This window comes from Hetaerina americana, unplaced genomic scaffold, assembly GCF_022747635.1.
Source record: "Hetaerina americana unplaced genomic scaffold, ioHetAmer1.1.p SCAF_2, whole genome shotgun sequence".
In the NCBI taxonomy this organism is placed as follows: domain Eukaryota; kingdom Metazoa; phylum Arthropoda; class Insecta; order Odonata; family Calopterygidae; genus Hetaerina; species Hetaerina americana.
This window is the reverse complement of record NW_027286763.1, coordinates 74,041,082-74,185,260: the sequence shown is the minus strand read 5'-3', so window position 1 is coordinate 74,185,260 and position 144,179 is coordinate 74,041,082. Positions and strand designations below refer to the sequence as shown.

The following is a 144,179-nucleotide window of genomic DNA, read 5'->3' as shown; positions in this document are numbered from 1 at the left end:
AGTTCTTTCCCTAGTCGAATTTATTCTAAGCATCTATCGATCTATTTATGTAAGATGATCTGAAAGAAATATCATATTCATCAGTGTAATTTATCCTCCAGGGAACTGTTTGAGGCAAATAAACGTCTTTTCTTGGTATTTTCCGATTTTTTACGCAGATGCATTGGCATAGTTCTGCATGAACGATCCCAATAAATGGAATTATAAAAGAAATAATAGAAAACCATTCCTAAGCGTTATGAACGTTGATTTACAATCGTTTATTTAGACATTGCTCTCGGGAATTCTAATTTCAGTTAATGATCTTAATAATAGCACTGGCTCCGTCTACGCTTCCCTTTTCAATTGCCTCTTCAGTCGATAATGATTCACATCTTTGGTCGGAACTTATTGAAATCTTTCTCCTAAGAAAAGACGAAGTCAAGCAATGCTAAATATTCTTGAAAAGTGTTAGCAGATAATGGTGACATCCTCTTGATTGAATTATGGTTGGTTTTTTAAATTTTTATTGGTGTCTATTTCTTTCTGGCTTATTACTCTTTTTGGGGGTATCTCAAACCTATTCGAATATATTCTCTATTCACCTAAATAAACTGCCAAAAGTATCGAAATATACGAAGAAGTGATGATTAATAATATTAGGAGCGTGAAATTTGAGCGTTCTCAGATTTTTGGCAAATGGGGCACCCATTCAAACGATTGAATTTACGGAAGAACAGTTCAAAAGATTACCAAAGAAGTACAACTCTCGTTAATTAGGAGGCTAATGTAATTAGCGATTGCTGTTCCTACAGAATATCTGTGGCAAGATGTTGTTGTAACTTTTTCAAAACTTTGGAATTTCCCGAACGTTAATGGGACCGCGCGCGATTTAATGGGTATCTACGTAATTAGAGACGAGAAACGTGCGATCATCATGGCGCTGTCGGATAGTGTCTCCAAGTACTTCAAATACAAGGGAACTTTCTCCATTCTGCTGTTAAAGCTGGTAGATTCCAGATGTAAATTTATGGCGCTGGATAAGGGTCAACGGGGAATGACAGAGACGGAGGCATATTTTCAATTTCAAGAATGCGAGTCCCTTAGGAAAGTGACGAATCATGAGTTCCCGAAGATAACACACTTCCTGGGACTCACGGAAGGTTTCTTGGCGAGGTCTTGATGGCGCAGTATTCTCGTTCAAGAGGATATGAATACTAAGACATCGAGATAAAAGTACGTTTACTCATTGTTATTATTAAAATATACATGTGTTGTTAGACAGTGTGAGGTGTAGCACTAATCCTTAACATCACCGTCAAACTTGCCTTTCTGAAGCAAGAACATGAAACCTCTCACCGATATCTTTAATGCCACACAAACACCAATTTCTAGCACCAAAAGACACAATTTTACATTCATAACGACAAATTCTCACTCAAAATGTCTACACAAAACTGCCGTACTCAATAGATAATCAAAGTGAGTAAAAGAAAGTAATAGAATCACAGAAAATATCTCAGCACAAATCTCTATCACAAAAAATATCACCTCATTAGCAACAGAGCATCGATAAAAAAAAATAAGCTACTATGTTTAAAGGAAAAAAACCAATATCACGTCATACAAAATCAGGCAACGTCCAGGATCAATCTCCGTTTAAAATCACGCTCTGCCCAATATCATGCCCCGTCAAAATCATACACCGTCATACGTCACACGCTTATAGAGTCCAACTTCTCATGCCGTCCACATCGCTTGCGGCCCAAGCTCGCGTACACTTATTGTGAAGTTTAAATCCAGTCCTGTGTGCATTAGACGCAATAAGTCTATTATTACAACCTCAAAAATTTGATGGGAAGGGCTGAAACAGCTATCAAGGTAGCTGGTTCCATTCAACAACGCTGTTATTTGAAAATTCAAACATTTTCTAATTGTTTTTGTATTCTCTTTTGGATAGTAAAACTGAGATCTTGTTTGGACTTAAATTTTGGGTTTTCTATTTCATTTCGTAAACCTTTCCACGTAAATTTTCAACTGTTCTATATGTACAACGCGCCTAACCGATTAATTTTCTTTCGATTTTCCAAAATCTGCCATTTCAGAAAACCAAAATTATCCCTACTAAAAGGAAAGACTTGTACTTTTCCACACATTTTATTATACGGTGAAACGCGTTGTACCGTATAATAAAATTTGTGGAAAAGTACAAGTCTTTCCTTTTAGTATGGATATTAAATACTACCACGAAGTGAAGCCTGAAACAATAGAATATATTCCAAAATTATCCGTTGAGCTATCTGTTCTCTTATGCCCACCTACATACTTGGCTGCTTTTTGTTGCACTTTTAACTCTCAAATACGTCCCACTATACGGGTAAAGACGATTGTTTTAGGATAGGGCGACTCAGGACCTTGTAAGGTCTTTCTTTTGTCGCTACATTACTTCCTTTTAAATTTCTTATTGCATAATGTCGTGATTTAAATTCCGTCTTTGTTCAGCCGTCCACTTGAACTCCCCACCCAAATTCTGTGATTGGGTAAATGTCTAAATTTTGAAATGACTACTACTTGGGATTCTATCTCCCAAGGAAGAGTAAATATTCTCATGCACGTACTCTTTATTTATAAACGTTTTCTGCTTGTTTTTACTTGCGTTGATTCTCATATTAGTTTTTATAACACAGTCGAGATCTCAGGATCCTCACACACAAGATCTCAGTGCCACTATCCAAAAGAGAATACAAAAACAATTAGAAAATGTTTGAATTTTCAAATAACAGCGTTGTTGAATGGAACCAGCTACCTTGATAGTTGTTTCAGCCCTTCCCATCAAATTTTTGAGGGAATTTATAAGGCAATCGATGTCATTTTGGAGTATCAGATGGTCATTCAGATATTCTATCCGGAATATCAACGATCACCGTATCAACTTCCTTTTCCTTATCTATTGCGTCACCGAATTGACATAATCCTAAAAGTTACGTTTTTCACGACTATCCTGATCTAAACCCATTTTGGTTTTTGAATAGCCAACTATGTGTAGTACACCATTCCCAAATGTGGTAAACGATCCCGTTTTCCATTAATGTTCAGGCAAATGATGGATTACTTACCGGCCTGTGCGTATTAGCTATCGTACCATCGCCTCTTGAAATTGGGCGCAGTATTTGCTCTTTTAGAATCACTATATATCGTTTTTTACAGTTGTATTGAATATGTGACGTAGATACGGAGCTATTGCTGTAGCACCCAATTTTAGAATATCAATTGATCAAAATGTCTGTTCACTCGGAATTATTCTTTCTAATCTTCCTTATTTTTTTCATAAAATACATATTCACCGCGGCAATAGAGATTATCGAGGGCAGTGATGGATTTCGTGCTGATGTCCAAACAAAGTTCTCTGTAATTTCGGAGCTGTTCGCGCTAAATTTATATTTCGTTTTATTTCCTTGACCCCGAAATACATCCATGAAACAAGAGTTAAAAAATTTTATCATTTCTACAGTGTCGATTATAATCCGTCCATCGTTACTATTAAATATGCCCACGCTTTACCGGTTGTCTTTCTTTGTGCTCGTGTTTATGAAATTTAGAACTGTTCACAGAAAGCACATGGACGAGAACGTTGTCCTTGCACTTTTTATAATAAACAAATAAGAAATATTTAGTTTCTAGTCCAATGGAGAAAAATTAATGCCCAATTTTCATGTCCGTGAAGGAATTCTCATGAAAACGATTTAAATCGAAGACAGCAATGCTGCAAATGCAATCAAGATCAACCCCCATCACGCACCAATGCCATTGGTTTGGTTGACGAACGAATTGATTGGCGTTTCCTCAGGATTCCACATTCTCACTGCCTTCCGTCTCTGTACCTGATTGTACAAGGTGCTAACTTTTACGCGTGAACGAAGGACTCCGATAATAAGAAATTTAAATTCCTCCGCAGCGGCAATGTTTCCCTGTCAGAATCCGATCTCCCCCATTCGGGTCACGTCGCGCGACTGTATTCCTTTTTTTCTTTGCCGTTCCGCAACCTTTGTGCAAAAGAAGCGTGATCGAGTAAACGAGGGTTTTCCACGAGATCCTGTTACATTTCCCGGGAAAGTGATATGCACGAGTGCGGGAGGTGCCGAAGTTAATCGTTGGAAGTGGCTAGTCGCTGGGACGTGTCCCATTCGAAGGCCAAATTTTATCGAATCCGTCATCCTCTGAATTTGCTGGTAAAGTTACTTAGCAAACCCGTAACCTCGTCGACGCCCAAAAAAAAGAGAAAATTTTGAAGTCCTAACTCGATAGGATTCTATAATACCTGCGTGTACAGCTAGGCAAATAAACAGTTTGAATATTGCCTAGTCACTCTATAGGTAATCCATATATAAATCGTAGGTCACGTAGGATTAAATCACTTGCCATTAATTTGCACTTGCTATGCTCAGGCGTTCTACAATGCATTATTATTATACGAGGTAGGTACGTAGGTAGCCTGTTGTGTGGAGGGAGGTTTATGGCTGTCCTTGGGAACTTTATGTATTCTTGTGGATTTATAAGAACACTTCTGCACAAAATAATTATCTTTTGGCGTAGACTATTACTTTTTTTTCAAGTCCTCATACTTACGTGCCTTCCTCAAGCCATCTGAAAATCTTATTCTCTCCTATCTAATCCTCCATTCGTGGCCTCTCGTGACTTATCAAGGGCTTATTATTTATGTTCAAATCACTGACAAGATTTATAAATACATTTTCGTTGCTCTGTCAGTAGTTGATGTAGAATATTTCGAGATTCCAAATGATTATATGTTTTTTACGATGCATTATATGGCTAATGAATTCAGCTCATCCTGCGAGAACGCAGAAACGATTCTTGCGGGGGAGAAAGCTCTGTAGGATGCAAGGACAGGCACTCAACTAAATTAGAACGAAAAAACCATCCGTAATTTTAACTGATCCCCACGAATGTTGTGGTGATTTAATGGTTTACACAAATCGACTGCATGTTAAACACCAATGTAAAATTGTAAGCGCACATTTTAATTAATATCGCGATAAATAATGAAATAACATGATAGTAATTATCGTGGAAATCCATTACTTTTTATGAGAGTAGTGGTAACCATGAATGCCCACGAAAGGAGACACAAATAAATGTTGACGTGATAATATTGCCCATTTAATCCGCCTCACAAAAAATTTCTTTTTGAGGTGTGGTGCGAGATGGCCATCTATATGCTACACCCGTAGCGCTTGTGAGTGCTTGCCAACAATATCGTGGAAAACGTCATGTTCGCGAAGCCATTAACCTCATTAAGGAGTTAGTAATGTGGATGAATGTGATGGTAATTTAGAAGTCCCTCAAACTAGAACGAATGTTATTGGTCGGGTACACGTCTGGATGTCTAAGCATGCCATAACTGACATGTTTGTTTTAAGATTGATTTCAACTTCAACATGTAGTATTAACATTAGTGGGAACAGAACAAAAGCACTACGTTTAATTATTCAAATATATTTTTTACGACCATGGTTTCTTACAGAGAAACAAAATCAGGTATGTTGGGTTCGGAAGCGAATAATGTTACTCTGAAACGAATTTATGGTCGTGAGAAATATATTTAAGTGTGGAAACATAGCGCTTATGTTTCTCTCTTACCAATAATGTAGGATTTTCTCAGACCAGTAAAAGTTTTAAATAATGTGAAACTGCGTCTTCTCTCCAGAAGATAATAGAATTCCACAGATGCAACATAAATGGCAAATACGCAAGAGGATAAAAATAAGGAGCATCCGTTTCGAGCCCCTAAGATAAAAAGCTATAACTATTTCCTTAAGTGAAACACTTTCCTCATTATTAAACAGACTCATGCTGTATCTCCGAATGCTGTTATTTGTAATACACTTGCCTTTCCAGTGACTCACACAGCGCGATGACCCGTCTAAAGAGAAAACAAGACGGCTATTTCATTAGCAGGAGTTTTGTTTTGTCTGTTTCTTTCTTTCGACACACGAGAGTGCAATTTCCGTTAATTTGCTGCTCCTGCTAATCACGGAAACAATTAACTATTTCGACCATCCCGCATTCCGAATTAAGGATTGACGGAGATCTCGTAGGACTGAAATGTCCTTGAGAATGAACTCTTTGTGGCAAAACTAAGCGCAACAATTTTCTCACATAAATGCTGCATGGATTTCCCCACAGTTGCATATTGCATGCATGTGGTCAAAGTTTTATCCTTGAGGGGCCATCAAGTCTCCCTTCCTTCCTTCAGTCGCGCTTGAGCTGCGTGTATTACTTTATCTAAGCTGCTCCCCCAAGGCTGGTGTAATTGATCCAAATGGCTGTGTAGCCATTTCATCTGTTTGCGTAAGCAACTGGTAAGCGTGAAATTGAAGTAAATATTTATTGGATTTTATATGGAATTACGAAAATTATCCCTGAAGTTCCTTTTTTACTCCAAAATGTAAAAGTTAAATTATATTGACAATTGTAGTTTATGCATACTTTACTTGGGGGATGTGATAATCCAGTGGCTAGAGCTTTGATCACCATCGTGGTTTGATTTCCGGAGACGCCTCTGGGCACCCTCAGCTTTACCTAAGCTGTGTGGTTTTTCGGGAACCAGATTTTATTTGGAAACCATAGGAGGTACAGGAACTGGCAAGCGTGAAATCGAAGTAAATATTTATTGGATTTTATATGGAATTACGAACATTATCCCTGAAGTTCCTTTTTTACTCCAAAATGTAAAATTTAAATTATATTGACAATTATAGTTTATGCCCGATACCATGGTGTGTGAATTTCACACGCCATTGAACATAGTTCTAGGTGAGCTCTACCCTCACCTATAAAACCAACCTTCGGGTTGATAGCCGTGTTTTTTTCTGGTTAAAAAACACGGCTAAAAAGAACTTTACATAACGGAAATAATATTCTCTTATTTCACAATGCACCTGTGTATGCTTCTCGCATTTTTATTTTCCCCAGTATATTTCTTTTGAAGATTAGTGGAATACACTAAAATTATTTATAGCAGAACAACCGGTTTCATCACATTGATGACGTCTTTAGGTACCACCTGTGATAGATATCACTAGTGTTATGAAACCGGTTTTACCGCATTATGTATTTTCCGTGATACATTTTTTATTCAAAATTCTAGACTAGAGATTTCATAAACGAGTCTGGAACCTTCAAATGAACTTTGATTTACCACTTCACGTTGCCGAAGACTCACTTGTGTGTCAATTCCAGCGGATGAGTACAAGATGTATTGAAGTTCTAAGATTATCATAATTTTTTAAGGACTCCTTATATCAGGAAGATGCAACTACTGCTGCTGTTCATTTAATCCTTGAAGATTCTTTTATTATATAATTCATGAAGAAAGATACCTTTTTCACAACGTCGACATCAACGTTCAATGGCTGCCGAGAATGTTTCTTGGGTCCTTTCCCCCGCTAGAAAAACCGGCTGATTTGTGACCAAGGCTTCTCGGGTTTGTTGTCACTCGAGGATCGGCCTTCTTTGAACTGTCGCATCAAGGAACACACATTTTTCACGTCCACAGAGCCATCATCTTGTGTCTCACCCAAATGACAAAGAATTTTGACGGACGTCAAACCACGCACTAAGGAGAAAACGATGATTACAGGCTATTCTCGGAAAATAAACGCCATTTTATATATTGAAGACGTTGCTTGCTCTAGTGGTGGCTGTGCGAACTGTATGGATTGCACGGTGCAGCCATCTGTTTCGTGTCTAATAAGAATTATTAGTTATTTAAGTTCAACCATATCTTTCTGTTTACTCTCAGCCCCGAGAAAAATGTGGGTAAATGTTAAACTGGAATACATCTCGTGCAAGGCATTTTTTAACATTTTTATTTCATGCAACTGAAAGTATTGCGTTGCACTTTAGGAAAATATAGGGCATTGTTGGTGATATCGGCCGTCGCTTAGTGGATGCGATTCATAGGAGAAGATAAAAACACCGAGTTTTCATCTTCTACGATATCTAAGAATTTATTATGTGAGATTTAGAACCCCAAGGTTAGAAAACCAAGAAAATTAAATGAAATCATTCAATGATTTTTGCCATAGTTTAAGTATTTGTTTACTGAAAATCCTGTTCTCCAGGCATTTGGAAGATGATAACCTAATATTTTAACAGGCTATTTCAGAGGGAGGTTTTTGTTTAGAGCTTAACAAGGGCAAGGCATCATGTGCATGTTTACCGCCCGCTTTGCTTGTTCACCACAAGTGTAATTAGAAACATCTAAAGAATTTTCTAAGAGCATTTTTTTTTAAGTTTGCCTCACAGACTCGCCGAGCCTAATACAGAGTGACTTGCGTTTACTCGACGCCCATGACGAACGAGGGGAGGAATGAGTTCGCGACGCTTTGGATTGGATGACGAATAGGATTTAATAATGTAGTAATAACTTTGAGTTCACTTCGCGTGCGCGATGAGTGTCTCGTGACGTGAGAACGCGGATATTGCGCCTAAATTCAGTTTCCTTTGCCCAAAATTCACACGGAGGAAATGGGAGTTTTCACGTTTTTTTTCGCCTCTCTCATCGCGAGAATTCCGCGGTCACACGCGCACGAGAGTGTCAACACTTGCGAGTGTCCGAGTCGTGGTATTTCCATCGCGATCGATCCTCTACCCCCACCCGCTCCGTTCCACGTCATCTCGACACTGAAACGTTCGCGCGACGTCAAATGGGAGGATGCCTTAGTAGTGACCTGCTTGTGTGATCCGTGCCCGCGGGCTGGGGCCGCGAGGCGAGTTTACGATTGGAGTGGAGAGATTTGCATTCGATAGAAAAACAATGGTCACTGTAAGAGTGAGATGGGTGGGATATTTGAGACGGCAGCACACACCCCCTCCTTAAACCCTCCGACGACGTGACCTCGTGCATTGCTTATGAGGGAGGCATATACTTTCCCTGCGACGTCTATTGTTTCCCGTTTACCTATCGCGCCCGAAGGAGGACAGTGTGAGCTCGGTGTATGACGTCTTGAGTTTTCTTACTCGTCTTATCAGCCTGGGATTTACCTCAGTAATCAATTTGTTTGGGACTTTGCGGTTTTAAGATCCTCAGTGGATGCAAAACTGAGCTGCAGTCATTAGCATATTTAAAAAAATGAATACGTCAACGGTTATAGTAAGTAATAGAATTTTCAGTTTTGATTCCAGCGTGGAATATTACGAAGACAGAAAATGGGATCTCGTTTAGCATCGCTTTAATACTTATTCTCAAGGAGTTCTTTCCCTGTTATTTCTTTTCCTCATTTCCCTACCCTTCCTTACAAAAACAATTTACAAAAAAACCTTCCGGTTTTTGATAGTTGGAAGGATTTTTACGTGATTGTGACCATATCGCTGAAGCACGACTGTCATAAGCATCCTATCGTTCATGCTGCCTACTACTATTATACTAAAAATAAGTTGAAGTTCCCTTTAAGTGTACTTTTGTTTAATGACTAATTTTACCTTTGTGATTATTTGGAACTTGTGTGCCACCTGACACTGTCTATTAGCACATGTGGATTTTTAATAAATAAATTAATAATAAATAAAAACTTAGCAACATGCATAAAAGATTACGCTGGTAAAAAAATATTTTCTATACTCCTAGCCTCGTCAATAAAGTGTGAGAGTGCGTTTTCATATTTTTTTAATACTCATTTGGGGAAAGAGGATATGAAGCGCCATTTTCGTTCTTCTCTGCTGAATACCTAAATTATTAGTGCTCTTTTTTTCGGAATTCGCTCCGAATTTGAATCATAGGGAACCTGAAAAGATAGGAAGGAATAAACATTCACGTAATTCATGCCATACTGATGATATCATCACAGTTACAATTCGAGCTGTGCTAACTAATCTATTTGAATCTAAGGTGAATCGAATGTGTTAAAGGAATTATTGTGTTCTTTTTATATTTTAGATTGTTTTCGTTGAAGTTGAGGGATCCTCTCTCTTTGTGTAAACAGAATATAATGCTTGAGACAACACCTGATTATCACTGCTTTTCTTTCCCGCTCTCACCAGATTTCTTTATTATTTTCCGTTTCGTGGCCGGATACAGTCGCAAAATACGTCCTTGGTATTAGCTTTGTATCTATCAACAGCAATGCAAAATTTTTGAGCATTTTCAATTTTAAAGAAACCCTAGTAGCCCACCGGTTTCGATTATATATAAAGCTCAAGATAATGTTATCAAAATCAATTTTGGGAAAACATATTTTTGTTTTTTATGTGATGAATTTTCTGGGCTGTGTCCGACATAAATGCTTGTTCATGAATCACCTGCCAGAATATGGAAACTAGAAATAGTTCCAAAATATTTTCAACACTGGAAGACATGAAATTTTTTATATACTTTAGATATGCTTTGGGTAGTATCGTCTAGTATATAGTTGTAAAATGGGCTATAATCGGCCCACCGTGAAACTACTAAACATAAAATTGAATACTAGCACGTATTACTTTCTCTTCCCTCATACTGTTTTCTCCATTTTCTCCACCGGATACATTGACCACTGACTCACTCCATAAAATGTATACAGTATTTTTATCATTTTGAACCTAAGTCATTCTTTCAAACAATCAGAAAACAGGAGAGCATCAGGGAGGGTGAAGTGGCTGGATTATTGGCTACCCACGTCTAGAGCCTGGGTTTGGCTCCCGGCAGTGGCAAATTTTCTCAGTGGAATCAAGATTGCTTCATGGGGTGCATTGTGGAAAGCACTTCAAGTGGAGTACGCCCTCTGCCGAAAGGGACCTTAGGTGCTTTGTCTAGAGTTTGTCGAAAGGCGCTTTTTTCTAGAGTTCGTTAATGCTTCGGGTTTCTTACCCATTCTTCCTCCATTCGCCGAGCATCCTATCCCCAATGGCGCAAATGACCTCAAATGTCGTTCTACTCTCCTCACAATTACTACTCTGATGTCAGGTGTTTTATGTGAGATGTGGTGTAGCAACATAATGAAAAATTAACGAAGAAATTAATTACATAAAAATAAAATTATTAAACGGCTCCACTAAATTAAAAAATGTGTTTTAACACTTCTACATCTATGAGATAGCCCGGAGAGCCAACTGCAGGGTCGTGTAGTGGAGGTTGTTAAAACATCATCCATTTATGTATCAATACGCATATATATACTATGCCATAAATATGAATATATACGTATATATATATATACACGTTTGTACGTATACTAAAACTCCTATACAATTACGCACCTATATGCCCATCTATGAACGTACATTTATATCTTACAATAAAAGCCTGTTAAAGTAAAGTTTAAATTTTGATTTTTGGATTAAAAAATGTAAAGGTGCTTAGTATTGCTTGTGTTATTATTTCGTCTCCTGTGAAGGAAGAGCGAACACGTGAAATTGTAAGTGATTACGTATGTCTCTTTTAGGGGACATGGTAATCCAGTGGGTAGATCGCTGGGCTCTTTCCCAGAGGGCCTGTGTTTGATTCTGGGTGCCGTCTCTTAGTATCCTCAGCTCCATCCAAGCGGTATTTTTTTCGGATACCAGATCTTGCTAGGAAACCATAGGAGCCACTGGGAAAGGATTTGACCTCCCTACCCTGATTCACTAATGCATGCGCCGTTGGGCTCAGTACTAGGCGAGCTCCACCAGTCAGTTCTCAAATTGTTCTTCGGGTTGATGATTGTGGTTGGTTTATATCTCTCTTATTTTTTCCTGATGATCCGATCTTTTACTGTTATGTGGGCTATAGAAATTCCCTGAGAGTTAAGTAAATTCGGGTGATTTGTAACTTTATACAAGTATTAGTCTAACTTACTCTCTTCGTACGTTAAGTGGTTCCCTTCCCAATTTTCTCGCTAACTCTATTTTCATAGTACTTTGTCACAAATCTAGCGAATATTCTCTCCCCTCTCTCCGCTTAGTCCTCATCATCATTTGGGCTACAATCCTCTTGAGAAAAGCATTCAACCCTCTCTTTCACAATACACTGCTGGATAAAATTATACCAAGTAGTTTTAACTGGAGACGCCTCCTTATGCATAATTCGAAAAACGAACGCTACGCCCTTAATTTAAATTCATCATGACAGTAGGAAAAATGTTACGACGGAGTGACTCGCATATAATCTAATCGAATTTAAATTGAATTCGTTTGTCCTTGTGAGAAAACAAGCACCGCGTTTCGTATAATGTTCAGTAGCTCATAGAACCTGTGAGTCATATCAAAAGCACATTGTGATCAATTCATTCGAACGCGGTGTAGTATAAGGTGAGCTGGGTTAAGGGAAATTTGGTAGGACTCGCACATCCCATGGATGACTACATATCCTGAGTTCCTTTGGAATTGCGAAACAACGGATGATGGGAAAAAGCAGCAAACTGAGCGAATAATAATCGCTAAACCATGGCGGCCAAACTGATTTACGAAACGATCTCTAGGGAGCTCCAGTCGTTTGCTCGTTATTGATCCTCATCGCAGAGCTGATAGATTGTTTTCAAAATTAGTCCATATGATTGTTTCATACCTTAGGAACGAAAGTAACTCTATAATATATATGTCGGTGGTAGCTATAACAATCGAACGGTTTTTCATTCTTTTGGTAATCTAAGTCAGAAACAATTGATGAATAGACTTACGGTGATTGGAGGACTCGCGAGACTATGGGCTGCTTCCAAGATAATCCAACTCATTGATCGACAATTTCACTGAAATCCCGTTTAGCAACTTCGGGGCGAATTTAGCCACATACCAATCAATACTTTGGACCTGGAGAAACATGCAGGATTACCAGGTAATCAGTCCTTTAAGGAAAAACATTTAATACTTGAACTGACAAGCTTGCACAGTCATAAATGAGTCAATTTTTTTATTCCTTTAATCATTTTTTGCCTGCTTCTCATAGCGGCTTGCGTTTAATTCTCTTATTTTTTCTATAGATGATCATTTATATATTTACTTACATTATATACCGTGACTTTTGGAATCTTTCTTCTAATCAATCATAAGTAAGTACGCCCCATCTGAATTTTTTTCTCACACATGAAACATATTCTACTTTTTGTGAGCTAATGAAGTCCTACGGCCGTTAAAAATTTCACTGAAGGTACTTGCTATTTCTTTATTTTAAATGTGGAATAACTAAATTGTTTAATGCCGTTAGTTGCAAGTTCATATCGTAAAAAGGTTTTTGAGATTTATATTTTTTTAGCTTGTTCCTATTATTGATTAGTTTATTTATATTCAATAATTCCTAAAGGAAAAAGGTATTTTTATAGGTATTTTTAAATTAGTTTGGAGGCTAAGTATGGTTTGACTCGGCACTTTCCTTATCATTAGTTGCGATGGTCTTTTACATGGATTTGGTGAAGGTACATATTGTTAAATTATTTTGTAGGTAAATATTGACTCTTTTTTTATAGTTGACGTTAAACGTCAGTTGTGAGGATGCATTTAGTAAAGGATGTAGTACATATAAATAAGCAGCTTATGATTTATTTCCCATACGACCGATTGCAAATAAAAAATATAACGCACAAACGGCTATGATTAGTTAAAATAAATTTTTATATTCTTAACGCAATACAAATTAAATTTCGACACTTAATATTTTGAGGCGTACGAAAAAAAGAAAGGTTAACTTAAACGTGAAAATTGTAGAGCAGCAATGAGAGTAGGTAGAACAGTTAACCTATCTTGGAAGTGTCTTAGACCATGATGGTCAAAGCAGTAGGGACATAGTAGTTATTCCGGGGGGAAGAGAAGGTTTCAAAAAGAGCAAGGAGTTGATTACATGAACGGTAAGTAAGGATTTTAATGAAATATAAGTGAAAGATTCATTGTGGAGTATGGTTTCACACGGCACGGAAACTTTGCCATTGAAAAAGATGCCAGACGTAGATTGGAAGTTTTAGAGTTGCGAATGTCAAGAAGGATGGAAAGGAGAAATCGAAGAAAAGGAAAACAAAGGAAGAAGTACTAGGCATTGTGGGTGACGAGGGCAGATTGCTTGGAGAAATCCGGAGGAGGCAGGAAAGGTAGATTAGTATCATTATATTAAGGACGGGATGTTGAAGACTGATAGAGGGAAAACCCTAGGCAGACGTGTTAGGGATAGGAAAAGAATAGGCATGGTCGGCGGTCGTGGCGCAGTTGGTCGAAATGAAGGGAAGTAGAAAGTAGTTGAAAAAGGTATCTTTTAGCGTGGAGTGTCAGGTTGTTTTGCTTAGAGGGGCTAATAGATGTAGGGGGTTTAAATTTTGGTCCACCGAAAACCTGCGTGACACGGTAAAATACCACTTAATAATAATATGGCATCCTATTTCTAAAATTAATTTATTAACCCGCGGTTCGATTAATTTGTATCGCTATTAAAATGCACAACTTTACATTTTTTATCCACACCGAATTGAGGGTACAACATCTCATCCGCAACCCAGCCAAGAGGACGGATGGAAAGTTGAAAGTGTATCCCAAGGCCTCCCTCCTCCGGTCATGATCACTTTTGAGGTGTGGCAACCAGTGACGCCTCTTATAAATTTACATTGACCACGATAAAATGTATCCTTCCTGAATGACTCGGCTGGAGTGTTGTAGCCTTGCATCCCACCGCCCGGCTTAGATTCTTCCCCAAAGCCATAAACCGACGACATGCCACGAGCAGCGAGGTCCAGGCCAGTCTGGATCCAGCCTTGCGGAAGCCCACACGATGAGCGAACTGCAAATGCCGGCAGCCTTGGTGGCATGTCTTGGTCCCCCGCAGACTTCCTCCTCGCCACCTTCGCCTCTTCCCGCCACGTTCGCTCGCGACCAAAGCAGAAGGGTGTCGGAAATGGTGCAGATGACTCGCACAGCTTGCCTCCTCTAGCCACATAGCTGCTGTCATGTTCAACGTGGCTGTGTTCAGGGTCCCTCAGTGTCAAAAAGTATTCGAGGGGAATGCATGAGTATTGCAATACAATAATTATATATATGGACACATATATATATATATATATAGACACACACGTATATATATATATGTCTATTTCTTCGAAATGGAACGCTCTCAAATATATAAAAACACAGGTGTAGATTTTTAAAACCTAGAAACACAAAGAATATATATATATTTTCTAGGTATATATATATATATACCTATAATATACACAATATATATACCTACACGTATATATATATACATATATATACATATATATATATATATATATATATATATATATGTATATATGTATGTATATATATAATATATATATATATACAGTAACAAACAATATAGAAACACAAAAATAGGAACACTCACACGTCATTTCTTGACGTGTGAGTGCTCCTTTTTTTGTGTTTCTATATTGTTTGTTACTGTGTAATGTACTATTCGGCACTTCCGTGTTACGTATACGAAAGCATATATATAGTATATATATATATATATATATATATATATATATATATATATATATATATATATATATATATATTTTTTTTTAAAGTAAACTACCGGTTAAGGTAGGTTTTTGGACTGACACAACTACCAAACAAATATTTTATTACTCCTAACAAAACACAAAATCAATCATCCTACTCTATATCAGGTCCCTCTTCATCTCTGAGTACTTCCTTCCTCCCTTCATCCCGTCCAACAACCCTATCCTGTTCCTTCCCTTTCCTCTTTTGCCCAACATTCTACCCTCTATCACAGTCTTCAACATCCCACTGCCGGTCAACACCCCCTTCATCCACTTTTCCTGCCTCCATAGGATTGCTCCCAACAAACCCCTCTCTTCGCCCACCATACCAAGTACTTCCTCATTTGTTTTCTTCTCTGTCCATTTCACCTTCTCCATTCTTCTCCACACCCACATTTCAAAAGCCTCCAATCTACGTCTATCCTCCTGCTTCAATGACCACGTTTCCGCTCCGTACATAGCTACGCTCCATATCAAAGTTTTTACGAGTCTTTTCTTAACATCCTTACTCAAAGTCCCTGTCATCAACTCCCTCCTCCTTGTGAAAGCCTCTTTGCCTTGCGCAATTCTTCTCCTTACGTCCCTACTACTTTGACCGTGTTGGGCCAAAACACTACCGAGATACGTAAACTGTTCTACCTGCTCTAGCTTTTGCCCTCCTATTTTAATGTTAAGCTTGGCCTTTTTCTTTCTAGAAAATCGCATAACCTTTGTTTTATTAATATTGATTCTCATCCCATACCTGTCGCACTGAATTTCCAATTCACTAAGCAATGCTTGCAGCCCCTTGGCTGACTGACAAACTAAAGCTTGGTCATCAGCAAACCTAACTGATTTTACGAATTCCCCGCCCACTTTCATTCCTACCTCGAGTTCTTCCCATGCCTCTTTGATCATTTCTTCTGCGTACAGGTTGAACAGCAACGGTGATAATGGGCAACCCTGCCTTACACCCCTTCCTAACACTGCCCATCCTGACTCCCCGTTTCCCACCCTCACCTGAGCAGTCTGAGACATGTACAGGTTGCGGATTAGCCTCCTTTCCCTCCAATCTATTCCTATTTTCTGCAATATACTCGTTAGTTTTTCCCAATTTACTCTATCAAACGCTTTTTCGAAATCTACGAAACAGGCAAATACCTCCTGGTTGTGTTCTATATTCCTCTCGATTAATAATCTCATTACTGCAATGGCATCACGCGTACCTCTCCCCTTCCTAAACCCAAACTGATCATCCCCTAAGTAATCATTTGCCCTACTCTCTATCCTTTTGTTTATGATCCTGAGAACAACCTTAGCTGCGTGGGATATCAAACTAATTGTCCTATAGTCCTCACATGACGTGGCCTTTACCTTTTTCGGAATAGGAACTAAAACTGATCTCACAAAGTCTTCCGGCCAGATTCCCTCCTCATAAATACTACGGATCAGCCCATATAGCCTCTTCCTCCCACATTTTCCCAAGCATTTCAAAAGTTCCACGGGAATGTTATCTACCCCCACGGCCTTATTTAGTTTCATCTCCCTTAATGCCCTTTCTATCTCATTGTCTAGTATGCCTGGACCTAAGCTATCTTCCTCTACGTCATGTTCCTTTTCAATGTCTAACTTTGTTGGTCTAAGCTCTTTACTATACAGGTCTTCTACATATTCCTTCCATCTCTCTTGGATCTTTCCTGCGTCAACTATTACCTTACCGGCCTTATCTCTAACTGCTATCGTTGATCTCCCTTTCTTACTTCCCGATAAAGATTTAACTATGCTGTAAAGCGCACCGATTTCCCCCTTCCTCTGCAGACTTTCCATATTCTCGCACTGCGTCTTCCACCATGCTTCCTTTGCTTTATTTGTTGCCCTCCTCAATTTATTGTTCAATTCTTTGTACTTCATTTTGCCTAATTCTGTATTTATATTCTTCCATTTTCGCCGCTCATCCATTTTTGTAATCATCTCATCCGTGATCCATGGTTTACGAGTCCTTTTAGCGTTAACGGTTCCAATAGTGTCTTTTGCCGCTTTAGACAACCCTTTTTTGATACATTCCCATTTTTCTTCAATAGTACTTAGCTCTTTACCGTCCTCCATGATTTTCTCTACCGCCTGTTTGTATTCCTTTCTTTTCAACCCATTTAATGCTTCTACATTCCATTTTCTAACTCGCCGCCCCTGCCTTATCTTTTTAAAACGTACGCTACATTTCATAACAACTAAATTGTGGTCTGAGTCCGCATCCGCTCCCGGGAAGCTGTGGGAATTTATCACACTGTTCCTAAACCTGTGTCTAACCAGGATATAATCTAGCTGATATCTTCCCGAGTCGCCTGGCATTTTCCATGTATACCTGCGTCTTTTGTGGTGTCTGAACCAAGTGTTGGTGATAACTAACCCCTGTCTCCTGCAGAACTCAACTGCTTTCTCCCCGCGGTCATTCCTCGTGCCTAAACCGTAGTCCCCCACCTCATCACCATCTCTTCCTTCGCCTACTGTCGCATTCCAATCCCCCATCACTATCAAATGTTTCCCTGCAGGAACACATGCAATCATGTCCTCTAACTGATCGTATATCCTATCGACCTCTTCTTCCTTATGGTTGCTCGGTGGCATGTATACCTGGATAATAACTAAGTTCGTCGGTTCTGCTTTTATCTCCACTAGTAGTATTCTATCCGTTACCTGCTCTATGTTGACTACGCTTCTTCCTACCTCTTCATTTAATACTATGGCGACCCCTCGTTGGCTCTCGTCCCCACCGCTGTATATTATTCTATACTTATCACTCCAGTAATCCCCGCTATCTTTCCATCTCACCTCGCATATACCTAAAATATCTATATTTCCCCTTTCCATCTCTCGCTTAACATTCTCCAATTTCCCCGTCCTCATCATTGTCCTAACATTCCACGTTCCTATTCTAACTAATTTGGTCTTCTTCTCCTGCGTCTTCTGTCCTGCTGCTGCTGGTTTTCCGTTGCAAGGGTTTCGTGGGATGACGACCGCGGAAGCCTTGCCTCCCCCGCTGCCGGGCACGACACACGGCCGATTGGGCCGAGCCCCGTGGTTGCCAGGACTCAAAATATCTCTATTGTCCATCACATTGTTCTTGGGAATGATAATTGAGGTGGTTTCCCGTTGCCTTCCTCAATATATATATATATATATATATATATATGTATATATATACACACATATATAACACTTTTGCGAAAGTCTCACGGACGTGAATAATAATGTATAAAAGTTAGCGCTAGTGTATGCAGACAAACACACAGAAATACACAAAAAAGAAAAGAAACTCCCTCGGTATCGAATTTTTGGTGGTCCAAGCCACCTTCCTCAAGGAAGAGAAGGACAGAACTGAGGGGAATTACGGGACTGGAACGATGGATGGAAGGGGAAGGTTTGCGAGGGGAAGAATTGGGAGGGGAAGAGTTAGAAGGGGTATTTTTAGAATGGTGGGGAAATATGGAAGGTGATGGGGTGAAGGGAGTATGAAAATATGCGCAGATCATGGTAATTAATGCCTAAAATTAATACCTGGGCAATTCCAGGTATCCAAGAGCCAGATGAAGGCTTGTTTTTTGTTTTAACTTTCAGTGGGGGATCAGGGGGTGGGAGGGATGCTAAGATGGATACACTATAGCATTTATCAAAGGGAGGGTTGTTTTCGGAGGCGTGTTTGAGGATTGGGAGCATACTAATCACGGAAGAATTCTTGCATGAGGTCCGATGGTTATGATTTTAATATTTAGGAGTGTAGTACACTATCCAATATAAAAGGCAGGGTAAAGTTGGCACCTCTGAAGGTAAACTACATTGCCGGATGTGCATGTGAAGTAAGGAATTGGTGGGAAAGAGTTAAAAAGCGGGTGGGGGGAGGATGGGGTTCTTATATATATATATATACTACCTTGATCAAAAATTTCCCGGAATTTATTCAGAAAATTAAAAATACAAGTTTATTCATCTAAATCTATATTGTCCCCTTCAAAGTAATCCCCATCGACTGTAACACACTTATGCCAGCGCTTGATCCAATCCTCGAAACATTTTTTATATTCGGTATGTCCATCAGTGCTTCCTGCGATTTTTCCATTACTTCCTCTCGGCTGCTAAAACGCGTTCCCCGTAATGGTTTTTTAACTCGATTGAACAGAAAGAAGTCACAGGGAGCCAAATCAGGTGAATTCGGTGGCTGTTGGATGGTATTTGTTGCATTTTTCGTCAAAAAATTACGAATAATGATAGCACTGTGCGACGCTGCGTTATCATGGTGCAAAATCCACGAGTTTTTGCCCACATTTCTGGTCTCTTTCGGCGAATTGCTTCACGCAAACGTCTCATAACGCCCAAATAATACTCTTTGTTTACTGTCTGGCCTTCTGGCAAAAATTCATGATGCACTACACCGTTGTAATCCATGAAAACCGTCAGCATTGCCTTCTTTTTTGACTGAAAACGACGTGGTTTTTTTGGTCTCGGCTCATTTGGTGAACGCCATTCACTTGCCTGATGTCTGGATTGCGTGTCGTACTCATAAACCCACGTCTCGTCTCCAGTAATGATCCTTTTGATGAATGTGGGATCGGATTCAGCCTCGCAAATCATGTCTTTTGCGACGTCAACACGGTCTCTTTTTTGCATGAAATTGAGGTCTTTTGCTGCTACACGACGGAAACCCAAATCATTAACCACAATGCCTTGGGCGGATCCATAGGCAATTTTCAAGTCCTCCGCTATTTCTCTGATGGTTAATTTGCGGTTATTGACCAACATTTCTTTTACTTTATCAATTTTTTCACCGACTTTCGATGTCGATGGTCTGCCACTGCGTTCATCATCTTCGATTGACTCACGACCACTTCTGAACCGCTCGTGCCACTGGTAAACGACCGTTTTTTTAGAGAATCGTTGCCGAAACACTTTTCCAACATTTCCAACGTCCGTGCGCCACTAAATCCGTTTTTTACGCAAAATTTAATACAAGTTCGTTGTTGCAAATTTAAATCCATTTCTGCAATTGTAAAAAATCGCCAACACACACAGAGATAGATGTACTCTTGGCTACGTAACTTTTGCAAATGTCAAGTTATGACACTAAGATTTAAAGGGAATATCAACAACAGATGTACCGATTTAACAAAAAAAACAGAACTCAAATCGGAACGATGGGAGCGGCACACGGTGGTTATTCCGGGAACTTTTTGATCAAGGTAGTATATATGTGTGTATATATATATATAGATATATATATATTTATATATATATATATATATATATATATATATATATATACACGTATATATATACAGGGTTCGTCTGGAAAATAAGTGTACTGAGCTCAGGAAAAAAAATTTATTACACTTTTACATATCTTAAGCTAATATTCCTCAAAATAGGACCCTTGTGAGTCGATACACTTGTTCCAGCGGTGTTCCCATTCCTGGAACGCTCCCGCGAAGGCATCATCGGGAACCTCTCGAAGACTCGTCGTCGACCTCTTCTCTGCCCTCCACGAACATCTTGTGCCACCGAAAGATCATGTTTCTGGACATGGCTGACTCCCCGTAAGCCTGGTTAATCATACCGACAGTTTCGGTAGACGATTTTCCAAGCTTAACCGCGAATATGATGGAATAACGCTGCCTCGGCATCGCGTTCCGTGACGTGGGTCGAGCGTGGAGGTTCGCGTTAACAGAGCTCCTCACTACACCACAGCTCAGAGCCGACTACCTTTTTCAGCGTCGCTTGCCAACATACCCCCCTCCAATCGCAGCCCGTCAGAGCGGTGCTGGGCGCGCCTGGAGCGGCGGGAAAAAATCAGTAGTCAGTACACTTATTTTCCGGACGAACCCTGTATATACATATATATACATATATTAATAAAATGGTGGATGGGAAAGGAGGAAGGGTGGAGAGAAACCCGGCGTCGGCATTAGCCTACTCATTACGAAAGGTGCCAAGGGATCCGCAGTTCAACATCCCATCCGACGGACGGCGTACTCACTCAAAGTGCCCTCCACAAAGCTCCTCATTTAGGGATCGGGATACAATTGAAAAATATCTGCTGTCTTCAGGACTCGAACCCGGGTCCTCTGGGTGGTGAGTACGTTTGCAACCGCACCATCCCGATCCCCATATATCTTGTACGAAAGTCTCACGGATGTGAATAATTATTCAAACGAAGGGGTGAAATGGCGCTAGACAACAAAAATATAGAAAAGGCATAAAAAAGCATCCTCACACGTGTGTCAAATTTCCGGTGGCAATCTGACAGTTCCTTCGTTCCCCAGGGGGAACGAAGGAACTGTCAGATTTGGCAAATTTGTAACACGTGCGGAAGTCCTTTTTTATGTGTTTCTCTACATTTCCTGAAAATTTAGATGGTCTCCGTTAGTTGATTCTTGATATTCAATCGGAAGAGGGGCTTTGCTGTGGAGTAGGATGTTTGATTGTTTTTGTCAGGAGAGACAAGAGAACAATTTGATTTTTGGGTCCATCCAAAACCTACCTAAATCGGTAGATTACCTGTTATAATATCCTCAACACATGTAATGGTTGGTTGCAACGGTAAAATAAATTGAATCTAAAGAAATCGGAATAAGTAGGTAAGATGATCCTTGCCAACCGGTTGGTCATTGTTTTTTTTCACAACTATGTAAATGTATGATTTCCTGGATGGGGGAAATAAAGCCCCATTGTCTATCGATTTCTTGACTACCAAGCCAATCTGACTCATAATTGCTAGCATCAGCGCATACATACACATTACCCTGCAACCTTCCACTGGTGTACATTTTGAAATGAGAAATTTCCCATTTACTTTGTTTATATTGCGAGCTGTAATTAGGCAAAATAATTCCCTCTGACGGCGTGTTTCTCCACAGTTTTCACAATTATTTCACTCAATTTATCATCCCCCACTGCATCATAATCTTGTTTACAATTAATAATAATAACATGCACAATATTTTACAAACATTTTATCCCTGGCAGCTTAAATTATAGATTTTCTGATAATCGTGTGATTCGACATTTTCTGGTCTTTCGTGTCAATTTTAACGATTCCAAAGGCTTTCCTTAGAGTTTTGTTTAATTTGTTGATTGCATAATTTTATGCAACGTGCCAAAGTATTGGAAGAATGCAGAACGAGGTCTCAATAATGCAAAATAACACTCTTGCATGACTTTAATTTGAATGTTAACCGCTATTCTATTGGTGAATATCAATTTTGTTAAATGGAAGTCCTTAGTTTTTTCATACCTTTATGTTTTTTTCTGTGTTAGATCCGATGTTTCAGCGAATGTCAATTATTTCAGCTGATGCGCCGTGCTTTACGTATATCTGCCCCTCCGAGTCTGCTGGTGTAAGGATAATGGAAAATATTTTCCCTGAAGTACATTACTACGTATCTTATGACACACTTCTCGGTAGCTGAACGAGGTCATATAGCGTTGTTTGTAGCGTTAGTGCAGCTTACAAACTTCATCAATATAGTTGTGAAAATTCTTGAAATGTCCAAAACGTTGGCAAAAATCGTAGTTGGGAGTATGAAAACTTCATAAATAGTTACGTAAAATGCGTACGGCTTTTTCCTGGTTTAAATAGACCTATCGGAATTCCGCATAAATGCCAGCCATCTTAGAAATTTCACCGCGATGGCAGACGACAGGACGACAATACGGCAAGGCATCTCGAAACTTCGTTGGTTGGTTTTTATAGGCGCAAGTTCTCTGGGTGAAAAAGGAAAAAAAGTACGTATTACTCTAAGAATTGACCCCTAGAAAATTCAATTGTGGCTTGGAGAATACAATTTCTCGCTAAAATCCTCAAGTTGACGAAATTGTCATATCAATATTTTTAAGAGACGGCAAGCAGCAAGATTCAAAACTTCCGATGTTAGGGGGCTCGAAGTAAAATGATGAGAGAAAAATTATGATCCCTCCTTCCAAAATAAAACATACTTTCACCAATTTACTCTCAAAGTAATTGATTACACTATTATATCGTTGTTAATCATACTGGTTTCTTTATTGTTACACATGTATGAGTTGATTGCAGCGAAAATAAAAATAATAAAGTCAGAGCAGTTCAGTAGGAAAATGGGCAGACGTCGAAGAGTGCGATGTGATACAAAAGAGTCGGGACTGGAAGATTTATCTGGATTAATTAAGGAGGGATTTACCCAATACGCTTCATGCATTTGCGCGCGGACATTGCGATGGGAAATACGCGCGATCTTTCCACTGGCGGGTTGCCACCTCGGGACGAGAGGGAGAAGAGAAGTTGAAGGGGAGGGGGAAACTCGTATATAAAACCTGGCTAAGAGCAGATAATTACTCCATATAAAAAAGGTGAAGGACGACGGCATAGGTGTCACGTGGAAGTCATGAAGGGAGAGGGGCAGCCAATCTGCCTATTTATTCGAAAATAATGGGTTTTTTGTCGATTTGACGTTCTATACGCTGACGAGGCTCTAATATTCCGCGCAAAAGATCGTTTGGGATTAAGAAGGGAAAATTATATCTCGCGGAGCACTTGCGAACGTGTTTTTACTATCGAGCGCAATCTCTTTCCCTTGGAGCCATTGTTCGTGTGGGCACGGATTATATATATTTGCAAAGATGCATTAAGAAATCTATTCTGCAGTTATGTGGCCTCAAATTGGCGTCATGGATTCGCATTAGCGGTGGAAATGGCATCTCTGCGTCATCCACTTGCCATATTTCTGTAATTACTCAGGTAAAATTCCGCTATAGGTTTCCCCGCGCCAATACTTGCACGTTAATCACGATTGTTGCATGGAATAAATGTGCGATTACCGATTCAAGTATTCAGATGCGTCATCTGGAAACATTTTACTCTGCTCTCGGATCGTAGGAGCTCCTCCGGTGACGTTGGAAAATCGAATCCATTTCAAGAGACGTCCTCGATTTGTAATTTAATTTTTGCATGGGTAATTATTCTCTCAAAGCGAATATCGATTTCCTGTTACCCCGGAGTATTAGCTCCTTCTTGTCGATTCGTTTTTTGGTGTCAGTTGTGGAAACAGTAAATAGATATAGCACGCCGTTCCCCGATAGAAACGTTTTAAACACTCAGACTTCCTGTTGGCTTTCTTTAAGAGTGGGCTAAGGTCAACGACAATCCATCCCCTTTGCTCCTCATCTCCTTCAGTCTTCTTCTATTCCAATTACCCCTATCTTTCTACACTGTGGAATCATTTTGTTGAAGCGGAAATAGGTTGCGCCACGTTTCCACAATAATATTTCTTATTGAATACGCGTATTTATTATCAAACATACAGTTTTTATTTTTTTCCGTTTAATTATTGCCTAAATAATCGAGTGAAAATGGCCTCAGTTGTCGTTATTATTATTTTTATAAAGTAATTAATAGTCATCACTTGACGTTACTCGAGAGAGGTCTTCTGGGGATATAAGAGGCTCGGGACTTTCCGCAACCTTGCTCTACCTCTCGCCTGATTAAAAATCCAGAGCAAGGAGACAATAAAGTCAGGTCTACCCATCAATCTCACACGGAAGATTATCTCGTTTGGATCAACCTCCGAAATGTCTGGGTGTCACTTACTGCTTTGTCTTCATTCTGACAACACAAGTTGAAAATGGTTTCGGTCACTCCGACTGGGTCATTGGGGTCCCGTGGATGTATGGTGGGTTCTGCGGAGGCACCCGCGAACGGACGGCAAACAACAAGCGAACCTCACTTACTCCAATCCGACCTTTGCGGCCCAATGCCGTCGGTTCAGTAAACATGTCCAGGCGGTTTCTACGAGCTGAGTGAGTGACACAATTCTCCCACGCACAAAGCGGAAATACCGCGTGGACGCCCTTCAAGGTTCGGCTGCATTCGAAATTGGTCGTTTCGAAATAAGAAAATCTCGAGGCATTGGCACCTGGATTCCGCGGCGGCCCATACAGTTAAGTAGTCGTGAGGGGGAGGAGGTGGTGACTCAACATCTTGCGGACGTAACACAGTCCGCCGCGGATGCGAATCCACTCTCCTTGGAAGGCCATCTGGTGGGATGCGAGGGAAATCCCCTGCATAGACGTCTGCCTCCCAGGCGGCACGTGAGAGTTACCCATCGTTGCGTTGGCTTGAATTGCATTTCCATGGCGCCTTATCGATTCCCCAATGAGCCAGACTTGGAAAGAAATCCATTCTATTCAATCTTTCATCATTTCAAAGCAATCGAAGTCTAATGTGTGTCTCAATCGAATTGCATGCCACTGGATAGAGAAAGAGCACAATACTCTAGTAATACACTTTTCGACTGGAAAAATGCGAAATAACATTGATACTTTCGTCGCAAAAAACTAATAATATGGTTAACTTACAACTTTATTTGAATTAATGCGTCGCATCACAATTCCAAGCGGAACTAAGAGTCACTTATGGAGTTTGCCTCGAATTGTCCGGCTAATGCCCTTTTAATAAAAGTGTCCGTATTTGTCGCCTCCATAAAAGTGCACTCCATAACCCAGCTTTCATGAAATAGGGTCTTCCTTTATTAGTTATCATAGAAATTGGCTTGGAAAATCCAAAAATGTTATGCATGCTCTTATGGCAAGAGAGGAACATTTTACGACGAATCATTTCGTGTATTCCCAACTCAGGTTTTCTGGTGCACTCATAGTTTTCAATAATTGCTTTTTTCTTGAAGCGCGCCCCGATTTCATCCGCGGGAAATTGATGCTAAGCCTCAAAAGTCTAAAATTTGATTTTATTATGTTTTAGTCCCAAAAATAATCCCGCCTTAAATACATTTCCAAACGTCATATTTCCAAAAAAAAACGCTGTATTCCCTGGTTTTGAATTTTTATGCCCTCGAGATATAATGTAGGAGAAAGTTACGAGTATGAGTTGTTTCAAGGAAAGAATACTATAGTATTTAGAATTAATTAAAAATTAGTTGGATGCATTTTTCGATTAAATCAAAAAATTAGGACACTTTGAGGTTATTTTTCTGCTCAACTAATTCAAATGAGGAGTGATACAAGAGTTACTACTCGTTTACCATTTCATTTGTCATGTTTAGCATTGAAATTTTATTTGAAGTTAGTTTACTTTGCGTTGGAGTCTGAACTATTATCCTTTGAAACTTTTTATTATTATAGCAATGACTTAAAATTTCCATTGATTACGCTTTTCTGCAAATGGGGCTCTCTCTTTATCTTGGGAACCATTAGACCAACCTTTCTCTCGGGACATTCGACCTACAATCATTAAGGGACTCCGAATTCGCATTCTGATATTTAAATTCATTGCTCTCATCGCCAAGGTTTTTACTATTGATAAATCTTATGCCGAATGACGCAGAATAGTCATGTCTCCATGTACGTCATTTGTAGACATCCTTAAAAGAGATTAGTACCGAAGTTCTACCATCTAAAAGAATGAGTAATTTTGTTTATGAATTATCAATCCCAAAAATTCCTAAGGCCAAACGTTTCCCTCCGAATAATAGGGTGGCCAATATGCATGATCGAGTGTCGTCACATGATATAGTAACGCATCGAATGCATTCGAATGGCCAGGAAACTTTAAATAAAAATATTTGGATTAAAATTTACGTCTTTAATACATCAACAATTTGCCTTATCTCACATGAACAAAAAATCACAATAGCTGGAATAGTCGGAAATGTACTGGCAAAGCAATGCGTAAGAATTGAAGGCCGATCAATGGCAATCGACACCAATCTAGTGCAGTGATCTTTCTTCGAGTTGAGCTCGGAGAGACTGCGTCATGAAAATTTCCGCTGCATGATTCCGAGATCAACGATCGGTGAGCGGGAATGGAATACTACAGCGGAGAAAGAAAATTGTTGCTTATGAAGGGCAATTTCGTTGAAATGTGCATTTTCTCGATTAGACAGTCGGTACGAATCAATTCGAGAGGGAATATGCTAGTCGGAGGATTATACCTGAGGAAATCAAGATGATTGGGTCACCCTTCACTCGGCAGTTACACACATCGAGCGAGGCTGACCCGAGAGGTCCACCTTTCTCAGGGATCACCTTTCGACTGTGATTGGAAAACCCATCACACCGTTTCGATGAATTGTAAAGTCGTGACAATCGCTGATCATCGTAACTTGGAAGCGGAGCGTAATAAATATTAATCACTACTTGATCATTGTTACGAGCCTCGGAGTTGCGTGCGTCACTTATGTGATTGGAACGTCAATGACAGATGAGCGATTCGAAGTAAAAATATAATACAGACATTTTTCAGGTTAACTATTTTTTAAAGATTACATTCATCGTAAAATTTCGTCGTAGGGAAAATAATTCATCATTTTTGGACAAATTCCATTTTCACAGCATTTACAAACTATGCTGCAATTAATGGCCCAGGAAATTCTGGAAATTAAAAATTAAAGTGAAAGATTTCAGTGATGTATTGAGCATGAAATTTTATTATCAGAAGATTCATCAGTAAGAAAGTCTGGACTATATGCGAAGTGGAAATTGGTCATAGCATAAGTTCATATTTGGAATGTCTTTAGTGTATCGCACCGTCCTGATCCCGATCATGGGAAACCAGCATTCCAAATAATATTCGACTGAGGCGAAGAACGGGACAGTTCCCGCGGAGTGAGAATTCGGGGCAGAGCTTGATGAGTGACTTTAACAGTAAACGACCGTTAAGGCACGTGCAGTGAGGAGAAGACTCATTTACGCCGCCTTTCTTCTATCTAAATGATCTGAACCTCTGCACTCGTCAAGTTCTAATTATTGATCCCATAATCGTTTGAAACCCTATCCCACCAATTCTAATGCATAACTTTGAAGTAGGCAGTTAATTGTGTTAAGTCAAAATCATGTTGAGATCTTCGGGAACCTTCCCCAAGAGTAAGGTTATTTCCTCTCTTCCCTTAAGACGGTTCCTAAATGAAATGTATTTTTGTTCTTATAATAGTGCAGATTGAAAATTTCAAACTTTCGACCTTCTCTGCAGAGCACGAGGGCCACTTTCTCTCCCCAAACCTGGTTTAATTCTTTGGTTTCAATGGGACTGGCCAGAAATGGGAGTGAAACAAAGTCGTTTGTCAAAACTGGTAATTCAATTGTAATTTTAGATTCAGGCCACGTTTAATGTGCGTTCGTATGTTTTAATTTGCAAACCGCTCACTTATTTGTTCTCTCCTTTGACTCTTCTCCGTAATACATCTCCAAAATGCTCTGAAACGTGTCGTGCAGCATTACGGAATATTGTGCAGTGCTAACAACTTTGCAAAACGCTTTTCAAGGCATACTAAACTGGTGCATAACGCAGACACCGGTGTTTATTAAAGGTAGCAACCGACTGCTTCGATTATTCCACGCTGTGCGACGGTCAACGATCGGGGCTAAAGAAATAATTTTGGTAAAAATTCATACACTTAAAAATTTTAATTTTATTGGCGTGCAGTATGAGAGCCAGGTGGAGAAGTAATCTTGAAGTTAAAATGATACAAGTGAATAACAAAAGTTTCTGCTCGATCAATATATCGGTGGGGATCGAGATGGTGCGGGGGCTAACGTACTGGCTTCCCACCCTGAGGGCGCGGGTTCAAATCCCGGCGGTGTTGAATATTTTTCAGAGGTATCTCGATCCCTACTTGAGGTGCCTTGTGGAGGGCACTTTGAGTGAGTACGCCGTCCGTCGGATGGGACGTTAAGCCGCGCACCCCTTGGCGCCTTTCGTAAAGAGTAGGCTAATGCCGACGCCGGGTTTCTCTCCACCCTTCATCCTTTCCTGTCCTTCCCCTATGGCGCAAATTACCTTAGCTGTCGGTCGCCTCCCCTCAAAACTACTACTCAATATATCGGTTGTCTCTTTATTAGGCATTTCCGAATTCCGTCCTATCAGGATTTATACAAAAGCCATACCATTCTGGGAAATAGAACCAATTTATGGACGAATGGTCGAGCTCGTTTACAGCCGAAACAACTGGACAGGTAAATGTAATTTGGGCATAGAAATAAACTTAAGAAAGGCAACGCCATGGTAAATAATAAAGATAAAGGCATGGTTAATTATTGTAAATGTACGTATATGCATAGAGTAGGTCGGTCAAATGATCTCTAATAAATGTTTTGACGTTACCTTTTTATCTTTTACAGTATGAAATTTAAGACTTCACAGCAATGGCTCTGCTAACTCTCTCTATTAAATTTGTTTGGTTAGCAATACCCTTTTGCTGTTCTCGTTAAACTTTTGAGATTGTTATTCTTATTTTACTATTAAAATAAGTCTTTGGAGTGCCTACCCGCTTGTAAGACTAATATTATTGAAGTACTAAACCTTGCAAGTACTTGGTAATATAATATCCGGTACTTATTGTCAGGTAGTCAGTTTTTCAAAAAGCTGATTGTCGAAACTGACCAGTCCACATTGCAGTATTTGAAAACGATCCGGCGGTGTACGGAAATTTCATATACATATGCAGTTTGATTTCCATATTCATTGCAGCATGTAGAATTACGTATTTTATTTTCACGTTGGCACTAGTTTTCGGAAATTTTTCATCCTGAATTCCGTTTTACTAACACGGAGGGAAGCATAAGTTTAATCTACGTCTTTAGATGAATATAATTTGAGCTTTGTATGGAAAATAATTAAATCACAAGGAAATGAGTCGGAGGTTGATTTAAAATGTTTGCAACTCTGCCTTTTTGCCTTTTGCCTGTTTTTTTGTTTTTATATGTTGATGCAGTGATGAAGACTGCTTTGCTCTGGAAGGTATAGCGGGGTTCATCAAAAGTTTGGCAGACTATTTGTGGGGCAACATGTTTATTCCGACTGTAATCATCGAATAAATTGAATCTCGTCATTTTTACGGTTAGACCACTGCTAAAAGTGATTTTTAGTATGATAATACGCCGAGATGAGAAGCAAAAGTTGTTCCCTACGTATTAACGGGCATAAACGTACATAGATGGACAACCTTCGGGAAGTCCGTCTGGCTAATATCCACCTGATAGCTTAAGAAAAATTCTGCCACGAGATCTTGCGTAGGAGCGAACTGACACCTCGGTCTGGGATTTCCTTGCATCCATGGAGAGCGGAAAAAAATAAACCGTGGATTCCCGTTGAAGTCAATAAAAAAAGCCAACAATAAACTCGCGTCTCGAGAAGAATTTACGATTGAAAACTGAGGATATTGCATGTTACAAGGCAGTCGGGAAATTCTCCTGGCAGAGGAAACTCCAAGTAGAGATATGATAGGTTAGCCCCATGGCATAAGATAGTTGGCTCTTCACTGATCGATATTGACTCCGTTAAAAGTTACTGTTGCGGCATCTCCCGCAGTTTCTTTGGAATTTGATCGATATTTATTGAATGAAAACCTAAATCGACTCACCGAGGAAGTTAAATCGTGTGCAAGTGTTCAAAACTACCAACAAACGAAGGTAGACTACGGTTTTCTACGAACATTCATATAATTACTGATGATTGAATGTATTGATGATGTACATGCTTGAAGTGATGAATAGATAAACATGTCAATGTATGCTGATCTGATATGAACGATTTTGCGTAAAATATCGAACTCTGATGATGACTAGGACAAGAGATACTCCTTTCGAGTATCGAATCAGTCTACGGTCGATGGTGAATTCGTGCATGAGTGTTTACGATTCTGAATTAACCTTCCAAGTGACTCCAGTAAGAGTAACCCACGTTGGTAATCGCCTGAACTTTTCAATCTCTACGTGCCGAGTGAATAGAAAGTCTATTGCGGCGCACTTAAAAATTTCGCACCACAAGGCCTTTGCCTCGAGGGGTAAAACTGTGTTTACCGCAGTAGTGTGACGACAACGGACGTCAGTTCAATCGATGGCTATTCATTCAAAATTATTCAATATACGCCCTAGTGTTGCGGATCGGAGACGGAGGGCGATGGAAGGGGGAACAGGGGGTCAGAACTGCAAATAAGTGTTGGCTGTTGGATTGAAACTCTTATGCTCCTAGATATTTACTCGGCTCGTGATTACTCGCTCGCGAAGAAGGGAAAAATATTCCCAGTTTGTTTCTTTCGATGAAACGAATTTTTTTAATAAAATGAAATTAAAGAGAAAAGAGGGTGGGTTTGCGTCAGTAAGCTGTGAAAATATGAATTAATTACCAGGAAAATATTCTGAAAATCAAAAATAAACCATTCAGGTCTTCTTCGAATATGCACTCACAATTACGAACATCACCCCATCGTCTCCCGTGAGTTCTCTGGGGAATATTGCACCTTTGGGAATGGGTAAAGAAAGCACCCATTTCATGAAAGGGTTCATTTCGCAAGAATTTAGTGATAACCTACGATATTCAACGAATAAATAGTCCTCCATAAAAAGGTATAAGGTACTTTGATTGAATTTAAGTAAATTTTCAAAATATAGAGACACAAATTTTATGTATGTGTATATGTATATATATAATTATATATATATATATATATATATATATATATATGTATGTATATATAAATAAATAAAAAAAATATATATATAAATAAATAATATATATATAAATAATATATATATATATAAATAAATATATATATATATATATATATATATATATATATATATATATATATATATATACCACGATTGTACGGAAAAACTCACACGAGCGGCACAATAATGGGCTGACACAATATAACACAAATAGAAAAGAATAGACACATTTAAAAGAACACTCACACGGTAAATTGTTCGAGCTTTCGGCCCTCTCAGAGGCCTTCTTCAAGAGAGACAAGAGAGTCTCTCTTGAAGAAGGCCTCTGAGAGGGCCGAAAGCTCGAACAATTTACCGTGTGAGTGTTCTTTTAAATGTGTCTATTCTTTTCTATTTGTGTTATATTGTGTCAGCCCATTATATATATATATATATATATATATATATATATATATATATATATATATATATATACACACACACATATATCCGGTCTAGGAAATATTTTTACACTCGTGATTTGCCTGATTCCGCCTTCCCCACCTCTACTGTGTTCGTCCTTTACGTGTGTTCCTATTCCCTTACCTTATATCTATTTCTATGTGAATGAGTATTTGTTCGCCGTTTGGCGGGATTTCGTGTTTGAATGTGTGTGTGTGTGTATATGTATATATATATATATTTCTACACACACATACATAAAATTTGAAGATGTACTCTCAAAGTAGCCGCTAATATGGCAATTAATGCGATTAGTTAAATTCAAGGAATTGAAATTTGCGACATTTAGCCAATAAAAATGGGAAGTAACCGAGGAATAATTCTCAAAGCTTAAGAAGTCAGTATTTCTTGGATTTAGTAAAAGAGGATAAACTCACAATGCTCTAAAAGCGATAATTATCGATGTCAAGGACGTAATCAATCATTGACAGCGGCCTAGTTCAATTCGTGAAGTTACACCTTACGTCCAGTGTGGTGATCTAATTAATATGAAATTGGTTGTCTCAGTTGCTGCTCGGAAACTCCAGGTTTGCCTCAGGTTGTCTCCGCCTGACACCTTACCTCCTTACCTCAAAACTTGATGGAAGGAAAATTTCATCGTCGGCGAATGAGGCGACCGCACCATTTATCGCTTACCAACTTAGGCAACCCCGCATCAGCAAATAATTGTTGCCGTTCCATCATTGCCCTCAGTTTGGGAGCCAAATTACAATATATGCTGCGGGGTGACAATGAAAAACCACCCGATCACTGGCTACGCCTCTCCCGTGTGATTTCCCGGTCGACAGAATTACTATGGTAAACACGCGTGAGGCGTGCGAAAGGAGTTGACCCATATCCACCCCGAAAGTGTGCTTTGACGCGCCGGCGGCGGGCTGAGTGCTTCGCCTAAGCCACCGAACCGCTCGACTACAGCGACTCCCCGTCATCGATTGGCGAATTAACATCCATTCATTTTTTTCCCTCGGAAAGAAGGAGAGAGAGAGCGGGATCGGAAACTGGATACTCGATGGGTTGTCATAAACTCAATCCTGAGAGCGCGGTGGGGAGCGATTGGTTTACGGGAATCCGCGGCGAAGGATCGCGCTCATGAAGAACAACTCGGATCGCGGCGCCTGCATGAGTGATCGCGGGGGTGGGGGTGAGAAGGGCTATTAAAAGGATGCGCTCGCAAGAAGAGAGGGTGGAGGGGGTTCGACGTTTAAGCCGTCCCGTGGTTTTGGGAGGGAGCGTAAATGAGGTGGCCGGGATGGGGTGGGGTAACCGGCGGGATTGCCGTAGCATCTCGGAGAGAGGCGTAGATATAAACGTCCAGCTTTGAGAAACACTATGGGGGTTGCACTGAGGAGGAGGGGGAACGGGGTGAGAGGTGGAGGAGAGGGGGAATGCGGCGCTGTTTGGACATTCGGGGGAGGAGGCGGAGGGAGGGGAGAGCGGGCGAGGTTGCGGTCGAGGTGGCGGCGGCGTGCGTGCGTGCGACCGCACCGAGTGTGCGACGGGAGAGGGATGGGAAGGGCGGAGCGCGCGGACGAGGAGTCCAGTGTGTCTTGAGCGCTCAAGGAGACCAGAAGCGCGGAAAGAGGAAGAAAAGGGAGTGCAAGAAGTCGGGAGGAGAGATTTTTTTTTTCATTTCGGTCCGGGCGAGAGAGCGAGAAAGGAGCCGAGGGGGTGGGGGAGTGTTGTCCGATCTGAAAGAGAGAGTGTTTTTCGGGGGTGCTGGATATCAGGGGAGCGCCGCTCGCCAGTCATTCGTGTTTTCGGCGTGCGCCAAGCTCCGGCGACGATCTCGACCCGCGTCCCTCCCGGAGCGAAGAACGCGGGTTCGTCCTCCGAACCAGACAGCATATCCAACCGGCATCACTTGCCGAGTCTCCGGCATGACTTGCAGTCGCGCAGTATCTCATCGGAGCTGATCTGGGGAGTGCAATCCCATCGGTAATAAGGAGCGAGCTGACGGAAGGCGATCGACGTTGTTGTCACCGGTAGAGACACAAAAGTGCTGACATTATCAAGAGCACGGTGACAAGTTCACGAGCGCTTCCTAGTCGACTGTTTTCCCAAGTAAAGTGACTCACTTCCGTTCTGTATTCGCGAAAAAGGTTCCGATTCCCGTGGAATAAAACGCGAAGAACGCTTGTATTGGATATCATTTTGAATATAATTTTTTGAGGCCGAGGAGAACCAACCCACGACGAGAGGAAACGGACGCGGTGTCCCTGAACAATTCTTCATTTATTCAGAGAGAGGAGGCCGCCCTGGTGATCAGAACTCGCGTGATCTTGACGCACTGCCCGAGGAAAACATTCAGAGCCAATCTCAGCGACACGACGCAGGTCGAGACCAAACGAATATTATTGGTGAAACTGTTTTTCGTTTGAGCGTTACCGTGTTGGATGAATAAGCGACATTAAGTGACAAGAGGTGTCAAGTGTTTTTATCCCGTAGCACTCAAAAATAAAGGAGTGGGCACTACACTTAAACGGATAAGTTCGCGGAAGAGTAGAGATACAGAGACGGAGGAAGCGGCTAGGTGGTGGAAGAAGAGAAAGTGAAGAGAGGCAGGGGAAGTTGGTGTGCGGTGTGCTCGGTAATATTGCTTGTGCCGTGAGTGGTAGACAAGACATCGCCGACGGGAGAGAGAGGGAGCCAGAGGATCGTCGCAGTTTTTGAGCGTTGGATAGGCGTAGGATTTTAAAGGAGGTGCCCGCAAACACGACGTCGGCCACCAGGTGATCGAGAGAAGCTAATTCGACAGCAAGCCATCTGGAACCTGACGATCGACGGCAATCAACCGCCGACATGCTCATAACGTAAGTCCGAACCTGTTTTCGCTCGTTCGAGAGAAAATAGCGAAAGAGAGAGAGAGACGGTTAGGGAAAAAAATACACGTGGAATTAAAACTCTCGATTTCGTCCGCGGACCGAAACTTTCTATTTTAGATGCCCGCGCGCGATCGAGGATAGCGTTTCAACCCCGAGGTATTTATTCCCGTGTATATTTTTTTCTCGAAGCTGGCGGGGAGTGAAAAAATAAGCGTTTGCGAGCAGACTTTAATGTTCTAGTTTCCACGCGAGAGGCAAATGCAATGCGACCTAAAACGAGCGCGCGTTGCTCACGTGTCGTACCTTCTCGCAAACTCGGAAAAAGACAGTGGTTTATACATGTAGCGATAAAGTCGATTTCCAAGAGTTCGCGCAGTCGAAATATCAGCGGCGGGTGAATAGATGACGTGACCTTCCTGTGGATTTACACAATCAGGGAATCGCGACTACTTCGTGGAAAATTTTGTTTGCTCAGCATCGGTAACTTAAAATCCTAGTGTTTTGTACAACAAAGTAATGGACTTAAAACGGATGTTATAGTTTCTCCGTAGTCGGTGTATAAGTTCGACTTGCATCATAAATGCTGTACCTAGATATTCGCGAAATTTTAAATAAGTTTTCATTTGTTCTAGTTCATCTGTTTTATTCTATTCGCTCTCTTCTTGCGCCATGGAATTCGGCCTTATTTCCTTCTGATGGACTACCAGAATAAGTCTCGTGCAAGAGGCTTGCCGTAAAAAGAAAGTTGTAATCCGTTGAACCCGTTGGAATATATCTGTTTTATGACGGCTAAAGTTGAGTATGCTGGAGTGGGAAAATTATCTGTTCTTTTAGTTAAACAAATGTTAAGCCGAAAATGAATTGTCAATCCCTTCTTAACAATAATTAGTTTTGCATCTCGTGCGTTAAACTGAGGCTTAGCTATGTTTGGCAGAGGATGAGCTGACTCTGTTCGATGTCTGACTTGTACTTGTGAAAGGTAATATTTTCACAATGAGCTGAAAATAGAATGGTAAAATATATTTTTTTACGGAGTTTAAACTAAAACAACCAACTCTGTGAGGATCGTATTCATATTCAAATAAGTATCGATCCGTCTCAAAACACGAAATTACTTGAAAATAAAATGGTAAAATTTGAAAAAAAATAAGGCATGTTATTAAGTGTAACCCCATAAATGAGTTCCAATGACTCGTATAAAATGAGAATAACGGACAAAAAGTGTGATTTGAGTATCGTGGATTGTTAGTCATTACACTGCCAACTCTTGACATATGTACCCATTGATTTAGCGAGGACGTCTGCTGTCTCACCCTACGATTATTATGACATTTATACTCTTTCTTTCATTGACAACGAAGATAGCTAAAAATGTACTAGTCGGCATATGCTTGCCAAATAGTGAGTCCCTTAGTGTATATTACAGCGCTATGCAAATAAGTACTCCCTGACTCAATATTTTTCTCATTGGGATTTGACCCTCAAATTTAAGTTCACGAGGTCACACTGCCTTCCTTTGAGTTCGAACCATTCATGTAGGCGTTTATACCATACATCGTAGAGAAGGTCCTAAGCCTTCAATTATCGAAGGTTACTCGGGAGTTATTTCCCCTCCACTTCACAGATTAAGGTCACAAAACAGTCTTCCTTACTGTTGACCTCTGATATGATAATTCTAAGGTCTGGATTCTCCCCTTTTTTGAGTAATTCTTGCTTAAACAATTCACTCAGCCTCTGAGAGGTGCTGTCGTGAGTAATTTCCCACTAAAATCCTTCCGATCCGTTTCAAAAACATTGTCTATAATAGACTTGTTGCATGATTTTGCGGTGAATAATAAGAGGTATAATTTATCATTGTTTAGACCAACTTTGGAGTACACATACAGTATTTGGAACCCGCAAGGAAATATTTTAAGCAAACTATAATAGTATCCAGTCTAAAAACAATCTTCTGCGTGTTGTGATACATAACAAGTATTACGAGTAGAAAGTTGAGTGTAACGGTGGTCTTAAGATAAATTAGGCGGTAGAAAACCTTGTCACTAAGTGTGCAAACGAGACCATAGATGTGAAAAAGTTTCATGTAACTCGCGTTTAATTCTGACATTATAAAAACAAAACTGAATAAAAAACGATGAATGTAGTATTTATGCGGGAAATTCGAAAAAAAATGTTTGCCTCCGGTTTGAATCCGAATGTTTCCTTGACATCGATGGGATTGTTGGAATTTGATTATTCAGATGACAGACCCGAACCCCCGTCGATCAATCGTTCAGTCGGAGAGTTAACTTAATAGGAATTGCGAATATTGGAGAAGGTATATGAAAACACTCGAAATTTTACTAAATTTTCTCCTTGATCTGAAGGAGACTCAAGGAGTAGTAGTCTCTCCTCGAACTCGAGGGAAGAACTCGCGTCGTGTTAATAAAATGTCAGTAATAAGTGTTTTTCTATGCGTTGTCCCAAATAAGAGGAACAGACTCCCGTCGTGATATATTTTAAACCTCGTACTTCCCCCGCACGATTCGCAACCACATCCAAACCAAGCTTATTCATTCCAAAAATTTTCATCCGGATAACATAATTTCTTCGTTCACTCATTTTGCGCCTCGAATACATACACCTATGTCCACGATTACATAACCATAAGCCGGTGTACTAATACCCGACCCACCGCTGTGGCAGATCACGGAGTATGACGTACATGCAGATGTATTACGCAGAACCCGGATACCTCTCTGGTTTTCACACGTCCCGCGTGTGGGGGGGCGCTGGGACCGGTCTCCAGTCTGTGGACCACGAGGCGGGCTTCCTCCCGCGACCGCCCGACGTGGAGGAGTGGGCGATTTTTCGACAGGGACTCTCGGGGTCGACTTCCGCGAGGAACCGGAGGAAGTTCGGGCGGCCCGTCCTCCGGGAAGGCGCGGCGGCGGATTTCCCCTTCCTCGAGGGCGGAGGCGGGAAGGACTCTCACTTGAGAAGGGCGACCCAATCCCAAGCCCAAAACGCTAGGGCGGCCTTCGCGGCATTCATTCATCACGCCACTGACGCTATCTTAGGAAAAAAAGCGCTTGAAAATTTTTTTACCGTAATTGAGCGAAGTCCCTTTTACAACACTCAGAGGTTTGCGTCTCAAGGGGGGTAAAAAGCTTCTTGAGTATGCAAATCGTTGCATCTCAATCGTAGGAACTCCCTGAGGAAGGTTGCTGGCACGTGCCGGGAGGGACGTGGTGGTTGAGAAATACGCACGATGGGGGTTTTTCCCCCCAAGTCATTTTTCTATTGAACGATGTAACTACCAATACTATTTTTGGAATGCAGCTCAAGTCGCAGTCCTTATACGTGTAGAAATATTCATCCAGGATATTTCATGTGCTCGTTTTTGCCAGAATGACGTTTTTTAAATGATGTAGGATGTGTTACGACAGCCTGAACCCGAAGGTTAATTTCGACACACTATGCTCCATAGCTTGTGGATTTCAAATGATCTGGACACGAAGGACTGCTGTACAAGTATTGAATTTATACTTGTATTCCTTATTCCGGCTCCGGTTTTCTAAATCATCATGGTCAGCATCCCGATGTCTACCCAATAGGCTGGGTATCGAATATGAAATCGGTGCCATTCCGTATAATATAGGGTTTGACGCCCCTTCCACAGGAATCAAGTCGAAGGTGGGTTTCGATAAAAGAGGGTGCAAATCAACCTGAGTGAAATCTTAGGCCAATGCAATTGGCACACACTTTTTCGTCATAAAAGTATAAATGAGTATTAATATACCACTGACCTTAGACGAATTCCAATCACCTTTTGTCTTACAAATTGGGTTCGATGTTAACATTCGAGTAACGATCCCTACCAACTGAGCATTTAGCGCCCTTGTACTCAATTACATCCCTGCAGTCGTATTCCCTCGCTAAGACTTCGATTGCTTTGCCCACCAGCTAATTAATCACATCATTGAGTAAAGCAATTTTTCTTGTCATATCCAAAAATATTCTCGTTTTAGTTTTTTTTCATGTTGAACAATAAAGGGATAGAATTGTACAAAAAATTAAAAGAACACAAACTCGATCCGTCTCTTTGAGTAGGGCAATTATTTGGTTGGGCGACAGAGGACTCTTACAGACCGCAGTACGCCCGGGAAAGCTTCATTTTGAGGAATTCCCCACAGCGCTCTATCGAATGTAGCGGAGGACTCTCCACTTTCCAAGCAATCGAATGTGAGCCGAGGGAAATACTTCACGAGAAATCTTTCCGAGCTCCAAGTTGGACTGAGGTGTAAGCGGAAAGACTTGCGAAAATCAAGAGGCATCGCTCTCTGTAATTCATTTGTTTGAAAACAGGTTCTGGCGCCAAATGGACCTACGTTCGGTGGTGGATATGTATTTCTGCGTATGCGCCGAAAATGTTTTGATCAATTATTCGGTATCAGCTCCGACGAATTCAATCAGTTTACACTCTAGGTGAACGTGCTTATTCTACAGGACGTCTGTGTTTACGCTATGAAATCACCTCCCGTCTGGATAGGAGCCCTTAAACATAGTTGCATTTCAAAATCAGTAAATAAATGAAAAATTCCAAATTATCTTTTGGCATTCTTTTGACCCGAAATGATTGTTTTTTTTTTAATTTTCACTTAATATCTGAATCAAAAGTGTGACTATGGATTATTTTAATTTAAGTTATTGATACATGAAAATCATTTCCTACTGAAATATTGTTTAAGTACAAAAGATATTCTTTGATATGATAATATACGGCTGTAAAGTGGAAATTTATGATATGCATATAAGATACAGATATAGTATGTACGTATGTGCATTATAAGCCGCTTCTTCCTCGAAGTGGTTTATATATTGAGTTAATCTGCATATATTTAAAGTATGTGCAGGTAGCATTTTATTATTATTGTTATATTCATGATTTACTATTATTTTTGCTTGAAAGGTTTATGACATTATCTCTAATATATAAATACTGTTACACGGAATAATTAATCAAAACGACCGCAATGTCATGACATTGTTTTAAAACTGTACCTCTACGTTAAAAATAAGGAATGTATGAATTTATGTGATACGCAATGAAATTTTATGCATCAATTTATTCATCAAAGTAATATAATTCCGTTGATGAAAATTCTACCTTGAATGAAATACGCCAATTTCCACTTTATACTTTAACGTTATGGCGATGAATTCACTTGACGGTATCGATTTCTCACCTCCATCGAATCGAAATTGAACGATAAGGGGGACGTAGTCCATCGTGGTATTTGTTTGTTGACGGGACGAAGAGCTGGAGGGGGGGGGGCTTCGTGGAGGTTTTCGTGGAGAGATGGTGGCAGAATAAGGTAGCAGAGGAGTGGAGATGAGATTGCAGAGAGGACAGGGAGAGTTGGGGAGAGGTGGATTGGGAGGAGGAGGAGGAGAAATGCCCTGGTGAGGGCAGGGCGGGTTGAAATGAAGCAGTGACGGCACCGAGTGAAGTGGTCGGGAGAAAGGGGAAGACTTTCTCGCTTACGTCGACGTGGGCTCGCCTCGCCGATGCCATAGGGTTACGAAACGATCTCTCACTCTCTTTCACTCTCTTACCCGCTCAGCTGTTGCGGAGTTGTCGTCGTGTCTCGCTTCCAGGAAGCGCACCGAAATAGGTCCCAGATTTGTGTAAAACACGGACTTCGCATGAGGAGGCGAAGACGACGTGGTGAGCTTGCGTTAGGTCGGGGCTGACGGAGCGGGTAACTTATCGGTGAAGGTGGGGAATTGAATATTAGGAGTATATACGGTAACAAATTGGAATGGTGATTAGGTTGGCGGTAATGTTCACGGAATTATTTTTTACGTTATCGGTTAATCGGAGTTCAATTGAGTTAATCAATGTTTTGACAAGCTTTTTTTTAAAGCGTCCACGATATATCCCTCGCATTCGTGAGTTTCGAACATCCGTGAAAGTGTACGCAAATTTCACTTTCGCGACCTTCCGGAATCCAGTAGGAATTTTGCGAATTCAATCGGGGTGGCACCTTGAATTCTCCTCCGTGAATTTCTTTAGATTTCGAATTTCTTTTGGTAGGAATAACTTTTTGGAAACATACATGTTTGTCGAACCCATGAATTACACCTTCGCGAGAGTTTGTGCGCACGCTAGGATAGATGCTGAGAAGATTACTTTATTGATTAGATGAGTCCATCTTTCCCCAGTTCGTTGCGTCCATCCTCCCGTAGTGCTTTATTTTGTGCTTTCTACGATGGAAATATTCCCAACGCGTTGATTTCACGCCGAAACAAAAGTTTTCGTCACCCAACCAATACAAACAGCTTGTAAGAAACTAGATAAGTAGTGGCGGGATTTTATTTCCTTGTTGTGTTTACTCAAGACTCAAAGTTTCTAAATTAAAATTCCTACAGGATTCGCACTCCGCAGACATTACGAAACTAGCAACCTTGGCATGGCGTTCTTGTCTCTCGCGTGTTTGTTTGAGACTAATGGATTACGAAATAAATTCGTTGAATTAAAGTTAACTGCTTATTATGGATATGATAATGTATATAGTCATATTGGTAGATAGTATTTATATTTTTTGCTTTGCGTCTATGTTGTTTTATCTCATTTAAAACATCAAATTAAACGTAGGCAAAACGGGATGTGTTAATGTAATTTTGAATAAAGATATTAGTCTCGTTCAGCTGCGTGCAAATAATATTTGATCTTATTAAGCTCCTTAATTTAACATTTACATAACTCCATGTATAAATTGCAGATTTTCGGTATTTTTTATCCCTTCATCATTTCTTGACAACTCACTCGACTGCTGATTCATTGGGTCTCTACGCAGGCAGTATTCTACCTTAAGTATTTTATACCGGTAGTTCACGAGTAAATACCAAAGTTATTTTAATCAACCTTCCACGGCAGGCTTTCATTCGCGCATTCCAATGGAATTTTGCATGAGCTAGCGTATTCACGACGAGCGTTTTCTGTTCTAACTCCCGTTCTTTAATCCATGGCAACGTGATATGCATGGACTAATTTATCGCAGTAGCCAAATAGTAAATGACTCATGGTGAAGATCTAGCGACTATCTTCCATGAGTTTTAAAATATTTACGAGTATAATGTTCGCATTGATCCATTCCTCGGATAATTGACCAATTTTGGTCCATTAAAGCACAATAAACAACAGGATTAAATTGTAACTCAAACGTAAAAGGTTGAGCACATGTATCTGAGAATTCTTTCAGTAATAATAGTAATTTTTCTCTAGAAAAGTATTTATTTCTACAAAATGAATACTTAATTCGGTAGTGGAAAGTTGGCATTAATTCAGGCAGTATTGTGTTCCGTTTCCACTACATCACACCTTATTCTTCGCAAATAGCTCTCATTACTTGTTCATGTTCTATTTCACAATTTACTTACTTTAAGTCTTCGTGGATAACCCTCTTCTTAATTGTTTATTTTTTTCTTTTGCCAAATCTCTTTAATTTCCACCTGAGACTTTCATGGGACAAAACGTATGTAAGTGTACCGGATGATATGAATGGTAGAGAGCAAATGAGTTTTTAAAATAATAAAAAAATGTTGATACATTTTTCTTCTTTTATCATGGTCTACTATATAATCTTCAGAGTAGTGATTAAACATATTTGGTGAGATTAACTCTTCGAGAGTCTCTTTCTCCAAAGACCTGCGGAGAAATTCAGCGATCGTAAAAGAAATACCGGAATGGGAAAACCTCCTAAATTGAGTTGAGTAATTTCCTCCTGCTTCGGCATGACGATGTCTCCCTCGGAAGAAACTACTCGTACGAGCATGCTAGATTCCATCAAGCCTAGACTCCACTTGAACTGTAATTTAAATTAGATTCAATTGTATTATATTAATTTTAAGATATTCTGAATCTTATTTACTCTGAGGACACAAAAAAGATTGTAAATTATGAGATCATAAGTAAACATTTTAGTTGCCTTGAAGAGATATAAATATCTTCTCCGGTTGCATATTTTTGTTATATTTGCTTCTTGCGGTTCATAGTTGGGTCATTAGAAATAAATTTATTTATTTAGTTATTTACGTTTTGTTGGGAGGTAAAAATTATACATATCTATACATTTTTAAAGTTATCCAAACCATAGTTGCATATATGACCGATAGAAAGATTTGGCTTCCACGTTTTGCAAGACCGAAATTCTCTAAGATGTCGGCACTCAAACTAGAGTTTGTGGATTAGAGTTTAATATTTTGCGAGTGTCTCCCCCAACGAGCCCACACTTACTGTGCCGTAAGCACCAGATTTCTACTGTTATATAAGGCTACACTAGATATACAATGAAGGTTTCCCTTCCTACATGGCAACATCATGCATTGAATAGCTACGAAATGAAAAGTACTCAGCACACCTTCCAAGCATCGCAACTTTTGTGCCTTTATCTCATGCACAGAATGGGTGGCGACTCGAAACGTTCGATTCTTTTTTGAAAAGCCCCTATAATGTCAAGTCGGCATTTTACGGTGAGAAAAGTATCCGCGAAATCCACTTGTTAAAACTCCCTGCGCTTGGAAAATCCGTGGATTACATGTGTCTTGGAAATACAAATTCTCAAATGACGAAGATTCATTTTCATTCATCCTTTCGCTTTTTTCCATTTCCGGGAGTCCCACCTTGCTTGCTCCGTACCGTTATTAAATGGGTCAGTTTCGTTTTTCGTTTTTTTTCCGCCTCCAAATCACATCGCGAGCCACAAAAACAACCAATTCGTAGCTTAAATAGCATTAAATAGCCAAATTCCGATTGTCATTTTTTTTCACACGCCGCTCCACCTGAACTTCCGTCGCGAGCTCCAAAACCAGCAATTCGCGGCTTTCTTCCGCCGCCGGCCGCACATTGGAGAAGGGAGGATGGGCAGAGATGATGTATCCTTTCTCTCCATCCTCCCGGAGAGAGATTCAGCGCTAGCTGGTACTTCCGGAATAATTTTCGGCGTTGCCGACTAAATGATCCACCTCTGTGGTCGGAGTAAGATTATTTTGAACTCGTGGATAGATAACCTTTATTTATTTTTTTGGGGTGAGTAAATAAACCTCGAAAAGATTTAAGTTGAAAGAAATTACGATGGGAGACCGAGGGTAAATGGTTCCGGTCCGTGAGTGCAATAAATAAAAATGAAATAACAGTAATAGTCATAGAGGAAATATTTTAAGGATTTTTTAGCTGGAATTTTGATGCTGGACACGCTTACATCGTTAGTTGGAGTTGTATACGTATATTAAGTACAATTGCAATAGAGGGGTGCTCGGTGTTTTGTGAGATAAAGAAGAGGAGGAAGTGACTCGTGAAAAAAGTTCTCAGAAGCTACACTCGTTGAAACTTTCTCCTATTCTATAAGGTTTGCTAGCCACGAATTCACTCTTAAATCCATCACGCTAATAGCCTTTTGCTCATGACCACATTTTCCAGGCGTCGGCCGTAGTAAACTGTCCCTCAAACAATGGATAATCCGCCACGATGGAGCATATTTCATTCTTACAATAAGCATCGCATACACTCCCCACCAAGTAAGAGCTCTATGAAAACTTAGCAAATTAATCGCAATTTGCATGGAGAGAAAATTGTAAGTAAACTATTGAAAAAGGACAACAGAGAAAGACAATTGATGGTTGCGTTATTTTATCATACTGAAAGTTTATATTTTGTAATTTATTTCAGAACCAATGGAGATCCTGAACCAGAAATATCGTTATCATATGGGTTAACTTCTGAACACTTGCTCGCTCTTCCCTTCTTTTCCAAAATTTATATAATGTTTTAAGAACAACAGCTAGAAACGTAGCATATTTGCTCAACATGCATGGTCTTTTGGACTCAATTGCTATGATTTTGAGGATGAATATTCCATTGCGCATGTGCTAAGCATCTCTTACTCCTTTCCGCTATGTTCTCTCTTCATGTACGATTTATGTTGGGCTTTGGTATCTGCGCTTATGTTCTTCCTGGGGACACTAATATGTTGATAAATGAATGCTATGTGGGCGAATCACCAATGATAATTCCATACCACATCTCATTAATTCTGTTTCCGATAACTACTGGGCTTTACTGCAAACATTTATTTTCAGAAACCGAAAGAATCTTTTCACTCATCATAGTTTTCAAGCGAACACAACTATTTGAACTAAATTGAAGACAGTATCCACGCCTCAGATTCTTAAAGTAACGATTTTGCACGCTAAAACGCAAAATTGTAAAAAAATTAATATCGTAATAGCATTCTCATTGGGCCATTTTGAAGAGTCAGTGTTTCACCTCTTCTCCTTTTTTCTGACCTCGAAATCAGTCTAATCTCGAAATGTGACATTTGCTTTTATAAATGCCACACAAATTGCTGATGTCCGCCCAAAAAACTAATGATTGCGCCCTTAGACGCGAAGTAATCATATCAGCATCAATGATAACCCTTTTCATACACAGACGGATGGAACATAACAAAATATGAATGTAAAAAAATAAGCACACATATATATATTTTTGATACAAGTTTCCAGAGCATTATAATAACTTGTGAAGGCTTGGGCCGTTCATTTGTAGCATACACGATCAAAATATAAAAGAAAGTCTTAATTAAACACAAAGGCTCTTACATGGATAATTATATTCTCCATTGTCCTCCCTCGGAAGACTTCTTTATCTTCTCTTATCCTTGTTTAGTCAACAAACTGTCCGCTTAGTTCAAATCGTCAGTATCGCCTACCTCGTATGTCGTTTTCCAGCAATATCGTCCATATCATCATAGGCACTTACATCGTCAATACTAATTAGGAGTAGGAAAACATCATCCATGTACAGAGTTAAGTATATCGATGGCAATTTTCGACCCTCGATAAAAAGGCTCCCTAAAGTGATCCGAATCAACATGATCGATTAAAAATATCATCATGCCGCACAGCTCACCCACTTTTCGAATACCCGGTGCGATTCTGACTTAGCTCCACGGGATTCTCACCTAATTCTGCAGAATCCCTCGAAGTATCCACGAAATCATCGAGACGCCCTACCCGCGGAGTGGGAGGAAGAAGCAAGCGGGGAGGGAGTGAGTTGGTGCACGAGGAGGCGCGGCCGGTATTCGTTGGCGGGAGCCCCGCCGCAGCTGATCAGTGCGTCGGGCGCGTGATGCGACGTGCACGCACGAATTCGCGGACGCGCGCGGTATTCCGAGAGCGATCGTGTGGGGGAGTGGAGGGGGGGTGTGTATGAGGAAGAGAGAAGGGGGTAGGAGAGATGGAAACATGGCGGCGTCCACTTGACCCAGCTGCCACCGCCGTTGATGAAGAAAGAAAGAAAGAGGGGGAGGGTTGGGAGAAGGGGGGGGGTGAGTATGTTTGTGTGTGCGACGCAGCCATGGGTGGTCGGCAGGAGGAGGAGGGAGGGAGAGAGAGAGAGAGAGAGAGAGAGAGAGAGTGTTTATAAGTCGGGTGTTGCGAGAGGGCGGGGGAGAAGGTATCAAAGGTATGCGCCGGACGCCAGTCGCCCTTGCCTTCAGTAGAAGTTTCGTAACGTCGTCCCCCTTCTCCCGTGCCGTGCCGGAGTAGTTAGTAAATGGGTGGGTTTGGAAAAAACGAGGGGAGATGGAGGGCTTAGTGAAGGAGGGGAGTAGACCGAAGGGTAGGGTTGGTGGATGGGGAGTGGACATGAAACTAAGTAAGAGAGAGGTGTTGATCGGGAACGGGCTTCTCATCGACTATGGAGCACGGCTATGAGCGTCGTCTCCCTTGGCTCGAGTCCTTTGGGGGGCGAGCGGATTCACAGTCCCATCTCCCTCGCCAAAAAGGGTTGGCTGATTGTGGATCCGAAAATAGGTGATCGGTACGAGACGACGCGATATTCGTTCCACTTGTACCCCTAAATATCTCGATCCCCTTTGATACATCCTCGTGGTTCGAAACATTGCCTCAGCTTTATGATTCATTGAAGGGCGGGGGAGTCCGGTGTATTGAAAGAGCGCAGGGATTCGTGCCAATGCCAATATGCAACCCCTGGGAGCAAAGAGGGCTCCCAGGGGAAGAATTTGCATGCCCTTAGGCGACGAACTGTATTCGAAACTTGGGTGCGGAATTTGAATGCTAGAGGCGGGAAGTTAATCTGTGAGGATTTTTTTCCGTCCGAAATTGCGTGAAATTTCCCAAATCTTCCGCTCTCCGCTTGATGAACATCTCCAACCGAGATTATATCAGTGGGCTCTTTGGGAGAGAAATTGGAGCCATGTACGAGATTGATGCCAGCCAATGCCCTTAACCTCGTGGTGCGCTAGAATTTCATGGTTTCCGCTTTGAGTAACTACTGTTACTCAAAGCGGAAATCTCGGCCGTTTTCTGGGCAAATTTTATTTTTAAGTACGTAAGTTTTAAGTTCTTAGAAAATTTCCAACATATTTGTTTTCAAAACCAGCAAGTCTTTATACCCTCATGCGAATGTAGGAGTTAATTTTGTTAAATGCATCTCCGTTTTATTTTAGATCAGCAGTTCAGCGGTTTAGCGGTATCACTTGTTATTCCTTCCTTCATTTATCGAAAATTTTCCGTGAAAATCAATTGCGAATAAACATTGTCACTTTCAGTATGGTGAAATTGAAAGACACCTAAGGACACCAGGCAGTGTCGATGTGCCTGCTCGCTGGGATAAGCCTTATCGTTATTTAACAGGGTCGGCATCGCTTATGTGCCGAAGGCGGGAATATAACCAGAGACCTTTAGCATAGTCGAAGAGCGCGTTTCTTGCCAGACTAACCTGCTCGACTACTTTTCATTCCGCACCAATCTCCCAATGGAGCGTGATTTTTAATTTTTTACCCGTTTTACGAAATCAGTTAACTGTGATTACTATGACTAACCCGTCGGTTTCCGGTGTTACATCGTTAAGCTACCATTTTCACCGATAAAATAACTGTGAGATTTTTTTACAAAATATTTTTGTTGGTATTACTGGTTTCACCGGTTAAGACATCATGTGGGTCAACAAAAATGACAGTTTCAATCGAAAGGATGGCGGAGTATATGTTGTAGATTGAAAGGAGGGTGAAATGAGGAGGGGATCGGCAGTCATAATACTTCATTGGTGCTTCTAGTCAACGCTTTACCATAGATTGCACAGATCGCTTCCTCGAGATTGAATGGGCGGTAAAACCGCATTGAGAAATTAAGGCAGGATAAGTGAAAAGAAAAGAACGTTTGTCATCGTAAAGTTCTTGAGGATTCCACGGTGTCGAGCCCAAATGTTTTTCTGTCCCCCGCAGCCGTTAGTAAGGTGTGGCCATTTTAGTCGGTAACCCCTAGTACTTAATTTGGTGACTTTTGTGTGAAATTGACTCAATTCACATCGTACTTTCTCTTATTATAGCATTAAAATTTAGTTTTCATCGATTTTACGGATGAATTCGTTAACCATGATGTTTGATGACTATGAAGGTGATGGAGATTCAAAGCTGAAAATAAATATTTTGCAGGACTTTCATTTCCTCCACGTTTTCGTGGTAACTTCGTAACCCTGCTAAAAAGGCTCATGAATTATCAGTTTTTTGCCACTCTTTGTGTATTCCTTCAAGTTGAATCTTAAGCGCAGGACTCCCACCACAATCCACAGTGCTTCCTCCTAGTATCTCGTATTTAGATCTTCATTTAAAATCTAATCGATTTTTTAGCTTGTAGGTAGTTCAATCCTGAGGCTTAAATATAAACCCTTTTCTCTTCATTCTGTGTAAAGGAATTTTAGCTAAAAGAATTACATTGCTCATGCATGACTTGCGCATGCATTATTACAAATGCTGCATATTTTTGGTAGAATAAGAACCACAGACTATTGAACGCAGGACATAGAAGTGATGCCCTTTGACACCTCAACTCTAAAGGCTTAGGTACACATCAACTTAAAAGGCACAGGTAAAGAAATTGCGTCCCCTTTACCCAAGTATAAGAATTTTATACTCCAAGGGCTTGCTTCGAGTTGATTATGTACAGTGGATCACTCTTACGAGAGTTTGCTGCCACGCGTTATCCTTTGAAAGTCTCCACCCGCTGCGGCGCAATCGCAGTTCTAAGCGGCGCGGCGGTAGGAATTGACGCCCCCAAGCCGTCGGTCTGCTTGTTGTTTTAATCCCACGTCGGGAGCGATTCGTCGGTGCACGGCGACGGCCTATGGGGATCTCTTGATTATCGCGCGCCCTTATTCGCTCCCCCGGGCCATTCCGTCTCCATCGCAAACTATTTTTACCCTTGCGCGCCGCATGTTACTGCCACGGTAATGAGCATGATGCCCCAGATGGGAAACGAATGGCGTAATAAACTGATAAATGAGTGTACTTGCAATGCTACTCTGCTTCGGACCGCTCACATGCCAAACGACCAAGCACCCACCATTACTTTGAAGCAATCAGACAATAAATATCTTCATACCTATTACTCTCAGTCGTGATTTATTTTTTATGCTCTATAATCTTTTGCTATTAATGAACCCCTCAAGAAAAATTCATAGAAGGTTTCACATCTCACATTTCTTCTCTTTTAATGTTGTGATGGCACGCACCGATTAGGTACGCGTGTCGTCACAATGTAGTTAAACTGATAACTCAATAAGTATTAACACATTCGTTGATAATGATTGCAACCAATCGAGCCTCGGTGTCTTCAATTCCCTAATCTTTGCGAATAATATGATATATTTAACATAAGCCATTTCTTAGTTCAAAATGACTTCACAATCAACAGCATGGCTACAATATTTGCAGAATAAACTGAACTATTTGAATAATATTTATGATGCATTTGTATTATTCCAATTCTCTTCGTGGACGTTCAACATAGGACAATGCATGTGGTGGTCAAGACGTTTTTACATATCCGCGCCGATGGCATTTACTTCATGCTGGACATATCGGAGTGATGCATCGTTTATCTTAAATATATCACCCCCCGCCACACATCCCCTGGGCGGTTTCCAGGGTACGGCGTAGATATAGTATTTTCGAAGTCCATCCTTTTATTATTCATTGAAATTAAATACTGGATGACGAGATTGAGAAATCCTACGTATCTCTGTTTGACCAGAGTTCAAAGAAAGGGCGTAGATCAGAAGACCGAAAAAAAATAACTCTGACTTCATTTCAAGCTAACAATCAATACTTTTTAATATTATAAATATCAGATTTTTAGAATATTATGGAGATAATTCCTCTGCGAACGATTAGGATCCTGAACCAAATTTAGGTGATTAATCGAACCAAACCTGTTGGTGACAAATAATAATGAATATAAATAGCGCATACTATTCAGTATACAATTAGTTAAATAAACCAGTTATATTCACTGGCGTTCGAAATCATATTCCCACTCTTTTATAAATCTCTACTCCGCTCCATATATATAAACAGCTTTTAAAACATTTAATACGAGGGTCATCCGGAAAGTAGTACCCGTTCGTGCCGCATGAAGTGCTGACGACGCGAGTAGCCGCTGGACGAGGTCAGATAGCTTCAGTGGCTTGTCTGCCTTCTCTGAGCAAAGTTGCGTGACGCTAGCATTGCCTGTGTTGTTTCTGTGATTGTTTACAATGTTTAAAAAAATTGAGAACGCCGCCAGTTGTGAAGTGAGGGCAGTGATTAAATTCCTCAATGCAAGAAACGTTCGCCCATATGATATTCATCGCCAATTAAAGGAGGTGTATGGAGACAATGTAATGGACGAGTCGTCTGTTCGGCGGTGGTGTCGCAACTTCAACATGGGGAGGGGGAACACACACGACGATGAGCGTTCGGAGAGACCGTCTGTCATTACAGACCAACTGGTGAGCTCAGTTGACGAATTCGTGAGGAACGATCGGCGCGTCACAATTGATGACATCTGTGAGCATTTTCCCAATGTTTCTCGAACAATTGTTCATGAAATTGTTAAACACCATCTGCATTATGCAAAAATTTGTGCAAGATGGGTCCCTCGCGTATCTCAATGAGCTGGCGGCGAAGGACTATGCAGCAGGAATACAGAAACTTGTCACACGTTATGACAAATGCCTTAATTTGCTTGGAGATTATGTTGAGAAGTAGTTTAAAGTATCCTCTTTCAAATAAAATTTTTTATGTTTGTTAATATTTACTTTTGTCTTTTTATTTCACGAACGGGTACTACTTTCCGGATGACCCTCGTATCATCGAATTTTCTGCGCCTTATGTAAATTCTGTCTTATATTTAATAATTCTTCCTGTATTCGAGCTAGGGGAAAGTTTGCTTGCCTGTAATCGCAAGAGCCTATGAGGTATAATTTCATCTGTGCACCTGTACTTTAGAAAAAGAAATTCCTTTTCAATTTTTGAGATGTTTGATTGTATTGAGGGACAAGGAGTATTTTCACGCAATAATAATAAAATTGCTTACAATATTTACTAGTATTCTCTTCTCTCCTTACGTTTTCACTGAGGATTCACATTACTTTAGACCCTTTTTATTTATTTTATCAGAATAATTGAATCCATACGGATAAAATAAATATTTCTAGCGTGTATACAATATTGTATAGCCATAGGAAAATAAATTTTAAAGGTAAACACCTTTAATATGTTGCATCTTAATGCTCTATATATTACATAAATATATTATTTTAATGCAAAATATAAAAGTTATTAAAACTAAAAATATATAAAAACTAATTAAAAATATAACATTTATGTACAAACTTTAAAGAATAAATATATACATACTTGGAATAAAAGAGTTCATACATTGAGTGAATTTTTGCCCATAAATACGTCATGTTTCAGCGCCCAAGTGAAATATTTCCTCTCTTTTCATCAAAATGTTAAGTTTCTTGAATAGCGTTGGCCTAATGTTTAGAGGCAAGCTCTAGCTACGTGTATCTTTTCAGTTAATTCCATCCGCTTTTCCCGTGCATGATTTCGCCAGAGAAAGGCTTTTGTGCAGTCTCACCGGGCCACCATTGTCCTCTAATCTCAGTCTTTGAAATCATTAAATATGAAGTTTAAGCTACATCTTTTGATCTTGCCCAAGAAACCAAGCCTAATAAATACTGATAGGTGGTCGTTTAGGCTCTACTACGATTAACAACACCGTTTGACCACGTCGCCAAGTACTCGAAGCTCGAGGAAAATGTATTTCCTCATAGAAAATTCGATAGAGCCCGAGCAAATTTTGTGCTGACGACAACGCAATTAAAATTTAATTAACTTACCTCTGTGACTTATGAAAGGCAAATTACGTTCCATATTCCTCGTTTCCTTTTGCCTCCAGGGAATACGGGTCCAAGTCGGTGTAGATGAATATAGCGCCGAGACGTTGACCTCATTCCGCTATTTACGGGATCCGTGGAAGACAGTTCCGATACCCATTCGCCCGGAGGTGGTGCGATTTCGTCAACTCCCGAATCCGCTGATTGCGATGAGGTGGCTCTCTATGCTTTACGTTGACCACACCACCGTATAGTGAGCTAAGTCCTGTTAATTCACGTAGTGATGGGGAATATCGCTTTACTGCAGCCTGAAAAACATCGTGGCACATACGAGAACATTATATCTAGTCCAGAAATTTAAGATCACATCAGATTTAAATGCGAGGTTGATAAAAAAATGAAGTAACGTTCTTAGCATCATCGTCATCAAACATGCAGGTTATCTGTGCTATGATTGTAGCTGCACTTTAAGCCTGTGAATGGGTATCTCTTCTTTCATATTTAGCTTCTTGACATCATCCTTCACCTGTTTCTTGTCTTTCATCCTTGGCCTTCATCTCTCGCTTGACGTTTTCTCTTCTATGGTTCCTTCCATTACGGTTTTCTATTTATCGTGCTTCAGGATGTGTCCAATTATTTTGCAAATCTCTCCTATCATTATTCTCGCACCTTTCAGAATGTTCCTTTCCATCCATTCCCCGAAGAACTTCTTCATATATAAGTCAGTCAGTTCATTTTATTTTCTGCATTCTTCGACAGTTCCCAATTTCCTTGCCATTTTTAAGTATCTTATCCCTGCTTTAGATGTAGTTCACTCTTCACTTTCGAATTTAAGTCAGTTGAATGAAGCATTGCTTCTTCTGGTATGATTCCCTGTCCACTTGCTTTGAAGACTTTTCTTAAAATTTTCGAAATGTCAAGCGAACGTTTTAAAGAAATAACTTCTTAAAAAGCGTTGCTTTCGGTTCATTGTAGAACTTCTAGTTTAAGTTCCCGCGCAGAGTACAAAATTAAATTTCATAAAATAATAGTAATTTATAATTGGAATTAGTATGCATAGAAGTTGAGCAATTATGAATTTCTGATAATGAGTATGAATAAAAATTATTAAACGTAATAATATTTTTCCCTGAAACTGATTCCATATTTTTAGGGGGATTGTATAGTTTAACCGTATGTTCTTACTTCGACAAATCCAAAATAAAATTTATCCGGTATATTTTAATAATATAAGTAAATGATTGATTTATGATATTTTGAACAGTTTTTTATTGTTATAATATATAAACTAGCAACAAAGGAATTAACCAATGAGCAGTTATTTAGTGATCAAATTAAATGATCATATTATTTATTATTTGGTATGCAATATAATATTATTAGGCATCTATAAGACTAAGATCGTACGATGGTGGAGAATGCATACTCTAATATGGGGATATTCCAGATCTCCCTTTGCTAATAATACAGATATACAGGTATGGTAGGTGCATACTCTTTGGTTTATTTTCATTCTAATTATGCTTTCGAAATCTGATTCCTTCGAGGCCGTTACTCCTATTACGCTTTTACTTTTTCCACACTTCCATTAGTGGGTTTTTTTACCTTCTCACCAAGTATATGATGCTTGGCAAGATAAAAAAGTCCAATCAATGCAATATATAGCTGTGCCTTAAGAAAAGGTTACCCTCATGAGGGGCGGTGTGAGAAGTCATCAGTACGGAAAATATGTTCTGAGCATATGATGCATACACAAATCAACATGGACATATTGGAATTGCTGTTTCAGGTGTCATGGGAATCATCATTGAGAAAAAATAGATAGAATCTAAGGTGTAATTTAGAGCTGTAGCTCTAGGGGATGTTGATAGAAATATCGAATCGTTAAATGGAGTTCCCTTTCGAATTATAAGTCACTCGATAAATCCTTAAAGTTATTTGCTGACGTCTCTCCTTAAAGAATTTGCTTACGTCTCTCACATGTTTTCTCAATTATTGTCCCCGGTGGAACCATCCAAAGTCATAACATAGTCAGAAAGAAAAATGGTAATAGGTTTTTGAGCATAATTCAGACGGTAGTGAAGAGGCTGAGGAAAAGACTCCAGGAAGTCACGAGTTGGTACAATGCCGGTAATTCAAACAATCATGCAATGATTGTTTCAATTACCGGAATTCAGCCGGTGAGCTGAATTCATAGCAATCCCTTAATGCTAATGTTCGAGGGCATAGCTTTTTCATGCGAAAAGAAATAGACGGAAAAGTGAGAACTTGCATTTGTCGTAGATTGGAAATTCTTACTGGCGCATGGAAATAATTCTATTCGAGCTTTTGCTTTCTCTTTCAACTTCGGCTTTCGCCGGGGCGAAGTTTATTTTCTCATATCTGTGCCCTGCTAACCAGTGCTGACTGGCTGACCTATCCCCATATTATTTTCAAGGAAAGAGCTTTCTCACTTGAAACTGTTTCTGTAACTTGTTCTACATCCAAAATTCTATGTCCCCTGTTCCTTCTTGTGCCGAAAATTGACCTCCCGTCGTCGTGCTTTAACGTTTTATTCGCATAACTTCCTCCGTAATGCACTCTATTTTCGGTCCTAGAGGATAAAGGTGGCGAATAATTCAAAGGGATTGTGACAGGGTTGGGATGACTGAGTTTTGTGCGCCGAGGAAACTCCAGCTTTAGGTTTTCCGAGCTCACTCACTTGCTGGCAGTTGAGGAAGGAAAGTCTTGAGTTTAAAAATCGGCCGCTAGATTAACCGGAGTGCGTTACGCAATGGGCTTTCGGTCATATTTTATTTCCGTGTCAAGGTCCATGCCGTCGCGTTTCAAAATTTGAGTGAAATGAAGGAGAGTGTTTGACTATATGACTGTTGCTGCCATCCGTTCGGATTTAATATGAGTGACTTGTATATAAGGGTGATGGAGTTTCCATTATTGGCGAGTGCATGGCGAGAGGGGCCTCAACGGAAAAGTTTTTATCCACTCTACTTTCTATACACTCCTCCCCATTGAGAGGGAAGGATGAGATTTCGGAGTATTGCGGGTGGTGAACAGCTAAATTATCACGCATGAAGTGACCGAAGCCCTTTTATTCTACTGTCATAGTTTGCTCTGGAAATACCGTACTTATTCTTTAGATGTAGGATTCGTATTGAGCTCAACGTTTAATCGTATCTCAGTCATTTCGTTGATGCCTTGACCATATGCTTTGAGGGCGAATTGGTTCATTTATTTTATGCACCATTCATTTTTATTCTCATACCCAGAAAAGCCGGCTTACACTAACCGCGATGTGGTCAATTTAAGTTTCCTCCCATACATGGATTTTCTCCCTGAAATGTTCCCATATCGTTCCACAATTGACTCTCTGCATTCATACATTCCCTTAAAAGCCATACAGATGTAATTCTTTAATGTATTCCCACTTTTTCATTTGTACTCCCAACCATAACCGCGACTATCGACCCTAAAGTCGGGTTAATTGTTGAAGGTAGAGCTCACCTAGTACTAAACCCAACAGCGGATGAGATTCGCACATCTGGGTGACAGGGCTAGTTCCTTCCCCTGTAGTTTCCCAGGAATATATGGTACCCGAAAAATCATGCAGCTTGATTGAAGCTGGAGATGTCCAGAAGCGTCACCCGTGATCGGACTCAGTCCCTCCAGTTAGTAGCCCAGCACTCTACCACTTGACTGCTGCGTCTCTATTTTTTTTCTTTTCTCCCATAGTTTATTCCTTATTACATGTAGTTGGTGAAAGTCCAGCTACTTTTTCTGAACTCAATTGATGCAGCGCCCATTTAAATTTGAGAATGAATTAAAGACCATAAAATAAACCATAAACAAAGTAGTCAACCCGAAGGTCAGTTTGATAGTTGATGGTAGAGTTCACCCAATACTAAGCCCGACGGCGTGTTAAATTCACTCATCTGAGTAGAGGGGGCAGTTCCTTTTCCTGTGCAAGTTATGGTTTCCCAGGAAGATCTGGCACCCGAAAAATCAAGACATTTGGCCGTATTACGAATGTCTTGGTGGTTGACCTAACCTTCTGAAGGATCAATAGTAACCCAGTTTACCTGGGTTCTGAGATGTGTCGCTTAATTGCGTGCATAGAAGGTGCGTCAGAATACTAGGAATTGGCGTCCTTCGTGCTGGAGGCTGGTCTATTGTGCCCAGTGGATGTTGGGCTCTTTAGCCCCGCCGAAGGACTCGAGGACAGCCCATATGGTTATTAAACCAATGAAACCGTCCCTACAGTTAGTTAAAAGTATGTTGAAATATCACTCAAGTTGTTGGAATGCCAGAAGTCCTTATGCCGCAGCCTGGCTGAGGGAATTCAACGACATTCTTTGAAGATTACCTCGATCCAAGAGCCTGTCATACCGGAAGAAATTATCCCAAGGATAGGCGAACCCGTTTAGTGGTAAGCTACGCTGGGTTACTTCATGCTTTCCACAAGTAGTTCTTGGTTAGAGGTTTGCGTTGAAAAATGGGAATGAGTGACCATAAGTTCAGTGATATTTTGTTCAGCTGGAATTTTTACTGAATGATCACTCCCAGGAAGTAGTCGGTGCCATTTTTGGTGCTGGGCATTGTGATGAAAGGGACTAGTAAATAAGGTGTATCTAATGTATTTTATTACGATCAAAGTAATTTCTTGATTCAAAGCCAATAAAAATTTATTCGAAACATAAGGAGAAGCAAGCAAAGATGTAGGTCACGCAGAAATGCTACGTCACCGTAGGTGGATGTATGCAAGACAGACATCGAAATTGACACTACGAATAGTATTTTCCCAACTTCAGCCCTGGAAATTCCAGTATTATGATAGTAGGCAGAGTGGAGGCATTAATTAATCCTGACATTAACATATTTATTCTTTGCCATCGAAGATAGAACTTAATCGTTATGGAGATTCACTTCACAAGGACCACAAACTTAAAATCACACTTTAGGGTTATACTCGTTTTAACATGAATATCTAGGTACTAAAACACTTCCAAAGTTTTGAGTACTTATCCTTCATTATTCCATCAATTTTGCTGGGAAATTTTTATCGTTGAATGCCTGGTTCAAAGCTGCGCAATATGCGAAAAAAAACGTGAGGCCATATTTGAATTCTCCATTCACCTTGCCCATGTCTCGAGTGCCCTCTAACTATAGACTGAGTGAGAGAAAGTTGAATCCGGAGGGAAAAGGGGAAAGAAATCTGGCTGGCGCGCCTTTGCCGACTGATGTTCCGCAAGAGGCCTAGCTTGTACACATATTGACGTTCTTCTCTTTAAGGACGATCATTTCAAGGCAGGGAGAGCCGCGAATAATTGAATCAAGACATGTGAAACAGTATCTTTACTCGAAGTCGGCCAATGTTGCCATCCATCTACGCAGCAGTGCACCCAGTTTAAAATGCCATAAAGTGAAGCCATAATGAGCAGATTACAGTGCGCCACTGCCAACTCCTAGATTGCATTATTATTCTTATCGGAGGTACAGAAAACAATCCGACCGAAGAGACAGGTCGTCAGAGGCTAATGCGTTCTGCTTGAGTCCACAGAGGAATTTTTGCGGTTGGACATGATTGATCATAAACTTTGAGACCTACATACAGCCGCGTGACGTGTTTGAGTTCAAACTCAAAGTCTTTCCCAAGTGTATATCATGGGGGAGATAATTACAACCATCACCGAAGAAATCACCGCAGATATAGCGCAATATGAAGCCTACCCGAGGAAAAATTGGAGTGGATTAATTCGTTCTTTGACCCCGATACGCATGAGCCTCTCCGGATTAAGTCAATAGCAGCGACGAATCCACATGTCACTCGAGGCGTATCGTATTTTTTCACGAAATTAAATTCATTTAAGTGAAGAAAATAGAAAGTGTATGATATTCGTTCTTTCCTCAAAGGTCGACATGGGCTACGTGAATTTTTCAAAATTTTCGTTCATTTCTTTAGTAATAAAAATAAACAAATTCTATAGCTATGCATTACGCCTCAGCATGTAGAAATGGTGTTACTCCATCAAAGTTTTCGGTGGATTGCCATGAATATTAATTTATCATCGTCATAATATGATGTACTTGAGAGAGAAACGTGAGTTCAGCTGCGGTCGTGATTACAGGATTCGTGGTATACACCACACCCAAAGGAAACTCCTACATATATTTTGTTTCTCTGAAAGACGTTGACATTATATAATTATAGATATCAACTTTGATAAAATAAATTATTTCAAAATAATTAAATATCGAATAATTTCTGGCACATTTTTCTTAGCTTCATTTTTAAATGCTCACCTTATGATCTAAGTATTATCTTGCATTTAAATATGGCGTCATTTACAGCTGGGGGTAAATAACTAAAACAACGAATCCTTCAAACTGTGAAACCAACTCCTGTTAATAAGTATATCATTGCAACCATAGTCCTGGAAATATCAAGAAATTTAATGACGAGTTTTTCTTAGAATCTGAAATATATTGTAATCTATACAAATAAACATGTTTTGGGTGGGAATAGAAACTGGCCCGCAAGAGCTATTGCTAAAAGCACCAACTTTAAGGAGGAATAATGAATGACAGATGGTAACAATTTTCTGCTTGATATCTAGTGGAAAATTGTTACTATTTGTTCTTTATTATGTTCGAACTCCTTCGCATCAACAAACAACTCTATTTGATAAGGAAGAATGATACAAAGAGTGCATTGTAAGCGTGTTAAGAATTATCTGCACATATATCAGCTAAATTATCTTCTAACATTATATCACTTGCATTGTTTTACTTAAGGTTATAGCCATTAGTAAATTCGAGAAATTTATTTTTCAATTTGATTGATGTTATTAGGATAATCTTAGCTCCTTCATATGTGAATTAATCCACCAATACCATAGCACCAGATTTTTCCGAGCCTGCTAAAAAGATCTATCAAGTGGTTATGTTTGACACGTATATTATATACTATCACTTCTTATTTTTGGATTATGTAGTGCCATAGGAAAAAGAATCGCTTTATGCTGAAATCTCATGTGATAAATTTAGTGGTGATCTTTTGGGAAAAAGATTATTTTCTGGAGATTGAATTCAATCTTCCTCAAAAATTTCTTCCTTAATAGAGTAGGCCGTTCCCAGCTTCATATTCTCGTATTCATATATTTGGCAAGCAGTGGTTCGAGTAGTATACCGCAGATCAGTCTTTTAATGTTGACTCATCCCTCCCAGTGGCAAATTGATCGTCAATTCTTTAAATCACCGTTCCCAATGATCAAAGATTCGAATTCTATCAGTAATGGGCGCGGAGCCACAGTTTTTTTCGTCATTTCGTAGTTCATGGGGAGGAGAAAACCGCGCGTTTTCCTCGCAGTGCTGGGATAAAACCGCTGTCGTGACTCTGCAAAAAGATTGGAGTAGCCGTATAACAATTTCCCTCTCCCATGAGGACGCTGAGCAACCCGTCCCAACTCCTTCCCGGCATCCCTTGTTGGAGTCTTCGCACGGAGGGGCGGGGAGGGACGCCGAAAGGAGAAGGGGGAGAACTGATTGAAGAGTGAAATTTCGAGGTAGGAAGGGCAAACTGCATGGTCCAGGTGGGTTGGCGCGCACTCTTCCTTTTGTTCCCCTCCCATTCTCAATTCCTCGGATTCTCGCTCCACCCCACCCCTGCGGGCCGAGGGAACGGGAGGTCGACCGACTCTCTTGTGAATTGCGTCGGACTACCCTCTGCGGTTTAACGACAGCGCTCAATCTCGCGAGTGCATAGTCGGCACCACCAGCACTACAAGGCCGGGCGTTGAACCGTGCCTCACGACGTGAGAGAACGTTGGTTTTAACCCATGGACTCTCCACTTCATAATACACCGTTCGCGCCATAAACCGCGGCCAGCGGTGGAGGTTATGGCTATTGCAAAAGTCACGCTCGGCACCTGGGGCCGTGACACTTAAAAATTTACGAACCTATAATAAGAGTTTAAAATGTAATGCAGAGTGCATAATGGCATATACAGAGACATATGAGCGATATGAGAGAGATATATGTCAGCTTGATCAGTGTTTAAATGACTTAATATTTTTGGAAGGCTTTGCGCAAGCTAAGTATTAAGAATAATATTTTATTTTATTATGATAAATGTGTACCTGGTGGCATCACGCTGAGATCGGATAGCTAATTCAATTACAAGTACAATTAATTAAGGAGAAAAAGAGCTATTCAAAGAAATCAATTAACAGCATTATCAATGGCATAAGGGCCTGCTCAGGGTTTTGTGCACCGAAAGTTCACTATGATGCCTATATGAAAACTATTATTTATCTGATACATTCTCCTAGCCCCAGTAAACCGTCTATGTCTCTAGTGTCGGATTTGCACGTTATATCGTCCAAGTGACTGCAACGCTGAAGGTATCCTCCATTGAAATTACCCTGATTTTACAACAAAACTCTAGCTTTTCACCGTATTCCGCTTTATAGAGGAAATTTCATTAACTCTTAAAGGCTATATTTAAATCATTTTGATGGGTTAGAGCAGTTGTTTTTACCAGTGAAATATTACTTACATCGACCGGAGGAAGGGACTCTGATCATTGATACTTCTAGGCAAATATAATGATTGAAGTGCGAAAAGTAAATGAAGAGTGATGTTCCCTCTCTACCATTCATCGCCTTCCGTAACTTCTGGAACCCGTTGCGCCAGTTAGATAACTGGTATCGCAATGATCGTGTATATCTTATCGATTTCCCGTTATCAAATGAGTATTGAGCATCTCATGTCGATTTTGTACCAAGGGTGGAGGTCGTAATATTTGATGAATAACTTAAGACGTTTTCACTCCAAAATATGTAATCCCAAACGCAAGTCAACGAATATCATACGTCCAACACCTAGCAACGATATTATCTAACTGATTATGATCTTTAGAGGGATCAATGTAGATGAGTGAATGAAAGAACTATTGTATCAAGCGTCTCCCCAGCGAATTGGATGGCGTCACTTTCCTCACTCGGGTCTCGAATTGTTAAGTGACCATTCTCTCGGATCCATGCACAGAGCCTTCCAGTTGGGTGAGGACGCCATGGGAATACAAATGTATTCCGCTACCAGGAGGCGGGTGAGTGGAGTGACGTGTCACCGGTTGCGTAGCAACAATACACACCAAAGTTATTCCATTCTGTGGATTTGGATTAGTTTTTCCATATATCATTTCGATTTAATCCGAGTACTAATTTTCAGTTTAATAGAAAATAAGTGAAAGCACATCAACGGAGAACAGCTTATCTGAATTATGTGAAATATTTGACGAATTGAATTAAACTAATATTCCTTCGAAATAATGAGGCTCAAATACGAGTATATGGAAATATTAATATGAATAATACATCGAGATACCAGTGTCTCATAATTTACAATTTTTTCACCATAAATTATGTGAATGAATATTTAATGGTCACTCTTTATTGAGAAGCCTTCGTGCTTCATATGCTCAAAGTGAGCAACTAACAAAGGATGGCGACACAAAACAGGAAATGAATTGATATCGCGTGAATCAGCATCATCTCAGATATCTTTCTTGTTTTAGGTTACCGTTCACAGATACAAAAGTGATTATAAAGTGGATCCAGGTCAAAAGGTCAAAGCATGCTACTTGAAATGAAATTCCGGGGGAAACGTCTTACTGATTTGAATGTTGTGTGAAGCGGAAATGTAGTTTACTCGGTCACGGTAAAGGACGCTATTTTTATATTTTAAAAATGCGGTTATGCATTAATGTAATGTGAGCGTGCTTTAAATATCGCTCCTCTGAAAATAAAAATCATTAATACTCAATTCAGTTTCAAAGAGAGAGGACGTTACGAAACGTATAACTTAGCCATGGTTTCCCACGAGAACCAGAGCGTTGAAACACCTTTTCTTTTCTCTCATTATTTAACATAACCGGTAGTGTCCATTAAGCTGGCATGGGGAAGTTGTTTGAAAAATTAATTTAGTTAAGCTACATTAACTCCGATTAATTTAAAATGGGACTAAAAGTTATTTTATGATTTGGAAAGATTAATTCTGATAACTGAAGCTAGGTAATTCGATATATATTTATATTTTAAAAAATCAGCTTTTATCCTTTATCATGGTGCGCGTATCCCAAATAATTCTCATTCCTTATATATATGCATTATCCATACGAAATGTATTGTTACCATTCATTTCGGTAGAATCAATATGTCGCATCGGGTTAGCATTTCAATACTCTTTTGAAGTTGATTTTTAAATTAATTCATATAAGCTATATTTAGAGTAAATATTAAATAAAAAACGTAACTATTTAGAATTTTAGGCCAACCATATGTATTACTATTGCGATAGCCATTAAATCATAGAATTGTAAAACTCATATGGTTCGGACGGAGAAAAATATAGACCCAAATAAATTTGTCGAGAAAATGAACAATTCCAGTTTTTTCATCAACTGCTTAAAAAAGATAACTGAACAGAAAAATCTTATGCTAGTAGGATTCATTGATGAAAATCACTCCTCGCAGCGGAATAACCTAACATTTTAACTGCATAACCCATTTAGGGACGATGATCTTCAATCCACTCTAGAGTTTATATTACCTAAACTGATATGTTAAGGGCTTACATCACAGATTATAAACAAAATAACGTATTTCAGACGATTTCTTTTATTTAACGTTTTACAGGTTCTGGTTGTCACACTCTATAGCTGAGAGTCTCAAACACTAAGTGGCTCACCTCACGCACCTGTCGTAAAATATTCAGAACTTTTTCATTTACCTCTATCCACTAACGACCCCATGAATTTAATCTGGCTGTTTCTCCCAAGAATTGAAGGCCTTCTAAGGGAAGAATGCTGACTGGAGGACGTCTACTATAGCCAGTTCTTTTAACTACCGTGGTGAAATTTTATTTAGCGCAAGCCTGGTTGGATGTAGGCGTTGCACTCAGGAAAACGCGAAAGGCTATGCGTACGGAAGCAAGGTGGTGACGTAGATTCTCACCAAATAGGCACCATAGAATAATTTTATCCAAGGTAAGCATGCAACGAATAAACAAGAATTCTTCTTCCGGGATTTCAACCAATCGATCTCTGATTCCTGCGGAAAATTAATAGCATAAAATTGTGTCCCTATGACGCTCTACAAAGAAATCTAGCTTAATAATACTAGGTGCAAATCTACGAATGGGTGAATATTTTAACACTAGTGATAATATTTTCCTGATCATTGCGAATTTATTTCCCTTACATGTAATTTTTTGTCAAGTTCAACCTATGCATGCATTTTAAAATGTGAGAGAAGTTTATTGAATATTTACCATGTATTGATCGAAGTAAGTAAGTTAATAAAATATCGTCAAGTTATTCATATTTATATAAAGAAATAAATACTATGCATGCATTTTAAAATGTGGGAGAAGTTTATTGAATATTTACCATCTATTGATCGAAGTAAGTAAGTAAGGTAATAAAATATCGTCAAGTTATTCATTTTTATAAAGAAATAAATACTTAGTCTGGATTAGTCTTAGATTTAAATTTTTATCTCAGCCTTCTACTATATCTGATAGTACAACAGTTATCCTAATTAGTTGGTCCTCTTCTCCTTCATCAACACATGCTATAATGCATCACCACGAAGGAGTGAAATTCAAAAATTGTAATGCAAGCAAGGTAAAAAGAAAAGCTTATTACCATTTGTTTGATTAAAAACCTTTTCCGTTCGAAATGAGACAACTTTGTAACTCGCAAGATCTTGTTAGTTAGCGATCGTAGAAGACGATAATATAAAATGATATCCTAAAAAGTTTCCTAAAATTATGAACGCTGTAGAACCAGGGTAGTTCTTCTGACTTATTTGAAACATGAGAGGTTGCATCGTTCGTCACTTAAAGAAGTGGGAAAAATGAAGGAAAACGTCAAGTAAGAATAAGTGATTGACCTGTTTAACTCATTTACGTCCACACATGGGGTGGTTACTTTCATTTATTCGGCTCGTCATTGACGAAAGTAGTCAGCCCGAAATAGAACAATACCTGCGCTCATCAAATTCCTAACATGATAATAAAAGGCTAAGCAAGAATCAAATCATTTAGATCAGTTAATTAACGGTAAAATTCACTTTAAATAGCTATTTAGTAAGATGAACGTTTCAAAGGCGACTTTTGCGATTATAATAGCTTTGATTCTCGCAATATTAATCCCAGTTACTTTATTTTGTTCATAATTTTAGTTTTTATTTTTATTTTTTATTTTTTTCTTTGTCTATAACCTAGGATTTATGTTTATGTACAAGACGTAAATTCTATGTATATAAAAATTACATGTAGTTTGTGAATAATGTTTCTTCCTAGTTCACCTAGTACTAAACCCAACAGCCCAAGATATTCACAAATCAGGGTGTCGAGGTTCGTTCCTTTCCCTATACCGCATATGATATCCGAGGAAGATCTTATACCCAGAAATTCACACAGCTTTGCTGAAGCTGAGGTTGCCCAGAGGCGTCACCCGGAATAGTTCTCGGGCCCTCTAGTCAGTAACTCTGTGCTCTACCCACTGGGCAACCACGTCCCAATTTAGATAAATAAACATGAAATCTGCAATTGTGAAGTGATAATCATAATATTAATCATCTGATATAATTATTAATCTGATATCTGAAGTAATATTAATGTTGAAAAATGTACAATTTCACGAACAAATAAATTAAATGAACGATCACGCCGGTAGACTAGCTACAGCGGAAGAGGAAAATTTACGCTAAGTACGCTTGAATGTTCCAATCACTGTGATATGTCACGTCGGTTGCCTCCGCCCCAAAACACCAAGACTCATCACTGTGAAAAATAGCGTGTCTCACAGCATTCGCGCAAGATTGCTGTGCTGAATAAAAAAACGAGACGGAAGACGCGAGTCGGTGGAGAGTGTAAGTGGACTCGAAACCGAATGTCGTGACCTCGTGACGTGGATGAGCCTCCACTTCTTGGTCGAGAAAAACCTTCGAGTTCCCAGCGCGATCCCTCCCTTACATCCCACTCTCCTCCCCCACCAGTCCCTCGAGACTTCATGGGAAGGTCGATGGTTCCACATTGTCTCATGGGCGTCTCACTGGGCCAAGCACTCTCGCTCGGGGCCGTCGAGGGGGAGCGGTGAACCAAACGGACTCTTACGTGGGGAGCGTGAATTGACAAGGAAAGAGCAAAATTCGTGGCACTGTGTGATAAGATAATAAGGACACCCTTTATGAGTGCCAAAGATGAGCTTGGAACATGGGGAAGGCGTTTCGAGGACTTAGTGTACGGTGCGCCATTTCGGGAGACTTCAACGATCGTCGCGGCCTTGGACGTACAAATTGAATGTGATGTCCGTTCGGCAAGTGAAATGAAGTGGAAACGAAAAAGCAAGAGAAATGTTATTGAATTACATTCGTCATGGGAGGGTAACTTAGAAGTATTCGAAAATGTATGCATACTATGTAATTACTCTTAGGAAGTTGCGTTAATTTCTGAATATTTAAAAAATTAGATGTCATCGAATGAACCTTTGCTATTACATTAGTGGATTCGTCTTTCTACCTAAGAAAATTGCTATGTAAATAGGAGTCACTAATAGCAAAAATGCATAATTATCTTCAAAATTACCACTTTATACATTTTTAAAATTATAAAATTTCATTTTATTATTTATTTTTCTTGAAATAAGTCCATGATAAATGCATGTCAATTGGACTCGTATATGTGGACGAATCTGTGAGACCTCCAATAATTTGGCTTGATTGAATACATTTTGTTTGCTATAATTTTTTTCATCTTTCTTGAAGGGACTAAATAATATGAATAACGTCTCATATTATTTTTCTTTGTTGATGACAAATGAAATATACAGAAATGATTTATTGAAATTAAAACAAAAAATCGGATTTCGTGAAAACTTAACTTTCTCCTGGCTTAATAATTTACGTGATAAAGCTAAATTAAACATGAATATTATATAAACATTTGCAATACTTGTGAATTAGCACAAATAGTTCGCATTTTCTATATAAATGTATGCGCAGCAAATCATAATCGTTACTTTCTAAATGCACTACGCATAGATTTAATGTAAGTAGAAAATAATACATAATCTTCCCGTTGGCCGTTTACCATTTTAATTCCCTCGACAAAGTTTTCTCTTCTCATAATAATGTCAGGAAGAATAAAGGAATGTTCGTCCTGTACTTCCTACTACATGTTTAAAATACATTCCCTTTCACCTACAGTCTCAGACAATCTGCTCCCGCTTGCTAAAGGCATCGATCACTTTTTTCTATTTATATATTGCATTTGCAATCAATATACAAGTTTCATGTGTTAGCCTGCAAATAAATATTCATCGTCCAGGTAAAAAATTGACTTAAATTTTCTCAGGAAGAGAAATTAATTTTAATCAATTCTTTTCTCATGCTAAATGTCAATAACACATCATTTTGAAGACTACCGGTGAATTAAAATAATTTTGTGAACTCAGCCGAAAATGAAAATTTGTAAGAAAAAATCGTCTCAATGTGGAAACCCTCACTGGAAAATTACTCTTTGTAAGGCTAATAAAATATTAGACAGAAGTGAATAGAATCTCAATTATTTGCTGTAGGCTATTTTTAGTAAAAATGCGTACTTTCCCTGTATTAAGTAAAAGAAAAGCAAAAATCCAAACTAATTTGTTTGAGAGTTTGCTAGACTTTTAGTTTATTTTTTAATTATTCATGGCAAACGGAGAAATTGTTATACACGTAGCCTCAAGCAATAAAGTTTATAAAACTACTGGGGCAAAGATTTTATTGATTAATACAGCTAGAAACCACTTATGCTTAGGAAATTCATGTAAATATTTTATCAAATATCCTACTGGGTTCCACAGTCTTTACGGTATTCACTTCGAATGTGCGTGCAGTAATATTATCTGTATTGAGTATTAAAGAACTGAGGTAGTTTACGCAACCCGGTGGATGACTTGTATGTTATTGAGAGGATTATGGGTGGGTTTTTAAATGGTATTATCCCACTACTTAGTCAAGTCACCTAGGGTACCACAGTTTAATGTCATATCCAAATAATGGAGTACAGTACCTGAATATTCCTCCACTCAGCAGTCATTATGGATATCAAAATAAATCTTGAATATCTGCCATCAGTGGACATTTGAACCTGGGGGCCCTATGCTTGGAAGGAAGCCAATCATCACACCAATGCGATCTCCACCACGCATGTTAATAATATAATCCCGGGGCACACGTGCTTCTCTCCCTTCCCTCTCATGGGTGCCCATTCGTCTTTCTTCAGAAGATGTCCTCACCCGTGTTCCTACTCTGGCTTCCTGCGCGTTCGGCTCCCTTATCCAGTCAGCACAACAGCAGTCAATGATGGGAACTGCCTCCCCGCCCTATGTTTTCCAATCACTCCTGCACGCTCTCTCGTTCATCAGCACGTTCTCCTGCCCTCCGCCTCCCCCCTTAAATGGCCATCGTCCTTGGATGCGGCGTCCGGTGTTCCTCTTGTGTTTAGTCGTGGTTTTTTTTGACTGCGGCCAGCGTTGCAGTAAGGTCCGCCTATTCTACTTTACTACGAAGCCTGCCGGACGACAAAGGTTATTGACATGAAATACATAAGGTTGAAGTTCATCGGTGAATATTCCCATATGCCCAAAGCTATGCGATAACGCTGCATTTAGTTGATTATTCTTCTCGTAGACTTTTGCAAGTGCAGTTGGAATATTAATCAGTACTGGGAGTAAACAGATTTACACAGTTCACGCCTTGGGAGAAGTAACATGAACTTAGTGGCGCTCAGGTCTTCTGTGAGCCTCGTTTGTCATTAAATTCAAGTTTTGTTAGAGATATATTAAGTAATGAAAGTAAACTATATAAGATGTTTTTTCTAGACCGACTCGCGCGTAATGGCTGGATATTTGCTTTAAAACAGTCCTTTATCCCCTCATTCATTCTCGTCATTTAGATCAACAGCAAAACCTGTCTCTGAAAGACGTGAGGGCGTTGTCCTTTCTAAAAAGCAAACATGCTCACTGTTTTTTCCTTCTGCATTCCTCTGTGGCAATATCAATACTAGCGGGTAAATTTCACGATAGATGAGAGGAGAGAATTCTCAAGAAAAAATCTTTGCTTGATCTCTTTCTACTCAAGCTCTCAAAATTCGACAGAAGTGTGGAATATAAGAATTTTGTGAAATTCCAAGAAAGGCATTAAGTCAGCAGGTACTTTTGTTTTAAGATTCGAATTCTGTTTTTTTATTTTGGCCTAAGCTTTCTGTAAAAAAAGTATCCTAACGTGAAGAAACAAAAGAAAGTATGAGTGCTCTTCAAACAATTATTAACGGGGATTTATGTTATTTAATTGTGTACATTTTTGTTTCCTTGTTACATAACATGGTTTCACTGGAAATGTTTATGAATGCTAAAACAAAAATAAAACATTTGAATAAACTTTGCAGCATTGAACGGATTGCTGAAGGGATATTTGCGCGTATTAAAAAACCTTCTAAAGTGCTAATATAATTTGATTCGATTGAAAACTAATAGAATTAAATCGTATTCATCACACCAAATATCAGTGTTCAGACATCAGCACAGACTACGAGTAGTGCGCGTGCACGAGCAAGTAAGTGCAGACTTAAATGAGTGAAATCTCTCGTCTGACTGAAGGATATAAAAATGACATCGGAAAATCCATTTTCCACAATTTCTCATTCCTGAGTTCCTTTCCCTCTATTAAGGTACCTTCTCTCCACCATTTTAACCATTCTAAAGAATGAAAATCATCAGGGAATGCTTGAGTTTATATAGGTATATATTTTCTTTGTAGTTCAATCACAGAGTATTTTACAGTTTAATTTTGTGGTGCAGCAAATGGTCTATAAATATGCCGTCATCGAGATTAATAATATATAAAAAATTGCATCAAACTTTATTAAACAAATTACGCATTCGTGAAACTTATCCCTTGTACTTGAGTCGCAAAAGTTCTGGTAAATGTAATTGCCTAAAAGAATCAGCGCATTTCAGTTTTTGAATCGCTTGGGAATAATTAATTTCCTGAATTCAAAGGACTCGTTATACGGGTACCAGGAAAAAGTTTTTTCCGCCACAAAATTCTCTTTCTCTCATTAAATATAAGATTTCCGCTAGATTTATATTTGCCTCTCAGTGCGTTGAATAGCCTTGTTTACAAAATGTGGAAATTGAAGATGCTTTATTTCCATTTCAGCTCACCTCTTTCACTTTCTTATTGAGGACCAGTTTGTGAAAGGTAACTGGACGAGGTTTAACGTGGGACAATGGAAAAATGTGCCCATACTTTTTTATTTTCGATCAAAGGATATTAAGTTACAGCTGCGCTTTTACATCTTTAATGCCTTAAAAAAATGTGAGAGGAATGGGAGGAGAACAGTTACTTGTCCAAAAAACCTCTCACCGATGAAAAAAGTAGATATTAGCTCGTATTAGCTCGTCGCTACAGGTTAAGTTAACATGGACGACGAACTATGGCAGTTACTCTCCCCTTAGATGCGGATTCGTCAGGAAAATTCCTTACCTTATGATTTCCCCGTTGATTACGCTCCTTGCGTGTTATTGATAAACAAAATTTACCATGAAGAATGAGGAGTTCCTTCATTCCAGTGGCTGCTCTCTCGAGGGTGAGAGTGAACAGAATCGAGTTGTCCGGGAGCCTTCACTTCAGAATTCGGTCAGAGAAAGGAGTCAATTGACTGTTGTCAACGGCCGAAATGCTTGGCAGGAGGGCCGAAATAGCGGTGACCGCAATTAAAAATTAAAATGATTGGATTAAATCGATATTCTCCAGCTGTTAGTGAGTTGGCGATGACGGGGAAAGATCAAGAAATCATGTGTATATCATCACATACAAGTATTAAAGTTTGCCTCTGCGATTAAACCGTCAGAATTTTTAAACGTTGTCATTTTTATGAACCCGAAAGCAAATACAATTGGCAATACATTTTTATATCCGTGGGGTCGTCTGACTTGATCAGAATTTAAAAAAAAAACTTAAAATCGTGTAGTCAAAGGGTTTCATATAGAAAGGTCTAAGAAAAGACTTAAATGCCAAATGGAGTAGTTTTTATCATCATTGTACTGATATTACTTGTATCTTTTCATTTCTCAGTAATTCTTCAAATTAATGCTGAACAGCTAAAATTTCGTTTATGCCTTCCACAGTTTCTTTCTATTGTGTTTCTTTCCATCAACGTGGCGAATGCGCCCAGACAAGATAGTTCTGGTTTAATTTTTGGAATATTTTACTACACCTTGAAAGTTTGTGACCTACTAGATAGGGAAAATGATATTCACTGATTTAGTTTTCACTTCATGTGCTCAGGATCACAATGATTCAAGGTTAGGTTTCATAAATTCCACTGAGAATCGTAATGCTGTCATCACCGGAAGCTACTGCCCAGGTATCTTTAGTGAAACTCCATTTACTAACATCCTACATCTGTTTAGATTTTATCATTTACTCTGGCCTTATTGTTTGAAGTAGTTCATGAATGGTGCAGAAAAATCAGCGGAAGTTGATTCATACTCTTCGCACTCCAGTTTGAGGATTTAGTGTGATCAGAGCGCTAATGGAAAAGAGACCTCGCTTCATGAATGGACCTATCGATTGGCTGGAGAACCTGTCGCAATGCTTCCGTTGTCATGAAAGTTAGTTGATTAACACTAGTCGATGGATTAGGGGCCTATGCACGTTGTCCCGTGATTGCGGCGATAAGTTTTCCATAAATATGCCACCACATCCCACCCTATTCGTTGTGCAGACCCTTCGGCACACGTGCGCTAATTGAACTCCTAAGAAGCGCGCTTGTTTACTTATTCACGAGAGGAGACTTCAACGCCAGTGTCACATCATTAATAACCTCTCAATATGCGGCCGGGAAGATGGGAATGAAATCTCTTATTGAGTCCTCTATAAATTGCGTCAGAAGGTCAAAAGAAATGATATTTCAAATCCTCCACCTTCCTCTTTGGCATACTGTTCCATTCTATTTAATCTCCACCTAAAAGAAAGCTGGACTGATTCGATCCCCCACAAAAAGCAAAGTTGCTTGTTTTCTGCTGTGACGTTCTTAAATCATTAGAAATTTTTTAGGGGATTCCGCATAAATGACTAGATATTTCATACGTGGTTATGACGAGTTATATCTGCAGCTCCAATATTGCTACTCATTCTGCAGTAGTGGATTTCCAGAAATTAGTTGTGAGTAATTATTTCGGCTCACGAATTCGCGCTGATGTGACTTTTTTCTTTTAGACTCAAAGGAAATACATCCAAAGGCTCTTTTGCCGCATCTTCATCCACTTCTCCACCCTGGGGCAGGCCTCGCCCTCTTTTGTCTGCCCGGCCGCACATTCCCTAATTCCCCGTTCCCACTAGCAAGAGCTTCCTTCGCCGTTTCACCGCACTCGTCAGTCTCCTCGATACCTTCGGTAGTCAGCCATCGACATAAGCCTCTGCGTGAGAGGGCTTACCATATAAACTTCCACATCTCTTTCACACGCTCGCGTCCAGCTTTCTAGCTCTGAGTCAATAACAAGTCAACGACGACGTTTTTTTCATCGACGATTTTCACTTGCACGATACATTTTGATTGTGATTATATATCCTATTGCCATCGTCATTGATAATGAGACTCGTGGAGAGGCAGGTGCTGAATCTGGTTCGATTGGTGCATATTATGTTCAAAGCATCACTCCGAACCTCTCTATGAAAATTTTATGCACGTTAATTCTTGAATAAAGGGACTGGTGTTTCTCCCCAGTGGTCAATTGGAGCTTTCACAGCAAATCACAGTACCGGAGGTCGGTATGACAGTTGAGGGTAGAGCTCATTTTGAACTTCATCATGTGGCAATTAAAAAACATATCAAAGTAGGGGAGGTGTACCTTTCACTCGTCAAGTAGAGTGTCCCAGAAAGTTTTGCTGCTTAGAATATTTAGCGGCTTTAGTTTAGCTGTACTTGTCCTCAAAGAATACCGGTATTCTAATAGTTAAGAACCGAACTTTACCCTCGTGATCACCACGTACTCGAGTTTTTATTTCATGCATTCTGCATTGCACTGAAACCATTCCCACTTACTATTTTTATCGAACAAATGGCAATAAAATATAGCAATGAACTCCAGTAGTAGAGCTAATCTCAAACTAACCAATTGGGTTATTCATTATACGAACTAACTAAATTCGTAACTGTCTTTTCCTTTCATTAATTGAGACAGCCCAAGGAATATTATTCTCTTACTATATCAGTCAGTCAAATTTAGACTTGTCAAGTCTTCTTTTTATAAACTGAAATTTATTGATTAATCATAATATGTTTTTCGATGAACTTGAGATTATATTACTTAAAATTAAATGCCCGTCCTCAATGCTCAATGGTCTAGAGCTTGGTTTGCTTGCTGATAGGGTCACGGTTTTGATCCTAACTACAATCATCGCCAGGATAACGATTGATCCTTTCCTACCATTGTATTGTATATATATTATTTTTAGAATATATTCTGAATTTCTTGACGAGATATTGGATATGAATATTGGGTCCGTCATGGAGAGGTAATTTAGTTAAAATTAAAACTCATATAGATAACGCGGTAGGAGATAATGAACAAAGCTTATCCCTTTCATCCAAGAATTAGAAAGCTCGATTTAGTGAGAGCAGACGATGCTATGATGGCACCATATCGTTCTGCCAGGTCTAAGAGAATAAATATATTTGGGGCTGAAATGAAATACGTTGATAATACTGAAAACGGTGAAAATAGATTCGACCAAATTCTTTAGAACTCAGTCATCGTGTTGATTTCTTATGCGAGTTGTAACCTTGAGACCGTGCACATTAGTGCGTCAGTACTTATAAATTCCTCTCCCAGGAGGCTCATTAGTAGCCCGATGTTTACATTCGTAATAATACCTTAATTACTAATTAATGTGTGGACAGAAATAGCAAAGTTGGTCTGAACTTACAGGCTCTCCTACTTCCACTGAAATATTTTACTTTAGGCGATGCGAGGCATTATTTAAATATTCGATTCCATTCGAATATTGAGACAGCGAGCAATAAAATGAAGGCTAACGCGTCAAAGCTGTTGACACAGTACTATATAACCTCATTCTCTAAACTGGCTTTGTTGATATAACAATTCGTGAGCAACAATTCTTCTTGTTACGCCCATCCAAACCACACCTTTCTCTCATCCATTCCATTTTGGGTATTGCTCACGCTAACGCCTATTGAGGTGAATTTCTTAAATAAGTTGAAAGTCACGCTTTAATTTTTAAAAGACCACAACATATGACCACTTCTTTTGAATAAATCTGTTGCTAAATTTGATATCAAAGCTACCTTACGTATCTATATTCCTCATTTCAGACTCCATGAGATCCTTTATGGAATCCGACAGTGTAAAGTTTATAAAAAAATAAAAATAAAAATTGAATTTAATTTTAAAAAATAACAATAAAAATAGATAAAGATCAATATTAACATATCCTGTAGTAGAGGATCTCTGCATGAATATTTGTTTCCCTAAACTGCGGACCCTTTAAAATTACGCACAAAATATAGTAGAAAAGCCCATTCTCTCGTCTGTATCCCTTTAATCTTACCACTTCCTACATGCCGCCATTTAGCCGTCTCCCACCTCTCCCTCTTTAACGGACAACTTTGAGTACATAAGCAAGCCTTTAGCTCTTTTTTTGCACTTCTCTATCGTCGAAAAACTCGGTATTCCTAGAAGGAGGGAGATGCGGACTTGAAGTGATAACCGTCGAGCAAATGTAAGGTTTCCGGAGAGGATGGAGATAAATGTTGCGATAATTTTCTTTTCTTTTTGACGGCGCCCATTCTTGCGAAAACATAACTCAGCGCGATAAAGGCCGCATCCTCATGTTCCTAAGCCCATTCTTGAAGAACGATTTTGGGTCGGTACGGCATCAGGATCTTCACTAAAGAGTTGGAACACATAGGAAAACAAGAAAAGGAATTGTCAGATTGGATATTGTGTTCTCGTTTGACGTTATTGCTACCCTCACTACATTCACAAAAGGGCACTCCCAATTTTGTTTTTTAATATTTCTGAGGCACAACCACCGTTCAACGGAATGAAGAATAATTAGTCTTGAAATCTGTTGAACTTAATCTGTTGAAAATGATGATGGTCGTGCCACCGAACTATTAAAAAACAAAATCAAGAGTGTGTTTAGTGTTTTACACTGTCATCACGCCTGTAATTAACCTTATATTAAATTTTGTGAACATTATTTATATATTTATTTGGTCCTTTTGTGGTGTCCTCTGAGTGAGGATTTCACTTTTGGGAATAGGAAATAGTCTGCTGGTGCCAAATTGGTACTGTAAGGGGGAATCGTCGCGATGTCGTTTGTTGCCACATAATTGTTTACTTTGGAGACTCAAGCGCGCAAGACCTTCGGGACGAGTTTAGCGCAGATCTTTTGCGTAGCCAAATTTTCAGTGATAATGGTGTGCACTGTCATCTTATCAATGCCAATACGATTTACAATTATGAGCTTACTTACCGATTGTCTGAATTCAGCACTTCACGAACACGTTTCACCTTGTCTTCGGTTCTTGACGTCGACGGCCGTCCAGCGCGGGGCTCGTACTCCACACTCACTAGGCAATCTTTGAAGAGCTTGTGCTACATAAAAACTGCAGTTTTGTGACATTATTTTATCTTTGAAACCTTGAAAAATCATGCCCAACGTCTCCGTACCGAATTTCCTCAGTCCAAGACAAAATTTGATGGTGTAGATCTGTTCAATCGTTCGCTACATTTTGCGCTTACACCGAGTCACTAGATAGAAGTCCGCTAAAAACACGATATAGCCTGAACGAGCACTCGCCGGCGATTGGCACTTGGCGCGTAAGGTCAGAGACTTCACCATCAAGTCTGCGTAGTGCCCACAATCACGTCAGGAAAAAATTTCCTGGTACTTTTTTCCATACCGTAAAATAATGTATATGTAAATAGCACTTATATAGCGTTCACTTATTCTAGATATACACTTGAATTTAATTGTACTAACAAAATATCAAAAGATTGAAACAAACTACAAATAAAGTAACTCCTTGTATCCTAATAAATGTGGTTGTGATCACTGAAATATCAAAGTGTTTGTTTTAATTTTTTAATATTGTTTTACTGTAATTAAATACAAGTGTGCATAAAGAGTATCATCAAGAGTATATGTAAGTATGTATATATCTAAGTATTCTAATTAAGTTTACATGTACTCGTAAGTATGTTTATACATGTTATGCCTATGGTGAGTGAACTATGCGTTACTTAAAATAAAGCTGACTGTAGAAGTCTTTACTTCCTCGTGACTCTCACGCCGACCTGACAATTCGAGGTTGTCTATCACGCAATTAAAAGCACAAAGATTTCCTGCAATTAGCAATAATATTTGAATAACGGCGGACGAAGCAGCTACTCGTGCGTCAGCGATTAGAATTGACAACGGGACAACCAAAGTGATTCGCTCCGAGTCATGCCCGTTCAAATGTTACCATCTGGAATTCCAATTGGTAACAAGGCCGAGGCATATATTCTTTGCAATGGAAAATTGAAATAAAGTCTCATGTTCTTACGATCAGAATCCTCCAAATGTTCATCATTTTTCCAGAATAATATTCTTGGTTTAGGGACGAATATGGGGACAAACACGAAGTATTTATCATGGCGTAGGTTAAAATTAATCATTTAACATCGTATTTTGAATACATCTCCGTGATTAAAATTTAGAATTAGCTAGGCTTAGTAGATTTTTATTTTTTTTCATGTGAACTTGCAACACTAATAGTTATTAATAACTATGTAACTCGAAAGTACAGCGTACTTTTGGCAACCTTTGAAAATGTTTTTAACCCTGTGAGAAACGTTTTGTAGTTTTTCTATCAAAGATAATAAAATGAGCAGTATACTATGTGCAGTTTGGTTCAAATAATATGTAATATTACCAATCATCATGATTTACCCTGAATCCATATTCTTTTTATTTCCACAAGTCCATTTTTCCTTTTGAACTAATTGCACCCTGCACGTATACGCAGATGGGAGATGTGGGTAATATATTTTTCATACTCCAGTTGAACTAGTTTTTCACTACACTCCAAGGATCACTATATTAATGACCCAAAACACGTAATAGTTTCAAGATAATATCTCTAAATAAATTCACGGTAAATTTTGATATTAACTTCTTTAAAATGTCACATTACATTCCGCTATTGTTTATTTTTCGCATCCCACATGGCTAACAGTCACTTTACTATACAGTATCTATTACTGTCACTTTGTATGTTACTATATAGCATTAATAGCCATATTTAACTTAGGTGGATACTTTGATTTACATTCAGACGTTTTTCCATCACCTATCTTATTTTTTATGTCATTATGTCACGCTAATACATTCAAAAAGATGTATATCTCCAGGATTTATATTAGTAATTCAATTAATATTTGTTTTTACTTTTGATTAAATTTGTATTTTTCATGGTTTTTTTGCCATAAAATCTTTAAAATGACTATTGCTGTTACCATTATTAGATAAACAGAGCTATGTTTAAAGAGCGGGCTTAGGTAAACTATTTTTGTTCTGCTGTTCAAAAACAAAAACCTTTTAACTCATCTTTTCTTGTGTTCTTTTCTGACAACCTAGTAAGGCTATCATATCCTTTGATACCATATTCTACCGTTTTATAAGTGCTTTCCTTACCAGATGACTCAAGAAGAATCATGTCACTTTATTCGAAATTAGTTCAATAAGAGTACAGCACAACATAGGCCAATAGAGATAAATATTTACGTAATCTAGATAATATGGCGTTTTAAAAATATCTTTTTACCAACATATGTTTCATGCGTTTTCAGACTTTAGTATTTTGTATCATTTATATTTCTATGTTTTGTCCTTCTTAGTTTGCCCTTGGTGAATAGTTCTAAGTTTTCTAGTCTAATTTTATAAATATTGTATTTATCTATTATATTTTTTAATTATTATTTATGAAGATTTTTTAACTCTTAATTTGAACCTATTCCGTTGAAACCATTCAGTTAACTTCTTTAGGTGCTTATGCATTCCATTACAAACATTTAGTCGTAGAAGTTCCTTCAAATTGCGCAATGAATACATTTCCTCCTATTTGGCGCAATCAGTTTTATATAATGTAATGGCACCTAAATGTCAGCTAAAACATTTATACCTTTCTTAAAACTATTTATATGTCTAATATAAATCTGTCCATACATATATCGAATCAAATTATCAATTATTCTTGAAATATATTTTCTCGGAATATTTCTAGAAAATACGTATCGGTTCTATTGTATTCCCTGTAGTCACTTGAAGTCAAAACAGTAACGATTTATGAACACCTTACCATCAACATCATAGAGTTTTAATTCCAGAAGTTCGAAAGGCGCAATTCTATTTATTTTAATCTAATACAGGGTTTAGTTGTTTTTTCAATAATTTAAGAGAGCTTCAATCAAGTTTATTCACTGTATTAGTAGAGTCTGAAATTTTCCGAGGAACAGGGCTCTTCAAATAGGAAAAACGTCGTTTAAAAATTGATTTTTAGCATACGATAGATTTCACAGCGGCATAATCATTCGTCTAGACTTAGATTTGAACTCGTATACCGATCTAGGCGAGCGATGAAACTACTGAGACGTCCTTTACCATTGTCAACACCTAAAGGCTCTTTAAAGGAGGCTTGTTTTTAGATAGTGTTTTCAAAGGTGTTTGAAACTTACCGTTGCGGGGTTTCCCGCAGATTCTTTGAACTTGGATAGTCTTTAACCCTGCAAATTTCTCTGAGTCATCGTTTGACTAACGGACCGTTTCCCTTTGCTTCTGTCCTTCCAGCGAAACAACAATGGGGGATGGTATGAACCACCATCACCTCCGCAATGGCCACCTGCACCAGAATGGAGTCAGCAACCTGGGATACGTCCACCACCCGGAGACAGTGGTCCCAGGAGATGGAGCGCCACCAGACGAGGGACCTCCGGGAATGACGCCGACGGCCGTGACCACCGTGGCTGTACCCGCTGGAGACCGGTCCCTGCAGACTCAGCTGTCCACGGTGTGGAACAGGAGGCAGCAGGCGGTGTGCGTACGATCCGCCTTCAAGCACTATGGCTCGAAGAAGAACCCGAATGTCGTCCTGAGCAACCTCAACATGACAGTCGCCAAGGGAACAATGTGAGTCACTCAAGCGCTCGTCTTTTCTGATATACCCTTTCCGAGAATGAATCTGAGTCCATTCCAGCACGTTGATTTCATGACAATTGTGTTTCACCACTGTTCTTAAATTTAAATTCAGTATCAGGAGCAGCTTCGGTCCGTATTCCGGGCATTACCAATGGGCAACCCCACCTAAAAAGCCAAACGATAAGATTTCATGGTTACTATGACTTCATGGCAAAGCGAATGGTGTCATGTGGATGGAACTGCACCTTCCTTAACCTGAATGCGTAACTTTCATGCGCCTTAAGGCTAACTAACCTTTGTTGGTGGATGAATTTTACGTTGCTATAGTAATAAAGGACTTCATAACGATTCAATAACATTGATTAATTCGTGATGCTTGGCAAATGTAGGTATGCTCCTCTGGAAAATAATCACTAATGTTTGCCAATGACATCATCTCTTCCTGCCAATTAAAACCAATTACCTCACCTTAGATTTCTCTTTTTGTAATAACAAGATTTGTAACAGTTGTAGATGGTTTCTCTTCTTCAAAACTGTTTTTTTTAATTCTCACAAGATGATGCCCAACGGCAGTATGTTGAGCAATCAAAGCAACATAAATATTTTGCCAAACGATCAATATTAGGAAAAAAATTCATTGACATAGTTTCATAAAAATATTTTATCTACAATTTGTAAATTGTATGATATTCCATATCTTGATTTTTCAACTCATTAACTCGATTGCGTCCTAATAGGTCATTAATAAAGTGCCGATTCCGGTGTGTGGGCTTTTCCCAAAATGTAATCAGCCCTTCTTTTTTAGCAAAACATTTTAAGTACCATTCAAGAGCAATGTTCTCAGATTAATATTTTTCAATTTTCACAAAATTTCAGGCTTTATTGACCACCAAACGTAAGTCTTCAGGAAAATTGCCTAAAGGTGTTCATAAGGCAACTAAACGTGTGTTTCCGTTGTGATTCCAAGTCGATGTTTCCCCCATATCCCAAAAAGAGGATTTGTTTGTGATCCAAATCTTCAGCTAGTAACGGATTTGAGACGTGCACGATATCACTAAAGTTTCCACAATTCAGCATTTACTGCGTTTAAAATTTTCACTCCTTGTCATGGATTACTTTTTATTTTAAGTGGTTTTGATTTGACTGATTTTTTATTGCTGGCATCCCTAAAAACGTTTCTGTAGAATTGCAAAATGGCCCTCCTTGTTCGTGAAAGGTCCTCTACTAATCTCGAACTTAAAGACCGGTTCAGGTGTTTCTGGCCAGCAGAGATTTTCTATACGTATCTTAAAATTGTACAATAAAGGAAATCGATATTATCAAAACATTTCGTGTATAATTCACCTGAATGAATTATGATATGCCCAGAGAAGTGGTCGCCTCGTTACCTAATGTGTCAGTTTCATTTCATATTCCCTTGATTTTATATATTTGTACTGAAGCAAAAAATAGATCCAAGGTGGATTCTGATCTACAATCTCTGGAAAACGTGTAATCCAAGCCAATTGGCTCATTGAGTGAGTTAACTAAGCGCTCACCTGCAGTCACCTTACTCGAGTAGTAATTTCCATGATTAAATATTTGAAAATAAGTTTAAAACCACCTACAATTCTGTTAACCTTTTAATGGTAAGGTGAAAAGAAAAATTAAACTAGAAGGCATAATTACTGATTGCGGATATCCTAGAAATTCTTTCCCCAAGGGTGTTTCAATTAGGCTCATTCTGTCCGATTTCAGCTTTTTTCCTATAGTAAATTTAGTATCCTGGGCAATATTTTATGAATAATGTATACGTTGGTGAATTAAAAAACGAAAACTTTTAATTTCAAAATGAAAATTTGGCTTTGGAGCTATCAGTCCTTAAATAAATTGCTCGATTTTTACTCTAGGTACAGGCAATAGGCTGCTTCAAATCCCATTGATTTTTCAGACTGTGGTCAGTCTGAAAAATCAAGGGATAGAGTCTGAACTGGTACCTGGTTCGAATTCGGATGATTTTTTACTCCCTCAACTGTTGTATGGGAACAAGGTTTCCCTGGAAAAATCCATCTTTTCCAGAAAAATTTTGCCAGGAAGTTGTAGTTAGGTAACTCTATGGGCACCATCACTCTAAGAAACCGTAGGTGACAGCGAGGGCGGAACTGGCCCTCCTGCCTCGAATGCTCTCACATGTCTCCAAAGGGCTCCGCGAGAAGGGAGCAAGCAATACATCTATCTAATCACTAAATCTATCTCACCAGGCTGATCACAAAGCATCGCGGGAATATTTCAGGAGCCATCAAATAAATCACGCTACAGCACCAAAGGTATGATGTTAGATGGCATATGTTGTGGTACGAGCACTATTCAATGATAGCAATGAGCAGTAAGAAACGAATGATGTGAATGAACCTTCTAATGTAATGAGGGCGCCAGCTCTTCGAAACATTCTATAGATCAATTGTATATCGCCTCAATTCGTCCACCTGCGACTTAGCACGACTTGCCCACGGGTTTTGTCTTTTCGGGGAGATATTTGCCTCAATGTACGTAACCGATGTTTCCCGGAATAGATTTTAAGCCTCTTAAGGTTGTGCGCACGCTTAAAACTCGACAAAAAATGTAATTTAAGAAGATAAATATTAACCATCTGATCCAATCCTAGCCTTCTGTCCCTCTTTTCTTCGGTTGTGAAAACAAAAAATCATCTCCCCCCCCTTGTGCCCTAAAATCACGAGTCATATTGAGAAGGAAAGTTTTACTTCCGAGCGATCTCTCTTTTGTCACCCTTCCTTGAATGAATCGGGCGATTAATTAGGTGTTTCGTAAGAGACGTCGTCAACGCTCTCGTGAGAGACAGCGGGCGTCGTTTTAGAATTCGGTCGGAAGTAGCATTGGTCGAATTATCACGACATGGACAATAATAGCATACATTATAATATTGTTTTTTATCTTTAGGGACCTCTCATCGTAGCCTCCACAACACCGTAATCTTACAGCTCGCACTAAAATCTTTTGCCATTCGAATTTTATTCGCGTCGTACGTATATTTTATGACATTGGAATTCGAGACGGGGAAAACTCACAAAGCGTTTCTCCCACTTGCGCGCTGATGCCAAATCTCTCCGAAATCCCGAATTTTTGTTTTGAAAAACGAAGGTGTGGCTAAGTGACAGGGTAAACACTGTCGGAAACATCTGCCTTTATACAGCCCTGTGGCAAAATAAATATCCGAAGCTTCATCTTTTTCATTCTTCATGTTTTCGCGCTGGAAGATTCTCTGCTTAAACTACATTTTGCCTTTTACATTAGATAGATATTATCTACTCAAATACACGTTAATAATACACCAGTGGGAAAAATTATGTAGAAATAGAATCGTTATTGGTGAATTAATGCTTGTTGAAGTTAGATAATTTTGTTTCTAGATCTATTCTCTATGTGATTTTGCAAGAAAGTGTCAAATTTTCATTTCTCCTATATAGTTTTACTTCTTTTCTGCTATTGCGTTTAAAAATATTGAATGAAGAAATTAAGAGCGACCTGAATCGCATGAAGTGTCTTCATTACGGTTTAAAGATAACTCTAAAGGTTGCTTTTGAAATTGTTATGACCAATCACGGTATAACTGTCGCCCATAAAATTTTAAACTGAGGTTTTTATAATGATTCGGTTTATTTTTCGAAGCTTGCACTACGCAAATGGATGTTTTGTCTTCGCGAAGTCAGTAATTGGAAACGGAAAATTTGGAATTCATAACTAGATTCGACGCTTAGCTTTATTTGCATTGACCTATCCTTGTTTGTCCTTACTCATCCATTATTAATTCAACCAGAATTAGGTCGACGGGGTTGGAGCTCATTACAATGAAGTAAGTAGGCCTCTGTATGGTATATATTCTTTGCTCTGACTCTAAAATGAAAGTGCCCTGAATGTTGCTGAGAACAACAACGAAAACTGAATCCCAACCTTGAAGAATGACTGAAAATACCATCTGGTTGTTTCTACATATGTCACCTTTGACTTTGTCCCTGAAGCCAATCACATTGTGTCACGTGGAAGATATTTTCATAAACCTCACCTTCTTGGGAAGGCTTATAGGTCAAAAGATTAAACATGCAGAAGAAACCTTTTCCCCACTCATACTTCTTTTGAGGTTCATAAATTGCGGAGATTTTCGCTGTGTTCGTTTCGCGAATTTGATCGGAGATCTCCCGCCGATTTCCTCTGTTCGGCACTTAAATAATTCACTTTCAGCCTATACAAAGATACTGACAAAACATTAAAGCGTAGTGAAATGAATTCATTTAACCTTTGCGCAGCGTTTGCCTATGCCGGTATAGCTTTAATGAAATTATCTTGGAACATCCACCGAGATGAAAGTGTATAGTACCGCGTCATCACAACCGATTCGTCCGGTGACTGGCCTGTTAAACAGTACCCAGAATTAAAAATTATTGTCCGTCCAGTCAGCACTTGTAGTGATCAGAAGTTACGCATAGTTTTTAGGAAGTATACATGCATTCATTTATGTGGAAATTATTATGAGTTGTGAAAGGAACTGCTGTAAACAAATTTCTCGCGGAATACGCATTATAAATTACCAAATGTCATCAATGGCATGAAGTTGTGAATTCAAAAATCGAGGAATATTCCAACCATTGAGTTCCTACAAATTTTCCAGCCGGCAAAACATTAAATGAATCAGTAATAGATCATGAAAAGTTCATTTTTTATGCATATGAAATCGGAAGCTAAGACTCTCAACGCTGCCATTAATTGTGCTGGGAAAAGTTCGAGGAAAAAGATGATATCGCTGTCCGTGAGATTTTAATTGAGAGGAAGAGATCAACAACGGAAGCGGGTCACGAACCGCAGGTGGCGTTGTTTTGAATTTCAAAGGAAATGAGAACGTTTACACTATTTGCAGAGTTATTGTCGTCCGATCTCTTTTACATGGCTAGACCCTCGCTAGTGTTCCCTAAAACATATTTTAATCTGGCGGGGAAAGTGTGAATATTTCAATTTAAAAATTTTTTTTAATCGGTCAAGAATGATCCCGTGTTTCATCCAAATAAACGAGTTTGCACTTTCTCAGTTGGAACCGATTTAATCGAGAACCGCGTTGGCGCTAGAAGAGGCGCCCTCCCTTAAAGCAGCAGTACTTTTTCCGGAAGAACTTCGGGGAAACAAATTTCTCTCGGCAGCACGTGAAGGCCATGGCCCACGGGGGCACAAGTGTCCTCGTCTCGCTGTAGCCGAATTTCCCACTTATGGAGGGGGAGGATAAAGTTCCAAAAGAAAGTATGAGGGAGGCGGGAGGTGTAATATGTACGGTCCTAAAATTAGTGAAGCAAAAGGTACAAGCTACCCGATGTCGTTCAAAGGGCGGAGCAACACGAGCAACCAATTTCATTAAATCGCCGAGTTACCATGAAACCTGTTGTATGGATGATTTCATCGCTCGCTGTACAGTCATAATAGCTAGCGTTTTTTTTGCAAACTCGAACGGTCGCTAGTTCAAACTCTATGTTCGTAAGTGCGTTTTCGTTTGGGGTTTTCCTTGACTGGCTTTCTTCATGGCGTTATGAGACCTGGGAATCGCAGGACCTATTCCAGTATGAAGCCAATATTATACTGTTATACCTACTCTGAGTTAACTATTTACAATAGAGTACTTGTAGAATGGATATTTAGTTGTTCGGGGGCGGTTGTGGCTTAGAATAGGGAAAGTTTACATACATGCAAATAACAATGTGACAGTTTGTTACGGTACTGTGGAGTAAACAAGTATTTGATGTGTCCATTGGCTAGTGTGGTATTAATAAAATCGAGTCGCGACCTGCCCCATTTGTGACGGTCGACACGCACCCTGCGCCAATGGTCCGTCCGTGAAAACGTTCCCCCGCCTCTCAAGAGAGCGAAAGTGACTGGAGAAACAGGTTCACAAGGCGGACGGGAACGAGTTGGGACGAGAGTGTGGGGAAGGAAAGGAGTGGAAGTGCAGAAATGTACTGAAGATGGAGAATGTGACCCACATTCCCTCTGCTGACCATCTTTCGAGTTCGTGTTTCTTTCTAGCATCTCCACCTCCTAAGATACGCTGACCACCAATGGATGTACCTTATTACTACACGGTGGATGAGATCCAGGATAACTTGAGACCTCTGTTTGAACGGATTCGCATCGTATGAAATGATATACTATTGTGCATATAGCACGACTGTTTGACTAGTTCGAGATTCAATATCCGAAAAGTATCTCATGTTACACTCGCTTTAAGGACGCGAATATGACCCTGCATAGGTAAATCTGTACCGATTTTAACAACAAGTGAAAATTTTAAAATATTTTTTACTGGATGAAAATTTGGAGTAAGATTGAAAAGTGTCACCCTATCAAGCGCTGAGGTGGCTGGCGTCATTCTGCTGCATTGTAATGACAAAACGACTAATCAAATGAGACGACATTTTAATGGGAATTTGATGATGATCTTACCATTATGCCTGCCGAAGATTTTATGTGCGTCTTTATTGATTTACCATGACGGTGATTTCAATTTTTATCCCACCATATTTCCTCATAAACCATCTTCAGAGGGTTGAGCGTCCAACTCTGCCTTCATTATCTCCGGATTCTTAATACGAATCATCTAATTCTGTCAAAGTTCAATCGACATAACATTTTATATTTTCTGCAAGTAAAAGCATTTGCGAATGTGGTAGTCTCGGAGGTTAAGGTGTGGTGATGTATTTATATACTGCTGCGTGCTTTTTCCTTGGATATTACACTGAAAATTGTTTAGCAGCCTAAATTGTTACTGCGTGGTTTTATAATTGGGGACGTTTTATATTAAAAATCGTTTCATAAAAAACTCCAATGATTATGAATTCAATGGAACTTCGGGGTAAATCCGGGACTCAAACTTTTGTGAAGTCACCCACCTATGCTGAAAACAACAGCACAAGTCAGCAAAAGAGCACTTAAGAAATTCGAGTCTGCGAACTGCCCGATTTGTGTTGAATTTCGCTTCCTAACGGAACGAACTGTAAAGGGGCGTACCCGTTCCTTTTGTTAATGGACCATCGCCGAAGCCACGTGCCCACCACTTTCGTTCTCTCTTCATCCCCACTCCTGGGTCGTTCCTCCGTCCCAAACCACGCCCCGCGCCCCCCCCCCAGAACATTATGTTCCCTCCCCGGCCTCATTTGCGTAACGCCGCGAAGCGATCTCCAGAGCGAGGAATCTCGTGGATCGAAGAACAAAAAGAGAAAGATGGGAAAGTAATACACTTCGCTCACACCACCACCTCTCTCGAAGGTAGTCTCGCTGCTTGTTCTCCGCCCTCTTCGTCCTCCGAGGGGGGAGGCCCTAGCGAGATCTGCGCCTCACACCGCCCTCCCTCCCGAGTGACACCAAACCCCTTTCGCTTCCACCCCTTTCGCTTGGGTCACGCCAGAAGGTGAAAGCACTAGTAAAGATTGCAAAGGATGAACTCATGGGAGATATCCGTTGCGAAGCTTCTCGTCGAGGAAAATATATTACGTGAAACCGCACAGGCAGTTCTTCAAAAAAAGTTTGGGTATTCCAAAATGGGGATATGCGAGACTTAATAGTAGGACATAAAATAAAACCTGGAATACGTGGATACCATAAAATTGGGGGAACGAGTGAATGGCTAATTAAATCTACTCTATAAGGTTATTGTTGATAATGATCTAGGTCACGTTTCTCTATTCCCCCTAGCATAGTTTATGTACATCGTTTTCCGGTAAATCTAACTGAAGTAGCGATTACTTCAATACGTAAACGTAATTTCAAACAACCTTAGATCTTCAGCTTCTGAATGTTTTTTTAGAATTGATACAGCTCCTGCTTTTGAATGCGGCACCGAAAGTACAGGAGAAATTATCCATTAGGTGGGAAGTTAAAGAGTGTTTATGATACGATTATTTTTTCTTTATACCAGCGCAAATATCGCCGACTCAAATTCCTGATCAAGTCGAATTTCCGTAATTACCGAGGTGGATAACGATTAATCGAACTAACTTACTTCACATCAAAGTATTATTACAACCTCTCTTTAAAGTTTCTTTCGGGTCCAACTGTATGCTGTTCTTCCCCTCCAAAACGTGTTCCTTTACGTAAAATGGTCATTCATAAATCATTCGCGTAATTTTGTCCTCTTTGGTGCCCTTCGCCCATCTTGTCAAATGTCACCCTTTCGAAGGGACCCTCTAATACGTCTCGTCGTGTCGAGAGGAATGATTGTACCAACCTTCAATGGCTAGTTAGATAAAATTCAATCCAATTAGCATGGAATTATCCTATTAAAATTCGATCCACTCTCATTTCTCTCACATTGATTACACTGTCCTGTCCATTAAAGATGTAAGATTAGCCATTTTAATATAACGCTTGCTATTTTTTTGTGGAAAGGAAGTGATCCAGGTTAATTCAGCTAAAGCTTTAAAGTGATTGACGCTTTTTTGTCATTGAGTCACTCCAAAAGATAATTTTTCTAACAAATCTAGCTTTTGTACTCATGCTAATAATGGGGAAGTGTTTCACTTTAGAATACATGTATATTCTCAGGATAACAAATTATTTACAAAGACTCCGCTAACAATGAAAAACTCGAGCGCTTTTTTTTTATTTCATAGTGACTTGTTCTGATTATGGTTTGGAATCTTGTTTTTCCGTCCGAACTTTTCTCAAGGCCCCTCATGGTTCCAATGGACGTCAGAAATATAACCGAAAGGGTTGTGGGTGTGAAATTAAAAAAAGGAATGTAAATTCTAAACGGAAGACTTCGCATTACTTAATTGGCAGAGAACCTTGGACACGAAACATGGAAGTGGAATCAGTGGAATTGGACTTTCTACCGATGACCTCTGTCCCCATAATTGGTCCTCCTCGATATTATTTCGTTGCTTTCGAGGGCGAGATATGGCTTCCTTTTTATTGAATTTTAGATTATTTTTTGTTGAAATTAAAGCCGTTATCGAAAATGAAAGAAAATGAATAAAATTTTCATAACTTCTATTTCCGTAGGAAGTTGCTTGGAAAGAGAGCGGCAGCATAAATGCCATGTCCATTTTGAGGCCACTGTAATAATGATTCATTTAAAGGTTAGTTAGCTTGCAATGATTTTGCACCTATCACAATGAGGTTCAGAGTATACATCTCCATTCATCCGAATCCTACCCTCGATCAGGCAGCAATGATAGCATTACTGCTAGGTCGAATGAGCTAGTTCATTCAAGGAGCCTCCGAAACGCACAAGCCAGATCACCATCGATAGTTGTTCCCCCTGGGGGAGAGAAAATTTGGTAGACAGTAACAAAAACCATTTTGGTCGCTTGTTTATTTAATTCAAACTGATATAAGTATGATCAAATTGCATATAAATAACGCCACCACCGACCATAAATACATGCCGAGTTCCTAGTCGTTGAATTTAAGATTGGACACGTAAAATACTAAAAATATAGAAAGAATGCCAGTTTTTACCTTAAGCAATGCATGGTAAATTTACTGTAGTGTATGATGGTATTAGTAGATATTGTTAAAGGAAATTTTTCAGTGCAATACTAATCAAATTTAATTTTATTTGATGGAAATAAAATAAGTAGTTACATTTAGCAAATACCTCGTTGGGCTAGGAAAAATATATATGTTCCTGAGCATTCATACAGCACTAATTAAGGTAGCCAAATATTCCCGGTTTGCCTGCCTGCAGAACACCTGTTAACATTAAATTACAGTTAGAAAGCTAGAAGAAATAGTTTAGTTGGAGAGCAAATTTGTGGGGTTTCGTATTTAATATCAATTCAGCCTACTTCCAAAGAAGTCATGAATAATATAGATTCATAGATACCGCCGTATAATAATACAAAGATAATGGAAGTGATACGATTTTAAGATTAAGATCTTGTTTTAGCTCCTGAAAATTGGGAGAGAAAGATATAAAGAATGTTTATTTGCCTCGGAGATTTTCTTCTTTCAGATATCACACCTGTGAGAACTTCACCACCTGGTGAACGTCGCGGTTTCTTTGTTGCTCTATAAGATTTCGTTAGTCAAGTAATGGAATGCGTCATTACAAGAAGCAAGCATTTTTCAAAGTGACGTAAGAGTCTAGGATATTTTGGAAAGTTTTTAAGAAGCAATCCTGGGATTGATTAAAATAGCAATCCCAGAATCGAAATTATAATTGAGTCAAGAACACATTAAATTACGTGTTTATGAAATTTTTCTTCTGTGTTCTTTATTAATCATTGTCTATAAACTTAGAATGGTTCCACAGAGATAAGCCGGGCTGTGCCTTACCACGCGGTGAAAGGCGCTATGATTGATTTTCCACCGAGCGTGGAAAGTGGAAGGAAGAAAGTAAGGTGGTCGCCAGAGAGAGGGTGAGAGTGATGCCATCTGCGAATCTTGAATAATACGGAAATCGCGCTCGCGGAATATGAGGAGATCCCCAGAGGCGATGCGTGGAAATTGGATTCGGGACGCGGAGAGTGGGAGGCGATGATCTAGGGGAATTGACGAGTCCACATTTCACCGAGGGTGCGGAAGGGACCAGTCACTCCGCCCACCCGAGGTTTCGGCGGGACCAAGGGCGGGGAAGGGGGGAGGCGCGTTATATCGCGCTCGTTTCATCTCAACCGGCGAGGAAGTGCTGCCCTGCTCTTATGGTCACTGCATCACTGCCCCAGATTCCTATCGGCGGAGAAATGACGGAGAGTGTGGGCGGTTTGAGGCCCTAACGTTTCCGCGTACGGGGCTCCAAGAGCTTGTTTACTTCCGCCATCGGGTGCTTCCTCCCCTTCCTCGCCCCTTCTCCCACCCCAGCTCGAGAGTAGTGTTCCATTGTGCTCCACTGCGGTAGGTCGTCCCGGGTAGAACTTGCTTTTTCCCCCCTCCAAACCTCCTGGGAATCTTGATCTTGAATTGCGTAAAGGGCGACTCACACCGAAATGTTTTGTCCGTCTCGGCTTGTTGTTCTCGGCAACCCTCTCGTTGAAAGGCTCTTGGCTCTCACGGGTGCACGATTAAGTCACCTGGGATATTGAAATTTTCAAGTATGATGTCGATACGGAATTGATGTCGACGATACTTCCGTGTTTCTGTACATCGCGATGAAGACTTAGCGAAGGATACTGGCACGTCGTTACATATGGAATGTCACCGCACGGATTTGGAGCCTAACGTAATGAATACAGTTACCTCTGGACCAGTATTTGAAGTTTAAGTCTTCAGTAGCTGTTCAACGACAACACCATCTAGAGTGATAATCAATGGTGCCAGTGTTCAGATAAGAAATTGTAGGTACGCTACTTAGGCACTGATTAATTGGTAAAATGTCCTGGAACTATGAAGGAACCTTACCGGGCGGGAGTTTTTTCATATTTAAGTTTCACAAATATGGGGATTTAACAACTATATTTTATGGATATTTAACAACAATTACGAAGATATTTTATGTCGTTGTCATCGAATGTGGGTGGGGGGATGTTGGTGGATGCCAATAGATGTTGAGGTAACGTTATCGAGACCAATTATGTACCATTTCTTTGAATTATGCTAATTTTCGTTCCGGATATCGTAAAGCCACCCACTTATCTGTTAACTATACGAATTTCTATGACTATTTTAGCAGGTATCATCGATTTTTCAGTTGTATGCTATTTTGATATCTTTTTAAATTTATGATCTTAAGTGCACTCTTGTCAAATGACGGTGATAAACCAGGGTCTCTTCGCGCTGAATTTCAGATAAATTTACTCGGAGATGGAAAATCCAAGATTTTATAAATACTCTTATGGAAGTGGAGGACTATCGCCGGAATATTTATGGATTAATGGTGCAGAAATACTTGTCGTTCTAACAAAAACTGATATAATCTGCGCAGTTATGTAAGAGTTATAATATTGGTAACGGAAAAACACTTCCCTATCTTCGTTTTAATGATATTGATTAATTTGTGAGAAAAAACATCTGAAATCTAATTCGCTTGGTTTAAAAAATTGGGCCATAGGAACTACCCTAAAATAAGTTTTAGAGTGCGTTTCCAAAATTAATGAGAGCGCCTGAGTGCTTAAAAACTCTATATTCACATCATCACTGTTTACGAACTGCACATGAATGGGTGTCACATTGACTCGAGCAGTCGCAATGCAACCTCTTTGAAGGGACTTTCCATCGCAGAGGAAGAATATTAGTCCCTAATGACGCTCAGTGCCAATGGAGAGAAACCAACATTGGTTAAGTCTCAGAATATTTGTCCATATTTTTTATACGTAGTTAGAGGGTTTTTGCCGCCCTAGATGAAATCGCCATTGATACCAAAACATTGCCCTACGAGGGAAACAGCACTTGGAAGACGGTTTCCTTTCACGTGACGTCTTTTTGCGAAATACGGTTCAGTTTGCCGTGGGTATGTGCGTTAGGTAACCAAAATTCATTTGAGCAATCTCAACAAACTTTGCTCGCGCAGCATTCTGCGCTAGCACAGCTCGGCTTTCGATCGCCCCTAATGCCCTCCACCTCTACCTTTTACCAACGTTAACCCCTTTAGCGCATGTCTTCGAATCGGTGGTCATCGTATAGCTCCCCGATTGAAAATGAAGAGGATCTTGGAGGAATTTTAGCATTCCCCATATTGTGCCTAATTGTTAACACTTTTTTCCATGCAATATCGGCATAGCCTCGTTTATTTTCCCCTTTTTAACTCGCTGGAATCAATACCCACCCTCAGAAAAAAACCTTGGAGGTTGATTGATTTTTGTTGATTAATTATTCTCCAAATAATTATACCCTCTAGATAAATGGAGCCCTCGTCTCTTGACTCATTTCCATCAGCTTACACCATTATTCCTGGACGAAAGTGTAATACTTCTATGCGTATGAAGAGAAATTAACAGCAAACGTAAGAGTTGATTGATCTATTAGTTTTGTGGCGAGAGAAAATCAATGGAAAAGATTTGATATAGGCAGAGTGAACGGATGGAGAAGATATTCTGAGCAGCGGATAGTGAAGACTATTGTGAAAGGGGAACATAAGTCAAGCAGAAGAAGAAGGAGAAAGAGGATATGCATACTGTACGGAATTAAGGGACTTAAAAGTTTTGAGGAGCTGAGGAATCTAATAGTGTGGAATAGAAGATGTTAAGGGTTTCTGTCGTGTGAGGAAGCGAGCAATTATTTGTTGTATAAAGTGGGTGTATGTGTGTGTGTGTGAGTATATATAGATGGTGGAGAAGCACTCACGAGAGCAATATAACATTTGAACTTTACAAGGGATCAAAAAAATATAAATAGATAACATGTAAAAGGACATTCTCACATTTCAGAATGTTCAAGTTTTCGACCATCTCTGAGGCATTCTTCAGGTCAGTCTGAGTCTGAGTATTTACGAGTATATTTTAGTGTTCTATTGTACCTTCTAAATTAACCCGTCCGTATGTGTGTATATATAGTATAGACATATATTAGTATGTGTGTGTATGTACATATATATGTATGTATATGTGTGTACATATATATAAAATATATGTATATGTGTGTACATATATATAAAATATATGTATATGTGTGTACATATGTATATATATAATATGTATATATATGTGTGTGCATATATATATACAAAAAATATATGTGTTTATATATATGTTTATATATTAATCTTCTGAAGCCCTTAAAATATATATATTCCTACCAGCTAAGCTACTAATATAATCAATTGTAATTTCGTGACATTTGCAGTTATTGACCTTATACTTCAGCTTTTAGTACGATATCACTTCAAGACCACATTGACGTAATCAGTAATGGCCCTTGTCTGTAACGATTGGCCCACTACGTGCTCCATTTTGGAAATACATAGACTCAGTAGAACGCAAACACGCTTAAGCACTACCCGCTTGCCACAAAATGCATTTCTTCTCCGCTGCCTGTTACCGCTACAAGCGAAAGCGAAAATGCTTACGTTCCTCTCAATTGTGCAACGCCATCCATTACCACGGACAATGGAAAAGAAAAATAGTTATGGGACGTTTTTTGCTTCGATTATTCGTTGCTGTCCATGTAGGTCGATTGAAATAGTAGATTTCCAAGAACTTAGTCATATTGTAAAAACGGGGCATTTCGTGCTAATGGCTGATTGCACTCTCCTTTCAAAACCATTTCATACTTTATAGGCCTAGGAAAAGATCCAATTATTACTCTGTCCTTTGGCAATGAAAATTGTTTCTTCTTCGTGGAAGAACTTTTTTATCCATCGCCATCCTTTACGTTTATCTTCTTTCCAATGAAGTTCTATAGTAAAGATTTTGCTGGCTCAAGATTAAACTGAAACTTTCCCGTTATCCTCCGGGAGAAAACGGAGTAATCTCCATCATCAGAGTCGCGTTTAGGAGGGGGCGGGACAGACTAAACCGCATTCCCCGGACGCCGCGGGGGAAGAGTGGAGGAGGCCACAAGGATGGGAAATATTTTTGTTTACCGCATGCTGTACGATTCTGATGCTTTTGCATATACTGAAAGCGGGGCGTCGGTGGAATCCATGTTTGCCCCAGGTGAAATAGACGCTATCATAACCAGTATTCTAATGACAAAATAGTCGAGAGAAGACATATTTCAGTGAAAATCCTCTAATATTAAGATAGTAATGTGAAAGAAGGTACTAAACTTTAAAAATTACATTCGTTCATATGATAACTGCATGATAATTTTAACGATATAAAGCATCTGTTAGAATCCAACGATATGTCCTACGTGCATTTTATAAAAGTCATGGAGTCAATCATAATAAGGATGCCTCGAAAAGAATTTATAATTATTATACTCGCAATAAATATAATTTGTATATTAGTGTTATATAAAAATAATTATATCGCATAATAAAACATTTTTTTAAATTTTTTGCTCGATGAAAAGAGAAAGTTCATCTGGGTCTAGTTGATTTTAATGATTTGGCTCTCCCTAGATGGAAGCCCTATTGAATAATTCGATCAGACGGGTACGCGAATGCTAGGGTGGACGAATCCGCCCCCACCTGAGGTGGAACCCCTCCCTCCCCCGCGACCCCCTCCAAACAAATCACCCCCTACTCTCCTCCTCCTCCCCTCCTCCCGGCACGGGTGAAGAGGCATAGCGTGTCGCCGTCGCAAGTAATTCCGGCGCGCCGGAAGGAGTCCCGCTTCCAAAGCGGAATGCCAAATCGGTGTACGGAGGTGTAACTGTGGTGCAACGCCGGGGGTGTTACGTAAAATTGTTACGGTTGCCGCATGAGCGAGTTTCTCGCGAGCTTACTCAATGGGCTCTTTCCTCCCCACCCCCTCACCACTCACCCCACCAGAGACAGTCATCGAGTCGGAGGAGGATTCCGGTAGCGAGCGCTGGGCAGAAATAGCCACGGACAAAGAAAGACAATAGACTTCCGTGCGGGGCGTATTTAGAGCATTTATTTTGGTTTATTCAATCTTTTTATTGGAATCTTTTCACTTTCTAACTCATTGGTGCTGTCATTCGCTTGTCCGTGTCATCGATCTAAAGCGTGAATGGATTCCCTCCAGTGAGACGGAAACTATGTAACAAAAACATAGGTAAATGACAGGGGAGGGACTAAGGTACAACAGAGAAAATTCTGAATGAGCCGACGGATCAAACGGGCTTTAGGCGGTAATAATGGTTTCTCTATTTTAATGTCCATCACCAAAATAAATATGCCATCGTCTGCAGACTAATTATTATATATGTATTGTATCTAAAAATATCGAGCAAATATCGATTGTGATCATTCACTTTTTATCTGTTACTTTCCTCATTTCTTCCTCCTGCTGAGATGCTATCACGGATAGCCACCCCAAAAGCAACACAGTGGTCTTCGATCAACGCGGAAGTCTGCGGATGGCAATGGGAAACGCTTTATTCGCCAGCCATGAGACCAATAGCGTGGGCGCAGGGGCTCGCAATCCCATCACCCACAAAGCTCCCTCGTGAAATGGACGTCTCTCGAACGCGGCAATTTGCAGTCCATGGGTTACGAAAGACTTTTCTAATTCCAGCCCGGCCTGCTATTACGCGGAGAACATTTCGGTCCGTCATCCACGAGGTTCTTAAAAAAGAGATCCTCTCTCCCCTTGGCATGGCGTCGCCGACACACCTCGCCCCTCCCTTCCTCTCCCTCTCTCTCACTCCTCCACTTCCACTCTCTTCCCTCACACTCGCGAACCCCTCATCCCTTCTACGAGTAAGTACTCACGTACCCACCCGCCTCCCCCCGCGCTTTCCCCGCCTCGTGCTGTGCGTAAAATGGATTCGCAAAGCTTGTTACCCTTTGATTTCGGAGATCGCCTTCATGGAAGGACTCAGTCGCTCTGAGAAAAGTTTTGTAAACCTCGACTGTAGTCGGGGAAATATAATTTGTGTCTATCGTATCTGTGAGGAAGTGTAGTGCTTTTTGAATCGGGATAGTTTCGTCGGTAAAATATAAACGGAAAGGTATAAAAACATGAAAAAGTTGGCTAATATTGTTAACGTAAATGTTACCTACGGCCATAACTGAGAACTTTTTCCGGACTATAAGTGTATGTACCTGAGTACATACACTCATAGTACTCTATAACTTTCCATTTTATCATTTCCTTCTTGTGAGCGTCGGGTTCAGTAAAAATCAGACCGGCTCGAATGTGTGATAGAATGAGTTTCTTTCCGTAATCATTAGCCGTTCGCACGTTCGCCAACGTCAAATCAGGAAGATATTTGGGTAGCTGTTCTCACATGCGTCAGCAATTCTTAATTTATACCAATGGCGTGTGCTTCTACCTATTCCGTTTGCTATACGTACCCGATCCAGTTATCTAGTCATGGCCCAACTAAGTTTAATTGTTGGAAGAAATCATGCTTGATTTGAATGTTTTCAAGTTTATTTTGAATGAGAAAAAATCATATCCACCAACTTAGGACTTATTCGATTGAAAGTTTTTCAGTAGCTTCCGTTTTTCCTTAAAAAATATAACCATTTTTCAGTTTTCATATGCCCACCTGAATCTTGAATAGAAGTCAAAAGATAGTAAAAGAAAGCTGTGCAATGATTAAAAAAATGGTAACTTTTAGAGAAAGATTTAAGACTGAAGAGTGCCGATTGAATGTCTAATCCTTCGCAAGGTCTCTTATAGTCTCTTTTCCATATCTATTTTTCGCCATTAATATTGCTTGACGTGCCTTTAAACTGCCACAAGGGGCACTATATGAAATGCTTCCATCTTGGGCTAACTTGTAGAAACTCCTAATTCTTGTACCTTGCTCACACCAAACTTTCTAATGGTGGGAAATAAGGTGCAAAACTTAACACGTGTCCACATATCACGGGCCATGATTTGGAAAATATTTTACCGCGTTTACGATCGTAATTAGTGGATTCATTAATTGGCTGTCATGACTAAAATGCCGCTTCTAAGCTAATATTTTAATATTCCTGTTTGGTTCAATCAGTTTGCATTTTTATCCAATCGAAAAATCAAAACTTAAGCTGCAAACGAGATTTTATCTCTTTTCTTTTAAAACCAGACCACCTGCATGAGTTGGCAGGGTGTGACCGCATTGTCGCAAAAACAAAGCGAGGCGGCCGGGCCTCTTAGAGTCCATCTCGGAACAGAACGGGAGTCAACCGCTCAGCTGGCGGGATAGCCGAAGGAAGTGAAAGCTGCTCGATATTTTGCACTCCGGCGGGGAATCCACGAGTGTCTATACTCGAAAAGGGAAAGAGCGGGAGAGAGTGAGGGAGAGGCGTAAAGAAATCAAAATAGTAGAGAAAAGGGATGACAGATCGAAAAAAAAACTCCTGTCGGATGCTGAGACTGATTTCGGTGATAAATGTGGACTGGTTATCGAAAAAATAATACTAATTGATAAAAAAGGTGCTTTCTCGAAATTTGTAAAATGCCTCCGAAAACTCAAAACAATATTGTCACTGGGCTCTTATGCGATTTACTCCACCATATTGTTTCCCGTCAAAAATATCCATGAAAAAGAAAGGTGCCTCTCAAAATATTTGACGAACACGTGCGGAAGCCGCATCTCCCATACCATAGACCGAAATTGGAGTGGGAAAGGAGGGATTTCCAACGGAAAACACGCCATGTGTACGCCTCGTACCTTTGGCGAAAGCCGGACTTCCAAGTAGGTTGCTCCCTGCTGCGGCTCTACTACCCCTTTCTTAACGTGAACGTGAACGTGTAACGGTCGGTATTTTCGAAGGCAAAAACTTTTTCGCTCTCTTGATCCATGATTTTTCATGATAGATTGCCCCCAAATCTCCATTCATCCGGTGTATTAATACCGAAATTGTCCTCGTAGAATAACTGATGGCTATTCTTTGAAAGAGTGGGGATTTTAATGTGAGACATGAAAAAATGTCTGAGGATCTGGATTATTTTTACTGACAGCCACGGTCTATAATGGTTGAGCATGGTTCTATAAAATGAACGAATTATACATTGGCTCAATTTTTTGCAAAGAAGTCAGCCCGATGAGCAGTGAAGTTTTTGCCCCTGCATTAAACTCGTCTCACCTTCCTCAAATAATTGTGTCCAATACATTCGGCGATTTCAGTAGGTACTCGCATCCTATTTTTTGCCCGTCACCAATGCAAAGCGTTACATTCAGCGAAATTGCGTAATCATTACTTTCACTTCTTAGCGATTTGTAGGGAAAATGTAGTAGTTGGAGGCTTCCGGAGTGATTCACGAGGCTCGGCAAGCGTGGAGATAAATCTAGAAGATTTCCGCTAGGATAGTCAAGATTGCCCCTAGGACGCAAATTACATCTTTCTCTTACAGACTGACGTCAATTTTAAATGTTAATTTCTCTGTAAACATACAAGTATCTGAAACTGCAAGAGCCTCGCTTTCTGTCGTAGTAAGTATTTGGTCTGAAATGCATTTCCACCGAACTCTTGTTTACGTGCAATAACATTAGTAGCTGCAAAGTCATAATTGGACTTGCTTAAGAAATGAAACTGCTTCATGGTATATCGTCATCCGTCAAGGAAGTACGCGTAATGTGCAATGGCTTTCAACATCATTCATAACAGAGATGTTTTATAAAATAGATTAAAATCGAAAGTATATGATTTAAAAGGCTGAAGGCACTTCGTCACTGAGAGGTGTCGTTGAAATATCAGACTCCTTACACATTCGGGAGGGGAAAATATCTGGGTCCCTCATGCGGAGTATGGATTATGTATTGCAAAAACGTGACGGAAATCACTTTCTCGAGAAGGCATTCCATTTCAAAACGGCTTTTCCGCTTTGATTCATCCAAATGTCATGGAACTATTTCCACGCTGAGTGTGCTCTTACCGTGACCCTCGTTATTTATGACAAAAGAGATCGTTTATTTTTCCATTCACTCAGTCTATTGTAATACAGTTTGTAACAAAATTTTAGACATTTTCCTTATTCATCATTTCGGGAGGTTTCATAGCAGCTTCTTTTTTGACAGAATCTCCTAATACACACTACAAGACGAAATATGTTAACGATATAATCTCAATTGCTCCTTAATTTCGGTTTAATGAGTGAGGTTAGAGCTTACCTCGTGGACTCCAGAGTATCTCACAAATTGGTTTCTAAGTGGGGCCTAACTGTGGCATCATCTGGATATGAACCTGGGACTCTTTGGTAAAAGTCAAACCATCAGGTTTATACGTTACACACACACACAAGATATGCTCGCGATGTGCGTAATTAATGTTTTTTTTATTGTTCACTGATAAAATGTGAATATATTTACTAATGTGATGGATATAAAACCACGCTTTATGTAATTGAATATTTGCAGAGATTTTGAAATATAACTCTCAAAGAGTGGCTCTAGTTTCGGTGGAAGAACGTCTCTTCTCGTTATCTCATTGAGATAAGCAATGGCATATCTTGAGTAGTAAGCATTTTAGGTGAAATTTTGAAGATAAACTGGGGAAAATGAAAAGCAATAGTTCTGACATTGGAAAAGTACCAAAACTTATTTTTCATCAAAGTTTATTTTATTTTTATCAAGTCGAGTCCTAATCAAAAGACATTAATATTTCGTCTGTGTTTATTCATTTACCATTTTGAGGCAATTTTATTTTTAGCTCCTCCCTGCTGATCTTCTGTATGGATGAGACATACGTAAATATGAACTAGCGGGGTATTAGACAAAGGAGGAGGCATGAGAAGAAGACTCTTCACTAGACAGTTTGCTTCAAACGGCATATTGAGAGTAGAAACAAAAGAATTTAGGACAAACTATGGTTTTATTTGGCTTGTCGCTGGTTTGTATAAAGGATATCGGGAAAGGTGTCGGAAAAATAGATTTATTTCAGATATTGCTTCAGTGCCTCAAAATTCTTCAAAGTACATCCCTTGAGCGTCGACACACTTTTGCCAGCGGCTTTTCCACGACTCCAAGACTCCCTGGTAGGCAGATTCCGGAAGGTCCTTAAGTGTACGTGTGCAAGCTTCTATGACATCACTTAGGGTCCCATGGTGATGTCCTTTGAAGGAGGATTTTACTTTTGGGAATATAAAATAGTCTGCTGGTGCCAAGTCGGGACTGTAAGGGGGTTTGGGAATCGTGTCGCGTTGTAGAAGGTCTTCGCAAGCAGACACTCGACTCTGCTTTTGATCGTCCGTCAAGATCTTCGGGACGAGTATAGCGCAAATCTTTTGCATTGTCTAATTTTCATTGATAATGATGAGCACTGTCATCTTATCAATGCTAATACGATCTGCGATCATGGGCACATTCAACCGACGGTCTGAATTTACCCATTCTCGCACACGTCAGAAAAAAATTGGTACTGATACTTTTTATGCGAACCTTGTAATAGGCTCATTGCGCCATTAATATTGTTGAAAAGGAAGTAAAATATTTTTTTTTGGCGATAGAGTATGGGTAAGAAAGCTTTTACAGAAGATACGTCCCACGAAAAAAATTAAACGTGCCAGCTTTCGTTTCTTGGATTTTCTTTAGATAATTCAGAATTTTCATTTTAGTCTGAGCATTACACAATGAAGTCAGTGTTGGCCATATTATATAAGAGCATTAGGCTGAACAATGGGTGGGTAATATTATGTGGAGCGATAGTGGGTTACAAAAGTGTTGCTTTAAATTTCTCCACGCTCCAGATTTTTCCTTTCTTTTGTTTTTCTCAGGATTCCCAACCCGTCCTTACCGGGAAATGCTAATTGGTTTCTCATGTCGACTTGTGTAGACATCCTTTGTAATTAAGGATGTGATATTCTAGTCAGCTTAATTAAGGTGCGCGAAATTGACTACTGCCATTACCACTCCCATGCACTTCTCTCTTGGCTTTGTATAAATATTTGCCCATAAGGAAGTGGACGGCTCGAAAGAGCACCTTGTGTTCTTGCCCTGTAGAACTGGGAATACCTCCACCAAACAAGATATTCGCGGGAAATGTTGAAAGGCAATGATCGTAATCACATAATTCCTTATAGAGCATCGCCTTTCAGAAGAGAATTCACAATTGCTGTCAGAAGATAACAAATAAATCAGAATTATTCGCAACTTTATTGCAAGGTTTCATCCGTATGTCCTCGTTTTGGATGTTCACTCAAAAAGGCGTGCATGAATGAAATGACTGCTGAATCCACGATTTTAATGGCACGGAAGCCCAGTCAAGGATCTTGTGTAGGTGGCCGTGAGGATACCTCCGGTCATTCTTCCACTCTTCCTGAGCATTTGATCGGATGGCCTTCAACTGGAATTAAGTTTCGGGTTGTTTAAAACTGCCTTTAAAAACATGATGAATTTTTGACTTGCCACATTTCCCCGGCACGCATAAAATATTGGCAGAGATTGAAGGTAATAAATAGGTTAGTAGTAATGTGCGTTTATCCATGAAATACGCCGTAACTTATTTAATTAATCTAAACATACTACATTGATAAAAGTAATCTCAGTTTTTCTTTTGTGTCATGAGCGGACCGCATTAAAGTAAATAATTAGCAGTTTTAGGCTACGCATTATGGAATTGACCCATGTTAAAAATAAAAGAAATAAAACTAGGCGCCTCCACCTCAGAGGCTTGTTTTAATAACTACCTCTCACGAAAGTATAATGATTTAAGATGCGTCGAACCGAGGAGTTGTTTAATTGCATTTGCATTGTCTAATTCATTTAAGTTTTGATGCTGAAGATACATGATGTTATGGCTTGCTTAAAATGAAATATTTAAGTGGACATAACGATGATTGTTAAGTTCCGCCATGCGCATTCAATAGTTTAAGAGTCTGCCGTCTGTTTGAGCGATATAACCATCTGATAAATGCCATCGCCTCGTTTCTTCGTCGCCTAAGGGATAGGAGATGCTGTAATAGTTCCCTGTTGCGCACGGCTCTGTTACGCATTCGCCAAACTCAGCATCTTACCACACCGACGATCATAACGCAACACTAACCCAGCCAGTGTATCCATATGAATCAGTCCCCTCCCCTCCCAATCGAGCCGCCCGAAATTCGTTCTTGTCACGGTCTAGATTTTTTATCGCATTACCAAAAACAATGGAGTTGGCAAACGGTCGCATCTCTTTTTTCCGTGGGATCGCGCGAAAAATTATTCAGAGGTGGCGAGGGATCGTCGTAAGGAATTTAAAGAAGTATTTCAATAGCCTCCTCCTCCTTCCGTTATGCCACCGTCGGAAGACTTGGGTGTGGGTGAGGGATGGGTGAGTGGGAAGATGTGGGGAGGGTAGGGGAGGAGGTAAGAGTCAACTTTAAGTCGTCTCCTTTGTCTTATGACCGACTGCAGGGCTTCGGGTGTCTGCCTCGATCCTGAGACGCCTCGGTGTCTACGCGCTCCCTCGAAGGCTTGCGCATGGCGGTCGGCTTGCCTACTCAAGTGTGTTGTGTGCCGTGTCGTCAGACGCGGCGCGGCGAATCGTCTCGGAATGCCACGTCCGTTTTGGAGCGGGGGGAGGGGTTGTTTGACGGGAGAGGCGAGCGGAGGAGGGCGTGGGTAGGAGGAGAGAGGATGACATCGAAAGGGTGGGTGGGTGGGGGGGTCGAACGAAACGGTCGGCGACGGAGAAGGACGCGGCCGTGCGATCCTGACGCACATGCGAAGTTTCGAATTTGGCATCGCTGGCCTCCCGAGCAGTGTTTTGAGGGGGATTATTACCGGGAGGGGTACGAATCAAAGCGGGTGAGAGCCCAGGCGCCACCTTCGTCGCCCGCTATTAGCGAGGGGATGGTCACTTTCACGCCCCACCCGTACGTCGCACGTTCACTAGGCGAGTCGTCAACACAAATCCCGGTGAAGATAGAAATATCGACTCCACTGAGTGTCGGTAATAAGTTTCAACAGAAGTGAAGGGAACACATAAAAAGAGTTTGACGCCCGAGAAATGCTAAATTTACTCGCAAAGTAATCATCTTTCCTTCGTGGAACGTTGTTTTCATCAACTTATGCTGCTCATCAGTAAGCTTGCTGGGCATGCGTATTTCTTCTAGATCATTCTCCAGTCTCGTTCATTAATGTGGGGCAAACGCCAAAATAAATGCGGGAGAAAGATAATAATTTCATGCGGGGCATTTCATCTTTGCGTGCAAAATGCGATGTATTTGGAAAGATTTCGGGAATATAATATTGTTGTTTGTTTATTGTTTAGCACCATGAAGTGGAGTGATTGAATGAATGGATGCTGTGTTTCCCAAAATTGGGTGATTCCGCAAGGCCACGGTCCACCATTCTGAGTGACCGAAATGGAATGGAAAGAATGAGGAGTGGTCCTCGGAATGGGAGGAGGGAAGTCGTCGGGGTGCTATGGAGATGGATGGAATCGTTAAACGGGTGGCAGCTTGTTTGGACTGCCACGGATGGGGCAGACGGATGAGGCAAAGCTCTCTCTCTCTCCAGCGGTGATCGCCGTGCTCTGGGTTCCTGAGGAAAAGCATGCCGCGGAAAATTTGAGCGTCCTCCAACTCGCACATCCGTCTGCAGTTCCAAACCAAGTTCTCGACCTCTTCCTCCCGTTCCCCCGTTGGCATTGAATTCCACAGGTCGTTGCATCTGTCGGACTGAAGAACCCACCGAGAGCTTTCGGGAGAGAACGGAAAAAGTCTGGCCGACGGGAAACTAGACTCAGTCGGCATCTTCAGCCAGAATACGGATGCTACGTACTCCCAGCGTACCCCGAATAGGTCAACAGTTGAATTGCAAACAGTTGGCCGTAATTATCGTGATAAAATACGATGCAATACGGTCCCCAGTAGAAGTGGCATGGGAAACCTCAAAGTATTGATCATTTCATAGAATAACATAATTGATGACCGTTGAATGATAGAAGAATACCTGTACATCGTAGAAATTTATTTTAATTTGATTCGTTTACACAATAAATTGAGCTTCATTCTCGAAACTCTGCTATTTCTATAATATACCAGTATGAATGAAATGGGATGTTTCGCACCGGTCAAGGTAGGAGCTACTAGCAACAGTTCAGGGGGCGTTCGCTTATTTTTCGTTTGTAATTAGCAGATGTAATTATTATGTATTGACTCTCCCTCGCGGGAAAAATATTAAGTTGAAGTCTTCCTTCTTATAGACTCCAAATATTATTGAAGTAAATCTAGAGAGTGGATGAAGTTGCGTGTAGAATGCGTCCAAGACCCTTTTGTTCAAATACAAAATCGGCAGTTTTCCTATTGGACTCCGGAAGCTAGCCCAAGGATTTCTCGCATGGATTTGTTTATTAACACGCCCAAGTCTTAATGCTGACATGTAATTCGTGTCCTATCCTTACTCAGCAGTTTATCTCAATAGCGGTCCTTGATAATCTGTGTATGTAAGCCTTTTCAATGTCCAGGCCTCAGCAGTTTTTTATTATTGTTTTGGCCGCACATTTTTTCACAGATGATTGTCTTTTGATTTTGAAAAATTATCATTAGAATATGTGTGTCATCACTTTGCGCTATTGACGAAGAAAATTATCTCTTGTTGACTGCGAATTCATGCTCACTCCCTGATTCAAAATATAGGTTGTAAGGCCGGCATTTTTAATTGTTAACTATCCCTATTAAGCATTTCTATCGATGTATTAGGACATCGACGATTACTAAACAGTGTTCGTTTAGTGATGGCAATCCAAAGACGACAAATATACAAATGAAACACTCGTCTCACTTGATTCTCAGATGTTAATAGTATGATTTTCTTCTGGAACAGAGGTCACTGATAGGCACAAAATTACGCTATGATTCAGTAATTCTCTGACCTTCATTCATCTTTCATTTCACTAAGACAAAATTGCTTTTCATTTAGCAACAAAAGTTCCAAAGTTACATAAAAGAGGAAACCATAATAAAAATTAACATATGAAAAGCCTAGTGAGAATCAACATATTCCCTTATTGACACTGCATAGTGCACTTTTTCATATCAACACCTTCTCACATTGACACTGGTTAATGCTTTTTTTCTTTTGATATGTTAAGCACCCATCCTATATACAAGGAATTTTCAATAAAGAGTGACCATAAAAATTCTTTTATTTGCATAATTAACCTTACGAACATTTTAGCATACAGGTGCAATAGATAGTGGTGCATTTTCTTTGATTTGACTCCGGTATTGCGTCAGCAGCAGCCGTTGCAAGTTCAAACATGCTCAGTTCGCCCACTCCCGAGTCTGATGATGAAAAACGATTTCCACGGTATTCATTCGCATTGGAGAACTGTAAAAAGTCACAGTGAGGAATTTCTGGAGTGTAGGGAGGATTAAGAACACACTTCACCTTGATTTTCGCTTGAAAATCTCCATTTCGCGGAACCCACTGCGCACAAGCACGTCTTGAATGCAATGTTTCTGTTACCAACGTGTGATTGGCCCCAAATGAAATGTTAAATAATTTAAATAGTGCTCCTGACGTTATTAATAATAGTGATCTTCCCTCAAAATAGCAGTAGTAGTGTTTATGCTAACTTCGGTAATAGTAACGACTGAAACTCTGGGTCCTTCTTTCCTGTAAGTCTCCCATAATTAAACATTTAAAACTATATTCTAGTTATTCTATAGGGAAGAACAGACTCTCCATATAACTCCTGTCGCGTTGCATAGACCTCAGTGACGATAGCTACTTGTTCAGGTGGAAGCAAACTTTCAATGCAGGGCATCGCCCATTAAATGCTACCGCCATCTTTGCCACAGGCGATCTGAACATGCTCCAAATTGTTCATATTACCTGAAAGGTTTGCATTAATAATTTTTAAATGTGATTTTTCTATCTGTGGATCTGTTTTCATCTGTTTAATCATTCAATACACTATAACAATCAGCAACCTAAAGCGAACCGCGGAGTTTGTAACGATCAAGTGGGATAGAGGTAGATGGAAAATCTGTTATGCATGGAGCAGCAGATAATTTTTAACCGAAGGCGTTAAATTTATTGCTTTAAAGTGCCTTTCATATTAGCTGTTTAGCTCAATTATAGTCGATAATTTTATGTGTGTCATATTCATTTCCTTTAACATTGACTGGAATCTCATAATAGATTGAATCTAGATAATGGGTAATCACTCCGTCAGGATCTCATTTTTTCACGACGATCAGATATATACAATTCTTCATATTCATTTTAATGGCATTGTCTCCAATGGACGTTTTCTAAATATCTTGCAGTGCTTGAACACAATTGGTCCCCACTCCTCTTTAACTTCCAGTCTGAAGGAATATGAAGGACAGTGGTCGCAATAAATAAGTGATATTTCCCGGAGGTGGACACATGATAACTGTTCTGGATCTGCCCGAGACACGAATTCACCTTGGGAGTATTTCTCTGACTTATTTCCGCATAACATCGGCACACGCAGCATTTACAGCTTGCATCACGGAAGGGGGAACGCTCGAATCTGATGATTTATCTTGTGGCTATGCTGTGCATACGTCGCATGCGAATGGGTATGGCGATATAATTTCAGATTTGCTTTGCTGATTAAAGAAACTGAAGGCCATTGAGTAAGGTCTCGAAATAACTTGCTGCGTTGCAATTCGTAGAAATAAAGTCCGCTGCTAAGGCTGAGGCAAGGTGGTAGTAATTTGTGTGCCTACAAAACAGTGCTTTCATAATTGTCTAGTGTTTACTATTATGTTCACCTAACAGTAATTATTTTCAACGAGTGAACTTACTCATTAACGTTATTGTTTTCAGGAGAAAGTTGAAAGACGGTTGCGTGACCCCCAAAAACAAACAGTTATCAAATGTTACTGAGCGAAGTCTCACGTTCAATCCGTTTCCAGATGAGAATACCTGTAGATTCCGTGTATTAGGACGTGAAAGCCGATGAATTAGGAATGAACTGAAATTTATTTAATTTAAATACAATTTTTTTTATTATTTCAAAGATATGTATCGCTCAGGTGTTACCTGACAGCATTTTTTATGATTAAGGACACGAATAATTTTCTCCGCTACTCGTTCAAGTGAATCATTCCGACTGCATTTTGGTTTCAGTACAAAACAATCTTATAAAATGAGATAGTGTAGTGCATCAAAATAAATACGGTTTGGTAAGAGTATAATTTTTGTAAAATATGCACGTACTTTACCCACGCCCTAAGTGGAGGAAAATCCACCTGGGCGGCAATCGAACCCGCGACCTCTGTGTTGGCAGAGGAGGGGGATGTTCCATCGTCATATAGAGGCCGGCGAAAAAATCCCCCCGGTGAGGAATTTAACCCCGGTCTCCCTCATGACAAATGGGGATACGGGCCACTATATTACCAAGGTGTGTGCATGTGTATTACACCTATAAATAGCAACAAAAGGATGTAAAAAATGACGTAATTCATTCACAAAATGTTAAATGCAATAACGATAAGAGATTCTGGTCTATATAATACGAGTATGACCGTTTAATCTACCAAATCATCGTTGTTGATGAAAAATATTGGTTGAATGATACATTGTTTATGCCCCTCTACCATATATTATTATCTAAATGTAACTATTCGCTGCCTTAATATGCAATACAAACTACTAATATCAGTTATCCTTTAAATCCATTCATTGGTTAAGTGAAAGCGATTTGTCTCGTGCGCTAGTTGAATGCGACCTTTTAAGTAATGATTATCGAAACTCTTAATCATACTAATTTTTAACCAATATTTGCCTGCGTTTCAATTTCCAGCGTGTATTTCATGAATTGCCTTGTCTGTTTACTTGCTTTACTTTCACTCACATTACCGTTCATTCATTTCCATTCTACCTGTCAGCCACGTTCTTAAATCATTTGTTTCTTTCCTTTTCCAGTTATGGATTGCTGGGGGCCAGCGGGTGCGGCAAGACGACCCTTCTGAGCTGCATTGTGGGTCGCCGTAAGCTGAACATGGGCGAAATATATGTCCTGGGAGGCCGGCCGGGGGGCAAGGGCAGCGGCGTGCCGGGCAAGCGGGTTGGCTACATGCCCCAGGTGAGTTGGCGGGAGATCTGGGAAGGGTTCACTGGGTTTATTCACTTCCCTACTTCGGATCGCATTTCATCGCGGTGAGTGTTGAGGGCCAAACTTTTTGTGGCAGTCAAGACTGTTGTTGCGGCTAGGATACAAATCGCAGCGGTAGTGACATCTATTAAATAACACCAGAGATGGTTTAATATCTTAGAGAACTAAGATACCGAGAAGGTAGTCCGTAAATGACTCTACATATGAGCGCTTTAAAATGAAAAGTTTCTCACAATTTTACGAGCAGCTATTCTTGTTGAATGAAAGCATAAAAGGAAAAAGAACTGCATACAGAACTAACATATTTGATGGAGATCCATGTCCACTTTTATGGATGGAAAAATACGTATCATGTCGATATTTACTCCTAAGCCAGCTTATGGGGACAGAAACAGATGGGGAATTTGATGGATGTTAAATGGTTAATTCTCTCTCATTGGTTAGCATTATTTCTAGATGATGTGTGCTTCACGTTCATTAGTTCATTTGTCTGAGAAATAGATTGCCCCTCTCCACCCCATATTTGTGAATTTAGAGCGGGGTCCGGCTTTGGACGAGTGGGACTTCACTATCATCCACACCAATCAAGTCAAATTTTGGGTTTTATATTGTGATCAGAACCAATAGCATAGGGTTTATATAATACATCGTAACACGTAGTGTCTATTAAGTTGTGCCTGTATTGACCAATGCCACAATCAGTTCTTGTCCATTAAGCCTTCGACATTTCTCATATTAATTTTTTAAGTCTTTTAAAAATTTGAATATGTTTGAAAAGAATTTTCATTGAATGAAGTTTTGCTGTGATAAATCTAAAACACGAGTAGAGAAGTAACGTTATCCAAATATAATATTTGCCTTTCTAAACAAATCGTAGGATCTATGGATGAATAAATGCCTTATTCTACTTTAAAGTGAATACAACGTTAAATTGACGCTAGACCCTATCTTAGCCATTTCTCCAGTCTATAAAAATTTCTGTTTTTTTGAGTATTTTTGAATGTTTTTTAGTCCTACAAGACAAAATAGAGCCATCCAAGAATCTATCGAAGGAATTTTATTACTTTATTGTGTCACTTTCGGTTCCCTTGCAGTTTTTAGCCTATTAGCTGCGTTATCGAAGGTAATGCAATCGGCGCATTATGCAACGTGAGTGTCATATGTCATTTCGCAAACCAACCGAGGATCTGTGCGCAACAATGACCTGCGAACTTGTTGAGAAACTCCCGTAGTTCTGAGACCACGAAAAAAACACGTCACTTTGAACACAAGAGAATCATTCCTGCTCGAGGACGAGAGACGGGAGCGATTCCATTGAGACACTCACGACCTTTTTGAGGCGTCAAGAGTTGACATGTCATCCATGGTGCTTAGCCATTATTTTCGAGATTTTTTCACGCGATTGCGTCCCTGGTGTAATATTTAATGCTTTTGAAATTGGTGGAATCAGTTCTCTAGTGGAGCTGTTTTCTTTCTCCGGGCCCTGTTCAGTCATCGTACGGAAGAGAGCAGGGTGGAGTGAGCGTACATATTCAACGCAATAAATGTGAATTGACGAAATTAATGCAATGAACTCGACTTAAAAGTTTTAAAAATTACTTTTCACTGATTAATAATTTCCTTTTCTTTTGCATCTCAAATAAATTCACACGAACCATGGCTAGTTCAAAATTTGTTGGAAACGCCATTAAAGATCGCCTCGTCGTAAGTACACGATAGTGAAAGGCTCACTTTTTTCTGCTGTCTTAATGGCTGGAATTTGCTCAATAGTGCATCTTGCAAAATTGGTGAAACTGGCGAAGATCTTCGAGTTTAAGATACATGAGCGGGGTCTTATATTTTGAACATTCTCTCTCGATTTGATGTGTGGTACGGACTTCTGATGTTCATCTACACCTTCACACAAGTACATCTACACCTTACGCAAGTCGCCACAAGAGCGTGTGGTGGGAGGTGTTAGATCTGCATCGGTTAGAGCAATTATTGACTTTATTTTCGTTTTCAAGTTTATGTTTTCTACTGTTGTGGACTCGAATGGTGAGGGAGAAAAATTACTCCTACTACCGATGGATTCTTTAATCAATAACCCTAAAATTATCCTCGTGGTCTCGCCTGCAAATGCCATCCGGCCTTCTCCTTTCGGGTTGGCATTCGGATAATTTGTACTTTTCTAAAAGTTACAGTCGCGTCCGATATCTTCGTGTTCCCAATCTCTCCCAAGGCCCTCCGATTGCAATGTGACGCTTTCTGTTTATTCATAACGATTCTTCACCAAACGGATAGGCCTTCATTGTATACTGTTGAATTCCGTAATAAAGGCCTGCGTAGTCAAGTCAAAAGTTCAAGTGAAAGCCTATAGTTTACGCTCATACCTTGAGCACCGCACAAGAATCCTATTTCTCTGGATAAGATGCAATCTGTTGAAACAACAGGAATGCAGTAAATCCCCTTCCTTAATCATTATTTCTGTCATGCCGTATGGAGGTGGATCTTGGGCAGTCCCAAGTCGTCCTACAAGTGTCCAAGTACAAGTATCTAATCATCCTACACGTGTGTTTCACACACTTTTAGGATGATGCGAAACTTCTGAAAAATATCAAGACTTTTTTCCTAATGGTATTGTCGTATCAAGCAAGTACGTATGAGATTCACTAACAATTCCAAATTATTTTCCCTGTTTCTCCCCTTCCATGTTCCTTTCTCCCTTCTCTAGAAAACATCAGCATTATATCTCTGCTCCAATACAGCATTAGCTCTCAACATCTCCTACACTCATTTTCTCTGTCTACTTTATATTTCCGCTTCAGATTCCTACCTTTTTCAACTGTATCCAACAATAATTCCATTTTTCTTCTCTCTGTCCAATTAATTTTTTTCCGTTCTTCCTATATTGACATCTCAAGGGCTTCAATCAATGCATTTACTATTTCCACAAAGTTTCTGAGCCACTCGACGTTACGCTGGGTTTTAAATTCTTCACTATTGTTCCACACCATTCTCAATTTAATTCAGAAACCATTAGCATTCATTGTTCCAAAGGCTCTAATTTTTACTCTCTTACTTTTACGAGCATTATTAACTTCAACTTAACTGCTTAATCCCACTATTCAATTCAGTATTTTAAAATCTGTTGAACCTGGGTGAAGGTTTGTAAAATGTCTCAATGTAAAAAATTAAGCGGATTTTTTACAGTGTTCACTATTCCATTCTATCTTCTCTACCCAAAGCTCATATAATCTCACAGGCATGAGAAAAAAACTCTCAACATGAAAGTAATTCTTCAGATCTAAAAAAATATATTTCAGTGTAAGAATTAACCGGGGCTCCACTATCTTTTTTTACTGCTAGACTTCAGCTTAGCTCACAAGTTCATAGTTCATGTGGCCGTTTTTTTTTCTTCTTCGATAATACAAATTAATGCCTTCCCAGCATTAAAATCTAATTCGAGGTCATCCTACCGTCGTTTTAAAATGCATAATTTTAATTTTCAAGGTTTTTAACTCAGAAGGCTTTTCCTGTGCTTCCCGATGGATGTTAATTCCATATTTGTATACTTAAATTATGGTAAATACGTTTCCTTTGCAAAAATTATCATTGGCTCAAGTTTAAAGTAATAAGTATTTTGTTACTATCGGTCTTTGTCATTTAAGCTAAACCGTCTGCCATGATGTATTTATATCACCTTCTTCTATTGTATTCATTACTATTCTTGGGTTATCATAAATGGAGGAGAAAGAAATTTATCCTCGCAGAGCCTGGGTTGTGCGGGATGACACGACCGTCCTCGATGGGGATATCAAAATTGATGACTCTATTCTCTTTTTTTATTCTTCGAGAGCTTTTGTATTGATTTATCTTGAGCAACACAAGGTACGCTTTATCGATATGTCACATTCGTTTCGTAAAGGTGAAGCCAGAATGTAATTAGTATTCTGTAATCTTACGTCGATAAAGCGAACTGGCGTGGTGACGAGACATGCTGTCATTCCAGTTCAGAGTGAAGTAGTTCCTTGTGGACTAGTATTCGCGTGATGTCTATCGTGGAATTGGGTTGCAGCAAATGAGCATTAAACATAATATCAGAACGTATCTTATAAAAGATGGATGGATCTGCTTCTACTCTGAAAAAAACATCGAGATTTCCTATCTTTATTAGTAGTAAAGTTGAATTACCAGATTTCAAAAGCATAATAAGATTACAGCAATCAACTCGAAGGTTGATTTGATTTGAAATGGTGGAGCTCATTTCGTGCTAAACCCTACGACAAGGTCTCACGTCCTGGGTGGGAGAGGCATTTCCTTTCCCCGTGACGCCCGCGGTTTCCGAGGAGGAACTAGTACCCGAAAAATCACCCCACAGTTGGGGCGAAGAGGAGGGTGTTTAGAGTTACCACCCGGATTTGAGCCCGAAACCTCTGATCAAATCTTTAACACCAAACTTCTAAATGCATATTGTTGTTTTATACAAGAATAGCCGTGTTGCTATTACATTTTTTAAGGCCATCCAAACATGCGTAAGGAGACCAACTCACTCCTCAGAGGGATCGTGTCTTACCTCAGACTTTGGTGTTCTTACGTAAATTTTAATTCGGCCTCTGAGAAAACTGTTGTCGAGAGAAGGCTGATGAAGATATCAGGTGCACGAAGGACTAAAGAAATACCCTGAAATAAAAGAAAATATACCGTTCAGTCATAACCGATGACGAAAATGCCCAACGAAAATAAAATAATGCGGGAATTTGGACTCGAGAGAAGTTATTGTATGACGACGTGGAAGGCACAAATTCATGTCACTGGATTCGTGTTCTAAAAGTCTTTTTCGACTAATTCCACCATTATTTCTTGTGTTTTTTGTGCTACCTGAAAGCACGGTCTGATTCCAGGATTTTTTTCACCTGTGTTTTCAGGAGATAGCACTCTTCGGCGAGTTCTCCATCAAAGAGACGATGATGTACTTCGGGTGGATCTTCGGCATGTGCACCTCCGAAATCAACGAGCGCCTGCAGTTCCTGCTCAACTTCCTCGACTTGCCCAGCCAAAATCGACTCGTCAAGAACCTCAGGTGAACTACCCCAGTGAATCGAGTACTCTGTAATTTCCTGTTAATACAGTTTAAAAAAAATATTCCTTCGTTAAATTTAAATTTTAAATTCAGTATGCTAAATGTTACCTTTTCGTTGGATTAAAAAAATGGGTTGTAAACTTCAAGGATTTCACATTTAAATGGGATTGATTGCACCGTTTTAATCTTATTTTCATGCAAAAACATTTATTCCAAATATATCTAGTTAGAATGTAATGTTGAGTAATGCTTTCATTGGGGAGAATTGAAACAGAATTTTTCTTTACTCAAAGAGAAGGGATGGTGGGACTTTTGTTGGCGTAATGATTCTTAAACCTCACCGTTACACAATTTCAAATCAAATTCTTGGGAATAGCAACTAATGAAATGTTGATAGTAGTTCTCGGAATAAGTTTCTTCGGTAATTGGATTTGTAGTGATCCAAAAACAGTCTAGGTGCAAAACCTTTTGGCGAGTATACATCAACTCTCATGCATTACAGATTCAAGAGTTTTTGCAGTATTATTATTATTATAATAGGTTAGCGGATCAGTTAATTCCTTCATCTCCTACACCTTAGTTTACATCGCGAGTTCGAATTATCTGCATGCCCTTGAAACCTTATTCCAACTTTGTGAATGCCGCAAAATTCTGTGAGTCGCAAAATTCTGTGTGTCGTAAAATTCTGACGCAATACTGGGAGGTTTTGAAGTATTGAATATTCAATTTAATGCATTTTTTTTTATTAAACCTACTTGCATTACTCATGCTGTACGATTTTTTTCCTCCAACTCAGAGACTTAGCATAAATGCTAAAAGAAGATCCAATGTAATTCAAATTTCCTAGGGGCGCGTCCACTTCGCACGCCTTTGAAGAGTTTCTCTATGATGAAATACCACAAAAACAGTTTTTGCTCCGTCGCGGATGTCATTACCATAACTCATGCATGACGGGATTAAAGAACACGAACCATACAATGATTATGGCGTGACATCACGAAGTAATTGTCTCAATGAAAAAGTTATAAGAGTATTTACTCGGAAAATAATCATAAATTCCGCACGTAGGGATAGGTAAAACGGTCTCGACGACATCATATATTTTGGAAGTAAAATAAAATCAGGTTATGTTGGGCACCAGGCAAACGGCCAACGCATAATAATTATTGGGAGAAAACGACGGATTTGTTCAGATTCAGGTAAAGGAAAGTCAACTACTCAAAGCTCTCTCCACGGTTGGATGATGCGTGTGGCGCGTTGGTTTGAATCTCAGGGATTGGAACGGAGGTGTGAGAGACTGATCGAATATCCCTCCCTCTCGACTACCGATTCCGGCAGGTTGACGGAAGGAGCAATAGGTGGCATCAAGGGTCGTCGATCGCACTTCACGCGGACTCGTGAAACGCGGAAAAGATTCAAACGGGGCGACAGGGTCGCATCCGAGGTCACCCCCTTCTGACCCCTCTCTTTCAATCCGTCCCCGATCGCTCTCTCCCGATCCTTTTCCTGCATACCTGAGGAGACGGTGAAAGTAGATTGCGCGCACAAGTATTGACTCCCTTTGTTTCTCCCCCTTGCTTTCACAGCGGAGGTCAGCAGCGGCGAGTGTCGTTCGCCGTGGCTTTGATGCACGACCCCGAGCTGCTCATCCTGGACGAGCCAACCGTGGGGGTGGACCCGCTGCTCCGGCAAAGGTGAGACTGGGTCACCAAGCCCTATCCAACTCAAGCTATTGATTTCTCCTTAGGATGTATCTAATAAAATGTAAAGTGCTTTCTCTTATCTGTATACACCTTGTTTTTGTAACTCCTTAACTTTGTGACGCGTAAGGTTCGGTCTTTGAAAAAAGTATTACTGTGGAATATTGTATGCTAATGAGTATAATACTTATAAGAACTAAATTCTTGCAACTCAATTGAATTAATCAGTGTCATTTTCTTTACCAAAATCATATTCTTTAAAGACCCAACTATATTCATCAGAGATTCTGAGGCAAGATGATTGCAAGTGTAGTTTGAGGGTATTTTTATTTTCTTATTATCACAGGTTAACTTTATCCATTAACTGCTGATTTTTTTAATTGCAGTAGGTTTTCTCATCCTCTGTTTATAGTACGAATACAATAATATGTTTTTATTTCAGAATAGATCTTAAAATGATTCAAACTGCATTTAATTCCGGAACATGAAAGTATATTCGCAACCCATGATGAGTTAGGTTAACTTATTTCATCTTTGTCTTTTCAGTATTTGGAATCATTTGGTACAAATAACCAAGGATGGAAACAAGACTGTGATCATCACCACTCATTACATTGAGGAGGCGAGGCAAGCTCACACGGTAAGTCAAGAACACCTTTTTGGTGTGATTCATTTTTCACGTCGTGGTTGATTACTTGAGTAGAGAATAAAAATTGAGGTGAACCTGTCCAGATTAGTCGAGGAGTCTAAACGGGCCACAAACCGCCAGATGTTCCAAACGAAGATGAATATCTCAGTGTGTAGTGTGTGTTGGCTGCGTCGCAATTGTTGACTATACCCCACGCAAACCTTATGGCAAGCCAAAAATGTTACCGGAAGGGTCCAAAATGGGAAAATGTGTACACATGGTGCCACAAACGAAGATGTTGACAAGTTATTCTAACGGGGAATTAGGTTTGAGCACATGGGCGATTTAGTGTGTTACTAACGCTAACCTTTTTTTAAAAGTTTCGAAACAGTTCGTATATTCAAGTATGGCCTAATTTTTAACGTTTAATCCTTCCAACGGCAGAAATAGCATAAAAAGAAACTAGTAACCTGGGAACCACCTCGTGGTTCGGGGTTTCGTGATACTTGTACTTGTCACCTAAGTAATCAGCACGGCTAACTTCACTCCCGCTTGCCCTGCCATAGTCAGTATTCCTACTTTTTGTATAAAGGGTTTTAAATTGTCAGTCCTACGACAGTGGGCATCCATCCATTCTATTTCGGCAATGAGTCATATTCTCCCTCTTCATATTTAAGTCACTGAAGTTGTCACTCGTTTGAAGTGTCGGGCATCGGCACAGGATCGACTCCGGATTTAGGCTGGCAAACTTCAAGACCAATTAATACAGACATCATTAAAAATTTTATGATAACACACTGGGATCAAAAGGGCTGGAATGTGGGTTCACTTATCATCGGTCGTATGTTGGTTTCTGTCTCTGGTCGAGCCCCTGATATGGACAATCCCATAAGCGTGAAATAATATGAAAACATCATAATCAACTCAGCAACAACCAATGAGAGATTACGTAAGATGCGACGGGTGCGTGGCCTCATTGTGGCGAAGGATATCTCGAAACTTATTACATGTTGGCAGCCACCTGCGAAGGTATTTCTTTCCTTTTCCACTTTCGGCCTGCCTGGGTGGTACGGGCGGTTAAGCCAAAGGCCAAGGGTTCGAAGCACTTTTCGTACAATGATGTTATTGCCCAAGACTCTTGATGTTTCGTTCCATGGGAAACCCGTTGTCACTCGAAGACTTTACCGGAATCCCAAGCCTTTCCAAGGTCCAACCCCCGTCATAGTAAGAAAAAAGTGTGAAACTTGACTGCGTAAAAAATATAAGTTTCCAACCGTCCGCATCCAGTCTCGCCCAGTTTTTACGCTCCTGACGTACGTACCAACGTGAGCGCGTAAGGTTCGTTCACATTGTCTTTTTCATCGTAGCTAAGTGTTGCCCTCTATAAAATGTTTCTTGAGCAAATGAAAACTGCGTTGCCAATTTTACACATAAAGTACGGCCATTACTTTAAATTATGTTTCTTTCTCTTTTAAAATAATTCTTCCAAGTAAATGGCAAGGAAACTTTACATTTGTGAAATGAATTTTCCAAATTCGTTTCTGTGATTCCAGGTTTGTACTTTTGATGATATAATGATAACGTTTTCGTACAGGCTAACACTATATCAAATGAACACAATATAAATTCACGTTAGAAAAATAGCGACGCAATAACCTGAATAAATAAATGTATAATAGCGTGTACATCTGCGATAGAGATATGTATAACAAGAGCAATACATTACATATATTGCGTTGTAATTGTGCCAGGAAACTTAAACAAGTTTTATAGTGTGTGGCACGGAGTTATCATGCACGCAAAATAAACAGCTGTCAAAAGGATATAAAAATGTAATTTTAAATTTACATGGGAACTATAGTCAAAGAAGAAGCTGAATAAACACATTTGTTAGTGCTCATGAGTGAAGAATACTTGAGAAAGATGAAAAATTGCACTGAAATATGACCAAAATATTGCATAACACGTGTACTAGACTACTTTCAACATTATAAGAGGCAATTTATCATATTCCATAAAACATTTCTCAACGACTGAACTAGTTTGGACACCTACGAAACATACTATATTGGTTAGACATGGTGTGTATTGCACCTGAAGATGACTCATATGAGTTGAAACTCGGGTTTTAAATGCGCCTCTTTTGTGATTACTTTTTATTTTGTAGAAAAGTGTCCAAATCTCTATTTAATATGAACTCATTCCACCACATCACGCCATAAAGCCTGAATCTGAAAACAAATCAAAATTTTGATAGCTTAAATGGTAGTTATAATTCTGGATGTTTCATCTTCATTATAGAAATTTGATAAAATTCCATTACCAGGGAACAACCATTCCAATTTGTTAGGCGCTGTCTATTATCGTGATTCAGTTCACATGTCCTTTTTCCCGGTTCCTATCGCGCTACTGGCGCTTACCATCGTAAGTTGATAGCGTGTGGAACTACAAGTGACGCTGACAAGAACTTGGCGTTCACACGACGATTTCCTCTTGCGTTCGTTGCGTGCGACAGCGATCGGTACGTCAGTAGTGTAAACGGGGCATCAGTCTCCTTGCCAATCCTCCGGGGGCATTATCGAAGGAAGGAAAGTGACGACCAAGGAGTGAGGCGAGGAAGGGGGCGGAATCGAGGCTGACCTTTGGCTCCCACCTCCCGCAGTGCCACCATAAGTGAGGAATAAGGATATATGTGCCCGTGCTCCGCGCGCCTTACGTTTTTCCTTTTTACCCTCGAAAAGAGTCCACCGCCTCCCCTCCCTTCCTCCTCCCCTATGGAGAGAGGAATACGGAGGGTGAACGGAGGGGAGAAGGACGAAGCCCCCTCAGAGGGTGGGGCGCGAGAGGCGAAGGCCTTGCTCTCATAAAACGCGAAATCCTTCCTCCCGAAAGGAGAGGAGAGCGTAGGGGAGGCGCCCATGTCCCTCCCGCCGCCAATGATTGAGCTCCCCACACACATTTTCCTCCACTCCTGTCCAGATTGACGTCAGAAAATTACATGACGGCATTGCGCTTTTCCCCCTCGTGAGGGAGCTGGATTCGAGTAGGGCTTCGATGGCACGAGTTCCCAGGGTTTCAGGAGACTTGGGTGACCGTGTGGAGATCAAAGGAGAAATTCAGTACGATAAATTCGACATGGACTGGGCGGCAATTTATTTCACTTTAACATCTTTAGGAAGATAAAAGAGCATATTTGATGAGGACTGGAATCGAAAGCACAATGATTAATTTCGTAAACCGCGGATTGAAAATTAGCATTTCCTGGAGTAGCGACACACCTTCAGAATTTTCCCTTTTAAACTATATTGTCTTGGCAATAGATGCACTGGGGGATATGAACTCCGGGATCAGCTGAAAGATAACTTTGGTAACTCTGTGAAGGAATGCAGATGAAGTCAGTGTCTCATCCGAGCAAAGGGATATTGAACTCGAAGCTTTTCCGACGGTTAAATGGTTCTTGAAGAAATGAATTCCAAATGAGACTTTTGGTTTTGATTTACACGTCAAATATTTGTGGAACCAGTTTCAATTTTCAATTCTAACTTCATGGTACCGGAAATACAACGTCAATAACTTAACATACGGTAGCATAACTTCATCCGATCATTCAATAATTGTCGTTAGTAGGAAACTTGAAACATGTATTAACTGTGAATGGATCATCAGAAATGATATTCTGATATATTTCTCTACGTTTAAAAATATTATTCAATGTTTTAAAATGAAGAATTTTGTTCCCTTACACGTATTTTCTGTTTACTAGCCCCTTATTAATTCTGAATTGGAAAATGATGGCTATTAGCTTTTCCCGTTCTAGACCTGCTCCCTCTTCATTCCATATATCATTTCCTTCAGATTTTTGCTACCTCAGTGGCACAACCAACTGTTATTATTCATTATATATATTCAATAAACAGCTATTATTAATTATATCCTCTCTATCCTAGATCTCTATTACCAAAGTATGTTTTCAATTTCCAAGGAACCCTCCACCAGCATTACGATTTTGAGGTATAGAAAACGAATATAATATTTTGATTTAATCTTTTAAAATGAAATTATAGAAAAACAAATTGAAATTTAAAATAGACAACTTGTCTTTTCCATAACACAATTTCTATGTGGAAAAGCCAAGTTGTTTACTTTCAATTTCAATATGAAGATTTTCCACCAAGTGACGCCAGAAACTGTTTTATTTATAGAAAAACAAATTTGGTAAATGCAAGAGTTCACCTATTTTGGCGATAGAGATAATCAATCCTAAACCATACAAGTGTTGACTACATTAAATGTTGGTTGCCGGTATTTCACCGAATTGCGATTGAGAAACTTTCCTTCGTGGCCTACTTAAGAATTTGAAACCCCACGATCCTTTCCTACGTGACAGTATGTGATTTAGTAACGCCAGCACTCACATAATAAACGTCTCATGAGAAAATATTCCGACACTAGGTCTATTCCTTAGCAATATTATCACAAGGTTGCATTAAATTGGTATCCTCGCTTAGTTCAACAAATTACAAGGTATTTTAGAAATTAATTATACCCAAAGCACTAATCAACTGGCCAATATGTAAGACTTCTTCCAGATAGAAGAATTACGCATGATTTCAAATGGTTAATAACAAATTATATAAACCAAAACACTGATTCACTATAAGAAATGGAGGTTTTTCATACATTAAAAGAGCGTTCCTATCTATTTTTAAATTTTATGTGCGTATTTTTTTCAATTTCATCCTTATTGAATTTTATGACTGGTTATTACTAAGTTTTTTCTAATTCAACATTGACAAGATTCAAACCGAGTGGAAGTGATTTTTAATCCAAGGTGCGCTTTGTTGCCTTGTCCTCTAATGATCCAGTGTGCATTTTTCCTCTTAGTCGCCATTACAGTCCACACTCTTTATTTATAATCAGAAGCACCAACTTAGTCCACTGCTCACTCCATCCAAGGTCGAGAACCTAGCCGTCCCATCCCTTTACATCCCCTTGACCCTAAAATCGCCTCCACTTGCGTTAGTGTTTGCGGAGGCGACGACGTGAAGCACTCCAACGAGGACGGTGGAGAGACGCAATTTTTGCATTCTGTGTGCCCTATTCATCCGTGTAGACAGATATAACATAAGACCCGATAACAATCTTCCAGCTGTTGCACTTCAATTATTTTCGCCTTTCATTCGGAAATCACGGAATATACTATCCACAGTCCTCCACAATCATTTTTTTTTCCTTATGTAAGATGTATGTTGAATGAATACGGTGTATATGTAATGCCTGCATATTTGCATTCAATACTCCTCTATACTTCTCCAAAAAAATTAATGCAATAAAAAATGTTCCTGTATTTTTAATGATTATTATTTGCTGCCCTATTTAGTGTGCCAAATCAACTCTTACGAGCAACCTACTGACCTCGCTTAGTAAAAAATTAAGAAGGTTGATTTTTTGACTTATCCCATACATCATTTTGAGCCCATTGAGTGTATCCGTTTGTGATCAATGAAAGGCTGCGCTAGTGTAAATTGGGTGAACTTATAAATTTTGTCTTATTGAAAAAACTTCGTTGCTTTACTTATTATATTATTTAATTCCTTAGACACTTCCAATTAAGCAAATACTTCCCTTATTAGGAAAGTAGTAGTTGTGTTGGGTGTGTTGACCCTGGTGATAAACAGACAATTCCGCCGAACCTCGTAATTCAGAAATATTTTCTTCCTCGTTTAAAACTAAGCTGTTGGAAATATTATCCCGAATTCAATTAGTAAAACTTGAATTTCCATTATAAATTACTCTGCTATTACATCCAATCGCTCACTTTATCGTGTTTCTTACTTCTTACCAAGTATGTGGTTATGGTGTTAAATTCCTTTATAGTGAATGGGAGATGCGAATAATGCATCAAGATTGAATTTCGAGCGTTGAAGTCTCTGAGAATGGTGCAGAGGTCGTATAATGCACATCATGATTGAATTTCGAGCGTTGAAGTCTCTGGGAATGGTGCAGTGGGTGGGTTCTTCGAGCGTAGTGGGACTCGTAAATGACGAATGAATTGAAACTTAGATTTGAGATGAATGTTACAGTGGATCGTCCCCGAATTATGGAATGCAGCCTCGAGGGAATAGTGTCAAAGAAGTAATTGTGCAGTCATGAGGAAAATTTCTTTCGTACCCAGAAGCTATTTAACGAATTTAGGTACTCTTGACACACTTCCCTGGAATGCTTCGAGGAAACAAAGGAGTTTCTGCTATTTCATAACACTACATACTGCTTTGTTTGGTGGGTTTGAAGAGATTCCTGAGGAAAAAAGGTTGAAATCACATTCTTCCACACCACCCATAGAAAAACGTAGAACTGGTCACTGCGGCACTTAGGGCGACACGGCTCTTTGTCTGAGAAACAGCGGAGTAAAATCCTTCTAATGGCATATATAAAAAACCATAAACACAGTAATCAACCCGAAGGTCGGTTTAGTAGGTGATGGCAGAGATCACCCAGTACTAAGCCCTATACGGCGTGTGAAAACTCACACATCAGGGTAGAGGGGCCAGTTCCTTTCCCTGTGCCGGTTATGGTGTCCCAGGAAGATCCGGTACCCGAAAAATCACTTAAGCTTGGGTGGAGCTGCAGGTGCCCAGAGTGCTTGGCCCGGGAATCGAACCCGGGACCCTCCGGTCAGCAGTCCAACGCACTGGACTACCGCGACCCATAATGGCATATATATGGTATGGTATGGTATATATATATATATATATATATATATATACACACGAATATACGTGTATATATTGTATATGTATATATTATTCGATCAATAAATAATCATCCGCTTATTCCCAGTGAAGCTTGTGCAATGCTCCTAAACTGATCGGTGGTTAATTTCTCACAATTTCTGAGAATCTGACCTTTTCCTTCTGATATAATGATCTGATTTAAATCTAACCTGATAAAGAAAAGCGCGGTTCCATCCACGAGCCTTACTTCGTGACGTCTTAGCTTAAGCCTTCGGGGAGCTCCCTAGCATCGTGAAATGTCAAAAAATACAGCCAAAGTCATCGACATCGAAAATCTTATTGCCTCCATTTTTTCCCCGGAATATCCGAAGAGACCCTTCGGAGCGGTTGCTTCGCGGTCTCCGAGGCGCTCCATGTCCATTCGCTATTTCCCAATGGTTGGCTTTTCCGGCGCCCGCGGCCCCCGACCGATTGTGAGACGACCTCCCTCCCCATCTTCCTTCCTTCTTCCAACTCGGGTAGTTCGGGAGGAGGGGCGTGGAAGGATGCAGGATTGGTGGGAGACAGATTCCTGCCTCACCGAGGTGGGAAGGAGGGGGAGGAGTACCGCCGAGTTCTTGCTCAACCAGCCAGCAAGCCCACCTTACCCCCACCCTCACGAGCCGTGCCCAGTTTTCCACTTTCTCCACGATAAGCGAACTTCCTCAACCTCCTCTCCTCCCTCCCTCGCTCTCTCCACTCTTTCCTCTTTTCCCTCTCAAGTGTGGCCTCCTCCCCCCTCATTTCGCACTCCCGTGTTATACGCGGTGGCTCTCGGATGCCGATCGGTGTGGGTATGGGGTCCTTACTCTCCGGCACCTCGCGAGGGCGGAGTGTCATTCGCGCGACTCCGAGGAGAGATGGACCGCAACGGAGTGCTTCGAATATCCGCGGGAGGGAAAAATGTTTCCTCGAATGGAAAGCGCACGATGTATCTTCCACGGTGGACGCGGGACGAATCCGAGACTACCATGACCCGCAATTAGTTACGGTCAAGACCTTTCATAAATATCCAGTGGGTCGGAATACGATTCCGCGTCTCATTTTCACCGGAAGAAGCATCATCCTCCTAAATTATTCCCTTTTAAAACTATTTCCGAAACCGTGCCGTATAATTTAGTAGCAATTATCATAGCGAAAGCACCGGCCACTCTGTCGTAAATTTGAGTGAAAGGATATGTACTCGAGTTGAGTCAACTAGCCTTCACCTAAGCGTCGAATATTCGAGCGGCCATATTCGAGCACACCCTTGTTGCGTTCTTCTTGGCTCTGCTTCAGAGAAGCATATGTGCTTGAATCCAAGGCAAGAGTCCCCCAGGGCAGTGCGCTCAATGATTGAAAAAGGGAAATGAATATTATCACTTTCACTCTTTACCTGCGGTGTGCTAGAAGCTTCCCAACCGCCGCGATGTGCGGGAAATGGGTGGCTGAGTACCTCAGCCTTCCAGACGGGCAGTCCGCCAAAAAAAATGTGTCACAGTCCCATGAATCCTCGGATTTTTCACTGCACTATCCTCTGCATTTTCCCGCAAGTATAGAGAAATTTCTTCCCTCTTGACAACAAGGATTTTTTTCTATTTAGTTTGTTTCGTTGAATCTTCCGCGTTAATCCGTTCCCCTATATTTATGGCGTTGATCGGAAGACTATTTTATCCATCCCACTTCAGTTGTCTAATCATTTGATATTTACAATAAACATATTTTCCGTGGGTGTTCTCACAATAATGCTTAAATGAATCGTTCAATTTTGAAGTGGTATGAATGTTGCAATTTATTTTTGAAAAAGTTTCGCATGAAAAGAGATCTATCAGCAAAATAAACCTTCAGCGCTAATTTTTGAAAGGTTAAGAAAAAATGAGCTTCGCAGTTTCAAAACTGCTGTTGATAATTTTGCCTCCCAGCGTAAATAGACAGGGAATTGCGAATACAAGCGATATAAGCGATATATAAGCGATATTGCGATACATGAAAAAGTTCCGCCACAGATAAAATGGATTTATTAAAATATATTATTCATATATGTTTTATCTGTGATGTATTATCACGTAATTCTTTCTGCTCGTGACACAATATCCCAAATTGGATCAAATGAAGATGCAGTGGGATTGGTTGTATATGTACATTCTCTAATGGCTCTGCATATGCATTTCCAGCGAATTTTTTTATATTTTACAATATTATTTGTGGAAATTCCTCCATAAATTCTCTTTTTAGATGGAATAGAAATAATAATGACTGTTTTTAATGCAACAATTTCAGAGCGTAAAAATCATTCGCCTTGACTGGGACTCGAACCCAGATCCCTCAATATCCGGTCGAGTGCTTTAGCCACTTAAGCTACCGAGGCGTCCTCTTAAACTCTGAAATTTTGAGACTAAGAGGACTAAACTAAGAGGACGCCTCGGTAGCTTAAGTGGCTAAAGCACTCGACCGGATATTGAGGGATCTGGGTTCGAGTCCCAGTCAAGGCGAATGATTTTTACGCTCTGAAATTGTTGCATTAAAATGCACATTAGCGGATGACTCCGTTAAAAGTTACTGTTGCGGCATCTCCCGCAGTTTCTTTGGAATTTATGACTCTTTTTATTAACGCTGGTGTAATTAACGCCGAATAAAGGAAAATATCAGCTGAATTTTTCTAGCATTATGTATATAGGAAATTAATTATTAAAGATACCTTTTAGACATCGAAATCCTAATAACTTAGAAGCAGATCATCTTGTCACTCTGGTTTCCAAGGGTCTAATTGATGAGACTCAATTTACCAGGTGAAAGTCGAACCTTGTACATCTTGGTAAGTAGCAATTGCGTTGCCCATGAGGCTAAGCCGCAACATCTTCCTATGAGCATTTTCCTCTCTTAGTAAACATTACACGCTTCAAAGAATGGAGGGATACATTTAGTGCTGAAAAATATCCCGTATACTGAAGAAACTAAGGATGAAACACCAACAAAAACTGAAAAGTGAGCATTTGAATAATCATAGAGAAGCCATGAACGCGTCCATATCCGTACAAGGTTGCGATATAAAATAGTAACTGCCGTATTCGAATATTTTCTAGATTAAACTTGAGGCCTTGCTCCTCTTAACCTTTTGCTAGGCTATGATATGAGGATATTCTCCTGCATGTTAATACCTCCGTACCTACTTAATGTCCGTGCGGAGCTAATTAGTATTGAGGAATATCGTTATGGTATTATCGACTTAGATGTTTTTGTCTTATGTTTTGAAGTTTTATTGTTATTATTACTGCCGTTCCTTCTTTCGTGTTACGCAGCACGTCTAATATTATGGCGTTTTATGAACATAAGTGGATAGTTAACTTGTCCAGGTCCTTGCTTAATAGTTTTCCGTGTGTGCCATTGTATCACATTTTTATTCGGCGTGATGCCATTCTTCCCAAAATGAGAAATACCGTTGGCTTCCTCCCCGAAGTGTGAACTAATCGAATCGTGTTATCTGCGCAATCCTCAAATAAGGGAAGCATCTACGTCTACGAAGTGAGCTATCCAGGTATTTCTCTTGTTTTTTCAGTCCAGTAGTCAAATAGTTCAACACTGGTTTTAGCATAGACTTTTTTGTACGATTTTCTGCTATAACAGGAGTGACTCAATTAAAAGCGCTTTCTCCCAGCAGTGAAACGAAGCGGAGTGAATGGGAAAACATTATAAAATATCCTTTCGAATTTCGACATATTTGGTTATTATTGCGAACGCATGCTTTTCTTGCTGCGCGTTCAAATCTCTCAACGCCGTCGTTGCACGTGATAGGCACAAAATGAACCCAAAGCTTTTTACTCCTTTACTTCAGCTCTACAGACCGAGCGCAAAGAAACTCGACAATGTATGCCATTAAATGCTAAGTTGAGAGGCGTACATAGCCTTGAGCCAAAAATCATGTGGTTGCTAAGCACTTGTGGATGACGGTCAGTAGGAGAGCTTAAGCATATTGACCCGTCGTGGCAGTTGAGGCAAGGTGTAAACCACACTCGATAAAAACCGTGTCGCAGTGTTAAGTGGTAGGAAAGATGTTATATTACGAGTAATAATTTATGGAGTTGGGGACTATTTTTATTTATAAATAATACTATTGCGGGAGAAAACTGTAATATAAATTGACCAGTCAAATTTATACATGGGATTACTTCAATTTACGACACAAAATGTATGCAACAATGTTACTCGTCAATTAATTAATGTCAATCTATTGACTAAATATCACAAATGCAATAATAATAATTTTAACGATTGGAAGAAGTATGAGCACGAAGGAAGTCAAGCAAATTCATCCAAGTACATGCTTTGCATATTCTTAATGTTTGATTTTAGGTTCTAACTATTATTAATTACCTTATTTATTATCAATATAAAAGCTAAGGTTATGAAGTACATGGTACGATACATACATGTCTTTAGCACCATAAGGACCAAATATGAGAGATTGGACTTCTTTCATTTTATTAATACTTTAAAAGATGGAGAGTAAGTGATGATGAATTTTGCCATGTCACAAATATATTTTATGTGCTGCCTAGTGTTTCGCTGAACTTATTTTGTCATAAATTTAATATACTTGTAGATTGGCCTCATGCGAAGTGGAGGTTTGCTTGCAGAAGAATCCCCACATGTTCTACTTTCCATGTACCAATGCCAATCCTTGGAAGAAGTCTTCCTGAAGCTCAGTAGGAAACAGGGTTCAAACAGCAGTGCAAACCTAACAGAGCTAAATGTTTCTAACAATATCTCTTTGGTAAGTAATGATTTTCTATTTGCCTTCTTAAAAACCATGTGTATGAGTCTATAAACCACATATGTCAATGGATATTGGTAATATGCACACATATGTATGTGTATTTTATAAATTTTGGATTTTCATTTAATATTATGAAGTAAATTACTCTCTTTCCTTTGAAAGCCTTTGACGAAACTGGTTTGCGCTAGGCTTAATTACCCTTGACATCATTCACCATTGATATGAGCAAATAAATGTTACACCACCACAGTCTATCAACATACTTTACATACTCTATTCATATGATTCACTGACTTACTCAAATTGGTGTTCTAATGACTTCCAGGCCTCCCTACATTGGGGTCGTAAAGATGAGCCGGTGTACGTGACAGAAGAAAGTGGTGTTGTGGGGCTGAACTTCCAACAGAAAAAAGATGTGCTGAATCAAGATGGAGCCAATGGTGTGGGCATGCCTGAGGTATGTTTTCTGTGCTGATATGAAGAAGCTGGCAGAGATATGTGATATTTTCCTTGGAATGCTATCAGATTTGATTCTAGTGGTCGGCTGTTGACTGTGATGAAGGAGTGAGAATAAAATGTAATTTTACATCTTTTTGGATGGTTTTTGTGTTACCATGGAATCAGTTAATCTTACTCATATTTGTGTTGCCATACAAATTTGGTTAAACATGGAGAACACTTTAAAGGATACTCACATAAATGCTGATATGTTTTGGCAACCTTGTCACATTCATCAGTAGTACCGTAGTTCCTGTATTGATAGTAAACTATTATAGCTTTACACATTTGTAGCATATAATGCTATTTACATTTGAAAGGAGTAAAATTAGTACCTAATTAGTAGTACCTAATTAAAATTAAATAATTTCTCCAAACAGGATTACTTTCAATAAAAAATGTAATGCTGTTGACATGGATTAATTTATGTGGTCCTCTGTTGTATTGATGCTATGCTATTCAAGTTCAAAAGTCAATCACTTACTAGTGTGACACATTATTACTCCAGAAGTTTTGGGTTTAATGGAATGATTCTGAATGATAATCTATTTAGTTCACTTGAAACATGTCAGTTATTTCAGGCACCTTATTCATCAATGGCAACACAATTTTGTACAATTTTGAAAGAAAATTGTAAGAGCAATACAAAGAATAATGTACTTACTGATACTTGACTGGGACAGGGAACATTGAGTAGATGGCTTGTTAATATCAGCCCCATTCTACTGAAAGACTTTCTTCTTGAATTTCAAGAGATCATGATGGAATGTGAAAAAAATATCCCAAATATTTTTATTTGTTTCATGGTAGACATATTTTTTCAGAGAGGGATCCTAGTCTCATCCTTGACCAACAATTTTTCATGCTTAAAATCATTGATAAGATTACAACATATATATTCCTATCTATCTCCCCTATAGCATCCCCATGTATGTGTATATTATCATAATTAAAAAATAAATCTTAATTATTGCTGCCATAACCAATATCCTGCTGTTAAATGTATTATGGAAACAGATGTTTATGAGTTAGTTGGCAATTTAAAGGCCATTCTGACCATAGAAATTTTACTTTCAGTGTGATCATTTAAAATCCTTGAGTCCACTGCTGATGCCCAGAATGTGATATATCCTTATATTTTACAGATGAATGGAAAACCAAAGTCAAGTTCTATATCTGCACCACCTCCAGATCCTGATTTAAATTGTGATGGCTGTGATGACTGTTCAGACTGCTTTAAAATAACATCTCGTGGTAAAATTCGAGCCCTTCTTCAAAAGAATTTTCTTCGGATGTGGAGGAACGTTGGGTGAGTAAATGGTAGAAATCCTTCCCAATTTTGTACTCCTCCTATCTCTGGGTGTACCTCCTTGAATTCGAATGAGCTAAGGGATGACTTGGTTCCCAATCTTAGTCTTTCATTAGGTTTCCCAGAGCCTGCACCACATGAGTTATCTATTTAGATACAAAATCATGACATTTGGGAAAACCGGCATTGCCCATCTTAAAAAAGGCTATCTCCATTTGGTGGTATTTACTTATTTGAACTTGTTTTAGATTGCTTATAATTAATCTGTGGATAATGTTGCAAATATTCATTTGGATCACAAGATTGAAATATAAATCAAAGCACTAAGGTGTTTTCATATAGGCATATTTAAACTTTTAAGTGGTAACTTCATATGTAAAAATGGGCAAAATATTGCAAAATATGCCATTATATTAAAAGATCAGTGATTTACAGAAAACCTGTTGCATTTAGTATATCTATGTTTATAAATAGTTCAAAATATGTGAGAAATATATTTATCAGTAAAACTACATGAGAAAGGAATCTGATGCTTCGTCTTATCTGAATGCTCTAGTTGCAAGAGAGAAAAGAGCTGTCTCAAGAATGGGTCCACTGGTTTCAAGAACCATTTGAACATCACACATTTAACTTTTGTGGTTTGGCTTTCCAGAAGCATCACTCTCATCCAATAACTTGGGCAAGCATAAGCAAAGCTATTTCTCACATCATTTGTTCTTTTGAGCAAAGTGTAAAGAGCCATGAGTAAAACCCTCAGCCTAGAGGATGGCTTGCACAATGTGTTGTTTCTTGGTTGTGAGTTTCTCCAACCATCCTGCTGGTGTCAGAAGTAATGAAGTAGGTATTTTCCCTTCCTCATATAGAGGACGTCAAGTGGTGCAATGGCTCCTATTTGTCAGCAGTAATGCTTATAATCCCTCAGTGAATTTGGAAAATGTCTGCATTGAGGAATCTAAGTTGATTTTTTGGTTTACAATTAGAAATTACTAGTCATTGAACACCCAAAAACCAACTTCTATTGTTACTTTCACTAAATTCTGTATTATTTTATTTTTATAAATTCTTCTTCTAAATTTCAGTGTGATGTTGTTCATCTTTGCCCTTCCTGTGATGCAAGTGATTCTCTTCTGCCTGGCAATTGGAAGAGACCCAACTGGACTTCGTTTGGCAGTCGTAAATCATGAATTAAACAGCACTGATCAAGTATGTGAGGCAACATCTGGATGTTCATTCTCGTTACTCAGCTGTCGGTATCTTCAACATCTGAAAAATACTACGTTAGTAAAAGTAAGTAAAAATGATATAATTTATATGTTCTTTGAACTTGATGAGTTGTAATTATAGTTTTGATAGTAGAACATTTTGTTGGGACATATCCATCACAAAATCATGCCAGTAAATGATTTGCTCAAAGATTGGCATTCTCCATGTGTTTTCCCTCGTTAATTCTATTTTAAATAGCTTGTTAAGAATTTAACGTTATGAAAACACTCTTTCAAATTTGGGTTAGATCCTTGTCAATAAATCAAATTAATTAAAATAATCCTAAAATAGAATTAGTTTTCTGCATCAATATATCCTAAAATATTTTTTTAAAGCTTCCTGCTGTAAGTATGATTGTCCTCTGCTCATACATTTGCAAATTTATCAAATTTTGAAAAGATTAAGTATTGCTGTTGTATTGGTGTTGTAATTTTTTCATCATACATAGATCCAAGGAAATGTGACATCTCAGAATAAGAAGCATAGCAGGCATACAAGGGTTGCAATTTTAATGACAATGTGATCATGAAATATGAAGTCATAGCAACCCTGGTTATTGTTTCATTATAATATTTTTGCTGAAATAGTAACCATTTCCTTTAAAATTGAAAACTTTGTGGTCACGTCTGTATTCATAATAGCATCCAAAAACCTTAATCAGTCATTTAAAGATGCTGTAACAGTTTTGTCATATTGTAGTTGTGTATCTGTGCAAAAACACATTAATTCTCAATTTTCAATATTTTCAGGTTAGTTATCCTGATCCAGAAACCGCTTTAGAAGCAGTTCGGTTAGGTGAAGCCTGGGGGGCTCTCTACTTCACAGAAAATTTCACTGATGCTTTAGTGGCTAGAATGGCTTTAGGCAGAGATGCTGACGAAGAGACCCTCGACCAAAGTGAAATTCGAGTATGGCTAGATATGTCCAGTAAGTATTCATTCTTGGGTAATGCACCAAGATTGCCCACTTTACAACCATAATATCAATTATTGAAGTTTCAAGTAGATGTATCAGTAAGCCAGCAAAGGTTGAGGAAAGTTTATTTTTTTGTTTCTTTCACATTCTAATTAGTGAAGTGTCCATTAGTGCCAATATGTAAAATTTGATCATTGATGTTCTGCAATTTATTATCCATTAGAAAGCACAACTTATTCCTTTTAAAAGTACTCTTACAATTAAGGTAATTTGCCCACCCAAACATGTACTTATTTATTTCATGTTCTTTTCCTTTTAGATCAACAAATTGGTTTAACTCTGAATCGAGACCTTCAATTATCTTATCGTGACTTTGCACAAGATTTGCTTGAAGACTGTGACCAAAACCCAAAGCTAGCTGACATACCTATCCAGGTGAGAATAATTTTAAGCAAATTTAGAGAAAAGAGGTCAAACACTATTAGTCTTAGTTATTTTTCTCATGATTGGAAATAAATGTACAATAACCCTTGATATTTCTAATCACAAACATTTCTTTTTTATTTTAGTTCAAGGATCCAATCTATGGCTCCAATGAGCCTAGCTTCACTGATTTTGTGGCTCCTGGAGTGATACTCACGTAAGTTGTCAAATTTGTACTTATGAATGTTTAGGAAAAATACATGTTAGTTTTGTTTAATTTAAATAGTTTATTGTATTTACCAATATCTCAGTATATGCTAACATTATTTTTTCAATTTATAAAACATAATTTCTATAAAATAATTATACATTTTTCAGCAGAAACAACATTTTTCAATTAGAAGTTGAATCATAATAGCATCTACATCCACATGAATTTCACTTCCCCCAACGCCACAACATTTTGAGCACATTCATTTAGAAAAAAAGACTATGCATGATGATGAAATTGAGACTATGTCATATATTTATCATTATTGTCCTCCTATCCATATTTCCCTATAATATTTCAATCAATATATTGACCCAGGCAGTAGTTCTACATTCTATGATTACTATTTGTTGAGTATAAGCACTTAGGCGCATGCCTTAAAATGTCACACCTATATCTTAGAAATGATTTTTAGATGCATTTATTTAAATGTAATTAATAATTGACTTCAGTCTTATTATATATGAACTATGTAGAAAACGTTATGATATATTTTAAAAGAACATCTAATATATACTAGAGATTTTTTCCTAATTTCTATTGGTAGGTGTTAAGAAAAACATACTGTTTTCTTTTGGTTATTTGGTATTTTAGAGAACAGTTAAACATTTTAGAAGAAAATGATAACATATTTTACTTTTATTTGAGAGTGAAAGTTATGTTTTTTTCAACTAACTGGACAGTTTCCAAATTTTTACTTAAAAAATACTTCTTGCGTGGTGAATATTAGAAATATTAATCTGTAGTTTTATAACTTATAACTTCAATTCCTTTCATCTTGTCACATGCCTGCGGCATGCTCTTGTGGCTGCTTGCAGAGTAAGACATTGATGTAGAACATAATTATTTTGCAATTTTATCAAGTGGCTGGATGGATGAGGTTGTAACCATGGCTAATAGTATTTTTTCGATTCCCTATTTATACATAAGTTTCAGGTTTAACTTTGTGGAATTCCTTCATTATGAGGGTTTTTTTTTACCCCCACATTTATAGTTTATTAATGGGATTTCTGGATTGATGCTAATACTTAAATATGTTCAATTTCAGGATTGTTTTCTTCTTAGCTGTTGCTCTGACTTCATCAGCATTGATCATTGAGAGAATGGAAGGATTACTTGACAGGAGTTGGGTGGCTGGTGAGTTGTTTATCTTCACCCAATTTACATTAACTCTAAGTCATGGAAGCATGCATTCAATATGAATTCCCATCACTTAAACAATCTGCTGTCAGCAGTGCATAGATGATAGGAAATAATAATGATACATACTTCAGGCATTAGTAAAACATAATGTCATACATATTTGGTTGGCAAAATCTGCATTCTCTCATAATATTGGGCATGCATATAACCTATTTTAAAATATGAATGCATATTCTGACACATTCCTTATCAACATTGTTCATCACAGAAACTAAATTCATCCTAATATTTGCTTGATTTCCATAAATCATAAGAACTATGTTCTAATCTCCTATTGAATGATAATATTTAATTTAGTTGCCATGGCCTATAATTACAGTGATGAAAATGTGATTTACATTCATGAGTGGACAAATCTAACCCTAGTTGTAGCAATTCAATAATTCTATGCTCAAATTAAGTAAAAACTAACCTTTCCATTTTTTTGTGTGTTGGCGTTGTCAGGAGAAGAGGGTAAATGATTTTTACACATTGAAAGATGCATTTTAATGCACAAAAGTGTTTTACTCCATTAAAGTCACTATTGTAGTGTATCCCATGATACTATGAATTTTTAGAGTACATTTATTTTATTTTTAATTGGCAGTGAAATGGGCACTGTCTCCATTCTTCTTAATCGTGAAAATATTTCAACATAGCTAATTACTGTCCTTATTCACACTAATAAGATGCTTATATCAATTATTGAATCATTGAATTTTGTTTCATGGTTGCACATACCTTCTCAATAACACTGTATATTGAAAAAATGTTAACTATCGTTTCCTAAGAGTTTTAAATAGACAAGTTTTCTAATTATGTTAGTTATTATGAAGTTTCCATTTTTCTTTACAGGTGTAACACCATTTGAAATTCTCTTTTCACATGTTGTGACTCAGTTTGTTGTTATGTGTGGACAAACTGCTCTTGTTCTCATTTTCATGATCCTTGTATTTGGTGTTCAGTGTAAGGGTGATGTGGGATGGGTTATTACACTGACTATCTTGCAAGGACTTTGTGGAATGTGCTTTGGTAAGTTAACTTATCTTTTATGAATCTTATTTAATGATAAATAAATATAAAATACTATTATAACAGTTCTAACTTTTCAATTATTTCTTATGTTTTAGGGTTTGTTATATCTGCGATATGCGAATTAGAAAGAAATGCTATCCAGTTGGCACTCGGTAGCTTCTATCCTACCTTACTTCTAAGTGGTAAGTATTGATATTGGAGTTATTGGCATGTATACTGTTTCTTTTTAAACTATTAAAAAAAGATGCCCCTACTTCCTTGATTATGTAAAATTTTTACTATTAGCATTAGTTCTTTAAACTGAAGGCTCTCAGCAGTGGATTTAAAATTCCAGTTTAATCTAATTGCTTCCTTACATTTGTTTGACAGTAGGTTCAATGAGATATTATTGGTAACATTTGGTACATGATAACTTGCTTTTTATGCAATCAAATGCTCTGCCTAAGAGATTTTCACTTAAATATATTTTATATTTTATTTTTGGGTAAAAATCCTATAATAAATGAGATCTTGGATAGTGTTATTATTGTGAATATCTTGTGAAAACTGGAACCAACTGAAATTCATTTGGCATTGATTTCACATGGTATATTTATAAGTTTGGCATGGAGTGCTGCATTTAATTGCAGAATTTTTCCAACTAGCAAATTAAAAATTCTTTGCAAAGGGTAAATGGTAAAACTAGCTCTTACAGGTATTCACAAGTGTCCTAATTTTATTTCATAATTAAAAAATGCTGACAAGTACAACATATTTCTATCAAATCAAATATTTGAGATTGGCTATTATTGATAGGCAATCTCAAAAATATTGAGTTACAAGTGGCCTCAAACCATAATGCATTGTGGGCACTTTTCACATTTGAACGCCAAAATTTTTGCAATAAATTATAAAATATTTAACTATGTGAAAGAATTTCAAATTTCATTTAATTCTCTACAGGTGTGATCTGGCCAGTAGAAGGAATGCCGTGTGTGTTAAGATTCATCAGCTTGGGTCTGCCTCTAACTATGGCAACCACATCACTTCGAAGTATGCTCACAAGAGGGTGGGGTATCACAGAGCCAGATGTCTACAATGGCTTCATTTCTACGATAATCTGGATTGTGCTGTTCCTTTCCATCAGTCTTTTAGTTCTCAAAGCGAAGCGAGGATAGTGTATCCTGAAGTCCTGTATCGACAGGAGCCTACTGAAACATTTCTGTGAGTCATGAGAGAGTCATGTGACTGTAAATAGCCAAGAAATCTTCATTAATGGCCTCTCTCATTGTATTCACAGCTGTTTGTGGTCTTTCTTAAGTCATCTATAGCCATTTGTAATCATCAGAATAGGCTCAAGGAATTCTGTGTTGCAAATGTTACAAAAGTGATTTCCTATGGTGGTACTGCAGGAAATAAATATGAATGTGCCATTGGTGTGGTGTCAAGAGACAGGAACCTAAACCCATAATCAAGAGTTTGTGATGGTGTGCAATCATTTCCATACCAAGTTTGGCTTCGTGCAAGTGATGTGTGAAGGGTGGTCAGACTCTTGTCAGCAGCAGTGCAGATAACCCGAGTGAAGTTTGTCAACAAGATGACCACAAGTGTCAAAGCTGAATAAAAGATTTGTGGATATGTGGCTGATGTGTACTCATCAGTCGCACTGTTTATTAAATGTTTTGTTGTTGCTGTTGTTACAACATGACTGTTACAGGAACACGAGGTTACCTTATCCATCCTATTGTAATTCGGTGGGTAAACCTCATCCTAATATTCAAGAGATGATGCCAATGACGGACAGTGATGAAGCATTGGGAAAAATGTTTGGAGTAATCTAACATGAGTGCATGATCATGTGATACTAGTTATGAAAAGAATAAGTGCTATCACATTTTATAGTAGTATATGCGATTTTTTTTATTCTTCTGGATAGCCTTTTCTCTTGTATGGAAAGAGCAGTAATGTTTATCCATTTGATATCATTATTACCTCAGGTGTATATGTTTTGATGTTTCATTTATCAACGAGTCACATATTACCTTGAACTAGATTAATATTTCAAGACAAACATCAGCTACAAGCAGCCACTTTCGAAGGTGCTTAATTTATTTCAACTCTCCTTAATTTTATTAACTTATACCCTAGACCTGTCTCTTCAATGATTCTGTGCCTCATAAATAGCCAAAAATAATAAATTTAGCAATGAATGATATAGTATGAGGTTATCGATTCTTTAAAATGCAAACTACTAATGACTCAAAATTTACACAAGAGAAAATGACCAAAGGAAAATATTTTTTCACAATATACCAATGATGCATTAGTTTCATATTGCATGTGGTGGTGGCAATACAATCTTGCTCAAGACATCTTTGTTACTTTCATGAACCATGAATATTGATACATGTTTCATTTATGTGTTGACAAATGCTGAATATACTACAGCATAACTTTTTAGTGAATTTTTAAAATAGTTAAAATCCTAAAATGAAATGTTTGAAATTATGATACCTATTTGAAGGATTTTATTATTCAAGATTAATAACCTCGGATCATTACAATAATAAAATGTCCATGAATAATGTTATTGGGTATAACTTTATAATTTTTCATTTATTTTATTTATAGTTTTTTGGAGAACTACTGTTTGGTGTATTTCTTAATGAGATATTCCAAGTATCTATCTTATCAGTCTCAAGCATTATTCACCTTCACTCTGATTAATGAAATGGAATATTATTTTTAGACTGCATAAATCAAATTAAACATTTGCCCATTATGTCGCATCAGGCATGGTGCCATTTAAAATCATCTTATTGAAAAAGCATACTGAAAACTTGGCAGCCAGCATGGGATGTGAAATTACTGGTGAAATTAAAGAGTACCTACTTGCAGCTTTACTCAATGCGACACTGAAAATTGATTCACAAAAGTTGTACTTTATATTTACTGGCATTTATGAATTTTGTATTGATGTTGTGCAATAAGATCAAGTATGTTCAGCTAATATATCAAAGGTGAACAACAATCAGTTAATCAAGACCGTTTTTGCAATGAAAGTTGCTTCTTTGTTGAGGCCGTTACATTCATTGTCTGTAAAAAAATTTGTTATTACGTATGTATTAAATAAAAAAATTATTTCACTAAAAATCCAAACTATTACTGCATTACTTTTTATTACTATTACTTATTTTCTGTGAGTACATGCTCGTTGGTACATGTAATAATGACATGGTAAATCTGCCAATTAAACAGTTTTGAGGCTTAAAGTTGAACCATTGGTTTGGTACTACCCTATTTCTTGAAAAAAAAACCCAATTGATCCTTCATGATAGCTTCATCATTATTTGCTGTTTTCATTCAAATCAACTTCCATTCAGTCTACCCTGCAATACCATCATCAAGAATTTTTGCATGATTCTAAAATCAATTAGGTATCGTGGAGTATGTAAGGAGGCACTTTTCAGAGTGGCCAGAATTTTGAACTCAGGATTTCAGCTGGGTTTTTTGCTGGTTTGAAAATAAATGACATTTAATAGCATACTTATAAACCCAACTCATAACCCAGATGCCCGGTGCTCGCAAATTCAGGAGGTGATTGCTCTCTGCACATCTAAATCTCTCCTCACATTAGAACTATCATACCACTGATGGCACACTCCTTGCAAGAAAATTTTTGCTAGCCTACTTGCCCCCAACTGAGGAACTTGTCATAGTTAGGATCACATTTAAATGTCTCTGAAAATGATATTACTATTAAAGAATTTCAGAGGATCCCGGATCCCTCGATGTCTGGACATCGAGGGATCCGGGTTTGAATCCCAGTCAAGGCGAATGATTTGTACACTCTGAAATTGTTGCATTGAAATATATATTAGCGGATGACTCCATTAAAAGTTACTGTTGCGGCATCTCCCGCAATTTCTTGGAAATGATATCACTACCTATCCACTGGAAGGTAGTAGTAGTTTTTAGAGGATGCGACCGACAGCTAAGATCATTTGCGCCATTAGCGATGGATGGAAAAGGAGGAAGGGTGGAGAGAAACCCAGCGTCGACATTAGCCTACTCTTAGCGAAAGGCGCCAAGGGATCCGCAGTTCAACGTCCCATCCGATGGACGGCGTACTCACTCAAACTGCTCACCTCAAGTAGGGATCGGAATGCCACTGAAAAATATCTGCCGTCTCCAGGATTCGAACCCGGGTTCTCTTGGTGAGAAGTGTGTACCTTAGCCACCGCAACATTCGGATTCCCTGGAAGGTATATTATGCCTTCAGGAACATTAGGAATACGAGAACATAAGCTGTTGATGCTTAACGAAATTAACGTTATTTGTATATTTTGAAATTAGCAACTGGGGAGGCAGTTGCTGTTCCCCGAATGCTTTAATGATTGTCCGAAATTGTCCAACTTATGTTCACTATTTTATTTATTGGCTTACTTCCTGGTATTGTTTGTATTACTTTCTTCTTTATTTGTCCCTTGTATTTATTCCTTGGCCTTCCGCGAGGGACATTTCCCTCCATTTTTCCTTCTATTATATTCTTCACGAATTCATTGTGCCTCAGGGTGTGGCCAATTCATCGGGTTCTTCTTTCATCTATGGTGTTCCATAAGGCCCGTTTTTTGTCTATTCTTCTGTGTACTTCTTCATTTCTAATTTTATCCTTCCATCTGATCTTATGAATCCTCCTCCAGAACCAGGTTTCGAAGGCTTCTAATCCGTAAACTCCGTCGGATGGGACGCAGTTCACTCATTGCACTTCCGAGGCGGGATTGGCAATGCTGTTTCACCTGTGCCTCAACTCTCCCTTCCCCTCTCCTATGACCATCCATTCAACTCACCCTCCCCGTAATGTACCGGGTGCCATGCCCTTATGCAATAAACTCAAAGAAAACTAAGGAAATATTCAGGTTCATATTACCTACTGAGGAATATTAGTTGCCAACGCACTTATTTTACCAAGTTCCCGATGAAATTTTTCTTACAGCAATTTATCGCCAATTTAATTGGAACTTGCAAATTATTTTCCGGGCATCAAGGCATTAGCATCATCATTGGTCATAGTTCATTTACTTACATGTGTATTACGGCATGTATTGTAGTCATGGACTAACAACGAGACCCAAGTCTGGATTCACTGAATGGTCACACGATGGTTAGTTTAATGACGCTCGCGCATTTCTGGAGGGCACGCAATTGCATTTTTGGCTGGTGGTCTTGGGGACAGCAGTACGTTAAATGCAGGACTCAAGTTCGCTCCAGTGCAAAGCCCGGCGAGGATACGCGAAATGCGCACTTTCGGAATTGAAATGGGCCAACCATTCCCTCCGCCTCCTTTCCCAATCGTCCCAATTCGATTTCACTCTTTCATGTGCGAAGTCTCCCACTCAATAAACCCCCCGAGTCTCCCCCGCCTTCCCCCAAAGTCCCCTCCTTTCCTGGCGACGGGCATTTGGTCTCGCCAGTTCGCTTTGAGATCTGGGATGAGCTAGGCGATCGATGCGGGTGGACTCAAAGCGATCCTGGAGTTCGTGGAAACCGCGAGGGCATATCGTTGAGCTACTTCGGAGAAGACTAAGTGGTCTAAATCACGGGTATATGTATAACATTGGTGAGTGGTGATTTCATACAAGCCCACGTGCAAACATACAGTGGTAGATTAAGCTTCTTCATGAGCGTGCTCAGTGGATCAAGTTTCTAATTGTCAGGCTTCGATTATTTAGATCTTAGGGCATCTTTCCAGAATTGACGGTTACATGTTGGTACGTATGTAGTCGGCCAAGTAAGGTTATTTTGAAATATGCTTTCTCTTGCTGGCATCCGTACATACATACTTTGAAAAAAGGGTTGAAGTACGTGGTAAATCCGATATTCAGCTTGGCTCAATTGTCGTTGGTTATTGTTCAGTGGATCTATTAAGGATGGTCCCATAATTGTCATCACTGGGGATCGGGAGAGTACTGGCTTCCTACCCCGAGGGTCCTAGTTTGAATCCGAGAGGTAGCAGGTATTTTTCAGTGGTGTCTTCATCCCTACGAAGGTGCTTTGTGGAGAGCACTTTGGGTGAGCACACCATCCGTCGTTTGGGACGTTAAACTGCGGACCCCTTGGCGCCTTTCGTTAAGAGTGGACTACTGTCGACGCTGGGTTTCTCTCCGTTCGTTCGTTAATTCGTTAATTTTGCCAGTCCTAAAAAAATACTATTTTGAAATTGCTTTCTGTGCAGATACGCTTCAGATGAGGTCACTCCTAGACTGAAACATGTCAAGTTTCCCTCTTCATTTCATCTTAGACCTATTACAGGTAAATCACCTGAAAGATTCCACCTGCTGCTGAGATGAGAAAATATGGATAAAATCCACTAACTTAAGGTTGCTCTGGCTCTACTGAGACATCTAACTCGTTATTTTCACTCACTTCCCAGGTAATATGAGTGCAATGATTATTTATAATTTGTCATAGCAAGTAGAAATGGTGTAAACATTGACACTGTAATAGAGCCGAGAATAAAAGATTGCTATGTATTTTCCATAAAACTTCACATTTGCGACAACTAGTTTCAATGCAAAGTCAGTCCTTGGGTACCTTAAGATGACCCTGACTTGAAATTGGATGTAGCAAATGAGTTACGTGGGAAATACATCACATTCTCCTTTCATTCTAAAATAATTTCAATCAATCAAGCTTGATTTTGAGTGTATTACAGGGGAGAACATTAGCCAAGACAGGTGACTGTAGGACTTTACTGGGGATGTTGGGTGGAATAAAGGGAGGTAGAATGAATGCAGAACGGAAGGATTTATTGTAGCATGTGGTGTCGGGTATTGTTTTGGCAAGGTTAAGAAGTGGCTGTTTTTTAGTGTCTTTCCAATTTCAACGTTAAACTTTTATTTGCCAATAAAATAATATATTATTTACAAATTAGTTTTATAATTTAGTAATATTAGTTAAAAGTATGTTTAACCTTTTATTGTGAAATATTTTACCCAATTAAAAAATCATTGCACAATGAAAACTTACTTGTAATATATGGCACTAATTTCTGGTGGTGGCAAAAGATTTTGAGACTGCTTCTTGAATATGTAGTATCTGCCAAATCAAGTGAGTTCATGCAGATATTTTGTATTAATAAGACTAGGAAATTTATCAGTTTCATGACACCTAAGGTAGAATTAAATCTTCATATTAGCTTTTTTTTGAGAGTGGAGTAGCCCATGTTGAAAGCATCATATTTTTGGCAAAACAATCCATAAAGTAACAAAATACGCCCAATTTGTAATCATCCCAATGATGTAAGATTTTTGATATCTTATTATTTATTGGAAAGTCATTTTTCAAATTTCATCATAAAATTAACAAAATCTTATGATGGAAATTTTGTATGAAATTATTACTTCTGGGTGGTGTGGTAGCCAAGGGATTAGATAATTCAGTTTAACTCTGAAGGGCCAGGCCATATTCCTGACGACATTGGAAAATTCCCAGCTTCACCGTAATTCTATTAGTTTTAGGCTGCTCAATGTGCAAACCACAGGCAGCCCAAGGAAATGAACTGCCTCATCTCAGTTCCTTAATTTTGGCATAGTGCCCTAATTTGCCAAACTCCTTTGCAACCGGGTGCAAGGTATTCTGTCCAACTTTTTAATCCCACATACCTTAAGCCTTTATGAGGTGAGCTGCACTCTTATTTATATAAATCAATCTTTGTGCTGATCACTGTGGTTAGTCTTGTTTAATCATTTGGTTAGTTTGATTTTCAAATTTGACTTTTAAGTATCATGGATTTGGGTGAAACCATAGTACATATTAAGCTTATGCTGACTGGGATATCATTTTCATTTAGGTTATACAACTACATTAATAAACTTTTAGGTTGGCTTTGATATACCTCGCCTAGTAATAAGCTGAATTTTGGGACATTCACTAATCAACAGGGTAATAATGGGGGCCAATTCCTTTTCTTGTGCCACTTGGTGTTTTCCCAGGAGGATGTGGTACCAGAAAAATTCCACAGCATGGATGAAGGGCAGAGGGTCTCAAGAGGCATCACTCTGAATGAAATCCAGGCACCCAGGGAAGTAAACCAACATGCTACCCATTGGACTAAAACACCCCCTGCTTAGTTTGTATGTAATAATTTTGAAGAGAGTTCAGTTAAACCAAATTTTAATAATTTCATTAAAATCAGAATTAGATTTAATTCCTCACCTTAATTTAACAAAGTATTTTTACCCACAGTAAATGTTATGTCAAGAACTTGATCAATTTCTCTAGAAGATAAGTTTAAGAAAGCTAATGAAAATTTAAATTACTCTAAATAATGTGAAAGTGTCATGTTAAAGTTTTTATTATCATTCTTTCATCTTTTCTTTGTATTTAAAACTTATTTCAATAAGTTCACCTTTTGCGAGATGGATTAATTATTAATATGTCAATTTTTGCCTAGTTCCTTCTTATAAAATGCATTTTTAACAAAATGTCAATGGAAAAATAAATTAAATCACTAAAGGTTACTTAAATAAGTAAATTTTTAACTTTCATTTTAGGTGAAACTATCTAAGTCTCAGCATACTTATGTACTAGTTTTGCAAAAAGACACAGGTCCTTCCATTTAATCATGCAATATTGCAAGAGATTATTGATTTCAATCTCAACAAGAAATATTATTTATACATGCAATACCAAGGTTTTAGGTCTACATGTTTAATAAGTTGTGTAGAATATTGTTAATAATCTGTGTTCTAAACTGCACACTTTGATGTGCACTATTTGGTTCCTGTAAAAGTCTCTAGAGGTATTAAAATTCTTATATCATGCTAGTTTTTTCTCCAGTGGAATCATATGGAATAGTGTTCTGGGGATCATCTGGATGCATGTTGTTCTTCAAGTTATCTTCAACCAAAGAGGCCTTTATTCAAAAAATTCAAATTTTACCATTCCTTATATGTAATGTGTACTTGCCATGTCTATCTTATTCATAAATAATATCCATACCTTTAATGCAAATAGCAATATTCACTCATATTCAACGAGAAATCCTAACATTCACATAAGTCGGCAATTTCATATAAAATCTCAATGGTAATGGGTGTAATAATTTGACAATACCCAACTCATTGAAAATTAAACATTGTGGTTTCAAATTGAAACTCAGGAAATTCCTTCAAATTAAGCGTTATTTTTCATTGAATAGATTTTTAAATAACACATAATTGTAATGCTTGTTTTTGTATTTCCAGGTTCTCTATCCGCGTTGATTGTCTGTTGGTGATGACATTTTCGCAGACCATCCTGCCTGCATCTTCAGGTCGAAGGTATTCTTCAAACTTTATTGTCCAAGACCAAGAAATATCAACATGGACAATGGATATCAATTAAACAGTGCGTGGAAAAGGACTATCCAATCAGAGCATAGTTATTGACTTCCAGCATTATATAAAGCAGACAGTTTCAAAAAATACCTTTGACTTGAAAGCGCAGGCACGGTGGCCAGAGAAACTGTTATCACCAAAAAGATAGAAAACCCTGATAGAGTACCTGGAAATGCAAATACAAGTAATTCAACACCATGGAAACCTTCGCACTTAGTAATTGTATAGCATAGTTGTCATTACATACTTCAATGTGTGCACTCTTTTTTAAGCATGTTCATAGTGCCAGATAGTATTTTGTAAATTTCTTTATTTGAAGACTCCTATACGTATAATCTGCAGACAATAAAAATATTATTTGGGCACTCATTCCTTTAGTTACTGGATGTACATTTTCTTTATTTCAGTCTTTTCTGTTTTTGAAGTAATTTATGATTTCACCAAATGATTAAAAAATTTCTCCCATGAATGATGTTCTTCGGTGCTGGAGACTGTTGGTCTTGATGTTTACTAGTAGTTTCCCTCACTGATGTCCATTAGGCTACTTCTGTGAAAGCTGTGATGTTTACTGGGCCTCAGGTTTTCCACCACACAATTTTAACACCTTCTTTCAATTTCATCCAAAGTATCAACTCTTTCCCTTCATTCTGCCTTTTAATCTTAAATGCCTTTAAATTTACCTATAAGCATAATATTCTTAAATTAATTGAGTCTGGAAAAATTACCTCATCTGTTGACGCACCCTTAAAACATAAAACTTACTTCATTCTACCTCACAGACCCAGCATTCTCCCTTCTATCACACACATTAAATTTTTATTTCCAGTCAATATCCCCTGCAATAATTTCCTCTTTCTTCAAATTATCCCCAAAAAACTTCTCCCCCCTCCCCTACCATGCTGCAAACTTGTTTTAACTTCATTCCCATTTGTTTTTTTCCATCTCAATACCATTTCATAAGCTTCTGATATATGCTTATCCACTGGCATTAGCAACTGTGTTAAGTGATAATATAACAACACAATTTTTCTAAATAAGTGAGGTTCAAATTCCCGTGGTGTTTAATACTTTTCAGTGGTATCTCGATCCCTACTTGAGGTGCTTTGTGGAGGGCACTTTGAGTGAGTATGCAGTTGGTTGGATGGGACCTTAAGTTGCGGGCCCCTTGGTGCCCTTCGTAAAGAGAAGGCTAATGCCGTTGCCAGGTTTCTCTAGATCCTTGATCCTTTCCTCTCAATACCTAATGGCACAAATGACCTCAGCTGTCCATCGCTTCCCATAAATAATATTACTACTACTAATATCCTAAGTTTTTTTTTAAAAACCACTAACTAAAAATTCATAATTCAATTGTATTCCCTCAGATCTTCAATTGGATGCTTATGATAGGTGAGAAAGGAGCATTAATGGGAATCAAGGTTGATCAGCAAGCTTTCTTACCAAAGAAAATGACTGTGTAGATTTCCTTGCTGGTGCCAAGTTGGACAGTGCCGTCAGCATCTAAAAAAGTGCACTTCATGTGGGTGTCTGCCTTAAATGAGGCTTCTGAATAGTCTGAAACCTAACTGCTAACTTTGTGCTAGGAGGGTATTTCATTAAAATGTTTAGGTTAAAAAAGGATACTTGGAATACTGATGCAATGTCTAGTACACATTTATCTCAACAAATGTATGTACGAGTAATAAAGATGAAAGAAACAATGAATGTTGTCCAATTCTTAAATCTTTC

The 144,179-nt window shown here is 39.1% G+C and overlaps 1 protein-coding gene across 1 annotated transcript; it reads left to right on the top strand.

Annotated features, from left to right (window-relative positions):
* Nucleotides 1-33,894: 33,894 nt before the first annotated feature.
* On the top strand, nucleotides 33,895-136,228 carry snu (ABC-type transporter snustorr). Its single transcript, XM_071585355.1, has 17 exons — nucleotides 33,895-35,230; nucleotides 78,441-78,779; nucleotides 107,091-107,250; nucleotides 112,188-112,342; nucleotides 113,929-114,036; nucleotides 114,589-114,682; nucleotides 126,023-126,193; nucleotides 126,522-126,653; nucleotides 127,840-128,003; nucleotides 129,083-129,290; nucleotides 130,016-130,193; nucleotides 130,501-130,616; nucleotides 130,751-130,821; nucleotides 131,924-132,012; nucleotides 132,913-133,089; nucleotides 133,188-133,274; nucleotides 134,035-136,228. Exons 1-17 carry the CDS (start codon nucleotides 35,220-35,222, stop codon nucleotides 134,247-134,249), a joined length of 2,475 nt encoding a protein of 824 aa, XP_071441456.1. The 5' UTR covers nucleotides 33,895-35,219; the 3' UTR covers nucleotides 134,250-136,228.
* The last annotated feature ends 7,951 nt before the right edge of the window (nucleotides 136,229-144,179 follow it).

Excerpts from the sequence above, each read along its gene's own strand:
- snu (XM_071585355.1), top strand. Across the intron at positions 129,291-130,015 it reads AAAATACTACGTTAGTAAAA|GTTAGTTATCCTGATCCAGA; the intron begins GTAAGTAAAAAT and ends CAATATTTTCAG. Across the intron at positions 133,090-133,187 it reads ACTTTGTGGAATGTGCTTTG|GGTTTGTTATATCTGCGATA; the intron begins GTAAGTTAACTT and ends CTTATGTTTTAG.